Genomic DNA, 116494 nt, shown 5'->3' with positions numbered 1-116494 from the left:
GGCGTTTTTTGTTTCTGAAGCCCTTCCCTTGCAGATCCCGTCTGATGGTTATTGGGCTGCAGTCAGCACCAGTAATGGCCTTAATTTGGGTAGAGGATCGTCCCGTGTCTTGACGGACAGCCTATCAGTTCCTGCGGCTCAGTGCGTGTGAAATTTTTTTGGGGTCTACCACTTGACTTTTTTGTTCTCTAACCCTCAGGATCATTTAAAAAATGCAAAATGACTTACTGCGTCCAACCTTAGCAGCGATGGCACGTTGTGAGAGGCCTTGCTTATGCAGCTCAACAATCCTACTATGTTCAAAGTCAGTGAGCTTTTTTGCTTTTGCCATCAGGAGGTCTTGACAGTGTAAAGACTTGACAGAAAATGACACGGAATCCAAATTTTTGCACAGCTATTGGCTTTTAAAGGCTATGGTCTTAAACTTTTGATCAACTGAAAAAATCATGTTTGAGTGTAAATTCAGTTTTCAATAAATTCCCTGCTCAAAAGTTTTTGTCTCTTGCACCGATTTCTTCTTTTAGCATCGTGAAGCTCTACTTAGAACCTTCTTAAGATCCAATAGTGCAAGATGCAAATTCTTGCAATTTTTTAACTGGTCTTAAGATTTTGATCAGGAGTGTGTGTGTGTGTGTATCTATCTATCTATCTATCTATCTATCTATCTATCTATCTATCTATCTATCTATCTATCTATCTATCTATCTATATATATATATATATATATATATATATATATATATATATATATATATATATATATACATACATTTTTTTTTCTCTCTCTAGGGCCTCAGAAAAAAACAAAACATTTGACAGATACCCTGGCCATGCAGCTGGAACAGGCAGGAAACTAAAATACCCTAATACTTTATCCCTTCCTTACTCATCTCACACATCCTGGCTTTTGGCCTCGGAGTGTACATTGGGAAGAGAATTGCAACAGCTGCCACCAGTTACTACTGAGAAGAAAATGATGCAGTGCCTAGATGTTCTCCCTTCTCCAAGTCACTCAGCCGTCCTTGTGTGGTCAAGCTCTCTGTCTCTGCATCCATCGTACACCCGCATTTCCCTTCCAATCAACATTAAATGATATCACATGGTAGATGTAGTTGTACACATAATGTAATGTGGTTGCGCTCCATCGGATTTTGACAAAGGACAACACTGTACGCACAGTTGTCACAAACTTGAATTCGGTCCGTAACAAACTCCGTTCCACCTGGAAATATATTAGTCATCTGTTTGACTAAAAAAAAAAATTAAAGACTAGAGGATTTCAGATGAAGTGGCTTCAGGGTTGTAGTTTCTTTATTTGTCTTGTTCAGAGGTGGGAAGTAACGAAGTACAAATACTTCATTACTGTACTTAAGTAGATTTTTCAGGTATCTGTACTTTACTTAAGTATTTATTTTTCTGAGTACTTTTTACTTTTACTCCCTACATTTTTACACAAGTATCTGTACTTTCTACTTCTTACATTTTCAAACAGACTCGTTACTTTTTAACACGTCAGAAGAAGTTTGCATTTCCGGTCAGTGCGCCGTCAAACATCAAACGATCTGAGCCTAAACAGAGGAATAATAACACATAAGAGAGAATTGTACTGGCGTATCCTTCATCATCGGGGCTTATCTCGTACAAAGGGATTAAATACGCAAACCCATATAATTAATGTATCATTTATAGCGCTAAAATCGGGCCGGACCGAGTCCGTAAGTTGCGCTGCGGCACATAAACAGCTTAGCTAGCGCTACTGAAGAGGAGCGAGCACGAAGGGAGTAACGTGTGGCAGGTAAATGCAACGTTTCTAAATGCTCAACAAATATCAGCAAACACACAAAGTGTGTGCAGCTTGTCACACAGTGTGTCTGCTAGCTAAAAGAAGAGCTGCTGTATTTCAGGGAGAGCAAAGAGAGAGAAGTTCACTCAGAGATGGAGAAAGAGGACAGGAGAGGAAGAAGAGGTTAGAATTAAAGGTAAGGACTGGAAAATAAACTGAAGTATGCTGACTTTGTGTAATTCAAAGATTGTATGAAAATACTGCAGTTTAGTGTGTAATAAATAGGTTAGTTTGTTGTACTGTATTTACAGTAAAGCTCTGTGTTGGACTGGAGCACAGTGTTTGTGTTCATGGTCAGAGTTACAGGTTACATCAGTGCAGCAGAGATGAGTTTGAATCAAAGCTGCTGATGCTGAGATTCATTCACTGAATCCAACATTTCTACAGCCTGTATGCTGTCAGTGTAGGGGATGGAGATCAGCTCAGATAGCTGTGAAATACAGGGTTACATCTTTGTGAATTCAGTTCATCCACACAGAGCAGTAAACCTCAGAGCAGCAGCAGCAGGTCAGCTGATCACAGTCTGCACACCAACATCATTAACTGCAGCTACAATAGAAAGTTGTGGTTCTTCTCCCCATGCAGAGCCACTACAGCTGATCTTAGGGTTCGTCCACCTGCTGAATCCCACTGTAACCCCTGAGTATCCTCATGTTTGTGTTTAGGTGGAGGCACAGTCACCCTCTACTATGGAGGACATGGAGAATAGAGCTGTGTTTAAATTCCCTTTAACAGTTTGTGTCCTACATAACAGATTCAAGCTGAGTGCATTCATTAGGATTAAAATTTAGATTGGAATAATATTTGCATTCTCATGTAATTTTATTTTATATTATTACAATAATATATAACGAGGTTCGGTTAGTTTTACACAAAAATAGCAGGTAGAAACGTCCTCCAAAGAACTACTTTTACTTTCTTACTTTGAGTACATTTCAGAGCCTGTACTTTTTTACTTTTACTTAAGTAGAGAAGTTGAACCAGTACTTCGACTTTTACTAAAGTATTTTTTAACATAAGTACTTGTACTTCTACTTAAGTACAGAATGTCAGTACTTTTGCCACCTCTGGTCTTGTTAAGTTACAAGAAATCAGACTCTCCTCTGTTGTATTGGTAATTAACATCTGCAACACAAACTAATTAATCGGCTCTGGCAACAAAAGGGACTTTAATCGCCTTAACTTATTGAGCTTAACATTCAAGGTGCAGTGAGTGGGTGGCGGGAGGGCTCGTGGTGCTGCACTGTGGGATCAGTTTTTAAATTCCACACATTTTTAACAATAGGAGTTCTATCTTTTTGACCACAGAGGGTTTAAAAGCTTTGTTTGGGTTTTATTGAAGGTTGGAAAGCTTAAACATTTATCTTGTATGTAGCTCCAGAAATTTACAGAGAGTGTGACGGACGTGTGCGTAGATGGCTGGTCGACCCCCCCTTGGCTATGTGCTCCGGTCAGAGAACAGCTGCGACTTCAGGTGATATTGAGAGATTTATTGACAGACAAGCATCACAGTTGGATTCTTCATTGAACTGTTGCATACACGTTCTATGTATGGTGAATAAAAGTCCAAGTGCTGGTGCCAGAATACAGGTGTGTGTGTGTGTGTGGTTTCTGTGAAGTAAAAGTATACAGAAAGGTAATAAGGAACTATACAACCACGTTCTACATTATGCTAAATTATGCAGAATATTGGATGGATAGTGCGGAGTGGCAGAACTTCGTCCTCTCTCTGCAGCCCAAGATACCTGGCGGCGGCAGGGAGAAGGATGGTTCTTTGAGAGCCGTCATCCAGTACGGCGTGAGTGTCCAGCGTCTTGCCTCCGCTATGTAGTTGAACAGGAACGACCTTCAGCATGATGCGACTGGAGTGACTGGACTGACCTACATAAACCAGACTGGAAGATGTAGGACCATTGAAGAGGCTCGGACTGGCTTGGATAGCCACCTCATGCAGGACAAGAAGGTGTTGCTCGTTGCAGGTGGAGCAAGGCTTCTTCAAGGTGCAGCTCTCCGGCTTGTGACCACGCCCACATCGCCAGCATTTACTCTTCTCCTTAATCCACGCACCTTTCTCAGCTGTGCTGAGTTTAGCAAACTCTGCGCAAGCACTGAGGTAGTGTTCTTGGTTGGAGCAGAAGGGACAATAGGGCTTAAAACGCTCACGCTTCTTGGAGACTTTGCTGGGGTTTGAACGGGCTGGAGAGGTGGCAGAACCTTGTGGTGGCTCGGAGCTCTCAGACTGGTTAGTTACATAGATAGTGGCAGACTTAGACTGCTGGGGCTTGGCAGCCTTGTACTTGCGCTCGAACTGAGTGAATTCCGGTTTGGAGGCCCCAGTAGCCGATCTAGCCACCTGTATGGCTTGCACTTTGCGTTCCAGCCAATCAGAAAAGTCAGGGAGCGTGTATGTCCGATCGCTGCTGCTGCGGATGATCCCTTTAGACAGGCAATGCTCAGCGAAGCGATCTCGATAGGTGGCAGGCAGCTTGCTTAGCAGTGTGTCCACGTGTGAGCCACATCTCAGCTCGGCTCGAGAGGCGCCGTCGATAGTGCTTAGTAGGCCCACTAGTGTGCTGACAGCGGATGAGAAGTCTTCAAAGGCCTGGGCATCACCGGGCTTGATAGGGGGAGAGTTCAGGATGGCCTTCAACTCTCCTTGGACAAGCTGGCGCGGCTGACCGTAGCGCTGTTCGAGGGCGTGCATGGCACTCGTATATGGTGTTGGGTCGTGTACATACCTCTTGGCCACCTGATAGGTGTTTGGTAGTTTAAGGAGGTCGAGAAGTACTTGGTACTTGTAGTCCTCGGTTAGGTGCTTGTGTGGACTTAACACGCTGTCCAGTCCCTTCTTCGTCATGATGAAGTCACTCTCCTTTCCAGAGCTGAATGGGAAAAGTTTAGGCTTGGGAATGCCGTAGGAAGAGGCAATGGCCATTTCCAGGATGCCGGGAGCTGGTAACCCCGGTGGTGGCCCCGGTGGTGGAACGGGTTGTCCATAGGGTGTTAGCGATGGCATCGTGGGCATGTGCCCGGCTGGCGGGAGTGATGTATGATAGGGGTAATACACTCCGGATGAGTAAAATGCAGGCGGGTAGACAGGGTACTGAGGGTAGGACCGGTATTGCTGTGGAGGAGGTAGCGAATGCTGAACAGGCGGAGGAAAAGGATTACTCGGTGAGGCAGGGGGTGGATGGTTGACGGGCTGTACCGGCTGAGCCTGAGGTATAATAAGCTGTGACGCAGACCTTGGTAGATAGCCATCCTGCCGTTGAGGAGTATGGGGTGCAGAATTGGGATCGGAGATCCATCCATCATCCATAGATGCTTGTGCCGGGGCCTGGAGGATTGGCGGGGTAAGCATGGCTTGGTCTTGTGCACGTGACTCTCCAGTCTGAAGTGGAAGGCTCGGATGACGCGAAGGGGAGCTACTCTGTAACACTGGCTGCTGTGGGGGCTCTACGTCGGCTGCAGTAGTGTTGCGAGCGGGGCTGTGCAATGGTGTTGACCGATACCTGCCGGCAGGGTTGTCAAGGGTTAGCCTTGGCAAGCTAGTGTGATGTGGAGGATAGTGATAGCAAGATGGAGGATAGGATGGCTGACCAGCTGGCACACTGTGTACATAGGGCGGGCGTTTAGCGCTGTCCATCACAAGCTGCAACTCTCGTAGCTGTGTGGTCAGGTCATTGTAGCGTGCTTCAATGCGATGTCATTGCTCCTCTTCATATGTCCTCTGCATGGTTGGCGTAGACATGATAACGTCGGTAGGCACTAGCTGGCTAGCTGGTTGAGTCTCAGTAGCCTGATGAAGATGTCGCTCAAAGGGAGGCAGCTGTGTGGCGGGGAAAACGAGCTCGTAATCCCTAAGATGCCCTGGGAGCTGTCTCACTCTCTGGAGGCGGACTTGGTTGTCGTCTTCTCTGTCATCACCTTGAAGGGTCGCCATAGCGCCGTGGGCGGTCATCCGGCTCGAAGGACCACTTGTGACGGACGTGTGCGTAGATGGCTGGTCGACCCCCCCTTGGCTATGTGCTCCGGTCAGAGAACAGCTGCGACTTCAGGTGATATTGAGAGATTTATTGACAGACAAGCATCACAGTTGGATTCTTCATTGAACTGTTGCATACACGTTCTATGTATGGTGAATAAAAGTCCAAGTGCTGGTGCCAGAATACAGGTGTGTGTGTGTGGTTTCTGTGAAGTAAAAGTATACAGAAAGGTAATTAGGAACTATACAACCACGTTCTACATTATGCTAAATTATGCAGAATATACACATTGAGTCACATTACACGGTATACATAATAATACAGTTGCACCTAGTAACACTAATCTGACAGAGAAACTAAATTACTGCAAGTGGCAAGTAATGGCAGAACAATAGCCAAGATGGCGCTGGTGAGGTCAGCAGCCGTCGTACCTGCTCCTACGCTTTGTTTGTATATATTAGGTTTAGCTCTAATTCTGGACTTTATAATTCCGCCTGCTCTGTGTCATATCACGTATGACAGACAGACTCTTTTTAATATCAGAATACAGCACTCTGGCTGTATTCTGACACCTTTTTCTCCCGACCCGACTTGGCCTCGGGAGATCCAGCGTTTCCAGTGGGCCAGCTCAAACAAAGGACGCGGAGCACCCAGGTCACGGACAAGGCCCCGAGGGAAAAGAGCCGGCGTAAGAGAGAGGCTGAGGCGCAGAGCGCACCAAACGCCACTGCCGAGCATCCTGTTGGCTAATGTCCAGTCACTGGATAACAAGCTGGACGAACTCAGGGCCAGGATACAGTTTCAGAGGGACATAAGGGACTGCAACATCATCTGTCTCACGGAGACATGGCTGACTCCCCTCATACCGGACCACGCCGTACAGCCGTCGGAGTTCTTCAGTGTTCATCGCACGGACAGAACGAGTGAGTCTGGAAAATCAAGAGGAGGAGGTGTGTGCCTAATGATTAATAACAACTGGTGTGACAGTAGGAATGTTGTCCTTCTGAAACAATCATGTTCACCTAACCTGGAGCTCCTAACCCTGAAATGCCGTCCCCACTACCTGCCCCGCGAGTTCACTTCGGTCATCTTCAGCGCCGTCTATATTCCACCTCAGGCGGACACAAACACTGCACTATCCGAGCTACATCCGAGCTACCCACACAAGTGCGTGGGTACGTCACCACTGACGTCTCTGGCGTTATGACGCTGCTCCAGCAGGGAGTTTTCCACAGAGAGGTAGTTGGAATATTTTATGATAGTGGCAACCTAAAGGCCGGAAGGCAATATACCAGGCCATATGCTATTTTTATTCATTTTTGCCTACATATCTTCTTCTTTAACACATAATATAGCATCATTGGCAAAGTGCCAAATTTTTATTCTTCACCACTGCACATTGGTGATTTATCTTTAGACTTATTTTTTATTTTCTTATCTGTTTAGGTATTTAAAGATGTAGATGTGAAAAATAATCTGCCCCATATAATAGACACCTTTCAACATTGTATAACCTGTTTATACAGTGATTCTAATGCATATTATATCTCATGCATTGTGGCATTGAAGCTTCAGTGGCAGAAAGCGTCGCCACAGAGGAAGGGGTTTCTAGGGGCCTCGTTGAAGAGTGTTATCAGACTTTTATCTGGATTTCACTGTACAATCATTTCAGATAGCGAACAGTGTCTGTGTAACTTTTAGAAAAATTGTAGAAATGATTTCCTGGAGAAAATGCATGATTTCCTGTATATTGATGCTGATATACAAGCTGGATTATTCTGTCAGTGTTTGTAAATGGATGACGCATAAGAAATATGAAAAACTGGCTATAACATACAGTACTGACTGTTGGCAGTGTTGGTTTGGAAGCACTCATATTAACTCTTAAACTGTGCATGTTTAAACAGGCTTATGTACAGTTGATAAGTGTGCAATACTCAGCATTTTGGAATATAAAGTTTGTACTGTATACACTGGCTGATATATAAATACAAAGGAAGTGGATGGAGCTCCATTGAATTTTAAAAAAAGAAAGTGCTCTTCCTGCTCTTGACGGAGACGGTCGCATTCTACCTCTCTCCCTGCCCTCCCCATCTCTCCGCTTGCTGCTTGCTGTGAGAGCGTCTCTTACACACTGTCCGAATAAGAATAAGATTGAGAGCAACATGGATCTGGCAAACTGGGCCTTCACCACCATTGATTGAATTTTTTCCACTATGAGATCGGGGAAAGGGGAGCCTGCGTGTCCGAGTGGAACAGACCCGGTTGGATGAGTCATCAATTCTTGGAGCTCGTGGAGACCTGTGCTTCTCGGTCCTCGAGGTTGAAGACGTGGAAGACGCCTACATATTTGGCCATTTGGTAGCGGTATCTTTTCTGTTTGGGCTCGGAGGATACCTGATTTACCGGGAAATCAAGAAAATCTGGGCGGCAGTTTGACATCTGCAGAGGCTGCTGACCCAGGTGGACGGGCTGTCCAGAGCTGTACAAACTCAGACTCAAAGCCTGTTGGACCTGAGCTGTAGAGTTGGTGAGTAGAACGTGCTCGCAGGCGAGAGGGGTTCGATCTGGAGATAAGGTTCGGTTCTGCACGGTGAGGACGGTAACTAATGAATTTGGATTATTGGATTTATTGAATGGTTTCCCAGTGAGACTGAAGGCTGTTGGAAAAAAACAAGCAGCCGGTTCCAAAACAACATCTGCATTATCAAGAATTCGGCTCCCTAGCCGGCCTTGGGCTGGCAATCATATCTCTCCAGGGCTATGTGTGACGGTCGCTCTCCCCCTCAGCCCTCTCTGTGATTTGTGAAGCTGGATCTGGTGTACCATGGCCGCTGATGAATTTCCATCACTATCAGAGAACTGTTTTGGCTAGGAGCTGGCATCTGGGCTCCACAATGCCCCCACCCTCTCGTCTCCGTCTGCATCCCCCTCCTGACCTGACCTTACCCACCATATTGCTATCCTGGCTTTAAATGTGCAAATATGCTTTTGCTGAGGTGTTTTTTGGAACCTCGTACGGTGTTTTTAATGAATACAGTACGAGATGATTTTTTGAACCTAACTATCCCAGTGTATCTCTTTCTGTACCTCCTGCTAAAGGTAGCGCTGCAAGTCAGCTGCATGACCTCAGGACACCTGTCCCCCTGTATTTGTGTTTGTTATATTCTTGGATGGGTGCTCTGTTAACTGCAATTTCCAATGTGTGAACTTATTCACCCACATGGCAATAAAACCTTCATTCATTCATACCATTTGTACTATCTGCTACAGGCTGAGGTATCTGTTGGCTGGTAGTCTTTTAATACATCGCTTTTTTTTTTTTTGGAGTGCATGTGTGTGCATGTGTACATGTCTGTGTGCGCATACATGCCCAGATAAATGGAGATATGGGGAGGGATAGGGGAAGGGGATAGGAGACAGGGGAGAGGGGAGAGGGAGAGCCACAAAGCCCAGCCAGCAAGACCTATCCGCCCCCACCTATCCCCCAGAAACGCCGCCCCCAACGCCCACATCACCCCCACCCTGTCCTCAGATGCAGAAATGGAGCCCCCACACCGTCAACATGATCCCACCCAGCACCATGCCAAGGCACTCCCGGGGAGAAACACGGACAGACCCACCAGGCCAATGCCAACCTCCGGGTACCACAGAGGACTGGACCCCACCACCACCGGGGAGAGGAGAGAAACAGCAGAGGGGGAGGAAGGAGAGATGCAGGGGCTGAAGGCATTGCCCCAAACCCTCCAAGACCCCCCAAACCTAATTAGCCCAATATATATATATATATATATATATATATATATATATATATATATATATATATATATATATATATATATATATATATATATATATATATATAGTGGTCTTTGGAGCAGGAGGTCGGGGGGTTCGAATCCCGACCAGGGCGAACTTCCAGTAAGGATCCCCAGGCTAGACCCCCCCCATGCTAACCAAGCCTACCTCGGAATATGAGCAAGAGATACATGATTCAAGCCATACTGGCTCGGACGTCGCCCGGATTAACAAGGTCCGCGTCAGATGTTGAGGAACCAGGGCATTCTGACGATAAGTGGGCTACTGGAAGGTTACAGCATAAGTGGACACGAGATGAGAACCGGGAACTGTTGGAATGCTACTATTCATGTAATCCCAGTGAGAGGGGTTACATGAAGAGGATGTGGGACCTATGGATTCTTCGAAACCCAACATCCACACTGACAACGAAACAACTTGTGGCTCAGTGTTCCAACATATGAAGGAAGCAGCTGCTATCGCAGCTAGAGATTGATGAGGTACAACACAAATGCTACGCCAAGGAGGAGCCAGGACGACAGGTCAGGGGGGAGATTTCCCCCTATTAACTGTAATTTCCCCATTGTGGGACTAATAAAGGTATTCGTATTCATATTTGTATTCGTATTTCATCATCCCCACACTCTGAGATTGGGTACCAAGCCCCAATAATAATAACAAGTACACTGAATACCAGAGCAGCTGACCTGAAAGGTAAGATCATGGCTAAGAAGGCAAACTGGACCCCTCGATGCCACCAAGAATATGTGAAGTACTCTCTGAAGACCTACTAGAAGATGCAAAATCAGCACTACAGACAATCCCTACCAGTACCATCACGGAAACCAATCAGTTGATGTATAACACGGCAGCAGTGATCCTTGAGATGCTTGGCTATAAGATGAACAACAATAAGGAGCAGTACCCTCCATGGAAGCAACGATTGGAGGCTAAGATCAAGGCAGCACGGAGGGAAAGTTAGCCAGCTCTCAGAGTTGCAGAAATGTGGGATGAAGAAGAAAGCAGTGCCTAAGAAGTACAACGGGCTGTCCATACCTGAGGCCTTAGAGACTGCCAAGCAGAGGCTCACAGCCTTGGCTAACTGCCTGAAGAGGTATACCAGGGAGATAGAAGCCAGGAAAATAAACCGGATGTTCGCCACCGAACCATCCAAGGTATACTCTCAGTGGCAGGGGAACAATATGAGAACAGCACCCCCACCAAGACCGGAGATGGAGCAATACTGGAAGAGCACATGGGAGAAGGATGCAACACACAACACCAATGCTCAGTGGCTAGTGGGTCTAAGAGCAGACCACAGCAACCTCCCAGAACAGGCCCCAGTAACCATCACAGTGGCAGACATCCAAGAAACAATAAACACTATCTTATCTTATCTTACCTTGGAATCCCACAGGCAAATGGGAACCATGAAGAGGCCGCTGGGAAAGCTTCAACCTCCAAGTACCTGCAGAGAGTAAGGCAAGTCCTGAAGAGTCAGCTGAATGGGAAGAACAAGATCTGGGCTATCAACACCTATGCCCCTGCCAGTTGTCAGATACCCTGCTGGGATAATAAACTGGCCAAAGGAGGAAATGGAAGCCACTGATGTTAAGACAAGAAAGCTCCTTACCATGCATGGAGGGTTTCACCCCAAATCCAGCACCCTGAGACTGTACGCTAAGCGGAAGGAAGGTGGCCGAGGACTAGTGAGTGTCAGAACCACTATCCTAGATGAAACAATGAAGATCAATGAATACATCAGGAAGATGGCCATGAAGGATCATGTGCTTAGTGAGTACCTCAGGCAGCAGAAACCTGAGAAAGAAGAGGATGAAGAACAGGAACCATCATGGAAGGACAGGCCTCTGCACGGCATGTACCACCGGCAGATAGAAGAAGTGGCTGACATAGAGAAATCCTACCAATGGCTGGACAAGGCTGGACCGACAGACAGCACAGAGGCACTAATCATGGCAGCACAAAAGCAAGCTCTAAGTACAAGATCAATAGAGGCTGAGGTGTACCACACCAGGCAGGACCCCAGGTGCAGGCTGTGCAGAGATGCTCCTGAGACAATGCAGCACATAACAGCAGGGTGCAAGATGCTAGCAGGCAGGGCATACATGGAACGCCATAACCAAGTGGCCGGCATAGTATACAGCAGGGGTCGGGAACCTATGGCTCGCGAGCCAGATGTGGCTCTTTTGATGGCTGCATCTGGCTCGCAGACAAATCTTTAATAAAAAAAAAATAATAACGTTAAAAAATATATAACATTTTCAAGTATTTCAATCCATTCATTTCCTACCGCTCATGTTCATGGTTGCGGGTGGCTGGAGCCAATCACAACTGTCCTCCGGGACCACACCAAATTTTTATTGGATAATGCCTAACGTACGCGGGTCGTTGTGAGGTCAGGGAGTAAACTTCCCTCCTTTTAATCAAGTAGTCAGCTAACTAATTGAGGAAACCTTTTACGAAGAAGATGGCTAAAAGAAAATTAGATGAGGAGTATCGTACTTTTCAGCAGGAATGGACAGATGAATTCGCCTTTGTGGAGAGAGCAGGTTCTGCAGTGTGTCTAATATGCAGTGATAAAATTGCATCGATGAAACGGTCAAATATAAAGCGGCACTTCGACACACGCCATACTACATTTGCATCGAAATACCCAGCGGGGGACAGCAGGAAGAAAGCATGTCAAGAGCTACTGTGCAAAGTGCAAGCTAGTCAGCAGCAACTTCGTGTTTGGACCCAACAAGGTGACTGGAATTCGACTAGCTTTGCTGGTGCTTTAGCAATTGTGAGAAACGGAAAGCCATTCACAGATGGTGAGTATGCCAAAACATTCATGCTTGATGTCGCCAGTGAACTTTTTGACGACTTTTCGGATAAAGACAAGATAATGAAACGAATAAAAGACATGCCTCTGTCGGCAAGAACTGTTCACGATCGTACCATCATGATGGCAAATCAAATTGAGGAAACACAAGTGAAGGACATAAATGCAGCAGTATTCTTTTCTCTCGCTTTGGATGAGTCAACAGATGTAAGCCATTTATCCCAATTCAGCGTGATTGCAAGGTATGCTGTCGGTGACACACTACATGAGGAAAGTCTTGCTGTTTTGCCTATGAAAGGGACAACAAGAGGGGAGGATTTATTCAAGTCTTTCACTGAGTTCGCTAAAGGAAAAAATCTGCCGATGGAAAAAACTTATTTCGGTGTGTACTGATGGTGCTCCGTGCGTGGTGGGGAAAAACAGAGGATTCGTAGCGCTTCTTCGTGAACATGAAAAGAGACCCATCCTAAGTTTTCACTGCATCCTACATCAGGAGGCGCTTTGTGCTCAGATGTGCGGTGAGCAGCTTGGTGAGGTGATGTCGCTGGTCATTCGAGTGGTCAACTTTATTGTTGCCCGAGCTTTAAATGATCGCCAGTTTAAAACACTGCTGGATGAAGTTGGGAATAATTATCCTGGTCTGCTTCTGCACAGCAATGTGCGTTGGTTGTCAAGAGGGAAGGTGCTCAGCCGTTTTGCGGCTTGTCTGAGCGAAATCCGGACTTTTCTTGAAATGAAAAACATCGAGCATCCTGAGTTAGCTAACACTGAGTGGCTCCTGAAGTTCTACTATCTCGTGGACATGACTGAACATCTGAACCAGCTCAATGTGAAAATGCAAGGCATTGGAAATACAGTCTTATCACTTCAACAAGCAGTGTTTGCATTTGAAAACAAGCTGGAACTCTTCATCGCCGACATTGAAACAGGCCGTTTACTACACTTTGAAAAACTGGGAGAGTTTAAAGATGCATGCACAGCAAGTGACCCTGCTCAACATCTTGATCTCCAGCAGCTAGCGGGCTTCACATCTAATCTCCTGCAGTCATTCAAAGCGCGCTTTGGAGAATTTCGTGAGCGCTCTCGTCTCTTCAAGTTCATCACCCATCCACACGAGTGTGCAGTGGACAGCGCCGACCTGAGTTACATCCCCGGTGTCTCCGGGGATGTAACTCATTGAGCTACAAGTTGCTGACCTGAAGGCCTCAGACATGTGGGTGAATAAATTCAAGTCACTAAATGAAGATTTGGAAAGACTTGCACGACAGCAAGCAGAGTTGGCGAGCAAACACAAGTGGGGAGAAATGAAAAAACTTCAACCCGCAGACCAGCTGATTGTCAAAACTTGGAAAGCACTTCCCATCACATACCACACACTGCAGCGTGTGAGTATTGCTGTACTAACAATGTTTGGCTCTACGTATGCATGTGAGCAGTCTTTCTCACATCTAAAGAACATTAAGACCAACCTACGATCACATTTAACGGATGGAAGTCTCAACTCCTGCATGAAGCTTAACCTCACCACGTATCAACCAGACTACAAAGCCATCAGCAAAACCATGCAGCACCAGAAGTCGCATTAATGGTAAGAAGTACTTTATTTATCATTGGTTAGCAACAGCATAACGTTACTAAATGCAATTCAGACTTATTGTACTTTAAAAGTGTTGGTCTTACATAAAATGCACACATTTACTTGTATTTAGTGTTAAACATATTGTATGGCTCTCATGGAATTACATTTTTAAAATATGTAGCGTTTATGGCTCTCTCAGCCAAAAAGGTTCCCGACCCCTGGTATACAGGAACATCTGTGCCGAGTATGACCTGGAAGTCCCGAGGTCAAAATGGGACACGCCCCCAAGGGTGGTTGAGAACAACAGAGCTAAGATCCTGTGGGACTTCCAGATACAGACAGACAAACTTGGGGTGGCTAACCTCTCTCTCCCCTCAGCCCAACCGGTTGCGGCAGATGACTGCCCCTCCCTGAGCCTGGTTCTGCTGGAGGTTTCTTCCTGTTAAAAGGGAGTTTTTGCTTGCTCATAGGGGGTCGTTTTTGACTGTTGGGTTTTCTCTGTATTATTATACAAAGCGCCTTGAGGCGACTGTTTGTTGTGATTTGGCGCTATATAAATAAAATTGAATTGAATTGAACTGAATTGAATTAACCAACCGGACATCGTAGTGGTGGACAAACAAAGGAAGAAAGTCGTGGTGATAGACGGGAACATCAAGAAGAAGGAACACGAGAAGCTCGACAACTACCAAGGGCTCAGAGAGCAGCTGGAAAGGATGTGGAAAATGAAGGTAACAGTGGTCCCTGTGGTAATCGGAACACTTGGGGCAGTGACCCCCAAACTGGAAGAGTGGCTCCAGCAGATTCCTGGAACCACATCCGAGATCTTTGTCCAGAAGAGCGCAATACTGGGAACAGCTAAGATACTGTGCAGGACCCTCAAGCTCCCAGGCCTCTGGTAGAGGACCCGAGCTTGGAGGGCAAAATAGACCGCCCATAGGGGCGAGCTGGGATTTATTTTTAATATATATATATATGAGAACTGTCTCTTGGAACAAAAAAGTGCCCTGCACTTGAAAAGCACTGAAACAAGATGATTTTGTGCAGCATGTATTAACATTTCCCTTAACTGCTCTCAATAGTTTGCATTTCATTTTCAACAGAAATAGCTGATTAATACCTGAGTCAGGAGAATGCCAGAAACCCAAGGTGGTTATTAGTCATCTGTTTATTTACTTTTAATTGTGGTAGTTTCTGTCCTCCATATAAAGTCAGAAGGACTCAGGAAGAACTAAAAAAAAGGCTTTCTAGTGCAGGTTTCAGATGCCTTACTGCATTACATGTCCTGTGAATGCACTGTTTTTGGCAGCACAGTGTGAGGACCATTAGTTCATCTTGTTGAGGAGACTTTTTGGCCTGTGGTGACTTTCACTTCAGCACCCTTCAGTCCAAACATGGCGGGTTAGTGTGGGAATGTAGGCCAGACTTCCTGGATGCATCTGAAAAAACAACAGGCTTCTTTTTGATTCAGTAAGGAATAGCTGCGACCTCTGAACCCTGAACCCTCATTTCCAAATAATCGAAGGGCAGTGCTTGTGTTTTAGTCACTGAAGACAAATGGAAACCAACATCAACAGATTTCTACAACTCACTACTCATGAGAGCTAAAGTTCATCCTGATTCAAATATTTTTACTCTTACTGATTGTTTGTCAGATATTTGTCATTTTTTTAGTTTCAGTCCACTCTCACCTTCTCAAATGCACTTTTGCATTTCCTTCTTCCTGAAAGCAAAAGTGAGTTTTGTTGCACACATTTAAGACTGAGACTGAAACTGGCAACTTCTTTTCCTCCTAATTTCTCCTCTCCTCTCCTCTTCTCTTTGTGGTTGTGTTTATAATGGCTTTAATTGCTTTTTTTGTCTGCATGCACCAACCCTAATGACTCCAGACTTTGTTTGGCATGCTGCAAATGCTCTCACACACACACACACATGCACACACACACACACACGCACGCACACACACGCACACACACGCACACACACACACGCACACACCCATGGGAGTGTTGCATGCTCTCGCACAACACAGTTTCTAAATAGCTTTTATTTTGTTGTCATGTGGAGGGAGTGTAGCTTTAATTGGTGTTGCTGGTGGTTGATGGGGCATATTCCTCTGGTTTGGCAGCTTCCATAAACTCTCTCTATCAGCTTGTAAATCTGGCTTTGGAGCAGAGAGCCAGCAGACACACCGGCAGCAGGCTTAGAGGAAGGGAAAAAAAATGCATGGAGCAGGATCAGCAGAAATTTAGAGAAAGCACAATGGATGGATAATATAATAAAAGGCATATTTGTCACCTGTACATTGCCATTTTGAATGAAACTCTGGAGAAGATCTAGATTAACCCTTTAACAGTCTGGGATTTTTTTTTTGCCAAAAACGCCTAAAAATATAATAAAATTTTTAAGTTAAAGCTGTTCCTAAACCCTTAGGACTGTGTGAAAAAGCTTTGGCATTTTGTGAAGGTAGCATTCTGTATTTTTTAACCACGAAAGTAAGATTTTCCCTAAGTGTAACTATCAGAAAGTTGTACTCTTTGGAACAGACAGATTTGAAGATTTTTTTTTCTCGCCTAGATTAAAAAAAAACCAAGAGTGTAGACAGCTGAAGTTGGTACTTATGGACTAAAACACACCATGATTACAAAGAATAAGGTCTTGGCTATTCCCATTTCAATTTTGAAAACAATAGCTGTAAAAATTAGCATTTTACAGCATATTTTATATGGTATAGGTTGTGCGTTTTTCAGAGGGACATTTTTGGAGACTACAAATGGACACTTTGGATGAATTTGGATAACCCTGAAAAATGCAATAACTTTTGAATGCTTCATCGTACAGGCATCAATGAGGGCTCTAATGAAAGCTTACACTTAGAGGCATTAGAATATAGAGCCAAAGCCACTCTCCCTGTTTTAGAAATTCATATTTTATCATGAAAAAAGCAATAAACATGTGCATTATAAAAAGTAGTCCAAACCAGTGCTCTAGTCAACAAACATTTTAATAAACACACAAATATTTTTAACTATTTACATATTTATTGGCACATTATTATTTTACATGTTGTTTTCTCTGTGCCAGTCATTGTAGCTGTCATGGCCGGGGAAAAACTCAGGAGGAACCCAAAAGCAGACTCGGTAGCCAAGTGTCACAACAAACGTGGAAAGGTTTTATTTACAAAAGGCAAACAGCTGAATATGCAAGGTCTCTACGGAGCGCGTGCAGGATTTGTCACAGGCGGCGTTCACGACAAGCATGGGTCACCGGGAAGTAAGTCTAAAAAGAGGGAAATAACGATTAGCGAGCCTGACAGGGATAAGTGGTCTTAAGTAACGACAGGAGAAGGAGATGAGTGGAATAGCTTACTAGAATGCTTGATAAGTATAGTCCCAGGGAGGTGAGGTGAGTAATGCGGGCGCAGTGGTCCGGGAGGACAGGCAGGCTGGGAGGGTCAAAAAGCGTCGTCCGAGGTCATGCAGGTAAACAACACTCCGGCGAGGACTGAAGGATTCAGCAGGTCTTAAAAGCAAAGAATCACTGATGGATGAGCATCCGGTGCGACAACCAACCGAGGACAGCTGCGTGCTCCGCCCAGACACAAACGGCCCAGCCTACAGCGAGAGGAAAAGGACACACAGAGCCACACCACTCACCCCGCACCCTGACAGTGCCCCCCCCAACGGCCGCCAGGAGGCGATCGGCCGGCGCCAGAGCGATGCCGGGATGCGTGAAAATCCCGAACCAAAGCAGGATCCAAGATGAATGACCGAGAAACCCAGGTCCGCTCCTCCGGACCGTACCCCTCCCAGTCCACCAAATACTGCCAACCCCGGCCCCGACGACGAGCATCCACCAGCCGGTGGACCGAATACACAGGACCACCCTCCACCAGCCGGGCGGGAGGCGGGGGAACAGCCGGAGGGCACAGCGGGCTCACACGAACTGGCTTCACCTGAGAGACATGAAAAACAGGATGAATCCGAAAAGATGCAGGCAGCCGCAACCGAACCGACACAGGACTGATGACAGACTCGATCACATGAGGCCCGATGAACCGAGGCGCCAATTTTCGAGACAGGGACCTCAGAGGAATGTCTTTGGCAGAGAGCCAAACCTTCTGTCCAGGGGTGTAATGGGGTGCAGGTGTTCTACGTAGGTCCGCGTACCGATGGGTTCGTTCCTGGTTGTGCAGGAGAGCCTGCCTGGTGCGTACCCAAACCTGCCGACTTTGCTGAAGACGATGCAGGACTGAGGGAACCTCCAAGTCCTGTTCCAACTCTGGAAATAACGGAGGTTGGTAGCCTAAGGAAACTTCAAAGGGTGAAAGGTTAGTAGCAGATGATGTATGACAGTTGTGAGCGTATTCAATCCAGGGTAATTGCAAACTCCAGGATGAGGGGTTGCTTGAGGCCGTGCAGCGGAGAGCGGCTTCCAGTTCTTGATTGAGTCTCTCAGTCTGACCATTCGTTTGGGGGTGAAAACCGGAACTCAAACAGACTTTGGCCCCCAACGCTGAGCAAAAAGCTTTCCAGACTCGGGAGACGAACTGCGGACCTCGGTCCGATACGATTTCTGTGGGAATGCCATGAAGGCGAAAAACATGTTCTATCAGGAGGTCGGTGGTTTCGGCAGCCGTGGGTAACTTAGGGAGGGCAACAAAATGAGCAGCTTTGGAGAAGCGATCTGCAATAGTCAGAATAACAGTCTTGCCATTTGAGGGGGGTAGACCGGTTACAAAGTCCAGCGCAATGTGTGACCAGGGCCTGTGAGGGACTGTGAGTGGCTGCAAAAACCCAGAGGGAGGCTGATTTCCCATCTTATTTCGGGCACATACCGAACAGGCTGCGATATACTCTCTCACATCCTGGTCCAACGTGGGCCACCAAAAATAACGTTTGAGAAAATTCTGTGTTCTACTCACCCCGGGGTGACAGGAAAACCTGGCAGTGTGTATCCAATGGATGACCGCTGCGCGTGCTGGCGTGGGCACGAACCGTAGGTGAGTAGGGCCTGTGCCAGGATCTGGTTCGGTGTTCAGTCCTTCCCGAATTGCTTCTTCCACTTCCCAAGTGATGGCTCCAATTCTGCAGGTTCGAGGAAGAATGCGCTCAGGCTCCGCCGAATCTGTGTCTGTGGAAAACTGTCGTGACAAAGCGTCAGCCTTAATATTTCTGGACCCTGGGCGATAGGTGATATGAAAATCAAAACGACTAAAAAACAAGGACCAGCGGGCTTGTCTGGCATTTAGTCTCTTGGCCTCCTGCAAGTAAGTTAAGTTCTTGTGGTCAGTCAGAATAACAAAAGGTTGTTTAGCCCCCTCCAGTAAATGCCGCCATTCCTCTAAGGCAGATTTTATCCCCAGAAGTTCATGGTCTCCCACATCATAGTTGCGTTCCGCTGGCGTGAATCGCCTGGAAAAGAATGCACACGGCCTCAGTTTGTTATCGTGTGCTGATCTTTGTGACAGTACTGCCCCTACTCCAGATTCAGAGGCATCCACCTCAACAATGAATTGTCGAGCGGAGTCTGGGTGGACCAGAATGGGTGCTGTAGAAAACAGTTTCTTAAGGTGTTTGAATGCGGTCTCAGCCTCAGGGGTCCAGATAAATGGTCTTTTAACAGAGGTGAGGAGTGTAAGAGGTGCTACTACCTGGCTGTAGTTCCGAATGAAGCGCCGATAAAAGTTGGCGAAACCCAGGAACTGCTGAAGTCTCTTCCTGGAGGTGGGTGTCTCCCAGTCGATGACCGCCTTGACCTTAGCCAGGTCTGTCTTTACCAGTCCTCCCTCTAAGATGTACCCCAGGAAGGTCACTGAAGAAGAATGAAACTCACATTTCTCGGCTTTAACGAAGAGGCGGTTTTCCAACAGTCTTTGCAGAACACAGCGTACATGAACGCGGTGGTCTGATAGGGATTCAGAAAAGATCAGGATGTCGTCTAAATAGACAAACACAAAAAGGTTCAAAAAGTCTCTCAGGACATCATTCACCAGGGCTTGGAACACGGCTGGTGCATTAGTTAGCCCAAATGGCATGACCAAATACTCGAAATGACCAAGGGGGGTTTTAAATGCCGTCTTCCACTCATCCCCTTCTCGGATTCTGACAAGGTGATATGTGTTGCGCAAATCTAGTTTCGTGAAAATGGAGGTTTTCTGTAAGGGCTCGAATACTGAATTAACGAGGGGCAGGGGGTACTTGTTTCTCACGGTAATCTGGTTCAAACCCCTGAAATCTATGCAGGGTCTAAGACCACCGTCTTTCTTTGACACAAAAAAGAATCCCGCCCCCACAGGAGAGGAAGAGGGTCGAATTATCCCTGCTGCTAAGGATTCCCTAATGTACGTCTCCATGGCCTCCCTCTTAGGACCAGACACGTTGTAAAGCCGACTAGAAGGTAAAGGAGCACCCGGGAGCAGGTCGATGGCACAGTCATAAGGTCTGTGTGGAGGAAGGGACAAAGCCCTCTCCTTACTGAACACCAATTGTAGGTCATGATACTCTGAAGGGACAGAGGACAAATCAGGAGTGGCAACGCTAGAAGGAGACTTCAGAGAACCTCCGCGCGGAACAGCAGAGCGCATACAATTGGCCAAGCAAAAGGGACTCCAGCTCACTACCCGTCCCTCCACCCAATCGAGGTGGGGGTTGTGAGTGCGCAGCCAAGTATGACCTAAGACTACTGGGGTGTTAGGAGTGTCAAAAACAAAAAACCTGACGCTTTCCTGATGATTGCCAGAAACTAATAACAAGGGCTCAGTCTGATGGGTGATGTGGGCAAGGGTTTCACCATTTAACGCAGAAACAGATACAGGGGTGGAAAGAGGGCACAAGATTACACCTAACCGTTCAGCAAACCCTCTGTCCAATAAATTTTGCTCAGCGCCAGAATCTATCAGGGCCTGGGATGTGTATGTGTCTTGTTTAAAATAGAATAGAATAGAATGCCTTTATTGTCATTATACAGGATGTACAATGAGATTGGAGGGCCACTCCTGTTCAGTGCTAAAATAAAAATATTATGAAAATATTATAATCTAGTATGATCAATATAATCAAGAGATATACAGAAATAAACAATGTGTAAAATATACAAAAAATAGCATGTATAAAAATATATACATACATTGGTGCATCTGTACATTGTAAGAAAAGTAAATATGTGTATACATATAATGATGAAGATGATGAATATTGCACTTGGTGAATGAATATTGCACTAGTGAATGAATACTGGATATTACACAATATAGGAATGTCAGATATTGTTCAGTATGAATAATATAATATTGCACAGTTACAGTGGGTGAGTGTGTGAGTTCAGGGTGGTGATTGCTCTGGCGAAGAAACTGTTCTTGAGTCTGTTTGTTCTGGCTTTGATGCACCTGTAGCGCCTGCCAGAGGGCAGCAGGTCAAACAGGTCAAAGCCAGGGTGTGAGCTGTCCTTGATGATGTTCCTGGCTCTGCTGATGCAGCGGGAGGTGTAGATGTCCATCAGGGAGGGGAGAGGGCAGCCAACGATTCTTTGTGCTGTCTTGACTACCCTCTGAAGCCTGACCCTGTCTGCCTCAGTGCAGCTGCCGTACCATACTGTGATACAGTAGGTCAGCAGGCTCTCAATGGATGAGCGGTAGAAGGTCAGCAGCAGGTTTGAGTCCAAGTTGTTCTTCCTGAGGACCCTCAGGAAGTGAAGTCGCTGCTGAGCCTTCTTGATAACAGCTGTGATGTTATCTGACCAAGAGAGATCAGCAGAGATGAGGACACCGAGAAACCTGAAGGTGTGGACCCTCTCCACATGCTCGCCGTTGATGTAGAGGGGAGCTGGGTCAGTCCTGTGCTTCCTGAAGTCGATGATGATCTCTTTGGTTTTCATGGTGTTCAGTACCAGGTTGTTCTCTGAACACCAGGCTGTCAACTTCAGGACCTCCTCTCTGTAAGCTGCCTCGTCTCCCTTCGAGATGAGTCCGACCACTGTGGTGTCGTCAGCAAATTTGACGATGAGGTTGTTATTGTGGGCCGGACTGCAGTCGTGGGTGTAGAGGCAGTACAGGAGGGGGCTCAGCACACAGCCCTGTGGGGAGCCAGTTCTCAGTGTGCGGGTGGAGGAGAGATGGGGGCCAAGTCTCACAGTCTGGGGCCAGTTGGTTAAGAAGTCCTTGATCCAGGAACATGTGAGAGGGGGGAGGCCCAGGGTGTGCAGTTTGGTGGTGAGAATGTCCGGGATGATTGTGTTGAATGCTGAGCTGTAATCCAAAAAGAGCATGCGAGCGTAGATCTGCTGCTGCTCCAAGTGGCTCAACACAGAGTGGAGAGCTACAGCGATGGCGTCCTCTGTGGATCTGTTTGCTCGATATGCAAACTGATGGGTGTCGAAAGTGGGGGGCAGGTGGTCTTTGATGTGCTGGAGAACCAGCCTCTCAAAGCACTTCATGATTACCGGTGTGAGGGCCACAGGGCGGTAATCATTTAGGCTGGTGACAGATGACCTTTTGGGCACGGGGATGATTGTGGCTGTTTTTAGGCAGGGGGGGATGACTGCTTGGGCAAGGGAGCGGTTGAAAATCCTGGTGAGAATCAGGGTGAGCTGGTGGGCACACGCTCTGATCACCTTGCCAGGTACTCCGTCTGGTCCGGTAGCCTTCCTGGGGTTCACTGCCAGGAGCACGCGCCGTACCTCATGCTCCTGGACAGTGAGTGGGGTGCAGCCTGGTGGGGGGGGCAGGACTGGAGCAGATGGGTGGTCCTGAGGTGTCTCAAAGCGAGCAAAGAAACAGTTAAGCTCCTCTGCTAGTGACACACTCAGGTCTCCTGCAGTCACATCACAGCCTCTGAAGTTTGTGATGTTCTGAATGCCCTGCCACACCTCCCGTGTGTTATTGCTGGACAGATGGGACTCTATTCTCCTCCTGTAGTCCGTTTTGGCTTTTTTAATTCCTCTTTTCAGGTCAGCTCGAGCAGCACTGTACAGAGCTCTGTCGCCTGACCTGAAGGCAGCATCACGGGTTTTGAGGAGTGAACGGACCTGGCTGTTCATCCAGAGTTTCTGGTTAGGGAAAACCCGGATGTTTTTGCTGACAGTCACATTTCCGATACAGAACTTAATGTAGTCCAGTACCGTCCCTGTGAATGTTTCTAGGTCCTCGTGTTCGAATAAGTCCCAGTCTGTGTATGCAAAGCAGTCCTGTAGGTCGGAGAGTGCGTTTTCAGGCCAGGTTGTAATGGTTTTTACAGTAGGCCTGGCTCTCCGTCTGAGGGGGGTGTATGCTGGGGTGAGCAGCAGGGAAAGATGGTCGGACTGGCCGAGGTGGGGGAGGGGTTTGGCTCTGTAAGCGTGCTTAATGTTGGAGTAAACATGGTCAAGAGTGTTCTCCCCTCTTGTAGAACATTTGACATGTTGGTGGAATTTCGGGAGTACAGTCTTTAAGTTGGCCTTGTTAAAGTCTCCCGCAATAATAAGAACACCGTCGGGGTGGACCCGCTGCTGTTCGTTAATGGCGTTCAGCAGGAGAGAGAGCGCCATGCTAACGTTAGCATCGGGAGCTATATACACAGCTGTGATGATCACTACTGTTAGCTCTCTGGGTAGAAAAAAGGGCCGACATCTTACAGACATGTACTCGAGGTCTGGGGAACAATGTTTGTCTATGATTGTTCCGTTGTTACACCAGTCCTCATGCACGTAAATACAGAGACCCCCTCCCCTGCTCTTACCGGAGTCCTTAGTCCGATCTCCGCGTAGCAGAGTGCGGCCTGCTAGCTGCACGCTAGCATCGGGAATGTGGGGGTTTAGCCAGGTCTCGGTGATAATCATTACACAGCAGTCACGAACATAGCGATTTACAGCCAGCTCTAACTCTAGGTTGTCCGTTTTATTTACCATGGACCTGGCGTTGGAGAGATACAGGCTCGGCAGAGGAGGCCTGTGTGGTTGGCATTTCAGCTTCAGCATAGAGCCGGACCTGCAGCCCCGCTTCTGCTTCCTCTCCCTCCGCCGTCGGCGGCGCCTTCCAGACCCGATAACAATCCACGGAGCCCCCGGCGGTCTCGCTATGTTGTCTGGGATGTTATGAGTGTAGTGAAAATCACTCGATACTGATATCTTGTGCTGGTAGCCAATGTCCACAAGATCCTGGCGTGTGTAGCAGTTGTTTGCAGAGACAAATGCACCAAAACTAACAAATATGAAATACAAAAAGTACAAAAAAGAGCACCGAAAGGAAGAGCCGTGAGCCGCTGCGTCTGTGCGCGCCGCCATCTTTCATGCAGAGAGTGACAGGTAAAACCAAACGGGGAAGAGACTGCTTAACCCCACCCACCAGGATCCCCGAGCTCACCGGCGGGCCCCTCCTTTTGACTGACGGGGACAGCTAGCCACAAAATGTCCTCCCTGACCACAGTACAAACATAAACGTGCAGAGAAACGGCGCTGACGCTCCTCCGGTGTTAGTCTGGCACGGCCTAGCTGCATGGGCTCCTGTCCGAGCTCATTTGGCACAGGTGGTGGTGTGAGACCGGCAATGTTAACGGGAGGCAGGGAGGCGGTGACCGCACCTGAGCTCCTCGCGGGTTGCTGGGAATTGGAGTTTTTACTGTCGGCGCGCTCCCAAAGCCGGTTGTCTATGCGCAAAGCTAAGGAAACTAAGGCTTCAAAAGAAGCCGACTCATCACGTGAAGCGAGCTGATCTTTCATCTTGTCGTTCAGGGCCTGGTAAAAAACTCCCTGCAAGGCGTTAGGCGGCCACCCCGTCTCAGCGGCGATGGTACGAAATTCGATTTGAAAATCTGCTACACTCCGCGATCCCTGCCGGAGCCCTAACAGTCTCCGGGCTGCGTCTCCCTCAGAAGCGGGATGGGCAAAGGTCAAACGAAAATCCCTCAAAAAGTGTTCATAAGGATAGGTGTCGATATCGTTATGCACAAAAAAAGCCTCTGCCCAAGCCAAAGCCTTACCTCTTAATAAACTTAGAAAGAAGGATAGCTTAAGAACATCACAAGGAAACGCCCTGGGAGAATGGGCAATAGCAAGCGAACACTGCATCAAAAACCCCTTCACACGATCAGTGTCGCTGGAAAATGGCTCAGGGGTAGGTGGGGTGATCCTCATACCCCCCACCGGAACAGACAGTGAACCGGCCGAAGGACCCTCGCTAGTAGGCTCGGTGACAGAACCGGTGGGGTTAGACTGACCGGGTGAACAAACAGGGGACAACTTTCCCTCGATAGCTCGAAGTACACTGAGTGACTCCTCATAACACTGCTTCAATTCAAGCTGCTGTTCTCCTAGAAACTTCAATACCTGCTCATGTTCACTCAACCTAGCGCCCTGTTTAGCTAGTGCTGCTCGTACCGGGTCTGCTGGGTCCATATTTTGACCGGAGTGTTCTGTCATGGCCAGGGAAAAACTCAGAAGGAGGAACCCAAAAGCAGACTCGGTAGCCAAGTGCCACAACAAACGTGGAAAGGTTTTATTTACAAAAGGCAAACAGCTGAATATGCAAGGTCTCTACGGAGCGCGTGCAGGATTTGTCACAGGCGGCGTTCACGACAAACATGGGTCACCGGGAAGTAAGTCTAAAAAGAGGGAAATAACGATTAGCGAGCCTGACAGGGATAAGTGGTCTTAAGTAACGACAGGAGAAGGAGATGAGTGGAATAGCTTACTAGAATGCTTGATAAGTATAGTCCCAGGGAGGTGAGGTGAGTAATGCGGGCGCAGTGGTCCGGGAGGACAGGCAGGCTGGGAGGGTCAAAAAGCGTCGTCCGAGGTCATGCCGGTAAACAACACTCCGGCGAGGACTGGAGGATTCAGCAGGTCTTAAAAGCAAAGAATCACTGATGGATGAGCATCCGGTGCGACAACCAACCGAGGACAGCTGCGTGCTCCGCCCAGCCACAAACGGCCCAGCCTACAGCGAGAGGAAAAGGACACACAGAGCCACACCACTCACCCCGCACCCTGACAGTAGCAGTCACGGTTTGCAACAAAACACAAGGGGATGTTGCACACTTGACTGGAGTTTTTGCATGGCACTTTAGCCTTTTTCTGTTCTTTTCTTTGTGTTTTGGCATTGTTTTGAACTAAAAACCGTCAAAACAGCAATAGTGCACATAAAACAACTTTTACGCATGAGCGCACAGAAATCCTGTAATGACTAAATTCTCTTAGGCATGGTCCCCTTGTTCACAAAACACAACAAACTACACATTGGCGTGTACAGAACTTCATTGGCTAAACGTCTGTAGCGTCATTTTTATTCTGTGAGCTGAAAGGTTGGATCTTCAATGCTAAAAGTTGGGTGTGAGCTGCTAGTCTGTGACACTCATTGGCTGTTGCTCGCTACAGACAGCCATCACAGTGTCCCAGTTGGCCAAGTTAGGTGTCAATCAAAGCCTAAGACTCCGGGCGGCCATTTTGAACAAAAACTGTTCATTTTAGAAGTAAATACGAGCTTCTAAGGGAGGTAAAGTCAGCAAAAAAGTGTTTTTACTTTTTTCAAGAAAAGTTTAGGCTCTGTTTTTGGTGCCCTTGTGGATGCAACTTATGGCAGGCCTTTTTAACATAAAATCCATTTGTCTGACTATCTGTAATTACATTTCAGATATCTAAAACTGCATTTTGACTAGACAAAACTACATTTTGACTATCCAGAATGATAATTTAAGATATCCGCAATTACATTCTGACTAGTAGGAATAATAATTCAAGATATCTTCAATTACATTTTGACGAGTCAAAATTCCTTTCAAGATATCTCAAATGACGCCACCGGATTCGTCATTTGACGGGTCACACATCCGTAATTACAATTTAAGATATCTAAAACGTAATTATGACTAGTCAAAATTACGTTTTAGATATCTGAATTTAACGATTGCGTGAAGGCCCCCTTGTGCTGTACTGAGCTGTCCAAACAATTGCCTGTGTAGAATTTCAGGTAGCTGCAATGGTGCTGGCCATTATGGACAAAATTGTAATAAAATGCAACAATATAGAAAGAGCTCCTCAGTATGGGATATGCGGAGAGCGCGAATTCAAGTGTTGCGTAATTCAAGATATCTCAAACGTCATTCTGACTAGTCAGAATGTTAATTTAAGATATCTTAAATAGAAAAGCTGTCAAATTCAAGATATCTGTAATTCATTTTGAGATATCTTAAAAGGCATTTTGAATAGTCAAAATTACAGTTCTAGATATCTCTAATTTAGTTTTGCCTAGTCGTTATTTGCTTTCAAGATATCTAGAATTTAATTTGCACTAGTCAAAACTATTTATCGCCTTGATTATATCTTGAAATATGGTGTCATTTAAGATATCTTTAATTATAATTATGACTAGTCAGAATAAAAAACAAGATATCTTGAATTAACTTTATGACTAGTCATAATTTAATTGTAGATATCTGAAATGTGAGTTTCAGATAGTCAGAAATTCATTGAAGATATCTTGAATTGAAGCCGCCATACAAAGGAATGGTTAATCTGACGTCATTTCGACTAGTCAGAATGTAATTAGAGATATCTCAAATAGGTATTTTGTCTAGTCAAAACATAATTAGAGATATCTCAATTTACTAATACGTCTAGTCGTAAATCAATTTCAGATATCTCGAATGTAAGTATGGTGAATCGGATTTTATGTTAAAACGGCCTGCCATAGCGACTTGTGTTTTGGATCTCATGGATGTATTGGATTATATTCACTGGACTGTTATGGACAGAATAATGCCAAATTTGTGGGGAATTATCAAGATTTGGATTCGAGATAGCCTTCAAAGGTAGGGAACGTCAAATTACTAGTTTCGGGTATTAGTTTAAAATACCCTGTGGTGTATATGCTGTGATTGTTGTGCCTGGGAATGGCATACATGGAAAGACGAGAATCGTAGCTTTCTTTTGATGTGTCGTATGTGTGTGTGTGTGTGGGCCAGCCAGGGACAGAGAAGCTGCGGGATGGCCCGGATACGGGCCCAGGATTGTTATTTAAAGTACCTACAAGTGAACACGGATTCACAAGGTTGGAAGACTTTAATTCTTTTACCTCAGCTAAAGTGTTATGCCGATTAAAGAAGCAATAAATTTGGCTTGTTCAGTGTGCAGAAACTTTACAGAATCTTTTTGGAATAAAGGATTTTCCATGCAGGAAATTGTCCAAAATAATCCACAAAGCAGTGTGCAGCAGGGCATTTTTTTAAATGGGGTGTCAAAAAGAGGGACAAAGTAGAAAAGTAATTAATGAGGACTCAAAAAACTGTATCAGAAAACACACCAAACCAAACCACTCAATAATTTTAAAACTGGACATAGCAACTGATGTCATGAACAGTAGGAGACGTGTTTGTTCTGTAACATCATGGCAGCTGCAATGACGCACAAGATGCAACCATGAGGAAATGGAGTTAACAAAGGTCTGGTTACAGCCATAAAAACATTTTACTCTAATGAGTGGTGCAAGTTAAAAACAAAGTCTCATGCATCTTTTTTTTTTAAGTTTGCAAAGTAAAGGAGTTAGGGAATGGTAGATAATGGATAAAACCACCGTGAAGCACATGAAGGGGAGTCCATTTTTGAAAGCTTAAAAATGTTTTTTTTTTTTTTGCATCTATAATTAGCTGATTGTAATGACCCACGCCTCCTTTCACACCTTGACGCACGTGATTATGCACATGAACAATAGTGGGTCACAACCACCTCCAGGGGACTACGCCCACTGGGGTTTAAATATCTGGGTCTCTCCACCTTTTGATTTGAGAACTGAAGAAGCCTTATTTCTTCAAGAAACAAAAAGAAGTCCAGTCGCCCTTTTTTCAAGTTCCAGAGATCCCCTCAATCTATTTGTCCTACATCTTGGCACCCGATATCTAAGTCCGGAAGGAAGCAACCTAAACTCTTGGCGCAGTGGGTTGTCTGAATCTGCCAGGATCTGTCTGGCCTTTTTCACTGACCTCACCTTATGTACTGTAAGTCAATGAGGTTGTTCAGGGCTATGCCAGCAATTCTTTTGCACACCTTTACAATTCCCCGCAGCTTATTCCTGTTCTTAACATTTAAAAATCTGAACCAGCACATGAGATTAAAAGTAATAACAGACTCAATAAAACAAGAATAAAACATATTCATAAAAGTAGAGTCCACGTTAAAACCAGAGAGCTTCTGATAAAAGTACATCCTCTGATGAGCCTTTTTACAGAGTGAGCTACATGAGCTAACAAAGTCAGCCTGTTGTCAAAAATTGTTCCCAGGTGTTTATACTGGTTCATGACCTCAACATTTTCCCCAGAAATAACCACAGGCATGGTGACTTCACTGTCTTTTCTAAAACCAACGACCATCTCTTTTGATTTGGAAACATTTATCTTTAAAAAGGAGGATTCACACCAGTCAGTGAAATCCTTGACCACTGGCCCGTGATCTTGGTTATTAGTGCTGAGGAGGGACAGAATTAGTCATCAGCAAACTTTAACATGTGGTGCTGTGGATACTGGCTGTGACAATCATTGGCATGTAAACTAAATAAAAGAGATGAAAGAACTAGGGCTGCATAAATCGATTATTTTGTTAATCGAGTAATCTATCGATTATTCCATTGATTAATCGAGTAATCGGATAAGAAATACTTTTTTAATTAACAGTTTATCTGCATATTTTAACTTACGTACTGCAGTTTTTCGCCCGTGAACAAACAGCGGTGGATGGAGCAGCTACAAAGTTCTCTTTTCTTCACCTTAACACTTCCTGATCAGGTGCTTGATGAAGGACCTCCAGCTGTTTCCCAGATTTTAATGGTGGTTACTAAAAGAAAAAGCTGCCGTTCTGGACACTGGGAAAACGTTTCCTTTTGCACTACTTGAGCTCACCGTCTCTGTAACAGCTTCGCCTCTTTGCACTTGCGCAGTTAAAACCGCTGCCTGCTGTGAGTGTTTTGAAAAACTTGTGGCTGTGGGAGCCATGGCGCATGTGTGAGTAATGTTGTAATGTTTTGTATTCACAAGCATTCTCGAAAATACGTTTCTACTGCAGGTCTATATTTAGTCACTAATAAGGGATTAAAGTATAAAAAATATTTTGACGGAGCCCCTCGGTCCTGGGGAGTGGGCCTTCCAGTACCGAGCCATCGCTAGTGCTAATGGCCCGCGCTCGCTAGCAAACCAGTTCTGGTAGCTACAGCTGAAGTAAAGACAAAAATAACAGCTGAAATCCATCGCAGTGACGGAGAATCTGTGTGTGTGTGTGTGTGTGTGTGTGTGTGTGTGTGTGTGTGATTCACACTCCAGTCCAGTAGGTGGCGGTAATGCAGTTCTATGTTGGTTTGCCAACCACCAATAAACCCACAAAAAGACGACTGAGCACTATAGTGCTACTAATGCTAGTGAGGAGCACCGCTTACACGGAGACAACTGAGTGCTGCAGAGTTTAAACGAAGCATCGACACAGTAAATTTGTGTCGATAATTTTTTAGAATCGATTTAATCGAGTTAATCAATGAATCGTTGCAGCCCTAGAAAGAACACAGCCCTGAAGAGACCCAGTAGAAGAAAAGAGGACATCGGAAAGAACGCCGTTGACCCTAACACTCTGAGAACATACAGTTAAAAAGTCTATAACCAACATATGAGGCTAGAGTCAAAACCATAAAAACATAATTTCTTAGCCAAAATATATGGTTGAATACAGTTAAAAGCAGACAAGAAATCAGTAAAAAGTAACCTTGCAAAGGTTTCTGTGCCCTCCTGATGTCTTAAAATCATATTTAAAAGGGTTCCTGTTGCCTCATTCCCTTGTGCTCCACTCCCCTGCCTGACCTATAAGCAAACTAAAATGGGTCCAGATTATATAGTTATATTTACAATTATGCACGGAGAAGGTATGTGCTTAGAACACATAGCTAGAAGGATATCTAGAAGGTCTGGCCTTTCTGTGTGGAGTTTGCATGTTCTCCCCGTTTCTGCGTGGGTTTTCTCCGGGTACTCCAGTTTCCTCCCACAGTCCAAAGATTTGCAGCTACTGGGATTAGGTTAATTGGTGACTCTAAATTGCCCATAGGTGTGAATGTGACTGTGAATGTTGTCTGTCTCTCTGTGGTAGCCCTGCGACATGCCAGTGACTTGTACAGGGTGTACCCTGCCTCTCACCCTATGTCAGCTGGGATAGGCTCAGTAAATAGTTTCCTGATAAGTTTATGTTCTCAGTTGTTCGTTTCAAGTCATATTTAAATCCATCCATCCATCCATCCATCCATCCATCCATCCATCCTTCCTTCCTTCCTTCCTTCCTTCCTTCCTTCCTTCCTTCCTTCCTTCCTTCCTTCCTTTTCTTTTACTTATCCAGGCCTGTGTATTGGGGGCAGCAGTCTAAGCAGAGAAACTCAGATTGCCCTCTCCCCAGGAACACCGAGGCATTGCCAGGCCAGCCAAGAGATATAATCTCTCCAGCGTGTCCTGGGTCTGCCCCAGGGCTCCTCCTAGTAGAACATGTCTGGAACACCTTACCCAAGGTGTTAGATGCCCGACATCCTAGTTAGATGACTGAACCACCTCAACTGGCTCCTTTTGATGTTGAAGAGTAGTAGCTCTGTTCTGAGCTCTTTTCTAATGACTTCACTCTAGGGAGAGGCCAGCCACGCTTTGAAGGAAGCTCATTTCCACCGCTTGTAACCGTAATCTCGTGACCATAGGAGAGGGTAGGGACATAGATCAACCAGTAAATCGACTGGCCATCTCTTCACCACAATGGACTGGTGCAGTGTCCACATCCATAAAAATTATTATGAACAGAATTGTGACAAAGGGCTGTCATGGCGGAATCCAACACCAACCGGAAACAACTTATTGCCGACAATGCAGGCCAAGCTCCCTCCAGTCCCCCTTCTTGACGATGTGTCCCACCACCCCAGTCTGCCAATCCAGGGGGACCTCCTCAGGTCTCCGTGTGATGTTGTAGAGGTGTGTCAACCACAACACCCCTACAACACCCAGAGCCTTCAGGAACTCAGGGCAAATTTATTCCACCTCAGGGGTCCTGCCACCTACGAGCTGTTTAACTACCTCAGTGACCTCACTCTTAGTGACTGGCAAGTCACTCCTCTACAGAAGGCATTTCGGTGGGATTAAGGAGGTCCTTGAAGTATTCCTTCCACTGCCTGACTATATCCTGAACTCAGTAGCACCCCACCCTCACTATACACAATGTGAGCAGAGCACTGTTTTCCCCTCCTGATTCACATGATGGTTTGCCAGAATTGCTTTGAGGCAGTCTGAAAGTCTTGTTCCATGACCTTACCAAACTCCTCGCACAACAGAGTTTTTGTTTCAGCCACCAGCTGAGCTGCATTCCATTGGGCCTGCCAATACCCATCAGTTGCCTCCAAAGTCCCACAGACTAACCAAGCCTGGTAGGGCTCCCTTCACCTCTGGTGTCCACCATTGATTCAGGGATTACTGCGATAGGCACCAACCCCTTGCAGCTACAACTCTGTGCAACAGCCCCTCCCCTCTGCAAATCACCACCTTATCATGGTGGGGAAGTTTGTGTATCCCAGTGATCCAAAGGGCTATGTTGTCTGGGGGCTTTTGCTCCTAAGGCAAATTGGTCCTGGGTGAGCGGCCAGACAAAGATTAATTCAGATGACCCTTATGGGAGAATGATCAAAGAAACAGTTTATTTTTAAGTTTTTAAGGTTAATCTTGTTTGTTGATTTTATATATATTTATATTCTTTTCTTAATAGTGTGAATTATTATATTTTTACTTATATTTATAATAACTGCGGCTGCTGTTACACCCAAATTTCCCCTCTGTGGGACAATAAAGGCTGTTTCTTCTTCTTCTTTATCCTGCCCGGGATAGGTTACTGGGGCCACACCTTGGAGCCAATCCTGGGGAGGGTGCTTGAGGGACAGTGTCTGGTGGCCTGGCCTTAACCCATGGGGCCTGCAGCCTGAAGAGGAGACTTGGTCCCACCCTCCTGTAGGCCCACCACATGCAGTACATGTTGTAGGGGTTGGGTGCAGTGTGTGCCAGGCAGTGGTCAAGGGTGGAGGTCCTGGTGAACTGATCCATGGCTATTGAGGATGCTATTGGGACATGTCACCTGTCTGGTGGGAAAGGAACTTGAGCTAGTGAGTGAGGTTGAGCGATACTGGCAAGATATAGTCAAGCTCACCTCAAAGCACAGCAGTGGTGAGAGGTGGCGGGCTGGGTTGGGTATCCTTTTCACCGGTGGATGAGATGGTCACTTCCCTGGGCCTTCAGGCTGGGGAAAGGGTCCTGACTGTTGTCTGTGCTTATGTGCCGAATGACAGTTCAGAGTACACAGCCTTCTTGGGGTCGCTGGATGTGGAAATGACAATGAGATCTGAAGTTACGTGATGAGTTGCGTGATTGGGAGGAACAGTTTGCCTGATCTGAACCTGAGCAGTGTTTTGTTATTGGACTTCTGTGCAAATCAATTTGTTTATAACAAACACCGTGTTTGAACATAAGGATGTCCATAAGTGTACATGGCACCAGGACACCCTAGGTCACAGGTCAATTATCGATTTTTGTAATTGTATCATCAGATCATATGTTCTGGACACGGGTGAAGAGAGCAGCTGAGCTTTCAACTGATCACCGCCTGATGGTGAGTTGGGTCAGGTGGTGGGGGAGGATGCTGAACAGACCCGGTGCACCTAAATGTGCAGTTTTTTTTTTTTTTTTGTATTTTGGGAACAGGTCAGAAAGTCATGTTCTCCAGCCTGAGGCAAGTGTGCTTTGATGGGCAGCTCCAGTGCAACTCTTCGAGTCCGCTACAGAACACTGTGACAGGGCGTTCCTCTATGAAGTGCAGCATCATTAGCACAACTCCACAGTTACACATCTAGGGCTCCTGCATGTTCCAGCAGTGGAGGAAGAAACTGTGAAATTTTTGAGCTCAAGGTTTCACAACTGGACTTCATTAAAGAAAGGGCTATGCCAGGGTGGCTGGATCCATCTTTAACATACAGTTTATTTACTCCCTTCATAAATTTGCACAATCTGGCCCTTATGGGTACAATTTCACACAGCTGTCAATTAAGGATGGGTCAGGTATCTGTTTCTATAACCAGAGACTCAGGTGTGCTTCTTTTCTTGCTGATTGTGTTGATTAGAGCCAGATTGCACTTCTTTGTGAAGGGAGTAGTACACAACATTTTATGACATTTTAAGTTCTTGTCAATTTGGAAATGGGCTGGCATTTTTATAGGATACATTATAAACCATAGATTCATAGTGTTTCATTCTATGCACTTTAAACACTTAATCTCTCATTGCTGGCTATTTTAGGATTACCAAAAAAAAAAAAAAGAAGAAAAAAAAACATGCACCTAACATAATTTCCTGCATAGAATAGCCTTCACTTGTTGAAATAAAAATACAGTACTTGTGAGAACAAGAAGAAAACTATTTTGTTTCATCCTTTTGTGGCCCATCAAAGTCACAGAATACTCCACACACTCAACCACCTGAATGACTCGCATTATGCATGACAGTGTGCCACTGGAACACAAGAGTCATCCATTCGTCCTTTTCAGGCTCAGAGGGGGGCTGGAACCTATCCCAGCTGTCATAGGGTGAGAGACCTGGTACAGCTAACACGGAAAGACAGACAACCATTCACACCTATGGCAATTTAGAATCACCAATTAGCCTAACTCCACTGACTGCATGTCTTTGGACTGTGGAAGGAAACCAGAGCACACAGGGAGACCATGCAAACTCCACAGAGAAAGGCCCCAGCCAAGGTGGATTTGAACCCAGGACCTTCTTGCTCTGAGGCAACAGTGCTAACCATCATGCCACCTTGCTAACCACAAGAGTGATTGTTACTGGAAATGGGCTTATGTATGTCTTTTCCGATACTATATTAAAAGTTATTAACAATTTAATTAATTAGTAATTGTCATTTACAGCATTTTTGATCAATCTGCCAGCGACATAATAAGGATCAAAATAAGCTGCACACAGACACAATTAAATGAGAGATCAAGGGGGAAAAGAGACAAGACAGTAACAAAGAGACTGCAAAGAGACAGCTGTAGAAACAGAGACGCGAATAAACCGAAAGACACATACAGAGAGGAGGAGAGGGAGGGGTGAGAAATAACAGCAGAAGACGATAGAGAAACACATACGTCAGAATAGCAGAAATCGTAATGAAACAGGAGGGAGTGAGGCAGACAGATGGGGGAGAGGGGAAGACGATATAGTGGGCAGACACGGTGGTCCTCAAACGTCTGCTTGTCCTCCTCCTCATCATTCACTCTTCCCACAGCGTCTCTCATTCCTCTGTCTGAATCGCTGTCCTCCCGTCTGTTTTTGCCTTCCTCAGTGTGTTTCGGATCACTTAAAGGACTAGTTCACCTGAAAAAGAAAACTTCACAGGCAAATCCCTCACACTAAACACAAAGTAGCTGATGCAGCGCCACATCCCCTTAGTTCAATACAACAGAAATTCATTGATCTGCCACAACATTGATCATCTGCTGGGCTCTAACATTTCTGTGATGTCACATTGACACAAACTGCACACATAAACCATGTTCAAACCCCAATACTTACTGCTCCGTATTGGTAATGAAATTTTATTTGTATTTCATTTTAAAGCTTTCATTTCCAATCCAGTTTAGTTTCAGTTAGGTAACTGAATATTTTTGCTGTTTTCAGTTCTTTTCAGTTTAATTTTGATTGTTTAAAAATGTCGTCAAGTTCAGATTGTAATTTCACAACAGTACAATAGTAGTATAGAAAAATACAAATGCGGAGTCACAGCCATGGAGACATCTCTTGATGGCATATGAGGGGCCAATGCAACATCGGGTGATTTTTAATGTTGCATGTAGGCAACCTGAGTTTTTTGTGCTTCCATTTGCCACCTATTGACATCATTAGGATTTATCAGTAGAAAAAACAAACAATTTCCTTGCTAAAATTTCTGCTGCTTCCTTTCACATATATACAATTTCAGTATGATTGAATTTGAATTCACACACCTCACACTCACAAGACAGGATGGAAAAAAAACAACAGAAATTCATCAGCCCTAACTTGTGAAGTTTGTGATTATGTTTCAGGACATTAAAGTTGTCCCTAAACTGCAGGATGAAAGCATTGTTTTGTGTGTGCACATAGAAAGCACATCAGTATCTATTTTGCTTTCATAGGAAATCCATATCAGTGCACCACAGGAAAATGATTGATAACTTCCAGAAAGTGAAATCACAGCTCAGTATGGAGGGCAGAGGACCCAGGGGAGAAGAGCAGTGTGGGAAATGGGCTGTTCCTGTCTGTCCATGTCTTTGTTTAATCATTTGCCTGCCTCTCTTCATCCCAGCAGCAGTTTCAGAAGGAAAGATGGAGGCAGACAGAAGGAAGTTATAAGGGACTTTTGAGTGGAATATGAACATGTTAAGTTTTTGTTTGTGTGTATTTTTAAAACGTTTTTGGATTCAAATAAACTCACAAAAAAGAGAAAGAAGGCAGAGCACGAAGCCAGGGATACTTTTTTTCAGCTTCACTGATCCTCCCACCTTCTCCCTTAGCTACCACTCTGCTGCTCCTGCTAACTTAGGAGGAGGAGAAGGAGGAGGACGAGGGATGCAGGGAGAGTACACCTTACCTCCCTCCCTCCCTTCCTCACTTTCTTCCTCCCTTTCTCTGTCTCTCCAACTCTTCACTCTACAGCAGCTCTCACCAACACACCACAACACACCACCACTGTGTCTGGCTGGCTGACACACACTTACACATCCCCACACACACACACACACACACACACACACACACGCACACACACACACACACACACAGACACAACCACGCACACGCGCGCGTGCGCACACACACACGCTCACACACACACACACACACACACACACACACACACACACACACACACATACATGCACACACAACACACAAACACACACACACTAAGTGGCATCCTAAACACAGACCGAGACGACCTTGGACTGCTGCAGACGAGGTGAGTGGGTAAATATTTGAAACCTCCTCCAATGTGTGAGCATGCTTGTTTGTGTGTGTGTGTGTGTGTGTGTGTGTGTGTGTGTGTGTGTGTGTGTGTGTGTGTGACTGTGTTTATCTTATTTTGAGAGTTGTGTATTTTCTGTTCTGTGTGTTCTTGTGTGTAACTGTTTGCATGTCTGCATGTGCTGGTTTGCCTCTGGCCTGTGCTCTGTGTGTGTGTGTGTGTGTGTGTGTGTGTGTGTGTGTGTGTGTGTGTGTGTGTGTGTTTACGAGACACACCAGAGCCAATGAGACTTGTGCTTTGCACCAGACCAAAACAAATTCACAAAATAATGCTGACTCTCTTTCAGAGGTGTGTTTTTGTGAAGGCATGTATATATGTGTGTGTGTGTGTGTGTGTGTGTGTGAGAGAGAGAGAGAGAGATCCTGGAGAGGCCCAAGTCTGTCTGGAAACTTGTCAGCTGTTGGGAGGTGTGTGTGTGTGTGTGTGTGTGTGTGTGTGTGTGTGTGTGTGTGTGAGAGAGAGAGAGAACTGGTGAGGTAGAGGCTAACATTCATGCCAGTGCTACTTGTCAAACTGTAGTTTTTTCTCTTTTGTGCCTCTAAACTGCTGTTAGAGGAATAAAATCTCCAACATGTTGCCTGTTGAGTTTCCCTTACAAAAGATCCTCCTAATAGTTTAGGAAAGTTACATTTTAGATCATTATTAAAGTAAGAATAACTTCATTTTATCCATTAAGGATGCAGTTTCAATCATGTAAATGCCTAAAAGCACTCGTTTGGCGGTTTACCATTAAAAACATAGACGTAAAGGTTCAGATTAGATTATACATACTGCAATCATTGTTTAACCTGATAACACAAGTTGCCAGTGAGCTGTTAAGGGTTAGGTCCAGGAACATGTCTACCCTTTTATGTGGCATTTTTACTTATTTGCATATAATAAATAAAAATACATAGTAAGGTAATATATAGTTTCAGAAAATACTTGCTTTCCATGAGGCTAAAGTATGACCTAAGGGGTTCACCTGCTACCACATGAATATGAACCCTAAGAGTCACCAGACAGAACTTTGAAACCTAACCCTGTGTTTTGGATTAAAGCAAAGAGAACTTTTTTGCAAAAAAATAAAAATAGTTTTTGATGCATGTCAGTTAGAATGATTACTTTCTTGGTCCCCTGAGTTCTAAGACTTTGGAGAACCATTTCTTGTGTGTTGCTCTCCTGCTCCCTCTCCCATTTCCCCTGCCTAATCTACTGTCCTGTACAAAATAAAGGTGAATAATGAATGAATAATGAATAAAGGTAAATGGCATATTCTGATGGCGTCATTATCAGAAAGCAGTTTAAACAGATAAAAAAAAAAAAATTTTACCATGCCAGCTCCACAGTACAATAAAATGTTACATTGAACTGAGCTCGTGAGAACAACGAAGATAATAGTGCAGTGAATTCACAGCTTGGGGGCCTCAAGTGTTCTGCTTCCTGTACCCAGGCTCTGCGTTCTGCCTGAATCAAAACAAGCATTCCTAGTAGTGCAAATGTGTCTTAAGTAGAGTCCCATGTGTCAGAAAGAGCAAATGTGAACAACCTAATTCTTTGGACATTGTCCAGAGCTAGTGTGTGAGAACAGCCCTTGACGTTTTCTGGGGGGAAGGGGGGGGGGGGTATATTATAATCTTATTTTGGGACAAATTCAGCAAACTTTTAGTGTTTTCTGTCAGATTTGCCTTGAGCCATCATTTGACCCAGCTGTCTTAGCTAATTATAGGCCAATCTCCAACCTTCTTTTTCTCTCAAAGACTCTTGAAAGAGTAGTTGTAAAACAGCTAACTGATCATCTGCAGAGGAACGGTTTATTTGAAGAGTTTCAGTCAGGTTTCAGAATTCATCACAGTACAGAAACAGCATTAGTGAAGGTTACAAATGATCTTCTTACAGCCTCTGACAGTGGACTCATCTCTGTTCTTGTCCTGTTGGACCTCAGTGCAGCTTTTGATACTGTTGACCATAACATTTTATTACAGAGATTAGAGCTTGCTATAGGTATTAAAGGTACTGCACTGCAGTGGTTTGAATCATATTTATCTCATAGACTCCAATTTGTTCATGTAAATGGGGAGTCTTCTTCACACACTAAGGTTAATTATGGAGTTCCACAGGGTTCTGTGCTAGGACCAATTCTATTTACATTATGCATGCTTCCCTTAGGCAGTATTATTAGAAAGCATTGCATCAATTTTCATTGTCATGCAGATGATACTCAGCTTTACCTATCAATGAAGCCAGATGACACACATCAATTAGTTAAACTGCAGGAATGTCTTTAAGACATTAAGGCCTGGATGACCTCTAATTTCCTGCTTCTAAATTCAGATAAAACTGAAATTCTTGTACTTGGCCCCACAAATCTTAGAAACATGGTGTCAAACCAGATACTTAGTGTGGATGGCATTACTTTGGCCTCCAGTAACACTGTGAGAAACCTTGGAGTCATTTTTGACCAGGATATGTCCTTCAATGCACATATTAAACAAATATGTAGGACTGATTTTTTGTATTTGTACAGTATTTCTCTCAGAGTGATGCTGAAAAGCTCATTCATGCATTTATTACTTCTAGGCTGGACTATTGTAATTCATTATTATCAGGCTGTCCTTAAAGCTCCCTGAAAAGCCTTCAGCTGATCCAAAATGCTGCAGCTAGAGTACTGACAGGGACTAGAAAGAGAGAGCAGATTTCTCCCATACTGGCTTCTCTTCATTGTCTCCCTGTTAAATCAAAACAGAATTTAAAATCCTTCTCCTCACCTACAAGGTCTTGAATAATCAGGCCCCATCTTATCTTAAAGACCTCATAGTACTGTATCACCCAAACAGAGCACTTCGCTCTCAGACTGCTGGCTTACTTGTGGTTCCTAGGATTCTGGCCCCTCTTCTGTGTAACCAGCGCCTGTATCTCCCCCCTCAGCCCCAACCGGTCAAAGCAGATGACTGCCCCTCCCTGAGCCTGGTTCTGGGAGTTTTTCCTTCCTACTGTTGCCAAGTGCTTGCTCATAGGGGGTTGTTTTGACCTTTGGGTTTTCTCTGTATTATTGTAGGGTCTTTCCCTTACAATATAAAGCACCTTGAGATGACTGTTTGTTGTGATTTGGCGCTATATAAATAAAATGAATTGAATTGGTGATTCTATAAACGCAGTTTTTATGAACTTTGACATTAAATTTATAAAACTCTTCAAAATAACTGCCCCAAAAATGTCCTGATTTGGGGTGGCTGTAGCTCAGTAGGTAGAGCAGGTCACCCACTGATCGGAAGGTCAGCGGTTTGATTCCTGGCTACTCCAGGCTACATGCCAATGTATCCTTGGGCAAGATACTTAACCCCAAGTTGCTCTCCGACCGTCCTGTCGGAGTATGAATGTGTGTGAATGATAGCTAATTAAAAGCACTTAGCTTAGCAAAACATGGAAGTGCTAGTATGAATGGGAGTGCATGGGTGAATGTAAAAACATGTTGTAATAGCGCTTTGAGTGCTCTGATTGAGTAGAAAAGCGCTATATAAGAACTAGTCCATTTACCATTTAAAGACAGATGCAAGAATTGCTTCTAGAAGGACTGTAATTGCATTTCCCCCTCAAACCTCAGTTCATCTAATGGTGAAAGTGGCTGAATTTTCATCACAGGTTCTTTTTTTTTTTTCTTTTTAGCCTGTCATGTCTGGCAGTTTTCGCAATCAGAATATGATCCGAATACGCTGGTGTACCAAACATATTTGCTTTTCCAAGAATAGCTCTGTAAGTTTTACAATAGGCTACTCTTGTTAATATGTATTTAGTTTGTATTTTATTTTATTTATTTATACCAGGCGTGACAGGCAGAAAGGAAAGGGTAGGAAAAGGAGAAAGAAAAGGAAAAAAAACAAAAGAGAAAAAACAAAAAAACAAAAACAAAACAAAGGTGAGAAAAGAATAATCAAAGAATGATATCCACACATATACATACACATCCACATATCTACACACACACACACACACACACACACACACACACACACACACACACACACACACACACACACACACACACACACACACACACACACACACACAATCCTGCTGTTGCTTGCAAGTAATGTGTGTATGTGCCTCTGTCATGGAACGTACTCACCAATGGAGGCAAGAAACTGCAATCATGCCCCCCGTGATCCAGAGGCGAACAGGGAAGGACCCAGGGGACGCGGCCTATCCACGGCCCACCAGGACATCAGAAGACGAGAGGCCACACAATCCCGATGGCAACTGCGCACACACCCCAGAGGAGGAAGGAGGGAGACCCCAGACGGACCCCCCCCCACAGCCAAACGGCAAGAGTCCAGATAGCCAGAGGCAATGAGTAGCCAACCCCCGCCGCAGGCCGGCATCCCTCACATGAGCCGCGAATGCGGCCCCAAGGCCCCAGGCACCCGAGAACCGCCCGACACCCAGCAGAGCCCCCCCCACGCCAAAGAGGTCAGAGCCACCCCCAGGCCACAATTGCCAAGGGAGCGGGCCAAGAGCCACGCCAAGACATCCGGCCACGAACCCCGGGACCCACGGGCACCCGACACCCCAGGGGCAGCAGTGGCAACCAGCAGGAAGCAGCAGGAAGCGATAGGGAGTGATAGGGAGGGGTGACTCCCACCCTCCGCAACCATGTCCCACAGGTGCCAAGGCTCAGCAAGCCACAGGCCCAAGCCCTGCTGTCCACACACACACACGCACACACTCACACACACATACACACACACACACACACACAGGTTCTTTTTACATACCAATTTTCTCCTCTAATTATGTAATCTTACAATATAAAGCATCGTGAGCCTAATAGAGATGAACTGAGCCTGGTTATTTTTCTGAGAAAGCCAGCTCTGAAAAGTGAATCACTAAGTAGGTCAGAGTTCAAGTATGAGCAATTTAACCCAGCCTCTGTTTGTCCCAGGGGCATCTAAACTCTGCTGACCCATCTTCAACTTCTCAGACTGCCTTCCTTATTCATCCTTTGAGTCTTTTCTTCTTTCTTCTTTCTCTCACTCTATCACTTATCCATCAGTGTTGGCTCTCTTGGTGACTTTTTCCTTTATGTATACAAGGGGAGAGCCTGTATCCTGTTTCAGCTTAGCATGTGCACTTTAAAAAGGGAAAGAACAATACAAACACAGTAAAAGGCAGAAAGATGAGTCTGCCTGTTGATAAGCAGACATCTCCAACCACTCCACACTCCTCCACAACTTTATACAATACAAAATTTGGGAAGCAGTGACACACTGGGATTTTGCTGATCACTTATGTGTCATTGTACTTTTTATGTCAAAAGTATGCATCTAAACTGCATTTACCATTTACTGTAATTTTCTGGGTTCAAAACCAGGTGAAGCATTATGGCATTTTCTCTTACCAATCTGCAAATTGTGCCACAATTGTCTCAAGTTGCCTTTGCTTTCCTGTGGATCCAACATCTTCCTTACAAAATTTGCCAGACTCAGCAGCCAGAGTGGGCCATTAATCACAGGGTTGCTGCTTCAAGACACTGATCTCTGAATTGTTTCTGATGATCAGACTAACACCTTTCATGGTAGCTTACTGTCAGTAGTGTGTGAGTGTGTGTGAGTATGTAATACTGATTGCAAAACTCTTTTTGAGTGAAGCCAAGTTTCACTGCAGCCCACAGCACTGATGACTGCATACCTTATACTGATATTTCTTTATCTGCTTCCTATAGCATGCTAGTAATTTGTAACACTAGGCCATCTGTGATCTTAAGACCATGGTAACTGACCATGTCCCTTATTTGTATATTCCACTGCCAGTTACTAATATGTCGTCCTTTTAGAATTATAAGGTTCTATCTGACCTGTTTGACGAAGTTGACTTATTGTCATATTCTTATTCGTTGACCACTAATCAACAATATGTAAGAGATTTTTTACAATTGTATACAACTCTGGCTATTTCATTCACAAAACAAAATCAAGCTTTAACTTGGTATTATAAGGTTCTATTATTTAATATCTCAAAACTGGTCAGAATGCAGATAGAACCTTATAATTCTAAGGGGACAATATGTAAAACAGCTAATTGATCATCTATATATACTGATCATATATATCATGTATATACATGATATATATGATCAAGAGAAAAAGAGGGGAGTGGAGAAGAAGTGCTTAGTGCATCATGGAAAGTCTGCCAGCAGCCTGACCCTCTACAAGTACTGTGCAAATATTTTGAGTCACTCCACATTACCTCTACCAAGGAGGCTATGTTTTTTGGTTTTGGGGTTTGCAAGCATGCATGTCTGTACAGTAAAAATTATAGCGCAATAAGTTTTAATTGAATTCTGATAAAACTTTGTAGGGGTGTAGAGTTGGGTCATGTCAACAATCCATTAAAATTTGCCCTACATCCACCAAGGTCTTCAAGTTCGACCTCATGAAGGTCGAAAATTGACAAAAAGCCTTATAACTTAGAAACAACGACTCTTACAAGTGTGGAGTTCATTGTGTGCATATGAAAAGAAAGGTATAAAGTTCTCCTCCAATCTCATTGTACATTTGGTATAATGACAAATAAAGGCATTCTATTCAATTCTAAAATTGAAATTATTGTGTCACATTTGCCCTCTGACCTCTGCTTCAAAGTCAGTAGCTTTCTTTTGGAATGCCACTCTATGGTGATGTAGTCAAAATGAAGCACCAAACTATCAGATGTATACAAACAAATCTTTGGGTTTGACCAAGTTCTTGCTGCAATGTGTATGGCAAGGGTGATAGATAGATAGATAGATAGATAGATAGATAGATAGATAGATAGATAGATAGATAGATAGATAGATAGATAGATAGATAGACAGACAGACAGACAGACAGACAGACAGACAGACAGACAGACAGACAGATAGATAGATAGATAGATAGATAGATAGAGTCTGTATGGTTTGAAGAGCAGAACTTGGACCGGATCATCTGGTATTTGAGATGACAGGGTTTTCATTTAGGGAAGATTACAGACAGAACCCCACTGTAACGAATGCCTAACATATCCTTCATTACAATAACAGAAAAACATTTTTAAAGCACAATGTACAGGGCTTTCAAATTATGTCGGCGGCAGGTGCATTTTCCACCTACACCACCACTCTGCGGCGTCTACTTTTTAATTTTCCTAAAAAAAAGTTTTTGCGCCATCCGCTCGCTCCATTTCCAGCGCCATGTGGACGCACGTTGCAATATTTACGTTCTTTCAATCTGAGCCATTTGATTGATTCACGACTGCCATGTGACTATTCATATCGTCTGCTGCCGTCATGGCTTCAGTCTTGGTCATAAGGTGCCTGCTACTTTGGCATGCCCCCCTGCTACTCCAAAACAACTTGAAAGCCCTGAATGTAAACAATAACTAGAAAACTGTTTAACCCCTTAACTGGCAGCAAAAAAATCACCTGACAAAAACTACATAACACCCTCTGGTTATTATTGGCTCTGAACAACCCATTTCATAGCCTATTAACTGGCTGCGTCTGGTCCGCCGGCCGAATGAAGTGCATTTATATGGCAGGCTAGACCCGCCCATTTTGACTGACACCTCATTCGGCCAATCATGTTAAGAAATGGGTTTCCCAGAGCCAATAATACTCAGGTGCCGTTTACACGAGACCGTTTTCATTTTGAAACGGTGTCGTTTTGATGCGTTTCGGCCTTGCGTTTACACGACAACGGTGTCGTTTTGATGCGTTTCGCCCTTCTGTTTACACGACAACAGAGTGAAAACGATGTGTTTCAGAAACGGGGTCCAGAGTGGAGCGTTTCAGAAACGCACCAGCTTGCGTTTTCGTGTAAACACTTGAAACCGGGGTGATTTGAAAACGCTCGACTCGCACATGCGCACTATGGTTGCGACGGCCAGTTTTTCGCGCACGCGCAAACTGATAAACAGTACTCGCAGATTCACGAGTGCTTCTTATGCTTTTCCTGTGTTTTTACCGTTTTGTAATTCAGCGTTGTGTGCAGCAGCGATCCAACCTCATCATCGGTCCACACAAAACCTCTCACATTGGCCGTTTATATCATAATGAACAATTTGCCGCAATTTGCCGCACTACCTACTGTGTCACTCCACGCATGCGCGTCTTGCGTAAACAAACTTTGCAAAGAGAAAACCAACGCCAACTTGTGGCCTGGCATGGGAACTACATCGTTTTCATCGTTTCACATGTCCTCGTGTAAACGCGGATCGTTTCTGAAACGCCATCGTGTAAACGAAAGGCTGAAACGCATCAAAACGACACCGTTTCCAGTGAAAACGGCTTCGTGTAAACGGCACCACAGAGGGCGTCACGTAGCTTTGTCAGGTGATTTGGTGCAGCCAGTTACATGATTGGCCGAATGACGTGTCAATAAAAATGGGAGGGTCTAGCCTGCCATATAAAAGGGACTACAAACGGCCCGTCACCGGGCCCTTGCCAGTTAAGGGGCTACTCATCAACCTTTGTCCTACTTACCGAGCAACTGATTTTGAGCACAACGGTATCCATCTCCTCTTGAACACTTTCAGTGACTCTGCATTATATTCATATTACACGTGGCCAACAGAGACTGGAAAACATCCAGTATTAGTCTGATATATCACTTGACACATCAAATATTTCTTATTCAGTGCAGCGTCTCAGGGGACAGACTACTGGTCTTTGTCTATCTGCTGAGGCTGCCAGTGCTACATAAACAAAATGGCAAGGCGAGGGGCCCCAAGGGGCCTTCAGGGTGGGGACGGCTCAGGGGTGAGCGAGGGAGAGCCAGGGAGGATGAGGGACTGTTTACTTTTGTCTTCTGTGGCTGGCTGCCTGGGAAGCGACAGTGGCGGGAAGGAGAAAAGAGGAAGACCCTGTCTGGATTGTGTGTGCGCGCAGGTGTGTGTGTGTGTGTGTGTGCCTGCTAACGCTTGTTTCTCTACAGGTACAAGGTATTACTTCTACCTCTGTGAGGACCAGATGTGTTTAGTTATAATAGAGCCTGTGACTCATGGTGTAATTTCCAAATATTTACCACGCAATCCAGGTAAATGTTAAGGTGATATTTCTGTACCTAATATACGTTCTTAGACAAGAAAGTAAGAATTGGCAGTTTAAAAGGAAAACAAAAAGAAACACAAGTTATTTTGTAAGTACTTTTAGTATTAAGGGCCAATAAAGGTACAAAAAAGGATACTGGCTGCCCTTTTCTTACTTAGTTATCAAGAGTTCATAAAAAGGACGACAGGGGTGGGGTGGGGGGGAATCAGACCAACTGAACTGACACATTACTAGAATAATTTAATATGACAAGACACAATTACACAGAAATGCAGTGAATTTATTTTTTAACTTGTAGTTTTTGCCTTTCAGGGGTCCTCCATAGTTGAACAGGTATCAGGATATATTGTAGATTACTGAATTGCAGTGTATTGCTTTTTGTGATAAAATTTTTATCAAGAACAGATAAAAATGTGGGGACAAGCATTGTGATTACTACAGAAATCCCCTCTGTAAACAAGAGTAGTCTACATTAGTGATTTTGGATACAGCCCCGACCCCCTCCTTGATGACATCCCACAGCTACATCATGTAGATGTGTTTCTGTAAAGCTCGATGAAACACCTGCAGACTACCAGTACAAGGTACTTTAGATGGTCGGGCAACTGTGAGAAAGATGCCTTCAGTAATGAAGAATATCCACTTCCCATTGCTAATATGTTCTGAGATAATTTCCTGACCTCCTTTTTTTTGTTTCACTGTCCCCTTCCTCCATTCTGTATAAATGTCATACTTTGCCCATGTTGACGTAGCCTCCCAGACCAACCCCAGCTAGCAGAAATGTCTGGGCCTAATCTGGGCTGCTTTGACACTGATTGTTCAATTATTGCACTGGCAGATGTTGTGGGCCAGACATCATTGGGTGGGACCTGTGGTGATATAAGGCGTACCTGTGGCTAAGTTCTCTCCCTAATTCAAGACTGTCAAACCCAGATGTGTCCCGCAGAAAATTGTGGAGCACACTTGGAAACTTTGGAACAGCAGTTTAGGTGCCAGATATGGCTAGTAGCTGACACCATGATAACTACAATAACCAATCATAGCAGAACTTCCAAAGGGACACCAGCCTTTGACATGTTGGCCATTTCACTTTGTCTGGGGGTCAGTTAAGGGGGGTTTAGACTTGGGTGTAGGTTAGTATCATTGTGTGAATATGTGTAAACAGCAGAGGGTGAGTTGGAGAAAGTGATTGACTGTATGTATTTGAGTGCGTACATTCATGCTGGGATGTCTGCATACCTGTGCATGCACAATACTCAGTGTGTGTGTGTGTGTGTGTGTGTGTTTAGCAGCTGGCTGGACTCCAGCTGCGTCTGGTTGGATAATGAAGTCCAGGTGCTGCTGTGCCTGCTTTAAGACACCTGTCACCAATATTTAGTGCCAGAGAAAGCCAGACTACAAACAGGGGCGAGACGTGGTGCTTGCTTATTTTAACAAGGCTGCCTAACCGGACCTGAGGAGACAGGATGTACTATGATCTCTTCCTAGAAACTCGATGTGCACATGAATGTATATGTCTGCAAACGTGTTTTCAGAGCTCATTCAGCTCCTTCTACTTCTGTTGATTCACACTGTCCTGAAATTTAGGCTCAAAAGGTACAAGATGTTAAAGGATTTTAGTTTTCTATATTCAAAAACTCAAAATCTGTTAATATATATTTGCATCATTTATTGGGGAATAAAGATAATTTTATGATTTAATTTGGAGCAAAAACAATACAACAATACAAAAACAATTTATATATATAGGGCAGCATGGTGGTGCGGTGGGGGCAGCGCGGTGGGGGCGACACAGTGACATGGTAGTTAGCACTGCTGCCTCACAGTTAGAATACTATCTGGAAGGCCTGGGTTTGATTCCCTCCCTCTCTCTCTCTCTCTGTGGAGTTAGCATGTTCTCCTCGTGTCTGTATTGGTTTCCTCCGGGTACTCCGGTTTCCTCCCACAGTCCAAAGACATGCACTTACTGGGGTTAGGTTAACTGGAAACTCTAAATTGCCCATAGGTGTGAATGAGAGCATGAATGTGAGTGTGGATGTTGTCTGTCTCTCTGTGTTGGCCCTGTGACAGGCTGGCGACCTGTTCAGGGTGTACCCAGCCTCTCGCCTCTGTTTTCTATGTTCCTACCCTCACTACTCCACTCAAGCTGTAGTCAGTTACCAAAAGATTGAGATTGTGGAGACATGAGGCAATGGCAAAAATGAGCTTCCTCTGTAGGGTGGCTGTGCTGGAGATTGGATGAGGAGCTCAGTTATTTGGGACTAGCTCAAAGTAGAGCTGCTGTTCCTCCACAAGTAAAGGAGGTGGTTTGGGCACCTCAACTGGACTGTCTCTTGGACACCTCCTAGGTGAGGTGTTTTAGGCAGTATTTCATGACAGTGTTACTTTGCAGGTATCTGCTAACCAAGGTTGCTAGCCTTAGATGATAATTTAGCACACCAACCTCTCATCCAAATATTATCACTTCAGACTCTAAAAACACAACGTGGTGGTAGCTTCAAAATGCACAGGTCAAAACCAATGGCTCAAGTCATGGTGGCTATGTGCATTATAGCTGTCTAGCTTTATACATAAACATAAACACACACACACAAATATATATATATATATATGAACAAACTTCACTGCCTAATTGTGTGCTTGGTGGATTTTACACATCTATCATGTACTGCAGCACATCTACTGGATTTCTTTATGTTTAATGGCACATCCATTATTTTAACAAAGTTTGGTATGATAAAAGTAATCGGTAAATGGTGCTAAATGAAAGTGCAACATACAAATGATCAAAGGAAAACTGGGATATGTTGCAAGAATGGATTTTTGTGCACTAAAACAGGAGCATTTACCTCTTCCACATTCCTTCTAGCAATTCAGTATTCACTCTTTCACTCCTTCAGCTCATATATATACAACTGCAGAGTCCTTTGATTACCCTCCTTTTCCTGTATGTCTGTGCCTGTTCATGTTAGCTTCTACATACAGACATCTACATTTCCTTATAGTCTGAGCAGCTGAACAAAGACCTACCTGTGTAAAGTTCTAGGAAACTTACCTTCATCCTTCCAGCACATTGGGACTTGTTTAAGTTTTACATTGGCGTTCATGCTGTCCAACTCCTGTCTCCTACACCTGTGGCCTCTCAACAGCCTGTCTGTGCCACCTTCCACCTGCCAGCACTAGTCTCCACAGACTGCCAGGACATTTGGATACCTGCAGCTGGTACACCAAAACCAGTGCACATTATCTGAGAAAATATCCTTCACTTGCCATTGTTTTGTCTGCATTTGTCTGACATGCTTAGAAATCTGACTGTGTATAACCTACTGGGTTATTCAAAGCAGACTTCACCAAATACTTTAAACCAGATGATATTTTAGATCCATCCATCCATCCATTCGCTTCCGCTTATCCTGTTCAGGGTCGCGGGGGGGCTGGAGCCTATCCCAGCTGTCATAGGGCAAGAGGCAGGGTACACCCTGAACAGGTCGCCAGCCTGTCACAGGGCCAACACAGAAAGACGAACAACCTTTCACACTCACATTCACACCTATGGGCAATTTAGAATAGCCAATTAACCTAACCCCAGTAAGTGCATGTCTTTGGAATGTGGGAGGAAACCCACGCAAGCACGGGGAGAACATGCAAACTCCACACAGAGAGAGGGAGAGGCCTGGGCCAAGGTGGAATCGAACCCAGGCCTTCCAGATGGTATTCTATCTGTGAGGTAGCAGTGCTAACCACTGCGCCACCGTGCTGCCTGATATTTTAGATACTTAATGTAATTAGGAAAATCATGCATGTTAACTCTTAAGTCTGTTTAGCACATTGAGAATGCTGTCAGACAGATGAAGAGTCCTATAGGAATTATGAAACGTTAAGAAAACAACCTGAAACACTAGAAAGAATCATTTAAAAAATGCTTTAGAGGGTTTGGGCAGGGATTTATTTTCCAGTCTTTATGCTGAGCTTGGTCAACCTTGTCTTGACTGTCTTGATGTAACATGAGGGTGGTAACAATTGTCTTGCCTAATGCTCTAATCAAAATTAAACTATCAAGAAGTAATTGAAGAGCACATTTTAAACTTTAATTCAAGGGAATGGGATTGTAATGGCCACTGCGTTGAGATGAGGTAACTGACTGGGCCACCTGGACCAATTTCTTTATCATTTTGAGTTTTCACAGTATACAGTGTCTGTGTGTACTGTGAAGTGCTGTCCAGTCAGCTTTTCTGCATTTGGCTGACTGTACAGAAAGTATGGCTCTACAGAACATTGGAAGTCATGCATGCCCTGCATCACTGTGGCTACACTGTGTTTTACAGGTGATACAGTATGCTTCAGAGAATGCACTTCCAAGTTCTGTCCTTCATTTTCTCTTCAGGTCATTTTGTTACAGGTTGATCTGAGATTCATCTGTAATGCTTTTGCAGAACTGCTCTGGCTTTTTTTGTAGCTATTTTTATGTTGTAAAGTCTGATCTGGCCTTTCTGTACTTGAGGATGATGAATGACTTGTGTCTTCTTGTATGAAGTCTTCTTTTTATGCTACACAAAGATAATATGCATACCTCCTGAAGTGTGTTATTGTTGTGGCTTGATGTTGTAACAGGATTTGACTTGTTGTTGACTTGCAGTATGTTGACATTCAGGCTGTTTAATATTCAAGAGTTCATCTTAGAATCTACAATATTGTTGATTTGGCCTCTCTTAATGTTCACACAAACTCCACAAACATATCTGGACCTAACTGTATTTCTTGAATTAGAATAAATATTGTTAATTGTTGAAGAGTATTGCCATAATGAAACCTTGCAAGATCTACATTTTTAAAATATGATGGATAGAATATTTTAGTACAGATGATGAATGGGGATGGATCACCCTCCACTCTCTACAAAGGTAAAAGACACCAGTAACACTTATGTTTCACTAAACAACTACAGATGTACTTGGAGGTGAGGGCTTTCACTGCAGAGTCAGAAAGGAAATATTATGACCACAAATGTGTCCTACTTCAAACCCTTCTGTGGGTTTAGAAGCTGAGAAGCCTCAATTTGGAGTGAAAAAAAAAACCACCCACATGTCTCAGCAATATGCTTTCATTCATAGCTTACCTAAGTAGGTGGCCACAAGAAGTCATTAGTGGTCATGATATTTTCCTTCAAACCCTTCCACCTTTGTTAAATACACATCTATGGCAGTTTCCATCCAGAGACAGATTTTTACTCAAATACCCTTCATTAATCACAACTTCAGGATTGCTGTCTCTTAAACCACAAGATATTTATGTTGACATATAACATAAATATACTTAGTTTTCTTTTTTTAAAAAAATCATTCTCTTTCTCTCTGATTGATCAGGATGAGGGTGTGGTCATGGGAACAGTGCGGGGAGACAGGGATGGTTCTGCTGGGCTTCCTGACGTTGACGATGTGTTTCGGGAACCTATCTACCAGAGGGCTGCAGGTACACAACAAACAGGAAAAGAGTCTTCTTATGTCAAAGGGAAACCTTGACATTGTTTTGGAAAGGGATTGGTAGAAGCATAGAAACTTAAAACTGGGAAAAACTGAAGCACATATTGTCTACCAAGAACTCTAGGACTCAATTTCCCAGACATGGATTAAGCTTAGTCCCAGACCAAACAGGCCAAGGTTTAAAATTCTTGATGGAAAATATCTTTTTCTCTCTTATACTGTCTGACTCTGCTGTAGAGACAGCACACAAATGCAAGACTGTGAGTAATCTCAAGGTGTAGAACTACACATGTTAATAAACATTACCATCCTATTGAAACACGTGTCAGTCCTCATAGACGCTTATGTCAAAATGTCCAACTTCAAAGAACTGAAGCATGCTTACAAAATACAGTTTTGGTCTCAGTGGATAATTTCCCCCTTATAAAAATTTTTCAGGGGCGAATTTAAAGTGCCCTCCTGCAGGCCCACCACCCGCAGGAGGTGTCGTAGGGGTCGGGTGCAATGTGTGTCGGGCGGTGGCCGAGGGCGGAGGCCCTGGCGGACCGATCCCCGGCTATCGAAACTGGCTGTTGGGACATGGAATGTCACCTCTCTGGTGGGGAAGGAGCCTGAGCTAGTGCGTGAGGTTGAGAGATACCAGCTAGACATAGTTGGGCTCACCTCAACGCATGGCCTGGGCTCTGGAACCAGTCTCCTGGAGAAGGGCTGGACTCTGTTCCAGTCTGGAGTTGCCCTCGGTGAGAGGCGGCGAGCTGGGGTGGGTATTCTTGTATCCCCCCGGCTTGCTGCCTGTACGTCGGAGTTTTCACCGGTGGACGAGAGGGTAGTTTCCCTGCGCCTTCGGGCTGGGGAACGGGTCCTGACTGTTGTTTGCGCTTATGCGCCGAATGACAGTTCAGGGTACCCACCCTTTTTGGAGTTGCTGGGTGGGGTGCTGGAGAGTGCTCCATCTGGTGACTCCATAGTCTTGCTGGGAGACTTCAACGCTCACGTGGGCAATGACAGTGAGACCTGGAGGGGCGTGATTGGGAGGAACGGCCTGCCCGATCTGAACCCGAATGGTGTTTTGTTATTGGACTTCTGTGCAAACCACAGTTTGTCCATAACGAACACCATGTTCGAACATAAGGATGTCCATAAGTGCACATGGCACCAGGACACCCTAGGTCGCAGGTCGATGATCGATTTTGTAATCGTATCATCAGATCTGCGGCCGTATGTTCTGGACACTCGGGTGAAGAGAGGAGCTGAGCTGTCAACTGATCACCACCTGGTGGTGAGTTGGATCAGGTGGCGGGGGAAGATGCTGGACAGACCTGGCACACCTAAACGTATTGTGAGGGTGCGCTGGGAACGCCTGGCAGAAGCCCCAGTCCGGGAGATCTTCAACTCCCACCTCCGGCAGAACTTCGACAGCATTCCGAGGGAGGCTGAGGACATTGAGTCCGAATGGACCATGTTCCGCACCTCCATTGTTGAGGCTGCTGCTCAGAGCTGTGGCTGCAAGGTGGTTGGTGCCTGTCGTGGTGGTAACCCCCGAACCAGATGGTGGTCACCGGAGGTGAAGGGAGCCATCAAGCTGAAGAAAGAGTCCTATCGGGCTTGGTTAGCCTGTGGGACTCCGGACGCAGCTGACAGGTATCGACAGGCCAAGCGGAATGCAGCTCGGGTAGTGGCCAAAGCAAAAACTCGGGTGTGGGAGGAGTTCGGTGAGGCTATGGAAAAAGACTTTCGGACGGCATCGAAGCGATTCTGGCAAACCGTCAGGCGACTCAGGAGGGGAAAGCAGTGCTTCACTCACACTGTTTATAGTGCGGGGGGGGTGCTGCTGACTTCAACTGAGGCTATAGTCAGACGGTGGAAGGAATACTTCGAGGACCTTCTGAATCCCACTGACACGCCTTCTGTAGTGGAAGCAGAGTCTGGGGATGAGGGGGATGACTTGACCATCACTGGGGGTGAGGTCACTGAGGTAGTTAAACAACTCCTTGGTGGCAGAGCCCCTGGGGTGGACGAGATTCGCCCTGAGTTCCTGAAGGCTCTGGATGTTGTAGGGCTGTCTTGGTTGACACGCCTCTGCAACATCGCGTGGAGATCTGGGGCAGTGCCATTGGATTGGCAGACCGGGGTGGTGGTCCCCATCTTTAAGAAGGGAGACCGGAGGGTGTGCTCCAACTTTCGGGGGATCACACTCCTCAGCCTCCCCGGTAAGGTCTATGCCAGGGTGCTGGAAAGGAGGGTGCGTCCGTTAGTCGAACCTCGGATTCAGGAGGAACAATGCGGTTTTCGTCCTGGTCGTGGAACGCTGGACCAGCTCTTTATCCTCTCAAGGATATTCGAGTGTGCGTGGGAGTTTGCCCAACCAGTCTACATGTGCTTTGTGGACTTGGAGAAGGCATTCGACCGTGTTCCTCGGGGTGTTCTTTGGGAGGTTCTGCGGGAGTATGGGGTGTCTGGCCCATTGTTGCGGGCCATTCAGTCCTTGTACAACCACAGTGAGAGCTTGGTCCGTATAGCCGGTAATAAGTCGGATTTGTTTCCTGTGGGTGTTGGACTCCGTCAGGGCTGCCCTTTGTCACCGATTCTGTTCATAATTTTTATGGACAGAATTTCTAGGCGTAGCCAGGTGGCGGAAGGCTTCTTCCTTGGTGGCCTCAGAGTCACATCTCTGCTTTTTGCAGATGATGCGGTTCTGTTGGCTTCATCACGGGGGGGCCTCCAGCTCGCAGTGGAACGGTTCGCAGCCGAGTGTGAAGCGGCTGGCATGAGAATCAGCACCTCTAAGTCTGAGGCCATGGTCCTCAGCCGGAAAAGGGTGGAGTGCCATCTCCGGCTCAGGAACGAGTTCTTGCCTCAAGTGGAGGAGTTTAAGTATCTCGGGGTCTTGTTCACGAGTGATGGGAGAAGGGAACGGGAGATCGACAGGCGGATCGGGGCTGCTTCTGCAGTGATGCGGACGCTGCACCGGTCCGTCGTGGTGAAGAGGGAGCTTAGCGTAAAAGCGAGGCTCTCGATTTACCGGTCGATCTACGTTCCTACCCTCACCTATGGTCACGAGCTTTGGGTAGTGACCGAAAGAATAAGATCGCGAATACAAGCGGCAGAAATGAGTTTCCTTCGAAGGGTGGCTGGCCTCTCCCTTAGAGATAAGGTGAGGAGTGCGGCCATCCGGGAGGGGCTCAGAGTAGAGCCGCTGCTCCTCCACATCGAAAGGAGCCAGTTGAGGTGGCTCGGGCATCTGATTAGGATGCCTCCTGGCCGCCTCCTGGGTGAGGTGTTCCGGGCATGTCCCACCGGGAGGAGGCCCCGTGGTAGACCCAGGACACGCTGGAGAGATTGTGTATCTCGGCTGGCCTGGGAACGCCTTGGGGTCCCTCCGGATGAGCTGGAGGAGGTGGCTAGGGAGAGGGAAGCTTGGGCTTCTCTGCTTAGGCTTCTGCCCCCGCGACCCGGCCCCGGATAAGCGGAAGAAAATGGATGGATGGATGGATGAATTTAAAGTGGCTGCTTTGATTGACACAGGCAGCTGTAGTTGACTGCCGTCTGCATCACCTCCTGTAATTATAGTCACTAAACTGGAATTAACTGACAAATGACCTGCTGTGTGGTAAAGACTGTCCAATATGATTTTGCTTTAATTTTGACAGGTTAAATTCCTTAACTTACTTAGCACTAATTAGCAGATATGTGTCTCTATGTACCACCTGTACATTTCTTGAATGAGGCCCCAAAATGTCGTCATCCAAATCCAATGGATGCAGTTATTATAGCTAGGTCCATCTATGGTGTATATATACTTTTAATCAGACTAAATATATGAAATAATTTATTTAAAAATAAATTTTCCTGTGAAACACTGCATGAAGTTTTTGTCCCAGAATGAACTTTCTTTTGCAACTCCTGAACAACTAAAGAAGCTACACTAGTAGGAATATAGAATTAACCTTTAAAACACGATATAGATTTTTTTTTGCTACTAATTATGAGCTCTGACATTTTTGATCTGGTCTCTGATTACCAATATCCTTTCCAAGAAAACAAACAAACATACAAAAGAAAATTAAAACCATGATGTCTTGTTTAAACTTTTTATAAAAGCCACTGAAAAACAGTTTTTATGACCACCATGCTAAGTTTAATCTAGACTCAGACCCACTGTGCATGAACCATTGTTATCGGTCACTAGTAGCCACACCGAACAAGCTTGTTGTCAGAGGTGGCATAGTGTAAAAATGTTATGAACTGATGTTTATAGGATAGCTAGACTGAGAAATATTGCTTCATTTTCTAAGAGCAAAACCAGAATGTCAAAGATTTTGCTCCATGTGCTGATTTCTTTTAAAAAAAAGTCATTTAGATCTCAAAGAGATCAGTTTTATATACCAGAAGGGGTAAACAGGCAAAATAAATAAGTAAAATATTCAAGACTTACTGAGCTGAAACAAAAAGAAATAAAGGTCTGAAATACCAAATATCAGTAATCTAAGCACTGTGATGAATGACTGTCAAACGGATCTGTCAGTCCACCAATCAATGATTCTTCTCGGTTCCTTCTACTCTTGTCCCTGTCTCTCACTTATGCTGCATGTCTGGTATTTCCAGTGTCTCTCGCTCTCTCTCACAGCTGCTCCATCTCACACCTTTTCAAGGAGCTCAGTGCACATTCCAGCAGTCACTAAATCTGTCCAAATAAAGGGACACAGCCACTGGCCTCAGTTAATACTGCTAGTGCACATTGGGAATGTGTGAAATGCTGAACATCTTCACGAGCCGAAGCCTCAGCACAAAACACTCTGACATTCATTTACCGTGATTCTACTCAACTGTGATGCACGCTGTTTTGTACCACTAGTATCAGTGCTATGACAGCTGCTAATGCTGTTTCAGCTTTCTGCTTTTGCTTGTGTCAATATTGCACTACAAGTGCCAGCACTAGTGGCAGATGGCCAAAATATGGGAAAGTTTAGGATCTTATTGGTCAGCATTTCTTTTAGTGAAGTTCTATAAGTACTCAGTAAAAACTGACTACAGTCAGGATTTTGGCATGATTTGTAATTCTGAACTAAATTTTGTTTGTTTTGTTAATGAGGTTTACTGTATTTCAAATCAAGTTTTATCAAGTATATAGTTACAGAGAAAATATGTATAAAATTGTAAATGCCATCTGATTTGAGTCACAAAAGCTGAAAAGTTTGGGGTTGACTGAAAGAAGCACTATAAATACCAACAAATACTTTGCCATTCTGCTTCTGGGTATTAAAGGTGTTACAAGTAAGTATTTTACTTTGAAAGTTCACTCACTGCTAACCAGCCAGTCCTGGCTGTCCTCTCCAGAGGTGGCAAAAGTACAGACATTCTGCACTTAAGTAGAAGTACAAGTACTTGTGTTAAAAAAAAATACTCTAGTAAAAGTTGAAGTACTGATTCAGCTTCTTTAGTCAAGTAAAAGTGTAAAAGTACCTGCTCTGAAATCTACTCTAAGTAAGAAAGTAAAAGTAGCTATTTGGAGGATGTTTTTACCAGCTATTTTTGTTCAAATGAACCTTGTGATATACTGTAATAATGTAATAATAAAACATTACAAGCAAAAACAAGCTTTATTTCAGTCTAAATTCTAGTTCTAATGAGTGCACTCAGCTTAAACACTGTTATGTAGAACATGAGGAGAGAAAAAGAATGAGAGAATTTTTAAAAAGCACTATTTGCTATTACCTACATTGTTGAAGGTGACTCTGCCTCACCTGAACAGGAAAATGAGCACAGTCAGGGGTTACAGTGGGATTTAGCAGGTGGGGGAACCATAAGATTGGTTGTAGCGGCTCAGTGTGGGGAAAAGAATCACACACAATAATTTCTATTGTGAGCTCCAGTAGATTTTCTTTGTGTGCAGCTGTGATAAGGTGCTCTGAGGTTTACTGCTCTGTGTGGATTTACACAACTGAATTCAACAAGGTGTAAGCAGATGTTTCATGAGCTATCTTGGCTGATTTCCACTCTCTACACTGACAGTATACTGTTCATACTGTCTTTATACTGTCAGCATACAGCTGGTATAAAGGTGGAATTGACTGAATGAATCTTAGCATCATCAGCTTAAATTCAAACTAATCTCTGCTACACTGATGTAACCTGTAACTCTGACCATGAACCCCACAGATGCTCTGCACCTATCCAACACAGAGCTTTACTGTAAACTCACCACAGTACAGCAAACTAACCTGTTTATCCTGCACAAAACTGCAGTTTTTTTCATGCAACTTTGGAATAACAAAGTTAGTGTACCTCAGATTGTTTTGCAGGACATTTCACAATATTCAAAAACATCAACTTCACATCATATACTGATCCAAGATCTAATTTTAAAATGTAAGCTTTAAATTTCCAGATTTATCAGATTTCAATGAGCAGTTCTTTAAATAAAACCTCTCCTCCTCACTTTCTTACCTCTTTCTCTATCTCTGAGTGAACTCTCCCTGCAAATACAGCAGCTATACTTTAGCTAGCAGATACAGTGTGTGACAAACTACAGACACTTTGTGTGGTTGCTGATATTTGTTGAGCGTTTAGAAATGTTGCATTTGAACTTACCTGCAACATCTTACTGCCGTTATGCTCCTCTTCTGTAGCGCTAGCTAAGTTGCTGAAGCACCGCGACCACAACTTACAGACATCAGCACACGGTCTGGCCCACTTTAACCCCTGAGCACAGCGCTGTAAATGATACACAAATTATATGGTTTTAACTCATCTCTTTTTATCCAAAAATTCCAGGGATGGATACGCCAGTAGGATTGTCCCTTATGTGTGTTAGTGTTCCTACATTTATGCTCAGATTGGTTTGATGTTTGAAGGCGCAGTGACCGGAAATAAAATCTTCCCTCTTAAACCTAATGTAACAAGTCTGTTTGAAAATGTAAGGAGTAGAAAGCACAGATATTTGTGTAAAAATGTAGGGAGTAAAGGAAAAAGTTGTCAGAAAAATAAATACTCAAGTAAAGTACAGACACCTGAAAAATCTACTTGAGCACAGTATTTGTACTTCATTACTTCCCACCTCTGATCCTGTCTCATGTTTCCATGGTACTGTTGTCATAGTTCATATTTAAACTGTAGTTCTCATTCAGCTGCCTCTCCAGTGAGTCTCCCATCTTGTGGGTAGACCGCAGCTCCACTTTTGTGAACTGCAGCTGGCAACAGTAGTCCTTGTTTTGCTCTCCTGGAGAGCCGCTGTGAGATGGAGAGCCACTCCAAAAAGAACCTGCAGCACAGGAGAGAAGAGGTTCTTCTACTGCTACACCAGTCTCACCAAAGCTGCAGAGCACAGCAAGGACTGCCATCATCAGCTGCAGTTCATCTTAAGAGTCTATGCATAGGATGCTCACTGGCGAGGAAGCTGAATGACATTGAGGAAGACCTAAGCTAGCTACTTAACAGCAAAATAATTTTATTTTTAAATAAAATGCAAATGGCAACTTTATTAGTATTTACATGATGCAACATATGGCTGATTTTGCAGTGTCTGTGTATGTGTGTAGGAGGACAGCGTGGCCTCAAACAGTTTGGAGGAGGCACTTGAGGTGACCACATACTGGTGGGGAGAATGGGCCAAATGGACAGCCTGCACTCGTACCTGTGGAGGAGGAGTGATGTCACAGGAACGGCACTGCCTCAAACAGCGGTCAGTCAGTGTGCACAAGAGGCCTGGTGATGATGGGCAGATTCTCAGAAGAAAAGCCAAAACATCTCAGAAATTGAAATGCATCCCTGTTCGATACTGGCCATGTTTTGGTATTTTACATGCAGTCAGTGGTTAAAGTGTCATTTAAGATCACTGCAGTAGGAAAATGTTATTTGCCTCTAATCAACTTCCAAATTTTTCTTATGTGAGCTCCGGTTGATTTTTCGTTGTGGACAGGCTGTCATGAGCTGACCTCTGCTGATGGTTTAATGCTCATTGTGAATGTAAACAAATCTATGATATAAAGGCAAATGTTAACATGGCTGCTTTTCAGTACAAAGCCATTATAAAGCAAGGTGGAATGTGAAAAGTGAATGTCTAAAATGTTGGGATATCACATATAAGCTTTAAATTTCTCTTTTTTTCTCAACAGTCTGCTGTTCCTGTTCTCTCTTTCTTGCATATTTCTGCATTTCTGAGTGAAGTTTATCACACATTAACATTTTTTTCTTCATGGAAAATTTAGTAACTGAAACTTTAGATAGCAGACGTAAGGAGACCTTTAGCTGCACATAATCACACTTTTGTCTAGCTGTTTGAAACAGTGCATTGGAAATTACGTGCCACATAAAAAGTCACTCTGTTTCTGCTATATGGCTTGATGCTGAAGATAACTTTATTGGTATCTGCAGCATGAACACATTACAAAAATGAGAAGGAAAAAAAATTATTGTGGTTAGCGTACAGGCCAAATCCTGGGGTGACATTATTTATTTATTTATTTATTATTTATTTTATGTAAGGGCACATGGCAAATTAACTTGCTTGATATTATTATGTTTTAAAGCATCTATGATATTTAATGACACATTGAGTAGTTATATCTGCTAAATAATTCCAGCCCAGATTTGCCCTTGAAGACTGTCTATTATACACAGCATGTATTTATTTTTAGACCCACAGGTTTTACTGACAGTAACAGGAGATGCAGAAACATTAATAATAATAATAATACGTGCAGGTTGTGCATGTTCTAACTCAACACTCACACATTAAAATGTAGGTATACATGATTTTTGTCAGCTTAGAACAGGAAACTGAGGAAACGTTGCCTGGTCTAATCAGACTTAATTTCTGCCGTGGCATTCAGTTGGTTGGGCCATTATTTGGCATAAAAAAGGTGAAAGCGTGGATCCATTCTGCCTTGTATCAGCACAAGGCACACAACAAAATGATTGTTCCAGATCACTCATCCACGAGCATCTGCAGCCAGAGACCGGCGCTACCATTAGGCAATGTAGTTTAAGTGTCTTGCCCAAGGAGACAACACAGTGCAGGGACAGGGGCTCTAACTGGCAACCCTCGGGCTGCAAGGCAAACGCCTTCCCACTGCGCCACTGCCACTGTGATGGTGATAGCTGTGGGGGATATTTTCTTGCCACACCCTATGTCACCTGGGATAGGCTCCAGAATGGATGGATGGATGCTTGGAGCCCCCAGTACCAACCGTGCATCATTTAAATGCCACAGCTTAACTGAGTATTGCTGCTGACCATGTCTGTCCCTTTATGGCTACAGTGTACCCATCTTCCATCAGGATAATGCACCAAGTCTCAAAGCTCAAATCATCTCAAACTGGCTTCTTGAACATGGCAGTGAGTTAACTATACTGATCTATACTTAGCTCCATGGTCACCAGATCCCAATCCAATAGAGCACTTTCAGGATGTGGTGGAATGGGAGATTTGCATCATGGATGTGCAGCGAACAAATATGCAGCAAATACATGATGCTATCAACACAATATAGACCAAAATATATTCTCCAGCAGTACCTAATGAAGTGTATGCACTGCAACAACAAAAAAACATATATAGGTACAGACTGAGTGGGGCTTGACAGGCAACAGTTTCAAAGCTATTTACTATATTGTCTTTCAGGTTAGAATCGTAGGTTTGGAGTGAACTGTTTTATGCTTAGCTTACAGACATAAACAAACCTGGTATTTCATTATCTTTCATTATGGTTTATTTTCAGTATTATTTTCAATATGTTGTTTTTTCACCAAATGTTTGTTTTTGGTCCAAAGAAAAAAAGTTTCTGCTGGGAAGGACAACATGACCTGTACAGGAACTGCTAAGAAATATCATCTCTGCAATACCAAAGTGAGTCACACTCTTCCAGTTAATTTCTCATAATTTTTATCTCACATCTTTACTACAGCAAACACAGCAGATTTGACTGGCTGACCATACAGGATGGCAGTTGTACACTGGGGCTGGTTCCCAATGGTGCACTCTCAGAAACTACCACTGAACAAATAAAGGCTTAACAAGAATTTATTTGTGTAACATACTGTAAAACCACATATTAATGTGTGAAACACACCTCTTTAAATGTTCCATGTTGTGTCTCTGCTCTGCAGGAATGTCCTGCCACTGGGAGGAGCTTTAGAGAGGAGCAGTGTTGGTCTTTTAACTCTCAGCTTTATAATGGGAGGAACTATCAGTGGAAACCTCTCTATCCTGGTAATAACACCCATAAGACACCTTGACAGCCTCTCTTTGAATAGAGCAGCGATGAAAGAACTCTTCTCTATGACCTGCTAGGCTCCAACACAAACCAAAATAACAAGGTTTATATGCCTTCTGTTACAGTGGTTTTAAACTGTCCATGAAAGATGGACATAGTCTGTGATTATAACCTACTGATAGCAGATGAGAGGGTCAAGTGCTTAGTTAACACTGTCTTGTTTAGTGTATTTATAGATTTTTGGGAGCATCACACAGACATAGAAATAATTAATGCTAAAAAGCATACAAATAAAATCAGAATTTCATCAAAACTGCAGCGCATCTTGGCCTTTTATTAACCACACTGCAAGCCATATTATTTGTTATACAGTTCTACTGAAGATACTCCCAAAGGAACTGACAGCACTAGCATGGTCAAGAGATCCAATTCAGTTCAATTAGATAAGGTGGGACCAATAGAAAAAAAAGTGCGTAGCTACAGTGACATTACTCATTAGTTTAGTCACGCTCTAAAGCCTCAAATGAGCAATTTCACAGTTGTTGTCTCAGTGTTTTGAAACTGAATGTGATGAGCAAGGAGCAGATTTGACTTGTGATGACAATGAGTACCACAGTGAGCATAGTCTAGATAATTCTCCTTTCTGAAACTTAAAAATGACCAAGCATGACATCTTCAAACTTACTTACATACTTCAAACCAAGTCACACCCTAAGGCAAAAACTGGTTCATCCGAAGGCCAAACCCCCCAAACACAAGATCAGCAATGTAGTGTATGCTGTTCAGTGCAGTGAAGAGTGCTTGGACCTCTACATTGGAGAAACCAAACAGCCTCTTCACAAACGAATGGCACAACATAGAAGCGCCACCTCGACAGGACAAGACTCAGCAGTACATCTGCATCTGAAGGAGAAAGAGCACTCTTTTGAGAATGCCAATTTTCACATTTTGGACAGGGAAAACAGATGGTTTGAAAGAGGAGTAAAAGAAGCCATCTATGTCCACTGTGAACAACCATCATTGAACGTCACCAACTTTCCCCCGCTTACAGTGCTGTCCTGAGCTTCTTCCCAGATGTCTCAACCCCCATTCACACCTTTGTTCCAGTGACCTCAGTAGGCCACATGAAACAATGGAGCGAAGTCCTAAATTGGTTTCAACTGAAACCACTGATTGAAATCACCCACGCCTCCTTTCACACCTTGGCACATGTGTTTATGCACATGAACAATAGAGGGTATAACCACCTCCAGGGGACTACGCACACAGGGGTTTAAATACCTGGGTCTCTCCACCATTTGGTTTGAGAATTGAAGAAGCCTTTCGGATGAGAGGAGGAACGTCTTCAAGAAACAAAAAGAAGTCCAGTCGCCTTTTTCAAGCTCCAGAAAGCAAAAAGGAGTTAAAATATTGGACTTCATTGGATTCATCATGTGGCAAATCCATAGCTATGAATGAGAGATGATGTTTCTTTGAGTACTCATAGCACATATACGAGGTTAAAATAAAGCTATAATTGAAATAGCAAGTTGAATTTGTAACAGTGTGATGCAATGTGAGTACAAGAGTAGAGAAAATAATAGTTGTAGTTGAAGAATAATTGTCTCACCATTGACAGAATTGGTTAGGAATATGCAGTTTGACTTTGTGAATGTTGGTGGGTATAAAATAATGAAAACTTCCTTTTGTATCCAGATGACTACGTTCATATCTCCAGCAACCCCTGTGATCTCCACTGCACCACCACTGATGGACAGAGGCAGCTGATGGTGACAGCACGAGATGGCACGTCCTGCAAGTACAGCAGCTACCACGGTGTCTGCGTGGACGGTAAGTGTGAGGTGAGTCCAGGTTCTTATTTTTCTTAAATGTAAGACAAGATTAGTTGTGTTTCCTGCCAAGCCACGCTGCAAAACATATCTGTAGATTGGCAATATATGAAAAATGTAGGTATCCACGATCATATTACTTGTTTCCTGTACTCTGCAATAACTTAGACTTGCACATTGTAAAGCACTTTGTGATTTTATCTGTGAAAGGTGCTATATACCGTATTTTGCGGACCATGAGGCGCACCGCATTATAAGACGCACTATCAATGAACGGGTCTATTTTCATACATAAGGCGCACCAGGTTATAAGGCGCATGATAAAACGTATGTAGAACGAAACACAAGCGTCAGGTAAGTCGAACATTATTCAGCTCATACACAATAACTTATTATTCAGTTGTAACAAATACAGAAAAATACACTGACATTTCAAATCATTCATCTTCCACAAATCCATCAAATTCCTCATCTTCAGTGTCTGAGTTGAACAGTTGGGCGATTTCAGCATCAAGCATGCCGGGTTCCCTCTGTCATTATCCGAGTCAGTCTCTTTGTTGTTACTGTTTTGTTTTGGTTGCGGCACACAGCAACCATTTAATTGTTAATAAAAGGGCAACTTTTGCTGGCAATCTCTCGCCATCTTCGTCAGCGTCTTAACAGACGCTGCAATATATTCTTTTTTAATGAGGGTAAGAACAAGTCATTTCTTCATTTTATATATAAGCCCTTCATAAACCCCGTGCACCAGTATGTTTACTGATATAAGCAAAGAAAAAAACATTAAAAAAAAAGGAAATCCCTTTTCGACACAACACCGGAAACCCAAAAACTCCGTTGTCACCGTGTTTTGTGTACATGCAGCGCTCATACTGCTCGTATGCTGTGTCATCGCTCGGACCTCTCTTTGGCATCGAGGAGGACAGGACACACACCCCCGGACCTCGATTTGTCCTTTAGCAACTTTTGAAACAGCCAACAGCGGGTTTTGTTACACAAAGGTTGGCAACAGTGCCGGCCGCCGATCGCCAGATTATGAACAAATATACAGGCCAGCATAGATGAAAATAGGTCAGGAACATGTAGAATAAAATCCATCATCGTTTTCTGTGGTTTACTGCGTATGGTTTCTATTTTTGGAACAATGCTTCCACTTCTTGCTGAATTTATCTCCGGCAGCTTTGGCTGCTTTCCACACCTGCTGCGCCGCACTCGCAGCTTGTTCCTGTCTAATATCATCAATAGAGTCATTTTGTGAATCGATGATGGACTATTTTAGAGAATTCAATGAGGCCTTTGAACTGATCTGCCAGACTGGAGGAAATATCGCTTCAGACCACGCAGTGGTGCAGTGGTTTGGATGCCTCGCCCATCGGCGCTCAGACGGCAGCGCTCAAATTACACAGACACCGACATTTTCTAACTATTTGAAAAGCATGCTGGGTGTTAGCCCCCTCCCCCTGTGGTACGCTTTGTACCCTCTGGAAAATGTTGATATTTGTGAAGTGTCCCTTACCAAAGTCGCACTAAAACATTTTGACAGATTTTTGAGCACAGTGTACCACATAAAATTGGTTCAAGGTCAGTAAGCACAACAAGAATTCAAACATAAGGCGCATCGGATTATAAGGCGCACTGCCGATTTTTGAGAAAATCTAAGGATTTTAAGTACGCCTTACAGTCCGAAAAATACGGTAAATAAAATTTACTTACTTTTAGGTGCCACCAATGTGTATCTTTTTCTTACAGTTTTTGTAAAGAAGGAAATTAGAGATTAGACAAAAATATTTTCTGTCCCAGACTGTGCTAATTTCATAGCCAAAGTTAGACATTTTATCATGTGAGTCTGTGGGGATTGACTACATTTTTGAAGCCAGCTTCAAATGGACACTTCAAGAAGTTCAGCTTTTCCACTGCATTGAAACATTGACTAGAAACAGCACAATAAATATTTGCTTAAAGCTTTACTTTCTGTACCTGCAGAGGCTACAGACACCTCCAATGCAATATGAGGAACTATGTCTTTTATCCTTAAGGTTGAGACAAGAAGTGAAAAATCCCAAGTTACAATGTGTAGATGATAAACATGAAATGAGGAAGAAGAATATGTGCAAATGCACAGTAAATCTTTTTTGATCACCTTCCAAAATGTTTCTCTTATTATGGCATGGCATTATGACAATTATTTATTATTTTATGAATTGTATAATTTACTTATCTGCTATACTTCCACTTCCTGCCTTGCTGCTCAGCCAATTGGATGTGATGGGGTACTGTTCTCCTCCAACACCTTGGATAAGTGTGGAGTCTGTAAGGGGGATGGCAGCAGCTGCAGCAGAGTTACGGGAAACTTCCGTCGAGGAGCTTCAAGTCTGGGTAAACCTAAGGCTACGTTCACACTGCAGCCTGAAGTGACCCAAATCCGATTTTTTTTTCGCCATCATGCGACCTGTATCCGAGCCAGTCTGAACAACACAGATCTGATTTTTTTCAAATGCGACCTGTGTGTGTTTGGCCAGGTCGCATTTATCTGACCTGCACGTCATTGATACTCGACAAATTACTATTCTGCGTCCCGTTACACGGATGCAGGAAGGAAAACGTGTGACTTCCGCAAACATTGAGCGCGCTCGCTACATGTTATCGCGTCCTCTACTGCGCATGTGGGACACTTTCAGGTTCGTCTGCTGTTCACACACAGATCACATCCAAGTCGCATATATTTGGAAATGTGAACGACCACGCAAAAAAAATCGGATTTCACAGAAAATCGGAATTGGGTCACTTCAGGCTGCAGTGTGAACGTAGCCTTAGTTCAATTACCCGATGCATGTTCACAAACTATCATTACTATGTAATATGAGCTAAAACAACTAGGACTTTCTCTATCATACAAGCAGATATTTTAATGAAAAACTGAATGATCTATGATTATTGTTGGGCAAATAAATAAATAAAGAAAAAGAAAATGATAAAAGCATGCTGCATTGCTGTTGTCCTTCACTTTGCTGTCATCTAGGTTATACTCTTATAACTCAAATCCCTGAAGGCTCCTGGGACATACAGATCATTGAGAGGAAAAAATCGGCTGATGTTCTTGGTACGTACACCTTTGTTTCTCTTTTTCTCACACATACATATTACAATAGTGTGTAAAACAAAAACAATGAACTCTTTTAAAGTTCCATTTATTTTTTTCTCCAGCTGTGACTGACCAAGCAGGAAACTTCTTTTTTAATGGTGCCTACAAGGTGGACAGTCCTCAGAATTTCCATGCAGCAGGAACTGTCTTCAAATACCGCCGACCTATGGACGTGTATGAGACTGGGATCGAATACATTGTTGCCAAAGGCCCCATTGACCAGCCTATCAATATTCTGGTACATGTAACCTTCCTCCATTTTCCCATTTCTCTTGAATTCCACGATTTAACTGCCCAATAGCACTGTAGTATGATGATGATGATACTTTATTGATCCCACAATGGGGAAATTACAGTTAACAGAACACCTTCCAAGAAGACAAACAGAACAAACATGGGGAGATAGGTGAACTGTGGCCATGCTGCCCCCCTTCTGGAGGCGCTGCCATTAAAAAGACACAAACAATAGTGAAAACATATAGGGATGAGTAAGGAAAAAAATTATCTCATACTTTGTATACATACACAGTATAAGGTTACAAAAACCTCTGTGATAGTGCAGAAACATATAGCATGGAGTACTAGGTGGGGAGGGGCAGGGATGGAAAGGAGCCAGTGGAGGTGAGAGGGGGTGGTCGGGCTACCGTGGGGCTGACTCAGGCTCCCCTCCTCAGCTAACAGTTCTGATAAGATGTAGAGTTCATCAGCAGCTAGGTCAGGGAGATCAGTCCAACACAGGTCAGAAGAAGACAGGACGGCGGGGGCGTAGAGCATCTGTTTACAAACATCCAGGAGACAATTTGATAGGCGGCAGTCCAAGAACGCCAGGGAGCCAAATTCCTGATTCTACGACTTGTTTTGGTACAGACTGTACTGATTTGTTGACAGCCTTCAGTCTTACTGGCACCTCTCTGTGGCGAAAAAAAATCCAATTATCTGAATCTTCTTGTTTCGTTCCTTCGCCGTGCAGAAACAGATACATACATCTCCAAGATCTTACCCCTCCGAATCAGCTCCAGATATACTGAGTCTGAGTTGAGTCTGTACCTTCTTCCTGCATTCCTGTCATAAGCAGCCTTACAAAGGCCAAACAGCTGCCTAGATTTCCCAAACTGTAACGACAAGCCAGGTATCTCCAGGTCCAATTTGGAGAAATCCCAGTGTCAATAATCCAAATGTATATGTCCTCCATCGACCAGGCCAGGCACGTCATCTTCCACATCACACAGGAATCCATAATGTAGCCAGCTGGAATGTCAATAAGAGGGAATAGGGTTCTCCTTCCCCCAATCTCTTCATGGTGAAAATTTGATCAAAAACAATTGTGTTGAGAGACCAGCTGACCAGATCCATAATTATAAATTCCACTTCTAAAGCAGCAAAGCAGGGTAAAAAGGAAGGGCTGGGGAGAGAAGAAAAGTGCGACCGTCTCCGCTGAGAGCTGAAGAGAAAAAAGTAAAGTATTAGTGTATTAATACTGTAGTAATAGTGTAGTAAGGTAAGGTAAAGTTTATTTATAAAGTGCCTTTCACAGACAAAAAAAGTCACAAAATATTGTACAAAACAATTAATCAATTAAAAAAATTAATTACACCTTTGCATAAAAAAAGAAACAGCAATAAAACAACAGATTAAAAAGAGAATAAAATGAGAGTAATTAACGAAAAGCTTGGTTGAACAAAAAAGTTTTCAACTGTTTTTTTTAAAAGAAATGACAGAGTCAGCTAGGCGGAGCTCAAGGGGTAAGTTTCAGAGCTTGGGGGCTATAGCTTGAAAAGATCTGTCTCTTCTAGTCCTTAAACTTGTGTGTGAATGAACTAAGAGATTTTGATCTTCTGATCGAAGACAGCGTGTAGGAATGTATTTAACTAGTAACTGAGATAAATAGTCAGGGGCTTGTCCATTTAAAGCTCTAGATGTAAACAGAAGGATTTTAAATTGAATTCTAAAAGTAACCAGAAGCCAATGTAAAGAGAACAGAATAGGAGTAATGTGTGTTCGTTTGCCAGAACGAGTTAAGAGTCTAGCAGTTGCATTTTGTGTCACTGTGTTTGTGTAGTATCTTCACCACTTTAAGTTAACCACTTTGCTCACAGTAGCCTGGGGTCCAAATACGTAAGAACCATAAGAAAACAAATAACAAAATAACACCCATAAGAAAACAAAATCATTCCTGATGTATGTAGTCTTATGCACTTTCACCTTGGAAAGTGCAAATATGTACAGAGTAGGGTTTAATCCCGGGATCCGGGATTCCCGGGAAATGCGATCAGAACAATTTCCCGTTTCCCGGGAAACGTTAGACGGGAAACCGGGAAAAAAGTCGCGCGCGTCGATTTGACTTTCAGAAAGAAAAGAAAGCTTCAGAATGTTAAATTTAAAGGAAATATTGAGAGAAGGGTTCGTTTAATGCGAAAAGCATTACTCTTCATTTCAGGCACGTTCAGCCTCCGTTTAAGGCTTCAGCCTTCATCTCAAGCGTTTTAATAGAGGTATTACACAGTTGTACTTTTTTCCTCTTTAATTTGTTGAAATCGTAGGCAATGTGTTTACCCTAAGGTATTTTGTATTATATAATTTCATATTATTATATATTGTTATATTGCATTATATAGCCTATAAAATATGCCTGCCCTGAACAATAAAGAAATATCTGTTTAACTTCGAGTGTTTCTTTTCCTCGTTTGCAGCCGCTTACTAACAATCATGAATTAGGATACGGGCCTAATGTGTGAAGAAATGATCATGAAATAGATTGCTTTAACATATTTCGCTTTTAAAATGGAGTTGAGTAAAATGTATATTTTTTAGGCTATAATGATTGGCCAGTTTTTCAATAGACGATTCACAGCGAACCTACTTTAACCCTCAGACACGGTGTTATAAATTTGCTGTTGCCAGAATGGCAATGACCAAGTCGTAGTGCATTACTCAAGGTGTTATGCCATATTATAGTGTAGTACGGTAGTTAACTTTTCAATGACTATTACAGCGTTCCACTGGTGGAGATATAGCGCAACAGATGTCGCCACGACAGCGTGGCTGAGCCTTTATCAGTGCTGTGGAGATGAACCGTATTGTTTTGCACCAGCAGTTGTAAAATAGCTTGGTATAATTCCATGTACAATGGAGGAATATTCGAATTATATTTGTTAAGGGAGCGTTGAGGAACGATACAACACCGCATAGCTCGAGCACTCGAATGCCGAGATGTAGGTTTTATTGCGTTAATCAAGCCGACGTTACCCCCTACTGGGCATAACAGGACATAGCTGGAAAGCTACCTCTACAATATCAGAATAGGTTAAGGCCGACACAGGCTACAGAAGGCCTAATTAAAATAAAAAAATAAATAAACTTTTTCCCGGGATTCCCGGGAAATGGCTCGTCATTTCCCGGGATTTGATTCATGTCATTTTCGGGAAAAATATTAAACCCTAGTACAGAGAACAAATATGAATTTTTGCAACAAATTGAGCTATTCGTGTGGCTCCAATTCATGTGGAGGATCGTCACAGGTGATGAGAGCTGATTCTCCAGGTATGACCCAGAGACCAATCAGCAGTTTTCAGAGAGCTCTGCATAAACAAACACAGACAAACCTCAATGAGCTGAAGCAACATTGTAAAGAAGAGTGGGCCAAAATTCCTCCACAACAAAGTGAGAAACTTTTAAAATCATACAGAAAATTATTACTTCGCGTTGTTGCTGTTTAAGGTGGTTCCACACACTTTTGAATTGTGGGTGTACGACTTCACAGGACTGCAGCGAGTCGTATGAAAACATTCTTTTTTGCATAACTGTATATGTCTCAAATTAACTCATTACACTCTTATATTTAACAAAGGTTCTCTAAAAGCCTTTATAGGAACTTTGGTCTAGCTGTTGTTGTTGTTATGGCCTCTTTTTATGTATAATAAGAATCCCCCAAATGTAATTGAATAAAAAAAGAATAGAATGCCTTTATTGTCATAAAGGTCACAGAATGTGTACAATGAGATTGGAGGGTTAGACAGAGGGTTAGGGTTAGCTCTGGGTTAAAGGTCATGCTGATTCAGACTGATGGCTAATTAGGCAGTGTTTTCATAGTAGGGGAGACTGCCAATACTTTCAGCCTTGAGGCAACTGTAGTTGTGATTTGGCTGAATATAAATAAACTTGAATAGACCTGAACATCTTGTTACTGAAAGTTTGAGTCTTTATTTGAAATCACCTTGAGTTGGTCTGATTATGGTTTTTGTTTTTCATTCTTACTGGTCTAAAGATGCCATAAACATCCTGGATTCACTCTCCTCTTCTGACAGGTGTGGAACCAAAATGGTCGCACACCGTACATCACCTATGAGTACACTGTCCTCCGAGACTCCCTGCCACCTGTTCCTCCGCCTCCTGTCTACACCGGATCAGACACCTCAGCTGGTGAGGTGTCTGTAGAAACGGGTGATCTGCTGCCCCCCAATGGCACCATCTGTGACCAGGTGGCTCCAGGGGGCCAGGTGGAGACAGTAGGTGCAAATGGGCAGAAGGGCAAAGAGACCAATGAGGTGTATGAGGAGACAGCGACCAGTGACTGTGAAGATGGAGCAGCTGCCCCAAAGTTTATAAGTAGAGATTACTTTTTTAATCATATCTTGAAAGTTATATAAAACTACTACCTTGATTCATGTAATACAGTAGAACAGAATGCATTTATTTGCATATTTCTAGTATAGCAAAATTACTTTTATACCTCTAGAAGTGTAGCTCACTTAGGAATGAAAACAAGGGCATATAAAACTATAAAAAAGAACCACTGATGCATGATGATATTCATCATTCAAAATAACTAAAAAGGTAAGACAGAGATGATGGTCCCCTTGGTAAGTAGCAGATAGGTCAGATTTTGAATAAAATTTTTGATTTTACTGTCTTTTTCTGGATGTGTAAGATGGTCCTTTGAAACACTGCATTATTCATGGTATGAATACATAAAGAGGATCAGCAGCAGATAAAAAATTCAGAGTTTCCTGGCATTTTCTCCCTTTAAGAAAGGCAGTATCACAAACATGAGCAGTAATGGCATTTCCTGAGGGCTCTCAGCTCACTCAACTGACTGAGAGATAAGAGATAAAAACTTTAATGATCCCACGACGGGGAAATTTGCGCATTACAGCAGCTCAGTACAGAAAACTAAAAATAGAATAGAATAAAATAAAATAGAAAAACACTATACACATATACATAAGCACTATATACGGAAAATATATAGTCAATACACACATGTACATATACACACATATACACACACATCAAAACACTATATACAGATATCAAAATATTATATACATTTGTAGCCGGTAAGGTGCACAGCATACACGGTATGCATTATATGGGTGAGTGTAATAAATAAAATGTATCTGGACTGTAAGGATAAAGTGATGGCAGAGGAGGTAAAGTGTCCAAGTGACTCAAGACATTATGAAGTGTTGTACAGTCTAACTGCTGTTGAGATGAATGACCTGCGAAAGCGCTCCTTCCTGCAGCGAGGATGTTTCAGTCTCTGACTGAAGGAGCTGCTCAGCTCACCCACGGTCTCATGAAGAGGGTGATGGGTGATCCATGATGGATGTCAGCTTTGCTAACATCCTCCTCTCACCCATCACCATCACAGACTCCAGAGGACATCCCAACACAGAGCTAGACCTCCGCACCAGTTTGTCGATCCTGCTCCTGTCCCTTTCGGTGCATCCACCCCCCCAGCAGGCCACTGCATAGAAAAGGGCAGATGCTACCACTGTGTCATAAAAGGTCTTTAACAGAGTCCTGCAGACACCAAAGGACCTCAGTCTCCTCAGCAGGTGGAGTCGACTCTGGCCCTTCTTATACAGGACGTCTGTGTTTGTACTCCAGTCCAGCTTGTTATTGAGATGAACACCCAGGTATTTGTAGGAGACCACTGTCTCAATATGCTTTCCCTGGATGTTCACAGGTGCTGTAGGGGGTGGCTTCCTCCTGAAGTCTATGATCATCTCCTTCGTCTTGCTGGCGTTGATTTGGAGTGCGTTGTTCTCACACCAGCCGACAAAGTCACTGATGACACCCCTGTATTCCTGGTCGTTCCCATCTGATACACATCCAATGATGGCCGTATCATCTGAGAACTTCTGTAGGTGGCAGTGGTCCGAGTTGTACCTGAAGTCTGAGGTGTACAGACTGAACAGAAAGGGTGAGAGGACCGTGCCCTGTGGCGCCCCTGTGCTGCAGACTACCACATCAGACATACAGTCATGGCACCTCACATACTGTGGTCTGTTGGTGAGGTAGTCGATGGTCCATGCCGTCAGCTGACTGTCTACTCCGGCTCCCTCCATCTTCCCTCTCAGTAGTGCAGGCTGGATGGTGTTGAAAGCACTGGAGAAGTCAAAGAACATGACCCTCACAGTGTTTCCTGCCTGCTCTAGGTGAGAGAGGGATCTGTGCAGCAGGTAGATGACGGCATCGTCCACCCCGATGCCAGGCTGGTAGGCGAACTGCAGGGGGTCCAGCGCTGAGCTCACCAGTGGGCGGAGGTGATGAAGGATGAGCCTCTCCATGGTCTTCATCAGGTGAGAAGTCAGGGCCACAGGTCTGTAGTGGTTGGACTCCCTGGGCTGTGCGATCTTTGGCACTGGAACTATGCAGGAAGTCTTCCACAGTTCAGGAACCCTCTCCAGATTCAGGCTCAGGTTGAAGATGTGCAGGACCACCTGACAGAGCTGGTCTGCACAATCCCTGAGCAGTCTGGGGCTGATTCCATCTGGACCCGCTGCCTTCCTGATCTTCGTCTTCCTGAGCTGACTTCTCACCTGATCAGTTGTGAGGTGGATGTGAGGCTGGGTTGGGGTGGGTGATGGGGCTGGCTCCGCTGTGGGTGAGGGTGAGGAGAGTGCAGGCAATGATAGCACTACACCAGGAGAGAGGGGGGTCAGCATACGGAGGGGGGCAGATGGGAGCTGAGGGGTGGGGGAGGTGGTCAACGACCCAGAGTCAAATTTATTGAAAAACAGGTTTAGGTCGTTAGCCCACCCCCGGTCAGCAGACACTGTGGCTCCTCCATTGTCCTCGAAGTGGCCAGAGATTTTTTTCATGTTTCTCCAGACTTCTCGGACTTTGTTATGTTGGAGCTGTTCCTCCATCTTCCTCCTGAAGCTCTCTTTGCCTCTCCGGATCTTGTATTTCACATCCTTTTGCACTCTCCTCAGTTCCTCCTTGTCTCCAGATCTGAAGGCCCTCTTCTTCTCGTTCAGCAGGGCCTTCAGCTCTGGGGTCACCCACGGTTTATTGTTGGAGAAGCACCGTACCTTCTTGGTTGGCACAGTGTTCTCCACACAGAAGTTCATGTAGTCTGTGATGCAGTGGGTGAGGGCGTCGATGTCCTCACCGTGAGGCCTGTAGATTCAAAACAGTCTCTCAGGGCCTCACTGCAGTCCTCAGACCACAGTCTTATTATCTTCTTGGTGGGGGGTTTCTTCTTCACAATGGGGGTGTAGGTAGGGTGAAGAATGACCAGGTTGTGGTCTGAGTGGCCAAGCGGGGGTAGAGGTGATGAGCTGTAAGCCTCCTTTGTGTTGGCAAACAGCAGGTCTATAGTTTTATTGTCCCTTGTGTGGCAGTCAACATATTGGGTGAAGTTAGGGAGAGTGGAAGAAGGTGAGGCATGGTTGAAGTCCCCAGAGATGATAATCAGGGACTGCGGATGTGCCGTCTGTAACTGAGAGACGGTGGTGTGGATGTCCTCACAGGCTGCTGTAGCGTCGGCCGACGGCGGGATGTAAACAGTTAACACAATAACATGTGAAAACTCCCGGGCCAGGTGGTATGGCCGAACGCTAACCGCTAACAGTTCAATGTCTTTGGTACAGCGCTGTCCTTCACAGTGATGTGTCCTGGGTTACACCGTCTCTCATTAACGTACATCGCCAGTCCCCCACCTCTCCTCTTACCACTCTCCCTCATGCTCCGGTCCGCTCTCACCAGCTGAAAGCCCTCCAATGTTACTACGGAGTCCGGTGTGTGATCCGTGAGCCAAGTCTCTGTGAACAGCAGGAGGCTGCTCTGCTGGTACTCCCACTGCAGTCTGGTTAGCACCGTCAGCTCTTCCATCTTGTTGGGTAAAGATCTTACGTTGCCCATGAGAATAGATGGAATGCTCGGTTTGTACCGTCTCCTCCTCTCCCGGTACTTCGCTCCAGCTCTGCATCCCCTCCTCCGATGCCGTAATTCCTTCGGAATCTCGGGTCGCTCCTCCGGGAGTACGCTCCTGTTGCACAGCGCTAACAGCTGATCCCGGCTGTAAACAATAGAGTGGCTCACAGGTTCTCCAGATGAAGTGGTGAAAAGTCCCAAAAAGAGTATAAGGAATGCCACTACTCTAATGAAAGTTTGCAGGTCCATGGCGGGTTTGATATCTAATATAACTACGAAACTAAGAGTCTGAAAGAAAACCTTAAAATACAAGAAAAACACACAAGAAAGGGAAGTAACCTGGGAGCTGCAGTAACAGGCTGCCTACCGTGGCGCCATCTTGGAAAGAAAAAAAAAAAAAAAAAAAAAAAATGGACTGCTGAGGCCATTACACCACTACTTCAGGGAGAGGTGGCTGAAAAGCTCACTTTTTACTTCAGCTGACATCATACTACGGACAAGATGCTGAGCTTAGACTGAAACAACCATCTTTTCACTCATTGAGTTTTTACAGAATTATTCAGTTTTTTGGGTTTTTTTTTTAAATACATATATTCCTGCCTGTTTATGTAAGCCAGTATCAAAATCCTCCCAAAATGATCATTAGGTTGTCTCAACACCTCTCCTTCAGTATAAGCAAGTGTTGGTATTCCAGATAAAATGGTATCGCAGACCATGTGAAAATGAGCAGTCAGTCTCTGTTTAATCATTACAAAACAAACAATGAGCTATGGAAACTGAGGACACCTGAAGCATGTGCTAGGCCTTTCAGTCTGAGCAAAAAATGTAAATAATGAAATTACACATGATCAAACTGTAAGTATGTAAAATACAACTCAAAAAATCTATATCATCTAAAATTTACACTAAATTTAAAATAAAACTGACACAAATACATAGAAACAAAAACAAGCTGATGTGAGAATTAAAAAAACAAAACAAATATGCTCTACTGGAATTTGCCACGAGTAATTTGGTAATTTTTTGGTAATTGAGGAGACCAGTTGTTTTATTTTTTAAAGCAAAATTTAATCCTCTTGGTTGAGAAGCAGAATCAAGGATTGAGGATTTCAGTAGCTCAACAGTGCAGGGCATCCTTTGTGTTTTTTCACGACGCTCCACATGTTTAAATGGGTGATATGTCTGGACTGCAGGCAGGCCTATTTAGCACTCAGACTCTATTGCTGTAGCGCTACCCTACTGGAATAAGTGAGCAACATTTTGGCATTGCCTTCCTCAAATAAGTAGGACTTTCTCTGACATTTGTTGTTAATTATCTGCATATATCATTTAGCATTAATGTGAGGTGTGCAAGTTAACCATGCCATGTGCACTAATTCCCCCCACACCTGCTGGCATTATCACTTTGAATTGGTATAAAATGGTCCCTCTTTTCTTGGCATGCCTAATTTCATAAAAGAGGATGGTTTATACTTACATGTTTTTTTTTCTTTTCTTTCTGCACAATAGTGTTTTAAATTGTTTGTGGATGCAGCCATGAACTGTGTTCACTGACGATGGGTTCAGAAGTGTTCCTGAGTCAGTGCAGTAATTTTTAGTGAAGACTCACGTCTGTTTTTAATGCACTGCTGCCCCAGGGCTTGAAGGTCATGGCCATTCATTACTGGTTTGCAGCCTCGTCCTTTACATGAGAAAGATTTCTCCAGATTGCCTAAAGTCCCGGAGTTTTTTGTCATTTTATTGTTTCATTATTTTCCAAAAAAGAGGGGGAAAAAAGCAGCAACAAACAAAATAGTACAAATACAGCACGTGTTCTCACATTTTAAGTGTTTTTTTTGGTAATTTTATGGAAATAGTGTTTATCAAGATGAGTCCTTATCATTTCAGAAGGTAACAGCAGCTATGCAGACAGCACTGCCAAACCTGTTCCTGACAGTGGACCCCTGGATACAGGACCCAATGCCCCAAACCTCATCTGGAGTGTCCTGTTGGATGGCCGAATCGGTGCAGATGAGCTACTTATCAACATTTCGACCAACCAGCTGCTGACTGAGGGAGACAGTTTGTTCTCTTCTGAGGTAGGACCAGTAGAGGTGGGTCTGAGCAGCCTGGAGCGAGATGATCTAAATGAGACACTCGAGTTCACTCTGGGCCACAAGCGCAACGACAGTGGAGACAGCCAGAACAGAACAGTGCAGAGTGGAGGGAGGACGTCCAACCGTTCCAACAGAACCAGGTGATCTAAAAAGAGCATAAAGGACATCAACATTGCACACAGGTTTTAAGATGATGTAGAGCAGAAGCCTGCTGTTCACAGGTCAGGTTTGGGCTAATTTCCATTCAAACCAGATCACGTCTGGACCAAATGTTTTCAGATTTGGGCCTTGATGTTCAGACACTGTCAAATCTCTGGACTTGCAGGTTGAAGAGAAGCAGGCTGGGAGGAATGTTTTTTTTTTTTTTTTTTTTTAAAGTGATGTCCAGGGAGAGACATAGCTAAAGAAAGTCATACTGAGACAGTGGCGGCAAGACTGACCATGAAGAAAGGTTCAAAGTGGACATGGCAGTGAAACAGACAGCTTTGCCAAGAAAACAGGTAAACAGGGTGTGCAACAAGTGGGACACATAGGGAGTTAGACAGGTAGATACGCAGTAGAGTAGGTAATCATGCAGATGCGCATGCAACAAGGCAGTTAGATAAGAAGATATACTGTGTAAAAAAAGACAGGTTAACTGACAAGCAGCAGAGAAGGTAGACGCATAGATAAACAGTGCAGGCAGTAAATCAGTCGGACAGGTACACCAGTATGCAGAAAAGCAGGTGGACCAATACTGTAGATGTCAGAAATGCGGACAACTAGATATATGGTCAGTACTGCAATCAGGCAGATATATGCTGCTGGACAGGCAGACAGGTAGACTTGGCAGGTTTTGCATTCATCATATTTTTAATTCCTGTTGGCTTCACTCATTCTGCAGCCAGCAGCTATAAAACATACGGTGACACACCCTTTCTTCAGGGAGACAGAGAGAGGAAAGGAAACGAGCAGAGCAGAGGAGCACAGAGGAAGGGGGAGGAGGTGGGAAATCCAGCCATGCTTAAAACAAATAATTTAAGGTATTTACAAGAAAGTGAGAAATGTGATGCAAAGGGGAACATGTTCTGCTGTCAGGCTGCCATCAGCTCTGGCGAGAAAATAATGAACAAGAATCAATCTGGCTTGCATGGAGGGATGTCAGTGAGGTATAACTCAACATGTCTGTGATTTTTCAAATAAATATCTGGGAACGATGGTGTAATGACAGGAATGTGTTTTATGTGATATAGTGAAAAGGGAAAAGTGCATCTGCTGGCATACAGGCTGTGAATCAGCTGTCACACTGTGCTTGCCTGAGGCCTGGGAGACAGTCTTTGTCTGTGTGGGTGTTTGTGTATTTATTCCTGGGTATCCTTAAATGTCCTTAAAGGAATATGTCACTCAAACTCCACCTTTGGAAGCTGTACCTGTGCCCTTTAAATATTGCCCTGAAACCTTTATGATCACAGGTTATGGATTCATACACAGTGTACTGCCCTCGTCACATGCAACCAGTGCATATAGACAGTCAGCTAAACTCTTCCCCAATATCAAGACTCAGAAAAGTTGCTTTCTTGCCCACATGTTTATTGACACCAAGGAAGTGTGAAACTAGAACACACAAAAGGATACATCACTTATCCATCCATCCATCCATCCATCCATCCATCCATCCATCCATCCATCATCCATCCATTCTCTTCTACTTATCCTGGGCCGGGTCGTGGGGGCAGGAGCCTAAGCAGAGAAGCCCAGGCTTCCCTCTCCCCAGCCACCTCCTCCAGCTCATCCGGAGGGATCCCAAGGCGTTCCCAGGCCAGCCGAGAGATATAATCTCCCCAGCGTGTCCTGGGTCTACCACGGGGCCGCCTCCCGGTGGGACATGCCCGGAACACCTCACCCAAGAGGCAGCCAGGAGGCATCCTAATCAGATGCCCGAGCCACCTCAACTGGCTCCTTTCGATGTGGAGGAGCAGTGGCTCTACTCTGAGCCCCTCCCGGATGGCCGCACACCTCATCTTATCTCTAAGGGAGAGGCCAGCCACCCTTCGAAGGAAACTCATTTCTGCTGCTTGTATTCACAATCTTATTCTTTCAGTCACTACCCAAAGCTCGTGACTATAGGTGAGGGTCGGAACGTAGATGGACCGGTAAATCGAGAGCTTCGCTTTTACACTAAGCTCCCTCTTCACCACGACAGACCAGTGCAGCGTCCGCATCACTCCCACGTCTCCCGCTCCCTTCTCCCATCACTCGTGAATAAGACCCCGAGATACTTGAACTCCTCCACTTGGGGCAAGAACTCGTTCCTTGAGCCGGAGAGGGCACTCCACCCTTTTCTGGCTGAGGACCATGGCCTCAGACTTAGAGGTGCTGATTCTCATGCCAGCCGCTTCACACTCGGCTGCAAACCGTTCCACTGCGAGCTGGAGGCCACCCCCTGATGAAGCCAACAGGACTGCATCATCTGCAAAGAGCAGAGATGAGACTCTGAGGCCACCAAAGAAGAAGCCTTCCGCCACCTGGCTACACCTAGAAATTCTGTCCATAAAAATTCTGAACAGAATCGGTGACAATAGCCACAGTAAATGAATCTGACTTATTACCGGGTATACGGACCAAGCTCTCACTGCAGTTGTACAGAGACTGAATGGCCCACAACAACGGGCCAGACACCCCATACTCCCGCAGGACCTCCCAAAGGATACCGCGAGGGACATGGTCAAATGCCTTCTCCAAGTCCACAAAGCACATGTAGACTGGTTGGGCAAACTCCCATGCACACTCAAATATCCTTAAGAGGATAAAGAGCTGGTCCAGCGTTCCGTGACCAGGACAAAAACCACATTGTTCCTCCTGGATCCAAGGTTTGACTAATGAGCGGATCCTCCTTTCCAGCACCCTGGCATAGACCTTACCAGGGAGGCTGAGGAGTGTGATCCCCCGAAAGTTGGAGCACACCCTCTGGTCTACCTTCTTAAAGATGGGGACCACCACCTCAGTCTGCCAATCCAGTGGCACTGCCCCAGATCTCCACGCGATGTTGCAGAGGCATGTCAACCAAGACAGCCCTACAACATCCAGAGCCTTCAGGAACTCAGGGCGAATCTTGTCCACCCCAGGGGCCCTGCCACCAAGGAGTTGTTTAACTGCTTCAGTGACCTCATCCCCAGTGATGGGCAAGTCATCTCCCTCGTCCCCAGACTCTGCTTCCACTACAGAAGGCATGTCAGTGGGATTCAGGAGGTCCTCGAAGTATTCCTTCCACCGTCCAACTATAGCCTCAGTTGAGGTCAGCAGCACCCCACCCACACTATAAACCATGTGAGTGGAGCCCTGCTTTCCCCTCCTGAGTCACCTGACGGTTTGCCAGAATCGCTTCGATGCTGTCCGAAAGTCTTTTCCATAGCCTCACCGAATTCCTCCCACACCCGAGTTTTTGCTTCGGCCACTGCCCGAGCTGCATTCCGCCTGGCCTGCCGATACCTGTCAGCTGCCTCCGGAGTCCCACAGGCTAACCAAGCCCGATAGGACTCCTTCTTCAGGTTGATGGCTCCCTTCACCTCCAGTGACAACCATCTAGTTCGGGGGTTACGACCACTACAGGCACCAACCACCTTGCAGCCACAGCTCTGAGCAGCAGCCTCAACAATGGAGGTGCGGAACATGGTCCATTCGGACTCAATGTCCTCAGCCCCCCTCGAAATGGTGTTGAAGTTCTGCCGGAGGTGGGAGTTGAAGATCTCCCGCACTGGGGCTTCTGCCAGGCATTCCCAGCGCACCCTCACAATACGTTTAGGTGCACCAGGTCTGTCCAGCATCTTCCCCCGCCACCTGATCCAACTCACCACCAGGTGGTGATCAGTTGACAGCTCAGCTCCTCTCTTCACCTGAGTGTCCAGAACATATAGCCGCAGATCTGATAATACGATTACAAAATTGATCATCGACCTGCGACCTAAGGTGTCCTGGTGCCATGTGCACTTATGGACATCTTTATGTTCGAACACAGTGTTCGTTATGGACAAACTGTGGTTTTCACAGAAGTCCAATAACAAAACAAAATTCAGGTTCAGATCGGGCAGGCCATTCCTCCCAGTCATGCCCCTGCAGGTCTCACTTTCATTGCCCACGTAATGGTGAAGTCTCCCAGCAAGACTATGGAGTCACCAGATGGAACACCCTCCAGCACCCTGCCCAGTGACTCTAAAAAGGGTGGGTACTCTGAACTGTCATTCGGCGCATAAGCGCAAACAACAGTCAGGACCCGTTCCCCGACCCGAAGGCCCAGGCTAACAACACTCTCGTCCACTGGTGAAAACTCTGACGTGCAGGTAGCAAGCCGGGGGGATACAAGAATACCCACCCCAGCTTGCTGCCTCTCACCCAGGGCAACTCCAGACTGGAACAGAGTCCAGCCCCTCTCCAGGAGACTGGTTCCAGAGCCCAGGCCATGCATTGAGGTGAGCCCAACTATATCTACTTGGTATCTCTCAACCTCACGCACTAGCTCAGGCTCCTTCCCCACCAGAGAGGTGACATTCTATGTCCCGATAGCCAGTCTCGATAGCCGGGGATCGGTCCACCAGGGCCTCCAGCCTCTGCCACCGCCCAACACACACTGCACCCGAACTCTACGACGCCTACTGGGGGTGGTGGGCCTACAGAAGGATGGGCCCATGTAATCTCTTTGGGCTGCGCCCGGCCGGGCACCACGGGCTAATGACCGGCCACCAGACGCTCTCCCTCGAGCTCCCACCCCAGGCCTGGCTCTGGGGTGGGGCCCCGGTAACCCTATCCCGGGCAGGGTAAACTGTTCCCTTGTTGTTGCAGACATAGACATCTTCTGAACCGGTCTTTGTCTGGACCCTCACCCAGGACCAGTTTGCCATGGGAGACCCTACCAGGGGGACAAGCCCCCGAGCAACATAGCTCCTGGGATCACTGGGACACACAAACCCCTCCACCACGATAAGGTGGCGATTCACAGAGGAGATATCACTTATTCAGTCTTCGTTTTTTTTTTTAACATGTACACATACAATTAATGTAAATAAATGAAACAATACTCCACATGAATTAGCTTCTTGTTCTTAACTGTTACTGTTTTATACAATCTTAACTTAAGCTGACAATATGTAATGATTTCCAGTGTATATATGACCATGAACTAACTTATTCATTGCAGTAGCTTGGTCTGATGATGAATTAACAGTAATACTGTGACCTTGCATTGAACATTCACAAACACTTGAGGTCAAACTTAACAAACCAGAAATTCTATGAAAAATAATGATCTACAATAATATATTAAACATAACATACCCACGATGCTACATTCAGAGCGAAGATGTATGTAGATGTCACTGAATTGACTGGACACACAGATAACACTTGAAATCTCACTCTCAACCTAACTTCCTGGTTGAGGTCACATGACACATAGTTGGGCCATCTCTTAAAGGGACAGTCACCATATACAGATACACCCACTAAAACACTCAACAACTCTCAAAGTATGCTCCCACTGTACACTGGAATATATATACAACTGACCTGTTTCCTTTGTGTGTGACAGGGGGAATCAGCGGCTCTACCAGAAGAACCTGAAACTGAGTGCTGCGGACATGTACCGCTGGAAACTTTCATCACAGGAGCCGTGCAGCATGACCTGCTCTATTGGTATGCAAACATACACAACATGCATTTAAACACTCAACACACAGAGTGTGATACTTTCTGACACCTCATCCAACTTCAAAAAAAGCAGGTTGCTTTGACTCTTGACACTTGCCAGAGTTTGTGCTGTGTAGCAACTTTATCTGCATTTGCAGTGCAGAACACTTGAGTATTCATATCTTATGGTTTGTCTCCACAGAATTTGTCATTTTCATGATCCCCATTATCTATGTAACTGGGTGTGCAATGCATTATGGTAGTGTAGTGTTTCCAGCAAATGGGGTATTGAATTACCTGCTCCTCAACTGCAAAAATTTGAAGTCTAGGCTTCTTAGGCTTCTAGGCAAATCAAGGGCAACGCCTTTGAAAACTCACAAAAATATTCAAATTATTTTTTTTTGTCTACAGTGAAGACAGTTTTAACAAATTCTGAATAATGCCAGGCCACAAAATCAAGCTCAGCTTCAATTCCTGCAAATCTGGTAACCTCAGTGCCAGCCCACATCAGCTGAGGGCTGTGCTGATACCCCTCTAGACATCCAGTTTGAAAATTTAGGGCACTGTACTTAAGAAGCTTTAGCCAGTCCACAGTTGGTGCGCATCTGCAAGCTGGTTTGCAACCCACCACCTCTCTAGCTCTTAATTTCATTGATACCTGCTCTGTTCTGTGCTATATTCTTGCTGCTGCACTGATATAAGAGACACTTTGTAAACAAGCCAGGTTGGTTTCAGTTTGAAATCCAGGACCAGACATCCTCTGCAGGGTATTCAACCAATTAGGTGCACCTCAGTGTTTGCATGGTTGCAGGAGAGGAACATCGCCTGTCAGTGATCTGGTTTGGCAATTTCTAGTTGCTCACCTATTAAGCGTCCAATGCTGGAAAGTGGCACAGCATCTTCACTGCAAAAACTGTGGACAGGCTATAGCATCTTAAATAGTATGCCAGTTGTGTAGATGTGTAGATGGCTAACAGCTAAGCCCTAAGCTTGAGATAAGCTGATCTGCAGGGATTGCTGCTGAGCTTGACTTTGTGGCCTGCCTATACTAATCCTATGGTCAATTTGTCTTTCATGTGAGAATGTGAGACTGTGCTAATATACTGAAACAATCCAATGCACTTAAAAAGAAAAGATTTTGCTGCTGCTATATTTGTATGTGTGCTGCCCTCTTTTTTCCATGTAATAAAATCTTCTGTATAAATGAGTTCACGCTGCCCACATTCCAGGAGTGTCCAAGTCCTTCGTCACATGTATTCGTTATGATGGTGTGGAGGTACACGATATGTACTGTGATGCTCTTACCAGACCAGAGCCGGTACATGACTTTTGCATTGGCAGAGAATGTCAGCCCAGGTAAGAAAAGCATAAACATTTTAATAAACAAATCATTATTCTGACTGCTTTCCTCTGATTATGGATGAATGTGGTATTTCAGATGGGAGGCGAGCAGTTGGAGCGAGTGCTCCAGGACCTGTGGAGAGGGTTTCCAGTTTCGCCAGGTTCGCTGCTGGAAGATGCTCTCACCAGGTTTGGACAGTTCAGTCTACAGTGACCTCTGCACCATGGCTGACCTGGAGAGACCTGTGGAGAGACGAGCCTGCAAGAGCCCTGCATGCGGACCACAGTGGGAGGTGGCTGAGTGGACTGAGGTGTGGTATACATACAATACTTTCTAAACTAGAAGGAGCAGCAGTTCACCACAAAACTCACATATACATAGTATTTCTCTGGCCTGCAATTCTATTTATCAGTCTTTTATGTAGATTATGATATGGTTGGTTAGTTAGACAAAAAGATAATCCCACGTGATTTTTTTTTTTTTTTAAATAACCTGGTCATGATTTCTGGAAAGAGTCTTTTTTCCAACATAACTATATAGGTGAATAACTAGCACTACAGGCCAGAGGAATGAGCTGTACTTTTGATTTGGGGGTGAACTGTCCCTTTAAAACATAAAGAGCATCTTTGTATAATTTTGTTTGTTTGTTTGTTTGTATTTGATTTTTTGTTCAAACATTCCCCATCATTCAGAAGGATTTTTTTTTGTGCAGCGCAGATGTCTCTCTTATTCTCTTGCCAAGTTTTGAGTGTAGCAGCTGTCTGCTGCAGTCTTGTGGTCAGATTGTAGTCATTGATGGATTCTCCAGAAACACTATTATATTGAGGAACCAAGATGGCGCCACTGTGTACGGGCTGCCGTCAGCTGTTCTGTGTATTGTTTGCTGTCGCTCTGTTCCTGGTAGTCATCTGCCCAGATGTCTCCGCTTTGATCACCTACGATCGGCAGACACTTCTAAACCTCCAGTTTGTTTTGGTACCAGCATATACTGTAAAGAAAAACTCAACGATTTTTCCTCCACACCTATCGGATGTACCTGAGAATTTGCGCCGGCTGCCCAGTGCTCCGGTCCCCAACAAACGCCAGAGGAGACGCGGAAAGCGTGGAGGTATCGCGGTGCGGGTCAAAACTTACCTGAGACTCCTAGGTTTGTCTGTTCATTACCCCCTGGATGGCGGTCTTTGCCGCCTCAAGGCTGTTGGGCTGCCTGTGGATTTCGGGCGTCGCTGGATCAGGCCGATTGTCCCACCTGTCATCCTGGAGACTCGGCGTCCCTCGTCCTGGCGCAGGATGCGGGATCGTGGAGGCGGCGTAAACCATGCTAACCTTCGCCTGTTGAAGCGGGCCCCGGCCTCAGCTAACAAGGATCTGGACATCCGAATGGCCCTACTAAATGCTAGATCGTTAGCCAACAAAACTTTCCTTCTCAATGACTTTTTCATCGCACAGCAGTTGGATTTTATGTTTGTGACTGAGACGTGGCTTCATGCTGGTGAGTCTGCACCTTTTTCCGAACTTTTACCCCCCGGCTGTTCTTTCTTCAGCTCCCCGCGGATCTCTGGAAAAGGTGGAGGACTTGCTTCAATATTTAAATGCAGTTTTCGCTGTCGTCAGGTCTCGGCAGACCTGTACGCCAGCTTTGAACTGCAGCTGTTGGAGATAAACTCTTCCCCCTTGGTGCTCTGCGCGGTGATTTACCGACCACCGAAGTGCACGAAGGACTTCATCGGTGACTTTGCTGACTTGCTGACGGGTCTCATACTAAAATATGACCGTATTTTAATTGTTGGCGACTTTAATATTCATGTGTGTTGTGAGAGTGGTCCGCTGGTTAAAGAATTTGCCTCGCTTATTGACTCTTTTAACTTAACACAACTCGTGTGTGGTCCCACTCATGAAAAAGGTCACACACTGGATCTGGTGTTGTCCTATGGACTTAGAGTCTGCATCACAGGGATACGTGACTGTGGTATATCGGACCATTTTCCTGTTTTATTTACAGCAGCGCTCCCCAGCTCTGGGATAAATAGAGTATCCTCTACACGTCGTGTGCGCTTGGTTAACTCTTCATGCGCTGCTGATTTTGCAGCTGCTTTTAAAAACTCTGACTTAAGCAATTTGGATTTTTGCTTGAGCCTGAATACCGAGGACTTCACTAACTCTTTTATATCTACTTGTACTGCTGTACTGGACTGTATTGCCCCTTTTACAACCAAACGCACCAAACCTTCCTCCCAGCCCTGGCTGGATGAGACAACCCGCGCTCTCAGACGTGAGTGCAGACGCGCTGAGAGAAGGTGGAAAAAGGATAAGCTCCATGTCTCCTTAGAGATCCTGCGTAACTGTTTATTGAAATACCAGAAAGCAGTAAAATATGCAAAGTCTGCTTATTTCTCTAACATTGTTTCAAGTAACAGTCACAGGCCTCATTTTCTTTTTAGTGTTTTTAATTCACTCGCTGATCCTCGCTGTAATGTAAACCAAGCCAAGGTCTGTCCTGCACTGTGCGAAAACTTTAAGAAATTTTTTGTGGAAAAAATTTCTGCCCTCAGGCCTTCATCACCTCAGGCTGAAACAGACTCATCTGCACCTCCTCCCAGCAGAGCTGTCTTTGAGCAGTTTGAGCCTGTCACACTCTCCACACTAAAGGAGGTGATTCAAAATATGAGACCTGTAAACTCTCCCACAGACTGTGTTCCCTCTCGCCTTTTTAAAGAGGCTTTTGATTCAGTGGGACCAACTATCCTCGCTCTGATTAACAGTGCGCTTGCATCTGGTTGTGTTCCAGCTGCCTTTAAACATGCAGTTGTACAGCCTCTAATCAAGAAGAAGAACCTTGACCCTGATGTTCTTTCAAATTACAGACCAATTTCTAAATTACCATTTTTATCCAAGGTTCTTGAAAAAGTTGTTTTTAAGCAACTTCAAGCATTTTTAAGTGGACATGGAATGTGGGAAAAGTTTCAGTCAGGTTTTAGAATGCGTCACAGCACAGAGACGGCTCTTTTAAGAGTTTTTAACGATCTGCTTTTAACTGTGGACTCTGGTAGTCCTGCAGTTTTAGTACTTCTAGATCTGTCAGCTGCCTTTGACACTGTGGACCACGAGATCCTTCTATCCCGCCTAGAACATGAAATTGGTATTAAAGGCACGGTTCTGACTTGGTTCAGATCTTATCTTACTGATAGAAGTTTCTCTGTCCATCTAGGAAACTGTTTTTCTACCACAGCAAAGCTTTCTTGTGGAGTGCCTCAGGGGTCCATTCTGGGCCCAATTCTTTTCTCATTGTATATGTTGCCTCTAGGGTTGATTTTTAGGAAACATAATATTTGTTTCCACTGTTTTGCTGACGACATCCAGGTGTATATGCCCATCAAACTGAACAGCAGAGATCCATGGGAACCCCTGCTGAACTGTCTAAGTGACATCAAGTCCTGGATGAGAAACAATTTTCTAAATCTTAATGAAAGCAAAACCGAGGTCATATGCTTTGGTAAATTTGACCCCTCAAGCTACTCCTCTGGCACTCCGAGTCATTTGGCTCCTCACTGTCGTGATGCTGTGAAAAATCTGGGGGTCATTTTAGATAGTAGTTTTAAAATGGAGAAGCAAGTAAGTGCTGTTACCAAAATCAGTTTTTACCAACTCAGAGTTATTGCCAAGGTAAAACCTTATCTCCCACAGCAGGACCTGGAAAAAGTTATTCATGCTTTTATTACTTCCCGCCTGGACTACTGTAATTCTCTGTACTTTGGCATAGATCAATCATCTGTGCGCCGCCTGCAGGTAGTCCAGAATGCGGCAGCTCGTCTTTTAACCGGTTTAAAAAAGCATGAACACATTACCCCAGTCCTGTCATCCCTTCACTGGCTCCCTGTCCGTTTTAGAATCGATTTTAAGATTTTATTGCTTACTTTTAAAGCCTTAAACGGACTGGCACCTTTGCATCTGTCTGAGCTGCTTCACTGTCACACCCCTGTAAGAGCTCTGAGGTCATCGAACCAGTTGCTCTTACAGAGGCCTAAAACTAGACTAAAACAGAGAGGTGATCGAGCTTTTGCAGCAGCAGCACCAAAGCTATGGAACGATCTACCTCTCCATATCCGCACAGCTCAGACGATACACACATTTAAATCTCTATTAAAAACACATTTCTTTTCCTTGGCATTTGGCTGCAGTGCTACCTCCTTTTAGATGATTGTTTTATGGTATTTTTATGGTACTTGTTTTAAACGTTTTAATTTTTAATTTTCTTATGTTATTTATTGTTCTTAATGTTTTTATTTATTTTATTTTATTATTTTATTTATTTATTTATATATTTTTATTTTTATTTAGTATAGTCCTTGGGGTTACAGATCTTGTACAGCACTTTGGTCAACGTCGTTGTTTTAAATGTGCTTTATAAATAAACTTGACTTGACTTGACTTGACTTAGGACCCTAAATGTGACACTGTTAGGTTGTTAGGGGTTATACAACACAGAGATAGAAATGTAGGGTACACACTGATTTTTTTTTTTTTTTTTTTGTCTGTGGATCAACACATTGTTTACATATTTAAACTTTATTTATCATTTTTACATATTAAAAAACACTGGCATCAATAGTTAAGTATTTCTTACACATTGTAACCCCCCCCCCAAAAAAAAAAAAAAATCTCCCATCCAGGTGGCATCCTGATAAACACACACATCACAACCAACTACAAAACACAGTATAGATACATACAAAAAAAAAAACTAACGTACCTTAACCACTATACTCATAGCACTAACATTAATCTTAGCATTAAAAGAACCAGAACAGCACTCAAGGCGAAAGATGAGCAAAGGGCAAACTTCTGATATGATGTATGAACTGTAACCAGGTTTTGTCATATTTATCCTCCAACCCACGTATTGTATATCTAAGTTTTTCTAGGCCCAATCCCAACATCCCCTCTCTAATCCAATGTATATATGCGGGGGGGTTCTTTCCCTTCCAATTCAGACGGTGGGCATGCAGTGATTCATAAACGATTGCATTTCTGTGGTAGTGGGAGAACTTCAACTCACCCCCAACTATGCCAAAGATAGCTGTTAAAGGGTTAGGCTGCAGTATTTTGCCTGATATTGCCGAAAGTGATCGGAAGACTGAAGCCCAGAAACCATACAAGGATGGACATGACCAAAACATATGTCCTAAGGAGACAGGTGAATACTGACATCTAGGACAAGTTGGAGCAACATCAGGGTACAATTTAGACAGTCTGTCATTGGAGTAATGTAATCTATGGACAACCTTAAATTGAATCAAGCTGTGTCTAATACAGAAGGAGGACGTGTGTATTCGTTGTATATTTTTCCAGGTATCTTCTGATATAGTTTCACCAACTTCTCCCTCCCATGCTGCCTTGGCTTTATCCCATGTATAAGGGCAACTATTCAGAATGAATGTGTATATTTTGGATACTGCTCCTTTATTTAACGGGTTCACATTGAGAACTGAATACATTAAGTCCCTGGAGGGTAAGGATGGATAATTTACAAAGTATTTGGAGGCAAAACTCCGAACCTGAAGATACCTGAAATAATGAGAATTTGGCACATTATGTTCCTCACACAAAAATTTAAATGACGCAAAACTGTCATCAGGAAAAAGATCTTTAAAGTAAACCAGGTATGGTAGGAAAAGGTGATGATATGTTACTGGCAAGAAACTACATATACTTGTCAGATTAAAATGTTTTCTGAACTGGTTCCAGATCATAATTGAGTTCCAGACCACCAAATTCAAACTCATTACAGGTATTTTAATGTTTAATGAAAGAGGGGCAGTTAGGATTGAAATAGGGGAAACTTGGAGTGTAGCTCTCAATTCCATATCGGTCCAAACTGGACCCTTCTTGTCAGCAAACATAACGATCCAATATGTTAATTTAGTAATATTGGCTGCCCAATAATAAAACAGAAAATTAGGTAATCCCAAACCGCCCTCAAATTTAACTCTCTCCAGACTTGCCTTCTTTATACATGCCTGTTTTCTACTCCATATAAACGAAGATATGAAATGGTCCAGCTGAGCAAAATAGGATTTTGGGAGAGAAATGGGAATCATTTGAAATAAATAAAGAAACCTGGGCAGTATAATCATCTTTATTGTATTAATTCATCCTGCCAAGGAAAGTGGTAGTTTTGCCCATCTATCCAAATCCATTTTAGTGCGGTCTAAAATAGATCTGTAGTTATACTGAAAAATAGCCTTAGTTGAGCCTGTTATTTCTATTCCCAAGTAAGTAAATTTGTCATTTTCGACTTTAAAAGGCAAATAATCATAAGTGATCGTTCTAGCCAGATTATTCAACAGAAATTGCGGGGATTTTGATAAATTCACTTTATATCCTGATATGCAACAAAATTTTTGCAACAGGCAGAGAAAATGAGGCATGCTCTGTACTGGGTCTGATATTTGTAAGAGCAGGTCATCAGCATAGAGCAAAATTTTATGGTTTATTTCCCCCCCTACATATACCCCTGATCCTGTCATCTGATCTAATGGCAATTGCTAGAGGTTCAATTGCAATGTTGAACAAGAAGGGCGACAGGCAACAACCTTGCCTTGTACCTCTGTGAAGCGAAAAATATTTAGAAATTGGACCATTCGTTCTAACTGCTGCCATTGGCATTGAGTATAAAACTTTGATCCACCTACAAAAAGTGGGCCATAGTCCAAATTTTTCTAAGACTGTAAAGAGATAGGTTCATTCAGTTCTATCAAATGCTTTTTCAGCGTCAAGACTTAGGATGATTTCAGGATATACTGTTGAATGTGGGGAGAGTATCACATTAAATAGCCTTCTCAGATTAAAAAATGATTGCCGACTGGGAATAAAATGTGTTTGGTCCTCATTAATAATGGTGGGAATAATTGGGTCTAGTCGTTGTGCAAGGGTCTTAGTTAAAAATTTATAGTCACAGCACAGGAGACTGACTGGCCTGTATTAACTACACTGTACAGGGTCCTTACCTTTTTTTAGCAATACTGAAATTGTAGCCTGAGTAAGCATTTGCGGTAATTTACCGTTTGCCAGTGATCAGGGTTATAATAGTTTTGGATTTTACATTATCGTTTAGTTTCAGTTAGTTTTTACTTTTGTTTCTCTAATGCAGTTAGTTTTAATTTTAATTTAATTTTATTAATTTTAGTGACCTCCGACTGGCGTAACACGGGTGTCATTACTGCTGACGTGAATAACAATCTTACCAAATCTATGATTAGCCTTAGCCAGTAGTTTCAAATTTCCATGAATGTCGCCTGCTCTGGCCCCTGGAAGACATTTGACTATGGTCGCTGGTGTCTCTAGCTTCACGTTTCTCAAAACAGAGTCACCAATAACCAGAGTTTGTTCCTCGGCGGGTGTGTCGACGAGTGGAGAAAAACGGTTAGAGACGTGAACAGGTTGGTGGTGTACCCGGGGCTTCTGCTTAGGACTACGCTTCCTCCTCACAGTCACCCAGCTGGCCTGTTTTCCCTGCTGCTCGGGATCTGCTGGGGGGGAGCTAACGGCGGCTAAGCTACCATGGTCCGCACCCGCTACAGGGGCCTGGCTAGATGCAGGATTTTCCAGGGTGCGGAGCCGAGTCTCCAATTCAGAAAGCCTGGCCTCCAGAGCTACAAACAGACTGTGATGATCAGATGTTATTGTAACTGATACAATTTCATATCGTGCCACAAGGTGGTAGTATCTATTCCTAGAGACTGAGGTTGATAGCCTTGCCTGGGATTTTCCTCTCCAACGTGCGTTCACTTAGGAACAAAATGGACGAACTGACACTGATGAGGAGCATGAATAGAGACTTTTCCATATCCTGTGTGTTATGCTTCACGGAGTCGTGGCTGTGTGAGGAGATACCGGACTGTGCGCTCCAATTGGAGGGATTTCATCTCCTCCGTGCAGACCGGCAAGCTGCGCTTTCCGGCAAGGTTACAGGTGGAGGAGTCTGCTTCTACATCAACAGTGGCTGGTGTACAGATGTGACAGTGATTGCTAAGTACTGCTGTCCCTCGCTGGAATATCTTTTCATTCACTGTAAACTGTTCTACTCTCCGCGGGAGTTCACTTCATTCATACTGGCTGCTGTTTACATCCCGCCGGATGTGGACGTGCACGAGGCCCAGTGCGCGCTCACAGAGCAGATTCTGTGCATGGAGCGGACATACCCGGACTCTCTTATCATCGTACTTGGGGACTTTAATAAAGCCAGCCTGAGTCAGGAACTTCTCAAATATAAACAATATATCACATGTCCGACCAGAAAGAAGACATTAGACCACTGCTACAGCACGATAAGTGGGGCTTATCACACAGTGCCCCGCGCTGCACTCGGCCTCTCTGACCACGACATGATCCACCTGATCCCCGCGTACAGACAGAGGCTGAAGCTCTCAAATCCTGTGGTGAGGACAACAAAGCAGTGGACCAGTGAGGCTGTGGAGGAGCTCCGCACATGCTTCAAAACTACAGACTGGGACTCAATGAGGGCTGCCTGTGACAGTTTGGATGATTACACGGACACTGTAACCTCGCATATCCACTTCTGCGAGGATAGCATTGTGCCATCACGCACCAGGGTGAGTTATAACAGTAACAAACCCTGGTTTACTCCCAAACTGAAGCAGCTGTGGATAGAGAAGAGGGCGGCTTTTAAAAGTGGGGACAAAGACTGCTACAAAGAGGCCAAGTACAGGTTTAGCAAGGAAGTGGCCACTGCTAGATCACATCACTCTGAGAGTATACAGCAGCAGATCTCAGAGAACGATGTGGCCTCTGTATGGAAAAGCTTTAGGCAGATTACCAACTACAAGCCTAAAACCCCCCACTCCACAGACGACCTACAAACTGCAAATAGACTGAACGAGTTCTATTGTCGTTTTGATGGTCAGTTCAGCAGCCTTCACACCTCCACCAGTCCCAACTACAATACAACCAGCACGAATATTCACCCCCCAACCTCCCCCACTCCCCACACCTCAGAGAAGCCCACATCATCAAGGACTTCTACCCCAGAGTCCCCCTCCTCCCCCCACACCTCAGTGGAGCCCACAACAGCATCACCAAGGACTTCCACCCCACAGCCCCCGTCCTCCCCCACCCCCACAGTCTTTTGTATTCAGGAAGACCATGTGCTAAAGCAGTTCAGGAGTGTCAAAGCTCGCAAAGCTCCAGGGCCAGATGGTGTCTCACCTGCCACACTGAGACACTGTGCTAACGAGCTTGCCCCATTGTTCACGAACATCTTCAACTCCTCACTGGAGGCTTGCCACGTGCCTGTCTGCTTTAAAACCGCTACCATTGTTCCTGTCCCCAAGAAGCCAAGGATCACTGGACTAAATGACTACAGACCTGTGGCACTGACTTCTGTGGTCATGAAGTCATTTGAGCGTCTGGTGCTGTCCCACCTCAAGTCCCTCACAGCCCCCCTTCTGGACCCCCTGCAGTTTGCCTACAGAGCCAACAGATCTGTGGAATGTCTCCTCTCTCCTCTGCTTTTCTCCCTGTACCCCAACTGCTGCACCTCTGACCACCAGTCTGTCAAGCTTATTACGTTTGCAGATGACACGACTCTCATTGGACTCATCTCAGACGGGGACGAGTCGGCCTACAGGATGGAGGTCAAACGTCTGGTTTCCTGGTGCAGCCACAATAACCTGGTGCTGAACGCCCAGAAGACAGTGGAGATTATAGTGGACTTTAGGAAGCACACAGCCCCTCTACCCTCCATCATCCTGACTGACACCCCCATCACCACAGTGGACTCATTTCGCTTCCTGGGAACTACCATCACCCAGGACCCCAAGTGGGAGCCCACCATCACCTCTGTCGTCAAAAAGGCCCAGCAGAGGATGTACTTCCTGCGGCAATTGAAGAAATTCAACTTGCCAACAAGGACCATGGTGCAGTTCTATACTGCCATCATTGAGTCCATCCTTACCTCCTCCATCACTGTGTGGTACGCTGGAGCCACCACTAGGGACAAACAGAGACTACAGCGCGTTGTGCACTCTGCTGAGAAGGTGATTGGCTGTAACCTCCCATCTCTCCAGGACCTGTACACCTCCAGGACACTGGGGCGTGCAGGTCGGATCACAGCCGACCACTCTCACCCTGGGCACAGACTTTTTGACCCTCTCCCCTCAGGCAGGAGGCTACGGTCCATTCGGACCAGAACCTCCCGCCATAAGAACAGTTTCTTCCCCTCTGCTGTTGGACTCATGAACAATTACCCTAAGACTGTTACCACCACCCTCCACAAACGTCGATGACCCTATGTCTATGCACCTGTCTGTCTGCACTGATGTACATATTACTGGACTATAGTTTACATTCTTTTATCTTTTAATTATTCTCTGCACTGTATATTTTGTAATATTGTGTTATAGTTATAGTTCTAATACCTCTATATATTTGTAATTTGTATATTTGTAACATTGTCTTATAGTTTTTATATTTATTGTTTTTTATGTAAGCATGAAGTACCGCAGCAATTTCCTAATGCTGTGAACCTGTTCACCCATACGGCAATAAAACCTTCTGATTCTGATGCTGATTCTGATTCTGATGCTAAAGGAGGCCGAGGAGTAACTAAACATGTGACACCCAGAGCAGGAAAGTGTAGGAGGGACAGGAGAAGAAGATATAATTCTGCATAACTCTCACAAGCCTTGCTTATTATGTAATATTAATAATCTTTTAAATGCCCCTTAGTATACGGGCATTGAGCCGTCACCTGAGGCATGTGAGAAATTTCGCAATTTTTTTGTGGATAAAGTGGACAGTGTTAGGGCTCATATATTGTTCTCAGCTTCTGCCCCTTCAGTTTCTATCTATCATTCTACTGCTTTGTACCAGTTTGAGCCTGTTACTCTATCTTCATTTTATGAGACTATTGGTCATCTAAAGCCCTCAGGTTCTCCAACTGACAGTATCCCACCTCGACTTTTTAAAGAGGTTATTTCTGTCTTAGGCCCACTTGTTCTGGCTCTTATAAATAGTAGCCTGTCTACTGGCGTGGTTCCTAGATCTTTTAAACAGACATTAGTTCAACCACTGATCAAAAAACCTGGCCTAGATCCCTCTATTTTATCCAATTTCAGGCCCATTTCTAAGCTTCCTTTTCTGTCTAAAATCTTAGAGAAAGTTGTCTATAACCAATTAAAAGCCTTACTCTGAAAATAATATCCTTGAGGTCTTTCAATCTGACTATAAAACTTTTCATAGTACTGAATCTTTTTAATGATATCCTTGTGGCTACAGATGCAGGAGACCATGTGATCTTAATTCTCTTAGATTTGACTGTTGCCTTCGACAGGGTGGATCATGGTGCTTTAATTTCTCGTTTAGAGCATTATGTAGGTTTCAAAGGCAGTGTCTTCGGTTTTATTTGGCCAATAGGTCTTTCTGTGTTAACCTAGATGAGTTTAGATCATCCCCTGCTCCTTTATCGTGTGGGGTGCTCAGGGTTCGATACTTGGACCTCTGTTGTTTTCTTTATATTTACACCCCCTTGGATCTATTCTTAGGAAGCATAAAATTGCTTTTCATTGCTATGCGGATGATACAAAGATCTATATGCCCCTAAATCGTAAAGAAGTCAACTCTGTACAGATTTTAATGAAGTGTCTTGATGAAATTAAAACTTGGATGGCTCTGAATTTCTTGAATTTTAATGAAAGAAAGAAAGAAGTGATTGTTTTTGGCCCTGGTATCACTGGCGGATCTCCTCGTGTGGACATGGGTCCATTATTGCAACATGTAAAGCCTTCTGTCACAAACCTAGCTTTTATAATGGATGAAAGTTTTAAGTTGGACAGGCAAATCAGTGCAGTAGTGAGATCGAGTTTCTTTCACTTGAGGCAACTGGCGAAGATTAGGAACATTTTATCGGTAGATTATTTTAAACTAGTAATCCATGCCTTTGTCACAACTCGGCTGGATTATTCTAATTCTTCATACGTACATCTTGTCAGCCAGACCTCTGTCTCATCTTCATCTGGTTCAGAATGCTGCTGCGCAGCTCTTGACGAGATCACGGAAGAGAGAACTATTGCTCCTATTTTATCCTCTCTGCACCGGTTACCCGTCCATTTTAGAGTTCATTTTAAAATTCTTCTATTTGTTTTTAAGTCTTTAAATGGCCTTGCCCCTCCTATCTTTCTGAGCTGCTTACACTGTCCTTCCCCAGCTCTCACATCAGCTCATCAACTGTACCTGGATGTGCCTAGGACTCAGAGGAAGCTCAGAGGGGATAGAGCTTTGCTGTGGCAACTCCCAAACTCTGGAACTCTTTACCACCGTACATTAAACAGGCTTCTTCTCTGGCCATTTTTAAATCTGCTCTTAAGACTCACCTTTTTTGCTTGGCATTTGATTCTGTATGAGCTGCTGTTACTTTTAGTTATTATTTATTGTTTTATTTTATTATTATTATGACTGTATTTTTATTGATGTTGTTATATTAAGTGTTAATTTTTTTAAATTGATTGTATTTTCTAGCACTGGTGTGTTTTAAATTTTAATTTGCTGGTGTGCTTCTTTGGTTGCTTTATAAATAAACTTGGCTTGGCTTGGCTAGTGATCGTTCAGTGACTAAAAATGACCTGCAATAGAAATGTATTTAGGAGGATGCTTGTGAATACAAATCATTACAACATTAAGCATGCAGCCCCAAGACAATGTCGGGGCATACTCCTAATGAGATCTGGGGGATTTCCTCCCAGATCTGGATCAGGGCATCTCTGAGCTCCTGGACAGTCTGAGGTGCAACCTGGCAACGTTGGATGGACTGAAACATAATGTCCCAGAGGTGTTCTGTTGAGTTTAGGTTAGGCGAGTGCGGGGGCCAGTCAGTGGTATCAATTCCTTCATCCTCCAGGAACTGTCTGCATACTCTTGCCAGATTAGGTCGGGCATTGTCAACACCAGGAGTAACCCAGGACCCACTGCACCAGCTTAGGGTCTAACAGTGGTTCCAAGAATTTCATCCTGATACCTGATGGCAGTCAGAGAGCTGTGGCCTAGCCTTTAGAGGTCTGTGTGTCCCTCCATGGATATGCCTCCCCAAACCATCACTGACCCACCACCAAATCGGTCATGCTGAATGATATTACGGGCAGCATGACATTCTCCACAGCTTCTTCAGACCCTTTCACGTCTGTCACATGTACTCAACGTGAACCTGCTGTCATCTGTGAAAAGCACAGGGTACCAGTGGTGGACCTGCCAATTCTGCTATTCTATAGGAAATGCCAGTGAGGCTCCATGGTGCGGGGCAGTTGCCACAGGGCCCATTAGAAGATGTTGGGTCTTCAGGTCACCCTCATTAAGTCTGTTTCTGGTTGTTTGGTCAAAGACATTCACACCAGTGGCTGCTAGAGGTCATTTTGTAGGTTTCTGGTAGTGCTCATCCTGTTCCTCCTTGCACAAAGGAGCAGATACCGGTCCTGCTGATGGGTTAAGGACCGTCTACGGCCCTGTCCAGCTCTCCTAGAGTAACTACCTGTCTCTTGGAATCTCCTCCATGCTCTGAGACTATGCTGGGAGACACAGCAAACCTCCTGGCAATGGCACACATTGATCCTCCATCCTGGAGTAGTTGGACTACCTGTGCAACCTCTGTAGGGTCCAGGTATGGCCTCATGTTATCAGTAGCAATGCTGATCCTAGCCAAATGCAGAACTATTGAAAAAACAGTCAGAAAAGATGAGGAGTGTCCTCCCCCCATAAAACCATTCCTGTTTTGGGGGTTGTCTCAGTGCACCTGTCGTTAATTTCATGAATGCCAAAGCAGCTGAAACTGATTGACACCCCCCTTTGCTACTTACCTGACCACATCAGTATCCCAGAAGTTTCAATGACTGAACGCTGATTAAAAAGTGTTCCTTTAATTTTTTTGAGCAGTGTGTATTAGTTAGTCTGCATTCCTGCTGATTCAGAGATGAGATTTTTTTGTCTTTTCAAGATAATTTTGGTTTCCTTCAATGCAAAACAATGAAATAAATAATATTGACAGTACACTACTACTGCACTATTATTGCACATTGTAAATTACTCTATTATTCAATTCTGTATAGTGTGAATTACTTATTTTTATTCTCCTTATTTATATATTTTTACTACTTATTATTGGTTGCAGGTACAAAATACATTTCACTGTGCACTGTGCTGTGTATAACTGTGCATGTGACAAATAAACCTTATCTTATCTCATCTTACTTTACATCTTGTCTTTTATAAGAATATCTAATGTATTTCTAGCAACCAACCTGCTGCACCTTTATGCTGTTTCACAACACCCATATTAATCTTTTGATGTGCCTCTCCTCAATGCAGTGTCCTGCTAAATGTGGCCGCAAAGCTCAGGTGACCCGTGATGTCCGCTGCTCTGATGAGACCAGACCATGTGACCCATTGACCAAGCCGCCGAATGTCAAAAACTGCACTGGTCCTCCCTGCGAGCGCCAGTGGACTGTGTCCGAGTGGGGGCCTGTGAGTATCTGTACTCTACATTCGTGATTCTCAAATCCAGGCCTCGTGGCCCAGTGTCCTGCAGGTTTTAGATGTGTCCCTGATCCAACACACCTGAATCAAATGGCTGAATTACCTTCTCAGTATGCAGTCAGGTTCTCCAGAGTGACTTCTATGTTTGACTCAGGTGTGTTGAAGCAGAGACACATCTAAAACCTGCAGGTCACTGGCTCTCGAGGCCTGGAGTTGAGAACCACTGCTCTACATAAACCTGCATGTCAGCGAACATGAGTGATGATAACTTAAAATATTACTATATCTACATATTTTATCCCCAGTCTCAGCAGGGCTGGAATCTCAGACAGTGAAGAAATGACGCTTAATTTATGGTTTAATGTTACAATCTGTGTCTGAGTTAAACGATTTATTTCTTTTATTTTAAATTATATTTCCTGTGTCTAACATTCCTCCATCATTTTCAGGGTTGTTGGAAAAACAGCTCATCTATCCCAGCTGTCTTTTAAGTGCCACAATGTGAATTTATGGGTTTTTATTACTTTACGGACACAAGGTGTAGTTGTTGATATTCCATTCAAAATGAAAGTCTGGAAACTCACAGGTCTAATTTACGACCCCTGTCTCCAACTTGGAAGAACACAGTAGACTAAAGAGCTGTCACTTTGACTCTCAAAAGTACAATTCACTGTGCAAGGCCAAAAAAAAAAAAGTTTTTATAAATTTGTTATAAACTGTGAAAACATGTAACTTTTCTTTTCTGATGTGTTCAAAGTTTATTCTGTACAGATGTACTGGGAGGAAATTTGTTTAATATTATGTCTGTCTCATAAATATAAACAACGTGGATAAAACCACACTACTAAAAAACTAGCTTATTATTTATTTGTATTATTTCATTTTACTTTAAAAATGGCAGCACAGTGGTTAGCACTGTTGCCTCACAGCAGTGCTTTTCAATTATTTTCGGTTATGCCCCCCCTAGGAAGAAGAAAACCTTTTGCGCCCCCCCCACTTCCCGGCGTGACTATAAATAGTCGCGGCAGAGGCAACAAAAAAAACCATGCACCATAGAGCTATTACTTACTGCGCACACTCTGACAATGAGAGCGCCACTGCCACCTACTGCTGTGGATGTGCAATTTCAATTTATTCTAGTACGGCAAAAAAAAGCATGTTCCCCGGGGTCAGACGTGCCGCCCCTGGTAGCGCACCGCGCCCCCCCATTTGAGAAGCACTGCCTCACAGCAAGAAGGATCTAGGTTCAAATCCACCTTGGCTGGGGCCTTTCTGTGTGGAGTTTGCATGTTCTCCCCGTGTTTCTGTGGGTTTCCTCACACAGTCCAAAGAATTGCAGTTAGTGTTGTTAATTGGTGATTCTGAATTGCCCATAGGTGTGAATGGTTGTCTGTCTCTCTGTGTTAGCCCTGCAATGGTCTGACGACCTGTACAGGGTGTACCCTGCCTCTCATCCTGTGACAGCTCCAGCCCCCCCACGACCCTGAAAAGGATAGGTAGAAGAAAATGGATGGATGGATCTTTAAAAAATTGTATAAGTTATATATATTTATATATAACAGATCCTGATGATCTTTTGCACTTTGCAAAGCTACCTAGCAGAATGGGCTAGACCCTTTAGTGAGCGCCTTGTCTAAAGGTTTAATAGCAACACTAACCACAGATGCTTTTTGTTCAAAAATACAGTGACTACAGTACAGGTTTTGTTGTCAGGTTGCTGATGAACTAAATATTAAACTCTTGTAACATGTTATTTAAAATCTCAAATCTGCCTAAACACTGAGTTATTTGCTGCTTTTTTCTTTTCCAAGATGTTAGGTGACCTGATATGACTTCATGCTGTCTGCGACAAAACTTGGCTGCAGATAACTGTGACGACAGCTGAACTTGTTCCTCTTGATCATGACTCATTGGGCATGACCTTTGTTTGTTGCAGTGCTCGGGGTCATGCGGCCAGGGGAAGATGGTGCGTCATGTGTACTGTAAGGCTCCGGAGGGTCGTGTAGTTCCCGAGAACCAGTGCTCAGCAGAGAACAAGCCCCTAGCCATTCACCCCTGTGGGGAGAGAGACTGTGCTCCACACTGGCTGAGCCAAGACTGGGAGAGGGTGAGGTCTCAGTATACACTGTCTGAATTAAGATGTTACTGCTTGCAGACGTGAAATGCATTTTAAGGTATTAAAAAGAACAAAGGTGGGGGTATAGCTCAGTGGGAGAGTGTTTGACTACAGCTCAGGAGGTCTCCTGTTCTAGTCTGGATGCCTCCTGCAGTAGTGTGTTATAAATATAGGAATGGATATTCTGAACCTGCCACCCCTACAATAAGTTTGGGTTTTGGCCCCCGCTGGGAAACGTTATTTACAAGGAGTCTTATATTCCAATTCAGACTCCCTTGATTCTCATCACGTCTTATAGCTCACCATCTCAGCGGTGAGGTTTAGACTTTGGGATTCAGGCAAAGTGTCCTGTCTAACATCTTAATTGCATTTTTTCTTACATCATGTGGATGGCTGAGTATGTGTGTGTGTGTGTGTGTGCGTGTGTGTGTGTGTGTGTGCATGTGCTTGTGCGTCATTTACCATCAGAAGAAAAGGCAGCTGGACTCACAATATGAATCAGTCTGGGCAAAGTTCTCTGTTTCCTGCCATTCAGGTGGACATGAACCGACCAATAATACTGTTACAGACCACATATGCCCCCATACAGGGTAATGAGGGCTTTTACAGAGTTACATAAGGTAATCATAAAGAAAACAGCAAATATCAGGACTTGGGATATTTGCATCCCCTCTCACAGTCAGTCTGAACATGAGGCTTGTCCAAAGACTGTGTGATGACATTTTACTCTGCTCTGAAAGCCAGCCTGGTCTTGTCAGTGGACACTAACCACAGCCAATGAACTGTTACAAGCACAGAGGTTCGGACAATAATGCAATCAGACGCTGGGAGTATTGCTCAGTTTTAGAGCATTTGATATTTCATAGAGTGGTGACAATTCACAAGTATAGTGAAAATTATAACACAAAAATAAATTAATTAATTAAGGATATGAGATATTTTGACAGTTGCTAACTGCTTTGTGAAGAAACTTTAAATGCAGAATGTCCCTTCAGTTGTCTTTAATGTTAACAGTACTACAAAGATAATTTTTTGTTTGTTTTTTTCTGTAGTGCAACACAACCTGCGGTCGTGGTGTGAAGCGAAGGATTGTCCTATGTGTCGGCATCAGTGGAGGAAAGTTTCAGATCTTTGATGAGGAAGTGTGTGGAGGCAGTGAGAAGCCTGAAGAAGAGAACACATGCTTTGAGAGGCCGTGCTTCAAATGGTACACCACCCCATGGTCTGAGGTGAGCTTCACATAAAATTGTTTTAGCATGAAATAAGCTCTCAAAAACTCTGAAAAGTGTCTTCTTTGTGAGGTAGTCAGCATAAATTCAGGTAATATATAGTTAGTTAAGGCCCTGTTTACACGACACCATTTCAAAATGAAAACGGTGTCGTTTTGATGCGTTTCAGCTTCCCGTTTCAGAAACACACCGGCCTGTGTTGTTGTGTAAATGCTTGAAACCAGGGTGATTTGAAAATGGGTGACTGGCACATGCGCACTATGGTTGCGATGGCAACAGTTTTCCTTGCATGCGCAAATTGATAAACAGTACTCCCGGATTCACGAGCGCTTCTTGTGCTTTTTTTGTGTTTTTACCGTTTTGTAATTCAGCGTTGTGTGCAGCAGCAATCCAGCCTCATCGTCAGTCCACACAAAACCTCACATTGGCCATTTTGTAAATAACAAACAATTTACCGTGCTTCCTACTGTGTTCCTCCACGCATGTGCGTCTTGCGTAAACAAGCTTTGCAAATAAAAAAACTAATGCCAACTTGTGGCCTGGCATGGGAACTACATAGTTTTCATCGTTTCACGCGTCACCGTGTAAACGCAGATTGTTTCTGAAACGCTACCGTGTAAACGGAAGGCTGAAACGCATCAAAACAAACAGTGTCGTGTAAACGGGGCCTAAATCAATTTTCTGAAGTTCAGACCTTCTTAACAGACCTTCTTAACAACAGTGTTTCTGCCTTTATGTGTCCTCAGTGCACTAAGACGTGTGGGGTGGGTGTGAGGATGAGGGACGTGAAGTGCTACCAGGGCAGGGAGCTGGTCCGAGGTTGTGACCCCCTCACCAAACCGGTGGCCAAACAGACCTGCACTCTGCAGCCCTGCCCCACTGAGCCTCCAGGTAACAATGAAGGAAACCTGTGGTTTTCCTCTAGAAGCTTCAACAAACACACTGAAGGTTTTTCTTTCACAGTGCTGCTGTATGTGTGTTTGCATTCAGCATTATGTTGCTCATGTTTGTCAGTTTAGACAGATGAAAGATTGCTGGAAGAAAGATAACTCAGTGTAGAATATGATCCCCACTGTTATGAACTTGCTTCCATGACTAAGTTTGAGTCTGTGTCCCAGATGAGAGCTGTCAGGATCGGCCCTCCACCAACTGTTTGCTGGCTCTTAAGGTCAACCTGTGCAGCCACTGGTACTACAGCAAGGCCTGCTGCCACTCCTGCCGTGCTGTCCGACCTCCAGCCTCCTAGTCAAGGACACCGCAGCCCCTCTCCACCCCTCCAGCAAGAGGAAATACATTCACCTGTGCAGCAGATACTGTGAATAATGAGAGGAAGCTAAAAGTCAGTCTGCCAGTTTTTTAAGAAGAGAAACTTCCTCAGATAACTTGGGATTAGATGGGTCAGTTGGATAATTGAAATAATCTCAAATGAAATTCTGTCAGTTATGTTGATGCTACAACATCAACTGCAATGTTCTCACATAAAAATTAGACAAAAGAAATGTATATGGGAGGCATTTTGAAATTGAGGATAAGTAAATGTCAGTTTTTCCTACTTAACTGCTACACAAATCTTTTTAGTTGCTTCTTGTTTTGAGAGGATTTCTGACACAATAGACTTTTAAATATTAAAATAGGCCCATTATGCTCATTTCCAGTTCTATGTTTTATTCTTGGATTCTACTAGAATAGCTTTGCATGATTCATATTTCACAATAATCTTTATTTATCTTATAACAGGCCTTGAGGCAGCCCCTCACCAACAACAGGTATGAATAGCAGATGGGTGGGGCTCCTCTGCTCACAGCTCAGTGTTGTGTGTGTATCCACATTCACTGACATCATACAGAGGCAGAAGTAGAAAAAAAGCCTCTTAAACTGAGCATTTAGTCAGAAGCCTGAGCTTTTAGTTCACAGAAATTAGTTATGCATATGCTATACCTTATTTGAAATTTAAATGGATGGATGAACCTGTGTATCACCATTGTAACTATATATATATATATATATATATATATATATATATATATATATATTAGGGGTGGGACTCGATTAAAAAAATTAATCGAATTAATTACAAGTTTTGTAATTAATTAATCGAAATTGATCGCATTTTAATCGCATTTCAATATTTGACATGAGAAATATTAATTTAAGTTTAGTTGATGAATGAATCAATATACATAAGCTTAAACTTCAAAATTTTGTTCATTTTCCCACCAGTCTGCTACACAGACCAACGAAGGGTGGAAGTGCTCCTGTGATAAACTCCTGAAATTAAAGTTAAGCATCATAACTGGATAGTTTTATTCAACATTAATGTCTCACTTGTTATAGTTGGAAATTAATCTTTCTCTCAGCTGTATTCCTTGATGTTGAAATGTGTTATGCTTGTTTTAACAGCTTATTTTGAATTAAAGACTTAAAATTAAACCACAAAAAGGAGAAAAAGTTCGTTCTCCGTTTAACAGCTGTTTTTACACAGCTGTGCTTCGCACTCACGGTTGCTAGGCGACATGAGCTACGCAGAGGTGACGGCAGCTGATATGAAGGCTAGCTGCTCACTTCCGGCCTTTGTGGTGTTCGTGGGCTGCGAAAGACGTGGGCCGGGTCCTTCGCAGGATGTGGCCCCTAATTTGGACATTGTGCGTCGATATAATCTGTACCCCGGGAACTCGCGCACTGAGAAACGTTCCACGGTGCAAAGTGCGATTAAAATGCGTTAAAATTTTTAACGCGTTAATTTCCCCGTAATTAATTAATCGAAATTAACGCGTTAAAGTCCCAGCCCTAATATATATATATGTAAAATAAGAAAAATATGAAAAAGGTCCACTTTAAATAGAAGGGTGTGTATGGGCCTTTAGTAAAAGTCACCTGCAGCTAAATTCCCACCTGAAATAATGACAATGAGCTTTTCCCCTTAACCACATCTTCAAAATCTCATGTGGATGCAGAGCCCCCATGTTGGGCCCCTTATTGGGCACACCTGCCAATTAAAAATTTAAGACTTATGAAGGCAGAAGTAACTACAGATACAAAACAGTTTTCTGTTTCAGAATTTAAACATGCTTTTTAGTGCAATAAAGTGTTAACATGGAGTTTATGGGAGCTCACTCCCTTTTGGAGCCAGCTGCAAGTGGCAGTTTTTGGCACCTTTGGCTTCATTTTTCAGTCCTGTAAGGAAAATAAACGAGAACATTCCACCTCCCTATCATATTTCTTATTATCTTTATATTTGACCTGCAAACCCTGTTGTACCAGTGTTACTGAATATTTATCAATTCATTGTTTCAGCTCCTGAAGAAAATTTTCCCTAAACAACACATGACAAAGTGGAGTCAACAGTCAACTGGTCTTACAGACCTCCATAATCAGTTAGCAGCATGCTCCTGTTGTGGTCATCGCTGCAATGAAGAGATCTATTAAATTATTTCTCAACTGAATATATTGCATGAGTAGAATATTTAATGCAGATACTGTTTAATATTTAAATGTGTTTCAGTTTTAGTGTCTGGCATGGCCAAGTAGGAAGTAAAAAAATAAATAAATAAAATAAAAAAAAAATACATATAGCCTATATTTCCATTCCACCTCCTGCCATGTGGCACCACACAGACATGCCTGCAGGATATGGAAGCATATTTATTAGTCATAGCACATTTTCATTTAGTGTGACGCTCCTGATGCCAGCATATGGTTATTCATCAGGTCAACTGATGCCAGCTCTGGTCTGTGTGCGTGGCAGAGGAGAGGAGAGCTGATACAAACACAGACAGAATGATCCCTGACACTTGAAGTATGGTTGAAATGTATTCAGAAGATGTGTATGCCTAACTATTGTGTAGTGTGTTTTTATATAACTGATACCTCTTTGTACAAAACTAAGTATGGAGTTTGTGTACTGTTGTTAATAAACTGAAAACCTAATGGTACTGACATGTATTTCAATTAAATAACAGTTCAAATGACATTTTTGACTCATTTTTTATATGAATTTATTCACTTTGCATAGTTACGTTTTCCATTACATGACACGAAGGAATGGCTACTACATTAATGTGCCAAGTCTTAGCTTTCATTTGAGTAGATCATAGTAGAAAGAAGTCTGTGGGAACATTTTAATGCTGAGTCATAACAGGACTTGTCTGGCTTGAAGATTTCTTTTTCTTAAAACACAAATGGGACTTGCTAGTTTAGGAGCCAGCACATATCTGATAGCTACTTTTAGTTATTGTGTCTGTTCAGAGGATGGTGGTTTGCTGTCAGCCAAATATCTCCACAGGCTCAGTTAGGCAGGGCCCGTTACACCATTAGTGAAGTGGCTGCAACATTCCTTGATACCAGCTGTATTTGGCAATTTAACAAAGGTTAGTCTGTTGGTCCCACAGTGTACTGATTTACATATTTGCCTAAGAAACAATGGATCCCCTGTTTAATTGCCATAGGAGACACAAACCCCTTTGGGGTTGTGTTAGGGAAAGCATAAAAACAAAAAACGGCCAAATCAAACATGCAGAGCTACAGACAATAAGGGAGCAGTCAAAAGTAGCTGTTTCTTCATCTTATGATGGTTAAAACAGAAAGGCTTCCTTGAGCTTGTTTTGCTATATTATAGTGTGATGTGAAGTGTAAATGAATGAATGAACTGCACAGTGGTGCACATTTCCTCACTTTTCCTAGGGCTAGAAACTTAACAAAAGGGCTTTGAAGCATAAAGCACTTTATAAGTACCCACTGAGCTACTCACTTATATTGTCTTTGCATGGGCCAGACAAAGAGTGGTTCCAATGGCCCCTACGGAAGAGTCACTAAGGGAACTGTTTACCCTAACCAAGATATGGTTACTGGGGCCCCACCCCAGAGCCAGGCCTGGGAAGGGAGCTTGAGGGAGAGCATCTGGTGGCTGGGCATTAGCCTATGGTCTCCAGCTGGGTGCAAGCCTCCTGTAGGCCCACCACCTGCAGGAGGCGCTGTAAGGGTTGGGTGCAATGTGTACCGAGCGGTGGCCAAGGGCAGAAGCCCTGGTGGACAATCCCTAGCTGTCAAGGCTGGATACTGGGACATGGAATGTCACCTCTCTGGTGTGGAAGGAGCCTGAGCTAGTGCATGAGGTTGAGAGATACCGACTAGATATAGTTGGGCTCACCTCAACGAATGGCCTGGGCTCTGGAACCAGTCTCCTGGAGAGGGACTGGACTCTGTTCCAGTCTGGAGTTGCCCTTGGTGAGAGGTGGCGAGCTGGGATGGGATGCGTATTCTTGTATCCCCTTGGCTTGCTGCCTGTAATAGGTCATATCTTTTCCTTTAATTTTTCATCTCATATAAATCATAATTGTGTATTTGACAGTGCACAGCAAAGATTTGTGAAACCTGTGCAGTAAAGAGGACCAAAATGCAGGATGCAGGCAAAATTAAAAACAAAGGGCATATGTTTTATTCTACTTGGCTAATGACAAAAGATCCAAACCAACAACTTCAACTATGCTACGAAGGAGCTAAGAAGAAAGAAAAACTAGAGAAAACCACAGGAGCAAAACTGAGCTGCCCAACAGACACTTTTTTAAAGGATGTTACAAAATAAGTTCTGGATCCGTTATAATGATCATCTAGTTATAATAATCATGCTTATGGGAATTATTTTTCTGGTAACTGGTTGCCTGTTTGTAGCTGTGAGTGCAGAGTAGAGAAACTGTGTCAACTGTTCTCATCTGCGCTCCCTTCTGTGTAAAAGGACACGCCTTTAGATATAATCGTGTGTATAAAGCTCTCTGTAAAATTCCACAAAATGTGCCGTCTCATGATGTGGTCTAGCTGACTGTTACTGCCTTTCGTGCAAGAATAAAAGCTTTTATACCGGAAGGTGATCATGAGCACCTGGTTTTTGATAAATGAAGAATTTTACTGACAAGGGGAAAAGGGAAAACAGGACTACATATAAACTGAGGACTGATTGGGTGATAAAAACAGGAAAGGAAAGAGACAAAGACGAAAGTAATGACACACGTGAAAACAATCAGGACAGGAAGTAAGATTAATGCAAGACATGAAAGAAAACTAACCTTTAAACTAAAACAGGAAGTAAAAACAATAGACAATTAACACTGGAGAGGACACCCAAGGACATAACAGAGGGTCCAAAGTGAGGTACACACACTAAGGAGACATTTTGATAATAAAAGGCAGAGACTACAGAAACAAGGAAATAACACAAAACTGAAGCTAAAAAATATCAATAAAGTCAAACAGGAACCACAAACTCAATGACAAAAAGAAGTCCAACACTAAAATAGCAAAGAAATTCAGACAGAAACCAGGGACATTAAGGACTCAAAACAAACTGCCTCTAAGGCACTTGATTTAGTCCAGTTCCAAGCTCCTAAAAATGTGACAGTCTAGTTTCTGCATTTTCAGCTGGGTTAACTTATTGTAAATACAGTAAGTAATTGTAGTTATATTTTTTTTATTGTAAAGCGTAAAAATACTGCTGAAGACATTGTGATCATTGTGGTAGCACATCACAAGTCCTTCAAAACCTCCCCTCTCCTCCCCACAGCTGTTTTAGATAAAAACAACATGACTTGTCTGATTTCATGAGGGTCAAAACAGAAATTCTGCTTTGGTCCTTTTCTTCTGAAGGGAATGACAGAGACACACAGGTTGGATAATTTTATTAACACAGTAAATGAATTTCACAAACAGAGCAGCTACAGGAAACAAAGGATTGACTGTAGAGGTGGCTGACGCCCCCTTCTGACAAGTGTGAGAGACCCCAAACGTATCATCTACTGCACTGCAGGATAATTGAAACACATCAACTACTGAAGCAGATAGGAAACAAAAGCAACAGTTTAGGTCTTCTCTAAAATGCAAAAATAAATAATTGCTGTTGAGGAAAAACTCTCACTCAAAAAGGTTCTGCATTCATGCAAGTGAGCAACCCTGCAGCTCATCATCTAAACACCTTGAATGTATTCATTGACCAAGACGACATATTTTCTTTTTGCCCAGCGCGAAGATGTTATTCCTATATAAATGCATGCAGTCCATGATCCAAACTTGCGCAAATCTGTACTGTCTAAAATCTAAAACACAGAGAAGACAAAGAGAAGGAGTTATATCTGCAGTCCTTTGCTTAGGAGGACCAAATGTCCTCCAGTCTTCCTGTTCTACCTCACCCATTTTCTCTCTATCTCCCCTTACCCTGTTGGTGTGTATGGATGTGTATGTTTCAGGGGAGGGTCTTCCTCTGTTTCCTGCCCTTGGAGTCCAGCACACCTGGGAATGATGAACTCACCTGTTAGTAATCACCTGTTTTGCTGTACTTAAGATGAAGGAAGACCTTCAGCTAATGCCTGATTATTACCCTAGAAACTGTTAGTGAAGTTGGCTACTTTAACCTGTTTGGTTACATGCTTTGCCAAAGTGTCCTCGCTTCACCTGTTTGTTCGCCTCTGTGCAGGAATCTATGATTGAGTCTGAGTGTGTTACCAAAAGAGAACATTTTCCCAGTGGAAAGAAATCTGTGGACCTGTCTGTGTTGGAATACCTGGACCTACTAACTGAAATTCTTCCAACTGTCAATCTTGCATTAAACCCAACTACAAATAAACTTGTTAACTTTAATATTCTGAGTCTGCATTCTGAGTCCAATCTGCACCAGAGGTTATGACACCAAATCCAAAAGTGTGTAGATTTGTCTTGACTAAATGTGTTCGTGTTTTCTGGAGGCTACATGGATAAATGATGGGATGGTCATGTGATACATAATGCATGGAAAATGGCTGGCTGTAGACATTTCCTGTACAGTCAAACCACAAGTGGAAATAAGAAAAATGAAAATTTTGAATTATGAGCGATTACATATTTTGGTTGAGAAAACAAAATAGAACTCAAAAGTAACAACAGAAATATAATTATAATTTAAACTTAAGAGACAATAATTCATAATTATATATTCACAATATTTTTTCAAGTCATGAAAAATATGTGGATAATGAAAGCTGCAAACCTATTTTTAATTAATTTTAATGTTGTGAATTGAAATGTGAGGCACTAAAAACACCTCATGCCAACAAGGTGAAACAGAGACCAGAAGATAGAAACAAACCAAATGTACTGACTGTCATCACAAGGGTGAGTGCAGCATCAGTTGGGATACTGCGCGCCATGCCATTCAATGCACGTACAAAACTTTTGATGGCTTTTGTGTAAACATTTTAAGAAAAATTTAAGAAAGTTAGCTGTTCAGAATTTTTATGGACAGAATTTCTAGGCGTAGCCAGGTGGCGGAAGGCTTCTTCCTTGATGGCCTCAGAGTCTCATCTCTGCTTTTTGCAGATGATGCGGTCCTGTTGGCTTCATCAGGGGGTGGCCTCCAGCTCGCAATGGAACGGTTTGCAGCCGAGTGTGAAGCAGCCGGCATGAGAATCAGCACCTCTAAGTCTGAGGCCATGGTCCTCAGCTGGAAAAGGGTGGAGTGTCCTCTCTGGCTCAGGAACGAGTTCTTGCCCCAAGTGGAGGAGTTCAAGTATCTCGGGGTCTTGACGGGAGAAGGGAGCGGGAGATTGACAGACAGATTGGGCTGCTTCTGCAGTGATGCGGACGCTGCACTGGTCTGTCGTGGTGAAGAGGGAGCTTAGTGTAAAAGCGAAGCTCTCGATTGACCGGTCGATCTACGTTCCTACCCTCACCTATGGTCACGAGCTTTGGGTAGCGAAGGAAAAAATAAGATCGCGAATACAAGCAGCAGAAATGAGTTTCCTTCAAAGGGTGGCTGGCCTCTCCCTTAGAGATAAGGTGAGGAGTGCGGCCATCTGGGAAGGGCTCAGAGTAGAGCCGCTGCTCCTCCACATCGAAAGGAGCCAGTTGAGGTGGCTTGGGCATCTGATTAGGATGCCTCCTGGCCGCCTCTTGGGTGAGGTGTTCCGGGCATGTCCCACCGGGAGGCGGCCCCGTGGTAGACCCAGGACACGCTGGGGAGATTATATCTCTCGGCTGGCCTGGGAACACCTTGGGGTCCCTCCGGATGAGCTGGAGGAGGTGGCTGGGGAGAGGGAAGCCTGGGCTTCTCTGCTTAGGCTCCTGCCCCCGCGACCCGGCCCCGGATAAGCGGAAGAAAATGGATGGATGGATGGATACCAATATAAGAAATTCAATTAAATTTTTCAATTTTATTTATATAGCACCAAATCACAGTAAACAGTCACCTCAAGGCTCTTTATATTGCATGGTAAAAACACTGCAATAATACAGAGAAAACCCAACAGTCAAAACGACCCCCTATGAGCAGCACTTGGTGACAGTGGGAAGGAAAAACTCCCTTTAACAGGAAGAAACCTCCAGCAGAACCAGGCTCAGGGAGGGGCAGTCATCTGCTGAGAGGGGGCTGAGGGGAGAGAGACAGGGCAAAAGACACACTGTGAAAGAGAGCCAGAGATTAATAATAACTAGGGGTGGGACTCGATTAAAAAAAAAAAATCTAATTAATTAGGAGCTTTGTAATTAATTAATCGAAATTAATTGCATTTTAATCACATTTAAATATTTAACATGAGAAATATTAATTTAAGTTTGGTTGATGAATGAATCAATATACATAAGCTTAAACTTCAAAATTTGTTCATTTTCCCACCAGTCTGCTACACAGACCAACGAAGGGTGGAAGTGCTCCTGTGATAAGCAAACTCCTGAAATTAAAGTTAAGCATCATAACTGGATAGTTTTATTCAACATTAATGTCTCACTTAATATAGTTGGAAATTAATTATTCTCTCAGCTGTATTCCTTGATGTTGAAATGTGTTATACTTGTTTTAACAGCTTATTTTGAATTAAAGATTTAAAATTATAACACAAAAAGGAGAAAAAGTTCGTTCTCCGTTTAATCAGCTGCTTTTAGACAGCTGTGCTTCGCACTCAAGGTTGCTAGGCGACATGAGTTACACAGAGGTGAGGGCAGGTGAGGGTGATATGGTAAATGGACTAGCTCTTATATAGCGCTTTTCTACTCAGTATGAGCACTCAAAGCGCTATTACACCATGTTTACATTCACCCATGCACTCCCATTCATACAAGCACTTCCATGTTTGCTAAGCTAAGTGCTTTTTTTAGTTAACTATCATTCACACACATTCATACTCCGACGGGACGGTCGGAGAGCAACTTGGGGTTAAGTATCTTGCCCAAGGATACATTGGCATGTAGCCTGGAGTAGCCAGGAATCGAACCGCTGACCTTCTGATCAGTAGATGACCTGCTCTACCTACTGAGCTACAGCCACCCTTGATGGCCACCCCCCCTAAATGCTTAATATCTAAAGTTGGAGGAAAGTCCTCAATATGAAGGCTAGCCGCTCACTTCCGGCCTTTGCGGTCTTCATGGGCTGCGAAGGGGTCGAGGCCGGGTCCTTCGAAGGATGCGACCCCTGAATTTGGACATTGTCTGTATGCCTGGAATTCATGCACTGAGAAACATTCCAAGGTGCAAAGTTTTAACGCGATTAAAATGCGTTAAAACTTTTAATTCCTTATTTTTCCCGTAATTAATTAATCAAAATTAACGCGTTAAAGTTCCACCCCTAATAATAACTAATGATTAAATGCAGAGTGGAGTATAAACAGAGTAAAAAGAGGTGAATGGAAAGAAACACTCAGTGCATCATAGGAAACCCCCCAGCAGCCTAGGCCTATAGCAGCATTACTAAGGGAGCGTTCAGGGTCACCTGATCCAGCCCTAACTATAAGCTTTATCGTTTTAAGCCTAATCTTAAAAATAGAGAGGGTGTCTGTCTCCCGAATCCAAGCTGGAAGCTGGTTCCACAGAAGAGGGGCCTGAAAGCTGAAGGTTCTGCCTCCCATTCTACTCTTAAGTATCCGAGGAACCACAAGTAAGCCAGCAGTCTGAGAGAGAAGTGCTCTGTTGGGGTGATATGGTACTATGAGGTCTTTGAGATAAGATGGTGCCTGATTATTCAAGACCTTGTATGTGAGGAGAAGGATTTTAAATTCTATTCTAGATTTAACAGGGAGCCAATGAAGAGAAGCCAATATGGGAGAAATCTGCTCTCTCTTTCTAGTCCCTGTCAGTACTCTAGCTGCAGCATTTTGGATCAGCTGAAGGCTTTTCAGGGAGCTTTTAGGACAGCCTGATAATAATGAATTACAATAGTCCACCTTAGAAGTAATAAATGCATGAATTTCAGTTTCTAATTTTAGAAATACTTCAGAAATGCAATATTTTGTTTAATATGTGCATTGAAGGACATATCCTGCTAAAAAATGACTCCAAGATTTCTCACAGTGTTACTGGAGGCCAAAGTAATGCCATCCAGAGTAAGTATCTGGTTTGACACCATGTTTCTAAGATTTGTGGGGCCGAGTACAAGAACTTCAATTTGATCTAAATTTAGAAGCAGGAAATTAGAGGTCATCCAGGCCTTAATGTCTTTAAGACATTCCTGCAGTTTAACTAATTGATGTGCGTCATCTGGCTTCATGGAAAGATAAAGCTGAGTATCATCTGCATAACAATGAAAATTGATGCAATGCTTTCTAATAATACTGCCTAAGGGAAGCATGTATAATGTAAATTAAATTGGTCCCTCAGAATAATTAGCTAAGACAGCTGGGTCAAATGATGGCTTTTTAAGTAGTGATTGTTTTTATTTTTCTTCAATTTGTGAAACCTGTGTATTTACTCCAGTAATACTGTGATAAAAGAGTAAAAAGACTGAATATAAAAGATGAAATTAAGGCTGATCTTTGGCCTTGGTAAATGTTTTCCAATGAATTGATGGCCACTATTGCTAGTTTCGAGTCTTTATTTATTTAAAACGACACATTTATTTTAAAATTTTAGTCCCATTTAAAGTGATGAAACTGTGTATGATTAAGCACATTACAGGTAAGTTCCTAGAGTATAAGTGTACAGTGTCAGTGCAGTGTATGTATGTGTAGCTTTTATCTTCTATTTTTTTTCTGCCCCCCCTTCCCCTTCTCTTTCTGTTCTCTATCTCTCTTCTTCTTCTTTCCCTGCCTGTCAGATCTGGCAAGAATAAATAAAATAAAAATAAAAATACAATTAAAAAGAATAGCCTATAGAAAACCTATAGAGCACTTCTTGTAAAAGCAAATATGTTTGGTACAATAGTGCATTCAGATCATCATTCCAATTGCGAAAACTGACAGACATGACAGCCCCCCTTCCCCCAAAAAAAGAGCCAAAATGCCAAACTTGAGGAATTCACAAACAAGTGGGCGATGTCAAGGTGGTTGCATCCATCCTTTATGTACAGTCATATTTTTTCATCATATAGTAAAACTCTCCTATTTTATCTTTTTAAAAGGTGTTTAAGATCACAGCATTGCAGGTTGTGCACTGCCTGAAGCTTGGCACACTTTTACCGAAAACAGATCAGTCGCTCATCTCCCAATCTCTCAGTGAGCCTATGAGAAGAGCAGCGTACTATTTTATCATACATGTTATTAGAGTGTAAGTTTGCTCCAAATGAACATTTTGATTTCATATTGGTGTCTACGTCTGTGTTTATTTTGTTCCAAAAGAAGAAATAAGTCCAGGAACAGTTTTTCTCTATGTGATGTGAAATTTGTCAAATATAATTTGGATCTACTGTACTATCACCATATATCTTTTCCCCCCTAAATGCTTAATATCTAAAGTTGGAGGAAAGTCCTCAAATATTACTGGATATTTGGTATACAGTACAGCATTTATCTACAGCACAATGTCTTAACAGGAAATAAATGTTGTCCCTTGTAATTCACAGTCCTTGGATCACTGAATGCTTCAGAAAAGCCCTTTAAACTTAGTCATTAGTTTTCTGCACACAAACATGAATTCAGTCACATACTGACATCTCACAGCCTACCACTTCAGTGTCTGAATTGCAAACAAGCAAAAACAAAAACAAACAAAAAAACCCCTCAACCCTGTGCTGAGGGTCTACACAAGTAAACACAAACATAAGTTAACAAAAACTATATAAGAGGTTATTTGAACTTTTATGCATTTTCATTCATCTGTTTCCTTCTTCTTTTAACTTCCTTTAGGGATCACCACAGCGCATCATCTGCCTTCATCTCACCCTATCCCTAGCATCATCCTCTGTCACACCAACCCTCTGCATGTCCTCCTTTGCTGCATTCATGAACTGTCTCTGTGGTCTTCCACTATCCAATCCTCCAAATGTTTCAACCTTGCCTCTCTAACTTTTATTTATCTGGCTTGATTGCTTTAAATGTGGATATTAAAAGCTAGATCCCAAAATGAAAACCTAGCATCTGCTATGGGACTTTTTTGTTTTTTATTTATACACGAAAATACTTTTTTCTTTCAAATTTTAACTATTTAGTGACTCTTGATGCCCACTACTTTGTCACTTAAGGTGTGTTCAGATCAAAGTTTAGCCAAAGAACAGCCAGTAGCTATAATCAAGGATCCATCCATCCATCCATTCCCTTCCGCACATCCTGTTAAGAGTCGCGGGGGGGCTGGAGCCTATCCCAGCTGTCATAGGGCAAGAGGCAGGGTACACCCTGAACAGGTCGCCAGCCTGTTGCAGGGCCAACACAGAGGGACAGACGACCTTTCACACTCACATTCATGCTCTCATTCACACCTATGGGCAATTTAGATTAGCCAATTAACCTAACCCCAGTAAGTGCATGTCTTTGGAATGTGGGAGGAAACCGGAGTACCCGGAGGAAACCCACGCAAGCACGGGGAGAACATGCAAACTCCACACAGAGAGAGGGAGAGGCCTGGGCCAAGGTGGAATCGAACCCAGGCCTTCCAGATGGTATTCTAACTGTGAGGCAGCAGTGCTAACCACTACGCCACCGTGCTGCGTGGATGTCCTAAAATTTAATTTACTTTCCTCCAAGCCTTTTCTTTGTTGTTGTTGTTTCTTCCCTTTATACAAGATAATTAGATAAAGATATACAAGATAAAATTTAAAAGCTTTATATAAATTAAATTTAGCAGGTCTCCCATTCAAGATCATCTTCTCAGGCATGTCCAAACAGTTCCAGCACAGATTCTATTTTTAGATCACAAGTCTTATTCTGATCAGCTAAACTGTGACCATAAACTTGTGCAGAGGGCAAACACCAACTTCTGTTTAAAACTGACCCCAATTTCATGTGAAAGTGATCATTGTTAGTGATGACCAAGAAGCTACTCAAAGGCAACAAATCCAGTGTGAAGTCAGTTTTTTTTCTTTTTTTCAGAATTCCTCGGGTTGTTAACGATGATTTCCTCCTCCAGAGTGAGACTGTCAATGTGGACTGCTACTGTAAGGTCCTGAGGAGTCTGAACAAGACTGGTACAGTATTTTTTACCACAAGTGAATTGTTTTTATTTCAACACATGGCCTGTTATGGCATGAATTGGAACAGAATTCGCATGCAATCGTGATGTGAACATTTTGCTTTGCATTTGGTCTGAACACACCATCACTCTTTCAAACATGTCTCTGGAGTTATGAGCTATTACCAACTTAAACTGGGTG

The 116494-nt window shown here is 43.9% G+C and overlaps 1 protein-coding gene across 1 annotated transcript; it reads left to right on the top strand.

The window, feature by feature from the left end:
* The first annotated feature begins 36664 nt into the window (after positions 1-36664).
* On the top strand, positions 36665-103213 carry LOC115777726 (ADAMTS-like protein 2). Its single transcript, XM_030725689.1, is given in 21 exon segments — positions 36665-36703; positions 36706-36788; positions 36996-37052; positions 51525-51630; positions 59180-59322; positions 61412-61487; positions 61748-61850; positions 63550-63695; positions 65936-66059; positions 66703-66783; positions 66888-67063; positions 71130-71430; positions 76879-77224; positions 82645-82748; positions 83972-84098; positions 84181-84394; positions 98455-98610; positions 100559-100729; positions 101791-101967; positions 102714-102858; positions 103086-103213. Coding segments are annotated over 21 exon segments (3003 nt in total).
* Positions 103214-116494: the final 13281 nt, after the last annotated feature.

The sequence above is a fragment of the Archocentrus centrarchus genome, unplaced genomic scaffold (genome assembly GCF_007364275.1).
Source record: "Archocentrus centrarchus isolate MPI-CPG fArcCen1 unplaced genomic scaffold, fArcCen1 scaffold_68_ctg1, whole genome shotgun sequence".
Classification (NCBI taxonomy): domain Eukaryota; kingdom Metazoa; phylum Chordata; class Actinopteri; order Cichliformes; family Cichlidae; genus Archocentrus; species Archocentrus centrarchus.
Note: the sequence above shows the minus strand (reverse complement) of the source record. Positions and strands in the feature narration are given on the sequence as shown.